This window comes from Sorex araneus, chromosome 1 (assembly GCF_027595985.1).
Source record: "Sorex araneus isolate mSorAra2 chromosome 1, mSorAra2.pri, whole genome shotgun sequence".
Lineage (NCBI taxonomy): Eukaryota > Metazoa > Chordata > Mammalia > Eulipotyphla > Soricidae > Sorex > Sorex araneus.
The window spans coordinates 241707418-241851596 of NC_073302.1; the positions used below are offsets into that span (position 1 = coordinate 241707418).

The 144179-nt window shown below is 44.8% G+C and overlaps 2 protein-coding genes, 1 long non-coding RNA gene and 2 pseudogenes across 4 annotated transcripts; 1 reads left to right on the plus strand and 4 right to left on the minus strand.

Moving 5' to 3' along the window:
• Positions 1-25167: 25167 nt before the first annotated feature.
• LOC129401163 (U2 spliceosomal RNA) lies at positions 25168-25277 on the minus strand (annotated as a pseudogene).
• A 16569-nt stretch (positions 25278-41846) lies between these two features.
• Positions 41847-49811, minus strand: LOC129401911 (uncharacterized). The gene is made up of 3 exons (XR_008628429.1): positions 49676-49811; positions 49079-49226; positions 41847-41917 (listed from the first exon to the last, which is right to left on the minus strand). It is a non-coding gene; the product is annotated as an uncharacterized LOC129401911 (long non-coding RNA).
• A 2336-nt stretch (positions 49812-52147) lies between these two features.
• Positions 52148-60469, plus strand: MTIF3 (mitochondrial translational initiation factor 3). 2 transcript variants are annotated; one of them, XM_004604559.2, is made up of 4 exons: positions 52148-52274; positions 56008-56456; positions 58807-58964; positions 60251-60469. In XM_004604559.2, exons 2-4 carry the CDS (start codon positions 56009-56011, stop codon positions 60467-60469), a joined length of 825 nt encoding a protein of 274 aa, XP_004604616.1. In that variant the 5' UTR covers positions 52148-52274; position 56008. The 2 variants fall into 2 exon arrangements, with proteins under 2 accessions (XP_004604616.1, XP_055001763.1); XM_055145788.1 differs by lacking the exon at positions 52148-52274 and adding an exon at positions 52300-52383.
• Positions 60451-82115, minus strand: GTF3A (general transcription factor IIIA). The gene is made up of 10 exons (XM_055127358.1): positions 82089-82115; positions 71630-72004; positions 68273-68373; positions 66613-66709; positions 66107-66195; positions 65494-65567; positions 62944-63024; positions 62440-62669; positions 61700-61759; positions 60451-60721 (listed from the first exon to the last, which is right to left on the minus strand). The coding sequence occupies exons 1-10, from the start codon at positions 82113-82115 to the stop codon at positions 60554-60556; spliced, it is 1302 nt and encodes a 433-aa protein (XP_054983333.1). The 3' UTR covers positions 60451-60553.
• Positions 82116-82676: 561 nt separating this feature from the next.
• LOC129401212 (U4 spliceosomal RNA) lies at positions 82677-82806 on the minus strand (annotated as a pseudogene).
• Positions 82807-144179: the final 61373 nt, after the last annotated feature.

The following is a 144179-nucleotide window of genomic DNA, read 5'->3' on the forward strand; positions in this document are numbered from 1 at the left end:
TCAAAGCATGTGGCCTGGACGAATAAATGACCAATTGCCCATGAAATAGGCAGTAAGAGATGAAAGTCACTGGGCCCTTGTCTTGCTTGTGGCCAGCCCGGGTTCTATCCCCAGGATCCCATAGGGGCCCCTGAGCCTGTCAGAAGTGATCCCTGAGCACAGAGCCAGGAGTAAGCCCTGAGAACAGTCATGTCTGGCCCCCAAACCAAAATTTTAAAAAATGGCTTTAAAATGGATGAAAATCATGTAGAATTGTGCACAGACTCTAAGCAGCTCCCCTGGTTTCTGGAGCACTGCTCTATGAGTAGGTGGGTCAATGATCTCCCTCCCAAAGCTTATAGGGCCCAGCGGACATTTTTTAGAAAAGATCATGATACATGAGCTTTGTTTTAAAATAGACAGATACTGAAGAGTCCTTCTGATAACAGGCTGTTGGACAAACTGGTCCCTGTGAAAGCTTCTTGACAGGCTTCTGTGGGAGTGAGAGGGCTCGAGAAGCTCCCTGTCCTTTCCACAATCTTTCTTCCCTCTTCTAAAAATTAATCTAGGCATCCTTCATCCCCTCTCCAACTTATAGGGGTAGAGAGAGGGGCATGGCCCCCTCAGAGGTGTCAGGGGCTACTCCTGGATCCCTGCTCAGCAGTGACCCCTGACAATGCTCAGGGGACCCAAGGATCAAACTGGGGTCAGCTACACACAAGGCAAGTGTCTTACCCCTGTATTCTCTCCCCAGCTCCAGGCAGTCTATAAAAAACGAGTTAGCTGTCAATGACCAGCATAGTGGAAGGGAAGCTTGCTGGCTCAGCTTGCTTATAAAATGAATCATAAATTGCTGTTCCCCTGCCTTCATGGTAATCCAAAACTTAGGAGAACATCTCCAACAGACACGTAAGTGCTGAAGCTGCTGTGTGTCCTGACATGGCAATGCTTGGCTAAATCGGCTGCACTTATCTAAATTTAGCAACCTATTTACTCCAGAGACTAGAAGCCAGCCAAGTCCAGAGCAATGATGCCAGAGTATTAATGGCGGTATGCGCACTGGGGGTTGGCGAGAGTGAGTAAGGAGACAGAAGGTTTCGGCTGCCAGCTATGAGTTGGGTCTGCTCTTCATTGTGCTTAAGCCAGCACATTTGTACCAAGTTCAGTACCCCTTAGCTATCCCCTGCCAGAAGCCATGCATAGTTGATCATCTCAGACTCCATTCTGGAGCTTCCCATGCCCTTGGCTTCCAGGATTACCAATTTTCTGGGATGGCACCAGATTTTTGTGCTGGGTTCAGAATCTCTCAAACAGGGTGCACATTTGATCAAGTTAGTCTATGTTGCACTATGGGTTGGGAGCAAAGGGTAGGGCCAGGGTAGGGGGAATCTTACTTCCTGCATAGAACTTGACCCTGAGTGGAGTGTCACGTAAGGAGCTGGGGGAGGCCACCTGAAACCATGGCAGCCCCTGGGAATCTCTCAAGTAGCAATTCAGATTTATGGGGTACACAATGGTGAGTGGGTATCCTCATGCATAGGGGGCATTGGATTCGTACCTGCAGGTGCTCTGGCCACACATTCACCCCTTTTCTTTTCCTTTCTTTAAATTGAAAAACTGTGATTTACAAAGTTCTTAGTAGTTGGGTTTTAGGCATATATGTTTTTTGGTTTTGTTTTTTTTTTTTTTTTTTGCTTTTTGGGTCACACCTGGCAATGTACAGGGGTTACTCCTGGCTCTGCACTCAGGCATCACCCCTGGCGGTGCTCAGGGGACCATACGGGATGCTGGGAATTGAACCTGGGTCAGCCACGTGCAAGGCAAATGCCCTAACCTCTGTGCTATCGCTCCAGCCCCTTAGGCGTATATGTTAACACCAATCCCACCACCAGTGTCAATTTCCCTCCACCGATGTTCCCATAATCCCTCCCCATCCAATCCCCGCCTTATCTCTGCCTGTCACCTTGACAGGCACATTACAAAGTTTCAGTGGTTGCAGCTTAGATCTCGTTTTCAGTTTCGTTGAGTCTGTGCCCTTCATCCCTTTACTAAGCAACAGCCGTGATGTGGCAGCAGTTTCCCCATGTTGATTCCTAAAACGGACTCACCAGTCAAGTCATTTCCCTGTAACAGGATTTTTCAATCCATTGGAGTCCAGCAAATAGAAGATGTATTTGAGATTTCATCGTCAAGATAACAGTTGTCATGAACTTTTCAATGTTTTAAGCTTATTGACCTGGAGTTATTTGATTTCACTATAATTCTGACTTCCCAAATTGGGTTAGGATTCTCACTTGGCCCTTCATGTGTCTGACAGGGAAGCAAGAGGCTTTGTTTAAAGAGGAATGCACATCTCTTAGCTCCCTGTCATCAGTTGTGTCTGTGAATTTCTATGACCGATGACTAGCAGAGCATTTCTCAAAGAACCAGGACTTCTGAGTGTTAAATTTCTTGGGTGGCATGTCCTCTAGACCAGAGCCATTGGTCTGCCTGCATAATATTCTGATCCAGATAATAACTCAGATAGTGCACAGGAAACCCACAGAAGGAGAGAGTGAGGGGTGAGGGGTGCAAGCCAGCTCTGTGCATGTGCACATGTGTGCTTACACATGCATTCATGGCAGGGGGGGTGGAATGGGGGAAGGGGGCATCTTCCTATTCAGGACATACCAGTAACAAAAGACCGAGTAACAAAACAGTTAGGGGTGAGGGGATGCTGGAGTTCCCGGATGGTTGAGATGAATAATACATTGGGAACAAACACAAGCATGATTTCTCTTCTAATCAGGATCATGAGGCATTTTACAAATTAACCACTTTCCTGAGACACTTACCATATTGAGTGGCTCTAGGTAGAGCCATCAGGGAGGACTCGGCCATCTGCATTTAGAAAATTGTCTATACATTTATTAAAGTGAAATTCACCCATTAATTAGCACCATTCTCCCTGAAGACTCTCATTAGCACATTGAGCTAATTACTGAAACTACAGAGCCAAGGTTGGGTTTTCTATTTTTTTTACAGCAAAATTTGTTTCTGCCTTACCTTTATAGAATTTAAGAATATAAAATGGCAGAGTCAGAATAACCTTTAGCTGCACGGATTGAATTAACTTCCCGGCTACTTTTCATGCTGGCTGTCTTTTCCTTCTCTGTGGGAGGCATCCGCAGCTGCTATTTCAGCAAGAAATACTTTCAGTATGAGCAGCCCACATGTCTGGCCAAAACCATAGTCTTTTAATACTCAGCTGCTGGCCTAGGGTATTGGGAAATCAGTTTGGAATGATCCACAAGATCAGTATCTGTTTAGCTGCACTCTAATATATTTATTTTCTCTTTCCCCCACGTTTATTTGGCTCCTATGTGTTCTTTTTCATTTAGCAGAGGTTCCATTTCAAATGGTTCCTACATATTAAAAAAAATCAAATGGTAAAATATATATTTTAAAGACTTTCAATGCAAGTATCTTTAATGCCCTAGGGGGTGAGGTTAGAAAGGGCTGGGTTCTGGGTTCACTTTTGATGGGGTGGAGTGTTGGGAAGACTGGGAGGGATGCAGTAGGAACCTAATGCCCAAAGAAGGTACTATGAACTTAGAGGTTGCAGGTGTTTTCAGTGGACATTTTTTCCATTTTCTTTTTTTTCTTTTTTGGTTTTTGGGCCACACTCGGCTATACTAAGGACTTACTCTTGGCTCTGCGTTCAGGGGTCACTCCTGGCAGGACTTCGGGGACCATATGGGATGCCAGAATTGGCATTGACCAACCTGGATTGACTTCATGGAAGGCAAGTGTCCTACCCACTCTACTATTGCTCCAGCCCTTAAATATTTTTTTTGCTATAACCTCTTTTACATAAATAAAGTGTTGAAGTCCCTCATGGTTATAAATTCTTTAAACAGGAAAGAAAAAAAGCAGAACAGAATGTTGTATGACTCAAAATACTGCTCTTACTTAAAATCCTCTGCATTTAGCCAAGAACTGGAGGGAAAATAGGAAAAAGAAAATATACCAATTCATCCAAGTAGAAATGTGATTTTCTCTTTTTTGTCTTTGCAATATGTTCCATATATACTAGATTCCAGGGGAGATCCTGAGTATGTGGGGGTGAATAAATAAAGCCCACTCCCCAGGGTAACCACAGCCTACACCCCCAAACATGCAAAGGTTACATGCCCAGAAGGGGTTTTGCAGATATGACTAAACTGAGGATCTCAGTTAAGGAGATTACCCTGAATTCTCCCTGCATGTCTGAATGTAAGTGTAAGTTTCCCTGTTAGAGGGGAATGAGAAGATCAGAGTCAATCATGGAATGCTCTGACAGAGCCGAGGTTAGAATGATAAAACAAAGGGTCACAAGAAAGGCAGGAAAAGACTCCATCAGTCACCATAAGCAACCAGCTTGTTTTACATTTGACTTTCACCCAGTGAAACTGATTCCTGCCTTGGGTCTCTAGTGTTATAACTCACTGCATCTGGGTTGTTTGAAACCACATGTGCTCATAGCAACAGTCAAAGGAAAATAGTGGGTCATCGACATTATCAGTAGGTTCTCTCAAACTGTGGCTTGAAGCAAAGAGACTTACAGCTGACCCAGGTCCTCGAGCAGGGAAGTTTTACCCAGTATGGACCATCATTCTCCTTCCTCCTTGATGTTGGAGCAGAACCAGGTTGGCGGAGGGCATTATTGAGATGATGGCTGGATGCTGAAGGCCTGTGTGTCTGCTAAGACTGAAAAGGCACTTGGAACTCAACTTTCTTGCCTGCCCAGACTGGCTGACTGGGTGGGGTGTTCTGACATCCCCAACAGGAGCTGAACAGGAACAGAGCTTGGGGCAGGAGTGATTGAGTTACCTGGCAGTGCCAAGGACTGTGGGCTTACGCCAGCAGGATTCAGTATGCTAAGTAAGCACACTTTATTGCCGCCAACACAGACCCACTCCAAGCCTCTATTTCTCCCTCTGTAAAAGGCAGAGATTTTTACAGTTCTTCCTGGGTCATTTGTGAAGGTGACATGAGGTCACATACATCCAATCTCTTATCCAGAGTAAGTAGTAAATATTTTCTTGGGCAATAGGTCCTTCCTCCACCTTCTGGGAACTTCCTTTGCAATGTTCTGCGGGGATCCTAGAAACACCTAAAGGTGCCATAGCTCATCACAATGGGCCACAGTGATGTCACACATCAGTGGGTTCATTCAGGATTTGACAACAGTTTCTGAGTGTTGCGGGGCTAGTGGTGAGAACCACAGACATGCCATTTGCTCCTTCCAGGTAGGCGTCTTCTTGGGAAAGACTGGCAGGGTGTTGTTTTAGTTTGGTTTTGGTACCGCACCTGGGGGTGCTCAAAGCTTATGAGATCACTGTTGGTGTGGCTTGGGGAACTGGGATAATATTTGAGTTCTTAGGAAAGTCTGTTTCTCTCTCTCTCTGATTAAAACAAGCTTTATAATAATTGAGATGACAGTTATAATAGTGTTTGGTTTATGTTGTTGGTGTTCAAATTAATGCCACAGCAGAGGCAAGCCCTGGGAAACCTGGTATTTTCATGAACAGCTACTACTCCATACTCTATACACATAGTGGCAGTCCACTGCATACCTGAAGGAACTCTGGTCACCTCTCAGCAACACCAGATAGACCTGTAATCTCCACATAGACACATCACTTCAGGACCAGGCTTTTGAGCCCTACCTAGACAGAAATTCTGAGGTCATTCTCCATGGTGAGAAAGGCAGGACACCAAGGAAGTACAGACATCCAGGCAGCCTAGAGGAGGAGAAGCTTCTAGAAGACTCTTTTGGTCTACCTTGCTCTAGTCGTTGCCTTTCAGTAAATGCTGGCTGCTCAACATTGACAGCTTTTGACTCAAGTTTCCCAGAGCTGGATCTCAGAAAACTTTTTTTTTCTAATTGACACAGTTATATCATTTATAAGTTACCATCTTTCGCACTTATTCAGGGAAAATTTATCAAGCAATCCAAACAGAGGATTGAAGATATAGTTCATTGGGTAGGGCACTTGACTTGACGCAGCTGGCCCAGGTTTGATCCCTGGCACCCCAATGGTTCCCTGAACCTGCCAGGAGTGATTGTAAGTGCAGAGCCAGGAGTAAGCCCTGAACACAGTTAGGTGTGGCGGGAAGAAAAAAACAAACACAAACACCTGACACACACACACAAAATCCAAAACACTTGATAACTGATTCTCTGTAGTTCTTTAACTTTGTTAGGTTCTCCTAATGAAAAATTTCTTTTTCTATTTATTGAGGGGGAGTTCCAAGGTGGGGCTCAGGAGGCCTCGGTCCATCCAGTGGTTCTCACCAACCAGGCTTGCTGTGCTGGGGATGTAGCCCTGTGATTGGACCCTCGGGTCACTCCAAGGGGCCTGTAGGGTCACACCTTGAGGGACTTGGGCACCTTCAGGGCTCTACTCGGCAGTGCCCGGGGACCATTTGGTGCTGGAATTGAGTAAGGGTGAGGAACATGCATCCTAACCACTTATCTTCCAGTCCTCTCTTAAAACAAGGTTTACAACCTATTATAATGCCACTTCATTGCCATAACTACTGTGAATTTACTTCTTCACTTGGCAACATGGGTGAGCAGCCACTGTGTGCTGGAGGCTGGGCACCTGGGGAGAGTGATTTTCTCTGCTTTCAGGGGGTGGATCAAAGACCGCGCATAGCAGCCACAGGATTTACAGGCCAGGGACCCAGCATCAGTCAGAAACCCAGGCTCTGTTCTGTGAGGTCAAAGGCAGAAAAGGAAGGCCAAAGTAAGTCCAATTCTATAGGCATATCAGAGTCAGGAGATCAAACTAGAGACACCTGGTTCGTGAAGGAGGCAGGAAGATTCTATCTTTTTAATTTTGAAAAATTCAAATATAGAATGAAACCAGTGATTCTCATGAACCCATAACATCAGTTAGCAATAGTCTGCCTTTCTTGTTTCATATACATACACATGGTGAGCCAGCCATGTTCCTCCTGCCTGATTACAATAATCAAATGTGTAGACACTGAAAGCTAGGCACCTCGGTAGGGCAATTTTGATAAATGAGACAACCTATGACTATACTTCATCAAAAATAAGAACATTTCTCTTCTCAAATAGGGCTTCTTCATATTCTTTCTCAGCTAGTCTCCAGCCCCATCAGAGTAACTCATATATATATATATATATTTTATTACATAGAAATATTTCTCCTGTTCTTACTCATGTTAGTGGACTCATGCCGTATGTTTTTGCATAGGACTTCCCAATCTAACAGCTTCTGTGATATCTAGCTATGTTGATCCTGATGTCAGTGGCATATCTTTTTGGTTGCTTATTCTGTTTTTTGGGTCTGAAAAAATAGTGCAGGCTGAAAGCACTTGTCTTATATGCAGCTGCCCTGGGTTTGATTCTGGGCACCACCAGAAATGACCGTGAGCACAAAACCAGGAGTAAGTCTGTAAAAGGTGAAGATTTGTGTGGTGTGGTCCAAACTCTCCTTTCCCAAACAAAAATATAAGAATGTTCTGTTGTTGTTGTTCCTCTTTGGCTGAACCGGTTGTGCTCAAGACTTACTTCTGGCTATATGCTCAGGCATTACTCCTGGCAGTACTTAGGGAACCGTTTACAGCAGGGATGGAAACAGGAAATGTACAAAGCAAGCTCCCTTACCCCTGTACATCCCAAGAATAAAAAATCATCTCTGTCTTCTCTTTGAACTGCTCTCATGGACTCACAGAGGCGGATAACACAAAGGCAAGACTCTGCCCTCTGGGAGCTCAGTTCTCCTTTATAAGTAAAAGGCACTTTCCTTACAGTGACTCATCACAATGAAGGTATGATGACAGGTACTGGCACCTCCCCAGCAACCAGTCCCTTTCTCTTCCTCAGAGAATCCCCACTTGCCCAGTCAGTGGCATGCTTGGTCTCGATGGTTCACTTGAGGTTACAACCAAACCAATCTCTGTCATTGCTTCATCTAAGGTTGGGCCTGTGGCTTCACTCACTGCAGAGGTGGATAGTGACTATTGCTCTGGGGAAAGAAGAGGGAGAGAGAGAGGGAGGGGATCAGAGAGAGAGAGAGTGCGAGAGAGAGAGAGAGAGAGAGAGAGAGAGAGAGAGAGAGACAGACAGACAGACAGACAGACAGACAGAGACAAACAGACAGAGACAGAGACAGAGACAGAGATCCTTTGAAGCCCTCCTGTACTTTGGGCCTTTACATTGTTATAAATGGTTGAGTTCATCAAAGGCATACAAGCCTCCTACCAAGGAGAACCGAAGAGGCTGGCAGTCCTTAATGACGTCACCAACCAACCAAACAGCCTTTGCTGCCACCTCCTGACTTGTTTTTCAGGAAACCGCCCAGTCCTGCTGCTCTGAGGAACATTTAGCAAAGCTCTTTGTAGCCAAAGGCAAATATAGGCCAAGCACACAGAATGCTTTTGAACCTCATGACTAAAAAAATGTCCTCCATGCACTGGAAAGACAGTTCTGGGCCACTTAACCCTCACACCATCTGTGTTTCAGTTACAAAGAGAACAGAGCAAAGGGCTCCAAAGGGCTCTAGGACTTGGAGAGGTCAGGAAAAACAGGCAGTTGGCCAAGGAGGAAAGGTATTTCAGGTTTGGATTTAAGAAATAGCCACACCAGGAACTCGAGAGAGCATAGCAGGTAAAGCACTTGCCTTGCAAATGGCTGGCCTAGGTTTGAATTCTAGTGTCACATAGGGTCCCCAGAACACTGCCAGGAGTAAGCCCTGACTACTGGGTGTGGCCCCTAAAACAAAACAAAAAAAATGAGAGAGAGAAGAGAGAGAGGAAAGAGAGAGAGACGAGAGAGAGAAGGAAGGAAGGAAGGAAGGAAGGAAGGAAGGAAGGAAGGAAGGAAGGAAGGAAGGAAGGAAGGAAGGAAGGAAGGAAGAAGGAAGGGAGGGAGGGAGGGAGGGAGGGAGGGAGGGAGGGAGGGAGGGAGGGAAAGGAAGAAAAAGAAAAAAGAAAGAAAGAAAGAAAGAAAGAAAGAAAAAGAAAGAAGATAACAGAAAAGAAGAAAAGAAAAGAAAAGAAAAGAAAAGAAAAGAAAAGAAAAGAAAAGAAAAGAAAAGAAAAGAAAAGAAAAGAAAAGAAAAGAAAAGAAAAAAGAAAAGAAAAAGCCGCATGAGGGGCTGGAGCGATAGCACAGCGGGTAGGGCGTTTGCCTTGCACGCAGTGGACCCGAGTTCGAATCGTTCGAATCCCAGCATCCCATGTGATCCCCTGAGCACCGCCGGGGGTGATTCCTGAGTGCAGAGTCAGGAGTAACCCCTGTGCATCGCCAGGTGTGACCCAAAAAGCAAAAAAAAAAAAAAAAAAAGAAAAAGAAAAAGCCGCATGAATCCCTAAAACAGAGCTTTGTGCTTTGGGCTGATGCTGGCTGTCTTGCCACCGAGTCTCAGCTCCTCACAGGATGCAAGAAAGGAGTCCTTATTTATAGTGAAGAAACTCCAATTTTTTTCTTGTTTTTAAATTTTTAATAATTAACAATACTTTATACTTCTCGTGTATACATTATCCAACACCACACCTATCACCAGAGAGCCTACTTCCCTCCACCAGTGTCCCACGGGCCCCTTCCACCCAATTCTCTTCCATATAAGCTCAGTTCTATAGAGAAAATCCTCAGTTCCAATGACTATGGCCATATGTGGTTTCCTTACTAAGAAGAAAAAAATTCTCTGGTAAGCACCAGAACAAGACACACCAGGTTCCAGAAACATTTAAGATTGTCCTCTTGATATCTGAAAGCAAAATTTCAAATGAGTATTTGATGCTAGCCAGGTTTTTTGGTTTGTGTCTGGAAGCTTCCATTCCACATGGTTATTAAAGACACAGCCTCTGAGTCTCTGCATACCTGGGTTGCTGCTGATCCCAGCATCCTTTCTCAGTGTTCCCTTCCCTGTCTGCAAATGGGTCACAGCTTTACCAGGGAAATTAGTCCCCATGGCCTGAAGGCACTCAGGTGGAGCCTAGGACAGCTCTTGTCCCCAGCTGACATCTAAGATCACTGACCTTGTACTCCATGTACTACAACAAATACAATCACTCCCTATGCATGATATAGCACAAAAACACCTGGGAAGCACCACTCAAAAAACTATAAATACTAGTGAATTCTCAGTCTTCAACTGTGCTTGCAGTTTGAGAGAGTCACATGACACAGCTCTGGCCATGGACCTTAAGCTCAGTGGCACTGAGTAGAGTAGCTGTGACAGAGACCTCGGACTCCTGTGGTCTGCCCCTTCCATAAAGCTTTCTGTGTTCTGATGCTGAAGATGTTGTAAGACTTTGAGAACAAACGACATATACTCAGGACAACAGAGAACGTGACTCTCTTTTACTACACCATTGCTATACTGGGCCACACAACTCAACACTCCTAAGCCTTGGGTCACACAGACTCTTGTTATGTTTAAGATGTTACTGTCAGCTCTTCTCCAACACTATTTTCAAGAGGAAATCACTGGTGACCCTGGTAGGGGTTATTAGTTGCAGAGAATGGAGAAAACAAAAAGAAAAGGAATTTAGTGAGAGTCTTTGGTGGGCCTGAACCTCAGACTCCAGAGTGACAGAACATGAAATGGGGCCCTTTTCAAGTTATCTGGGGGTGCGGGGGGGGGGGGGAGTTAGCAATGTCACCGCCAGATGCTAGCACATTCGGCCCTGTTGTCTCCCAAAGGAATCAGTTTCTCGGCCTGCACATGGCTTGCACCTTTCTGGTGTGTTCATTATTTGGGGTGCCATAGCAAACTACCCCCAACAGATGGCAGGAGCTTAAGTAACAAACTTTCCTTCTCATATTTCAGACCCAGCTGCTAGCAGGGAAGGGTTCTCTTGAAGTTTCTCCTGGCAGCTTGCAGACAGTCACCTTCCCACAGGTTATTCCATCTTTGTCAGTGCATCCCCCTCAACTTCCTTTTATAAGGAAAGGACATTAGTCCCTGTGCACTCAGGGCCCATAATTTCATTGTTTTATCTCTTCCTTGCTTTTCCCATAGTCATCTTTTAAATGTGCTTATTTGGGCACTGTGACTTACTGCAGTGTTAATCTGAACGTTTCAGAGGTACCATATTGCTACACCACAGTCTCCACCAGAGAATCAGCATCCTTCCTCCATTGTCTCTGATTTTGCTCATATTCCTGACTCCCCCACTTGGCAAACTCACTTCTGTGGGTACACTTGGGGTTTGTTAGCATTGGCAACTGTTATGATTTTACATTGTCTTGATACACCACATGGGTGAGATCATTTGCTGTTTGTTCCTTGACTCATTTTGTTCAGCATCATACTTTCCAGTTCCATCTTGGTTGTAGGAACAATCTGCACGACTTTATCTTCTCTTTATAGGTGAGTAGTTTTCCAAGTGGAATATAATCCACAATTGCTTTATCCACTCATTTGTTGTTGGGCACTTGGGTTGTTTTCTGATCTTAGCCACTGTGAGTTGCAATGAACAAATTTATTTATTTATTTTGGGGGGGGTCACACTTGGCAATGCACAGGGGTTACTCCTGGCTCTGCACTCAGGAATTACTCCTGGCAGTGCTTAGGGGACCATATGGGATGCTGGGACTTGAACCTGGGTTGGCTGCGTGCAAGGCAAACACCCTACCTACTGTGCTATCGCTCCAGCCCCACAAATTTATCTTTGAATTGTTTTTGTGCTCTTGGGGTAGATGCTAAGTACAAGAATTGCTGGTTATTATGAAATCCTATTGTTAATTTTGAGAACTCTTCAAAATCTTTTCCATAGAGGCTGAATCCCCAACCAACTGGGGATGAGGATTCTTCCAGCATTGGTAGCTTTCAATTTGAGTGGATATATTGATATATTTCATTCTCTTTGGTGATTTACTTATGTTAAACCACACTTGAATCCCCAGAATGAATCACACGCTATCTCGGTGTATTATCATTTGGTACATTGTTAGATTCCATTTCTTAAGGTTTAATTGATGATCTTTGCATTGATACTCATGATACTCATTGATACTCAGGGATAACCATCTATACTTTTATATTTTAGTAATAGTTCTATTTGCTTTTGGTATGAGCATAATCATGGCTTGATAGATGCTATTGCTAAGGATTCTGTTTCTTCAATATTTTGGAAGAGTAAAATTTTAGGCACTATCCTTCTTAAGGGTTAGGTGGAGCTCATAAGTCAATCCATCCAGGCCTAGACTTTTAGTCTTGGTTAGATTTTTGTTTTATTTTGTTCTGATCAGTGCTCAGGGCTTACTCCTAGCTCTTACTCAGAGATGACTCCTAAAGAGGATTGGGGACCATATGTGTGGGGCCAAAGATAGAACTCAAGTTGGCTTCACGCAAGGCAATCATCCTACCCACAGACTCTCTCTCTCCACCTCTCTCCCTCTTGGAGGATATTTTAAATGAGTTTTTGTATCATTACTTGTGGTATATTCATGTGTTCTATTTATTCATGATTACATTGCGGAGGTTGTATAAGTCAAAGAATTCATTTATTCAAGATTTTCCAGCTTAGAGGCATAAAATTTATAGCAACCTCTTATGATCTTTTGTATTTCTATGTTGATCTATTTTGATTTTTTCACTTTCATCTCTTACCTGTTTTATTTGGGTTTTCTCTATTCTTTTCTTCATGAATCTAGTTAAATGTTGTCTATTGTATTTATTATTCTTCAAGAAAGGAAAAACAGCTTCTAATTAACACTGAACTTTTTCAAAATTGTTTTTGTTTTCTACACCATTGAATTATGCTTAATAATTAGTTAATAATTTCTTCCTTCTACTAAATATTTCTTCTAAATATTTACTTCCTTCTACTTATTTTTGGTTCATTTATTCTTTTTTTTTCTGTTTCTCAAGTGGTGAAGTGAGGTAGTTGATTTGAGCCTTTTCTCTGTTATAAGCTTGTACTGTTCTGAACTTCCCAGCCCCAAGTTCTGCCTTTGCAGTGTCCCATAGGTTCTGATAGTTTGTGTCTTCTCATTCATTTTGAACAATCAATTTATTCTTTGATTTTATCTTTTATATAAAAAATTGAATCACCAAGAGACACAGTTACAAGGTTGTTTCTCTGATTTCATCTTTGATCCTACAAAGTTACTTAGCAATATGTTGTTCAGTTTCAAGTGTTGGAACTTTATGCCACTTTCTTTTTATGGTTAATTTCTAGCATTATGGCACCATGATGTGAAAAGATGCTTGACTCCTCTTTGTGTGAGTTAATGGATACTGGAATTATGCCCCATAACATGGTCTATCCTGAAGAATGTTTCATGTGTACTGGAGAAGAATGTGCATTCAGCTTTTGAGAGGTGGGGTTTTCTTACATGTCTATTAATCCCAGTTATTCCAGTTCTTTATTTAGGGCTATTGTTTCTTATTGATATTCTATCTGGCTGATGATTTAAATGATGAAAATAGTATGAAAACACTATTGTGTTGCCATTGACTTATCTCTTTAGGTCTATTAGCAGTTGTTATGCAAGCCTTGTTTATATAACCTCCCTAAAGGCATTCACTGTATCACTGTCATCCCATTGTTAATCAATTTGCTCAAGCAGGCTCCAGTAATGTCTCCATTCGTTCCCAGCCCTGAGATTTTAGCAGCCTCTCCTTACTCGACATTCCAAATGGAGCCATATTGGCATTAACACCAAAATAGTCAAACTTGGAGGCCTTAGCCTCCAACCTGGAAAAAGAAGAGGATTTGTAACAAAAGTCAGTCCATTATGCTCTGGAATGGTTATAATTCACCACTGTTATTTCCCTATTATGTTTCCTTATACTTCACATATTCCACATATAAGTGAGGTGATTCATTATTTGTCCCTGTCTCTTTGATTCACTTTGCTCAACCTGACAACTTCAAGACTTCATCTTTTCTTACCGGTGAGTGGTATTCCATTGTGTGTGTGAATGATTTCTTTATTCATTTATCTGTTTCATAGTACCTGCTTTGTTTACAGATCTTCACTGCTGTGAATTGCTTTTTAAGAAATATGAGGAGTACAAATATCCTTTTGAATTAATGTTTCTGTTCTTGTGGTAGATGACAAAAGGTGGAATATCTAGGTCATATGGGAGGTCTATTCTTAATTTTTATTTTAGAAGTCCCCATATTCTTTTGTATAGAGACTGAACTAGACCACACTCTTACCAACAGTAGATAAAAGTTCCTTAGTTCCTTTTCCCATGACATCTTTGTCAGCAATGGTTGCTTCCAGTCTTTTTGATATATGTAATTCTGTCTTATTGATTTGCTTTCCGTGATGGTAAGTGCTGAAAACACTTTTGCACATACCCATTAAAGGGCTTCCATTCTATGACCTGATTTTATAACCTCTTTAACAGTATTATCACCAAAAAATTTGGAGTTAAGATTCAATCTGTAAATTTGGGAGGTAACAGAATCCCTGTCACTTTGCTAACCACCAAGTCCATGCCTCAGGAGGGCTCATCTGATTGCCTTTTCACTTTATCATTAATGCTGCAAGAACTGTCCTCCAATAATCATAGGAAATGCAGCAAATTTACACCTATAAAAATCTTTGCAATTCATATATATATATATATATATATTTTGTACTTTAATTGAGTCTAAAGGAATTCATAGGCTAGAGATATAGCTCAATGGTAGAACACGAGCATTGCAGGCTTGAACCCTGAATTCTATATTCAATAGTAATGAAAAAGTTCTTATCTTTCTAGTGGCCATGTGCTAATTTTGTAGTAAATAACTCTTCAAACGACTTTAAAAGAATATTGAGGGGAAAATAAATCTAAACATTTTTCAGAAATGATTCAGGTTTGATGTAAACAATTGAATAAGGAATTTGTTTTTAGGGGTCTGGAGCTATAATACAGCCTTGTATTTGCCTTGCAGGCAGCTGACCCGGCTTCAATTTCCGGTATCTTATATGGTCCCCCAAGCACCGCCAGGAGTAATTCCTGAGTGCAGAGCTAGGAGTAACTCCTGAGTATCACTAGGTATGACCCAAAAAGGAAAAAAAAAAAGAATTTTTAGAAAAATTCAGCTTCTCCTCATAGTTGGATATTAGAATCCTATTTTCAATCTTCATCTTTTTTTCTTCAGAAAATTAAATCCTGTTGTTTTTGAACCTATATGTCAAACCCATCTCCATATCAGTCAAGAAAGACAAAGTGACTCAACATAGCAATGCAAATAGCTGTCGACATAATTCATCACTGACAGAATATATATGTTCACATGTTTATAGACAAAATTAATAACCACTTAGGATGCAAACTTAGTAATTTAGAAAGAACTAATCATCTTTAATCCAATATTAAAGATATCAGATTATTATATCATATAATGCAACTGTGAAAAACAGAAGTGTCATAAAGATAAAATTCATTGCAGTAACTTACAATCAAGAAAAAAGGCACCAGGTACAATCAAAATTTCTGACATTAATAAATAATTCTGTACTCAAAGACTAACATGATGTACAAAATAATATTTATAAATAAGTGATTCAACAAGGAATGGGATCCAAAGATTAATGTTGTCATTACATTTTTACTATTCTAATAGTATTAACTGTATTTAAAATTTTATGTGTACACTTCATATATATCCTACATCATATGCAAGTAACAGTTTGTCTATAATTCTATTTCTGACATTTGTAAACATTGCTTTTCTCCAATGTCAAGAATTAAACATGTTTATATTCTCCAACTATACAATTTTATGCAACATTTAACATACTTCTTTTCATTCCCTTCCCAAGTATATCAAGGTATGTTGAAATAATCTAAAAGTTTTGGTTTATGCCATTATTTTTATGTGGTGATTCTATTTTAAGAACTTTAAACTGTATTAATGTTGGCAAGTCTTATGATTTAAAGTGATTTTTAAAGATAATTGTAGAGTGATTATCATGATCTATCCCTTGGTTTGGGGGTTTTTCTTTGCTTTTTTGGGTCACACCTGGTGATGCACAGGGGTTACTTTTGGCTCTGCACTCAGGAATCACCCCTGACAGTGCTCAGGGGACCATATGGGATGCTGGTTGTCCGAGTTGTCCTCGTGCAAGGCAAACGCCCTACCCGCTGTGCTATTGCTCCAGCCCTCTATCACTGTTTTTATCCTTCTTTTTTCTGAATTCTTTGTTTTGGTGCATTTTCCTTAACTCTCCTCGAGAATTTTTAATCTCTACTTCTGTCTCTGTCTCTCTGTCTCTCTGTATTTCTTTCTTATACACACATCCTGTTGCTCATCGATTTGTTCCAGCGGTCACCAGTAACATCTCTCATTGAGAGACTTATTGTTACTGTTTTAGGCATATCCAATACGCACGGGTAGATTGCCAGGCTCTGCTGCGTGGGCTCCATACTCTCGGTAGCTTGCTGGGCTCTCCAAGAGGGGCAGAGGAATCGAACTCCGGTCAGCTGTGTAAAAGGCTAATGCCCAACTGCTGTGCTATTGCTCCAGCCCTTCATACACACACACATATATATATTAATTTTTTTTTAAAGGGAAAGAGTCAGGTTGCATCATGACCACACAATTTACATTCCCAGATTGGGTGGCTATAAACTCAAGCTCAAGTTCTTTTATCTCAAGTCTCATAATATATTATTTTACTCTGTATTAGCGTTAGATATGACCATAAGAACTCTGATTCTTTTTTCTCTGAGGATAAGTCCTTGAGAATGTGGGTAGTTTCTGTCACCCTTCTCCCCTCTTGAAGCTTATAAATTATTCTACATGACCCTAAGATTGAGAAATGTAATCACACTATACTTAAGTGTTGTTTTGATTATCTCTGCTTGAGTGTCATGATGTGTAGAAAGCAATAATGCTAAGTACTTTCAAACAATCATATTCTACACCCAGCAAGGTTATCACTCAGTTTTGAAAGAGTGATAGGGAGCTTGATAAACTATCAGCTCGCAGGACTTATAGTCACTAAACCAGTTCTGAAGAAGTGTAAAAGGAACTTCTGTAAAAATTAAAGGAAAATTACTTGGCAGTACCAAGATATATAAAAAGCATATAAAGTGAGAGAGGAGAGCTATAATGCAAGCTCTTAAACAAATTTGGGGTTTACATGCTTTTAATTTAAAACTGAAGCCTAAGTATATGAGCTTAGAAACACAGATGTAAACCTCATGGTAACCTCAAAAGAAAAACACAAGAAAAAATAGACAAGAACAGGCAAGTGGAACCCAATCACTCCACAAAGACAAATATCAGAGCCTAAATCACAGTACAACAGGTAGGGCACTTGCCTTCCATGCAGCCAAACTGATGAAATGCTTGACAGTCCATATGGTTCCCCAAACTCCACCAGGAGTAATCTCTGAGTGCAAAGCCAAGAGTAAACGCTGAGCACTACTAGGTGTGGTCACCCAAAACAAAACAAACAAATAAAGGACAAATATTTAAGTACAAGAGGACAGAATAAAATAAATTCAACACTACCCTGGCAAACTGCCATCATACCTAGAATCCACACAGAAAAGTGGCAATACATGCTTTCATTTTAATTATATCAGTAAAACATTAATGGGCAAGACTCACACATCACAAGTTACAGCCTGGCTCAAAGGATCACAGAACAAAATCCACTATTCAGCTGTCTACAGAAGAAACTCCTGTTAGGTGTAAGGTGGAAACCATGCAGCCTGGCAAAGGGTGGCCTACAAATAAAGATACTGTGATACTTACTTCAGATAAAATAGCCCTCAAGATTTTTTTTTAAATGGGCTGAAGTAAATGAGTAGGGCACTTCCCTTATACACACCTAATGCCTGAGCACTGCCAGGAGTGATCCTTGAGCACAGAGTCAGGAATAAGCAGTGATCACTGCTAGGTGTGATCCCAAAACCACTACCACCACAACAAAAATGTAGAGAGGCCAGAGAGATAGCACATTGGGTAAGGTGCTTGACTTGCAAGTGGCTGATCTGGGTTCGATCACCAGTATCCCACATGGTCCCCTCAAAACTGTCAGGAGTGAATCCTGAGCACAGAGCCAGAAGTAAGCACTAAGCATGGTTGGGTATGACCCAAAACCTAAAAAAAAAAATGTAGAGAGCCACAAATATGGATATTATATAATGATTAAGGGGAAAATTATATAGCGGATTTAACATGCATTAAATATATACGCGCCCCAGAAGAAGAGAAACAGCAACAACAACACAAGGGGAGAAGGAAACTTTAGCAAACTTTCTCACCAATGCCCAGATTGACTGGTAGAAAATAAGGAAACAACATGATTAAGTGAAGAGTGGAGGGGTGGGGAGGGGTGGGCAGAGAGAGAGTACATAGTGCAGAGGGTAGGTGCTTGTCTTGAATGTAGCCAACCTGGATTCTATCCCTTGCCCCGAAAATAAGCTCCACCAGGAGTGTTCCTGACCTCAGACCCCAGAGTAAGCCCTAAGCACCACCAGGTGTGGCCCCAAAACAAAACAAAGCAAAACAAAAAAGGAATTGACCATATGGGCTTTAAAATCTTTTGCAGGACTCTCTGTGCCCTCAAATATACATTCTTCATGAGAATAGACAAAACATTCCAGAGTTGTGTCAAGCCAGCAAACCACTGCATCATCTTCCTTCAGTTATGGTCTTAGGTCATCATAATTCACAGACTTCCACAATCTGGATGATGGTGACATGATTTTGTCAACATAACAAGCAAAATTAGATTGTTATGTTGAAGTTTTAAAACTTGAATCTGAACTTGACCAATGGAGACAAAGTGCTAAAACATCCAAAGCACAAGCATTAAATAGCCCTAATCAAAATGAACTTTTTAGGGCTAGAGAAATAGTACAGCAGTGAAGGCACTTGCCTTGCATGTAGCAGACCTAAGTTTGATCCCTTGAGCCTCATAGAGTCCCCTGAGGCTGCCAGGAGTGATCCCTAAGTGCAGAGCCATGAGTAGCCTGAACACCACTGGATATATCCCTTTCCTGCTTAAAAAACAACTGTTAAGAAACTTAGACCAAAGCACAGTCAGGAAATTGATAACCATCAACATGGAATGTCAGCATGGCATAAGCCACATCAATAGAAATTAACAGAAATGAGCCATCAACATCAAGAAGAACTCAGAATCCATGAAGAAAGAACTAAAGAACTGGAACATTCTTACAAGAAGGTGGCTCAGGAAGTGGTTACTGATGCCTCTAAAATTTATGAGATGCAAAAGAAGATTCGTGCTTGGGTCCAGAGAAATAGAACAGCAGTTGAGGCACTTACCTTACATGAAGAAGACCCAGATTCAATTCCTGGCAATTTATTTGGCCCCCTAATCCGTACCAAGAGTGATCCCTAAGCACAGACCCAGGAGGAGTAACCTCTGAGAATCAATGGGTGTTGACTCAAAAACTGAAGAATAACAAATGAACATTTCTTTGCATGTTCTATAAAAGGAAAAGTTAAAGTTTATTTTAAAAGTTGGAGAACTAGAAGATAAAATTTTAAAAAAATGTATATTTTTTAAAAAGACTGAACTGTTGAGGAAAAACAAGAACAACTACAGGTGTAAAACATGAATAATTGGAGAATGAGTAAGCTTGAAAGAGGAATGTAATACATTGCACTCATCTGCTGTGAAGCAGAGTGATAATGTGGCAGAAAGGAAATGACAACAAGGAAGAAGGAATAAGTTCTTCCTCACAGTTATACACAGAAGGTGTTTTCTGATTGCAGAAAGAACTGTGATGCTGAAACTGAAATCTTCAGACTCATAAAATCAGATAATCTTGCCAGAGGAAAAAAAAAATTGAAAAAACATGTAATCAAGCTTCAGCAAAGAGACCGTGTCATGTCAAAAAAAGGAACAGCCTCAGAGATAGCTGATAAAGTTTAATGACAAAGGTGATTCTCTTGGATCCTAAAAGAATTGTAGATGAACTCTAGAGTATAGAATGGGGGAGGGGGAGGGCAGCAATTGGGATGCAAAGCAATAGCTTGAGGTGAGAGCCTTCATGAAAAGACACACTGAGAAGGAGACTGACAAAGCAGCAAGATGAGTGAGCCCGTCATCAATCTATAAGCAGAAAATATATTCAAATGAAGAGACAAGCGACTTTGTAAACTCCAGTGACTCAGGGAACAGTAAAGTCGAGTGACACCTTCAGTGAGCAGTCAACCCTGGATGCTGTTATAAAACTAGAATGTGAGGCAACACGTCTGAATGCAAGGAAAGTTTAGATTGAAAGGAAAATCAAAACTCACCTAAACATTGCTGAAAGTGCATCTCCCTCAATGTCTAGAGGCACAGGAAAAATAAATGGGTGACGGACCGGAGCGAGTAGGGTTCTTGCCCAGCATGCAACTAACCTGGATTCAATCCCTGGCATCCCATATAGTCCCCTGATCTCACCAGGAGTGATCTTGAGTGCAAAGCCAAGAGTAAACCCTGAGCACTCCAGGTGTGCTCCCTCCCAATCAAACAAACCAATGGCTACCAGCAGGAACAAATAAATATCACACACTCAGTTTGCTTTGACACAGGGGTTCATTGGGGGCTGGAGCGATAGCACAGCGGGTAGGGCGTTTGCCTTGCACGCGGCACACCCAGGTTCGATTCCCAGCATCCCATATGGTCCCCTGAGCACTGCCAGGAGTAATTCCTGAGTGCAAAGCCAGGAGTAATCCCTGTGCATCGCGAGGTGTGACCCAAAAAGCAAAAAAAACAAAAGAAAAAGGGGGTTCGTTAAGAATATGTTGACTCAAAGCAAAGAGAGAGTAAGGTGGAAATCATCTGCCACATAGGTGGAAGGAGGGGGTGGAATGGGGGGTATATTAGGGTTCTTGGTGGTGGAGGGTGTGCACTGGTGAGGGGATGGGTGAGATTTAGACTGGAAAGCTTTGTAACTGTTCTCACGGTGATTCAATTAAAAAAATAATATGTTGATTCTTCTTCAAGGAAAGTGTTGGCTATGGAAGACAGAGATGCTAAACTAAGGAAGGAAGTATCCATATTAGAGGAGAAGCTTGTGGCATATGCTAAAGCCATGCAACATGCAAGTTACCAAGCAAGGTTGCCTTATTGCAAGAAGAGGCATGTCTGATCACCAAGCAGGGGAAACTACTGCGGCTCACCTGCTATCAGGAACAAGTAAAACAGTCTGAGTGATGGCTCTCCACCCACAGACAATACAAGAACATTTCCAGAAAGAGGTAAAAAGCCCTATATTCTGCTAGAACGTGAAGAGCCTGGGCAGCTCCTAGCCAATGGAAGAATAAGGGAGAAAAACCTGCAAGAAAAATCAGTATCATTACAGCAGAGTTTTGACGAGGCAGATGCTGCCTTGGACTCAGCATCTGGACTAACCAAAGAATTAAATTAAATCTGAAAGAAGAGCCAATTGAAGGACTTAAAAAAAAATCTACCTAAACCAATCTGAGCATCAACAAGAAAGGCTGATGAACTTAAATCACAGCCCCAGAAAGAAAAGTAGATAGTGTGCCCTACTGAGAAATCTTTTCACGGGGCATTTGCCAGAACATCGGCACCCATTAAGTGCTACAATGAATGAGAAGCATCTTGGGTCTCAAAAGGGAGGAAATTGAGAAGTTGATCGAGTGAAATAGAAGAGAACAACCAAAGTGGATGAGTCTAAAAGTCTAAAGACATCCCAAAGATAGCACTAAGACCAAGTCATTTCTCAGTACTTTTCCAGAACTTTCTTGGAACAGACTCCCATCCATCAATTCCACCACCAAAACTTTGTTAGCGGTCTGAAACGTCTTGATTCATCAGGAAGCAGCTTTGATACAAATATCTCGAGAAGTGTTGAATACAGACAAGAATCCAGGACTACAAGATTCAATCTGTTGTTGGATGGGATCTCTGCAGCTGTGTGTGTTGTTAACCCAGCTGGACAAGGACCCACTGGACCTGAGCATTTCCTTTTGAAGCCCATGTGAGAAATTTCACCACATTAAGTCTTTTACAAGTGTCACCCTAGAACAGCTCTAGTGGTGTCATGAATTTTTAAAACAATTGATGGTCCCCAAGTGAAGGATGAGACTCTAACTATAAACTAAATGATGTGACCCAAACCCACACACAAGTGGGTCTTTGGAAAATATAGTAAGTTGCAGGTGTTGTGAGAGGAGGAATGATCTCCCCCTGTCCTTTAATTTGACCAAACTTAAGCTCAGCAGGGTAGCTCACTTGAGCATGGGGATTGTTTTAGATTGGCTTCCAGGGACAAAGGATCTGGATGAAGCACATGTTCACTGAGGAAGATCAGAGTTCAGTCAATTAAACAGGAGTTTCCCTAAGAGAGGACCGGGTGGCACTGGGAGAAGAGGGGAACAATTAGCAGTCACCTTTATTGCCAGTGGGGTGAGGGTGATGCTAGTGATTGAACCCAGGTAGTCCCACACAAAATATGTGCCCTCTCAGATCCCACAGTTATACAGAGCATGTGTTCCTGATCCCTGATCTATCACCCTGGCACCAAAATAGTCTTAATTATTGTTGCTTTGCAAGAATGTGCAAGTCAGGTAGCATCATTTCAACCCCACCCTTGTCACCCCACTACCCCACCACCTTAGGATTTCTTTAGTCATCTAAGGCTTATTTTTGCTTTTGTTTTCATTTTGCAGTGCAGGGGAACAAACCCAGGGCCACACACATGCAGAGTTAGTGCCTGAGGCACACCCCAGCACTATTTACGACTTTTATGATTCCATATAAACCTTTAGTAATTTTTATTTGATGTCATTGAAAAAGTTTTGTTGTCATTTTAGCTGGAATTGAATCAAATCTATATATTGATTTTGCCAAATAGAAATTTTTTACCATGCTACCGTCATGCTTTTAATGTATTCCCCTCCCCCCGCCTCTCTCTCTCTCTCTCTCTCTCTTTTTTTTTTTTTTTGCAGTGCCAGGGATTGAATCCAGGCCCTCACACATGCAAGGCAAGTACTCTACCACTGAACCACATCTCAGAGTGCCTGGAGAATGAGATTTTTATTTAGAAAAAAATTCTGGACAGGTCTGGAAAATATGCAAATGCAAGTCAATAATTTGTTAAAGAACTAAACAAAAGCCATGTCAATATAATGGTAGGCAAGGAGGCAACATTTTCCTTCAAGGAAAGAAATTATTAAACATTTTCTTTTCTGAACGGATCAGCAAGAGCCTAAGTGCTTGCTGACATATAAGACTGGGGAGGAAGTCAACTGATTTGCTTGCAAAGATTCTTGGGTTCTCTGAATTGCTCAACTCTCTAACCATGGTTTCCCCAAGTGAGAAATTAGAAATGTTCACCAGGCACAGAAAAGGAGCTCAACTCTTGTGGAAGGGAAACAAATGAGAGCCTGTAATACAGTTAAGACACAGTCCAAGTTGATGAGAACAGTCTAAGGTTTGGTAGTAGACTCAGGATATGGCTGATGCTGTCGGTGCCTTGAAGTCCCCAGAGTCCCAAGGACCCTGTCTTAGGAAACAATAGCTGAGAGGTGGAAATGCAAACTACTCCTGGGCCAGAGGAGCTAAAAATGACCAGGATTGGTGAAGAGCAGGGTACGTAGAGACACTCTTCAACAGTGGCACCTGGTGGCATCCAGAGGGAACTGTATGGTGGAGAACTGGGTGGTCATTTATAGCTTGATACTGGGGTCCTCTGAGAGTAAGGCAGAATCTAGCGGTTTTTTGAGACAATTAGAATAGGAAGTGGATAGGAAGGAAGTCTAGAGAAGAGCAGAAAGGAGTTTCCGTTCAAAGGGCTGAGGTGCTCTGAAATTCGTGTTAAAGAATAGAGAGGAATCACAACCGTATTTTCATTCTGGAATCTTACAATTCATTTACACACTGAACAACCATTAGGTGTGCGGTGCTACCGCTATTAACATAAATCTCCTGTTCTTGGAAAGAAAACACTTTGGGGTGAGCCCAGCAGTGCTCACCCATATAGTTCCCGGGTAACTGTGCAGTGCCGGAATGGAACCTGGATATCCTGTGTGCAGGCAGGGCCTAACTTCCAGCCATTTGAGCCATCCCCCAAGCCCAACAAAACATGTGAAACAAAGATGAAAATTACGTTTGATATAATGCAAAGTTTTCAACGCAGAACATAAAACAGAACCTATGTACGATCATGTTCACTATCAAAACTAGGATCATAGGAGACTAAAAAGAAGCAGGTTGGTTATCAAAAACTCAGTTTCCCTCACGTTCTCCAACACAGCATAGTCCAGCTAGTGGGGGATGTTGCCTTCAGTTTTCTTTCCTTTCTATTTTTATTTTTTTTTTGGTGGGGTATCTTCCAAGTAGTGCCCATGGGGTCTAGGTGGGGTCACTCCCAAGATATTTAGCCAGCCAGGCATCTGTCTTTTAACCATGACTTCAACTTTTGAGACAGCTCCCTAAGTGCCCTCATTATCTGCAGCATTTGTGGTGGGAGTGGGTAGAGGCCACCCTTCCCTCTCAGTGCCCCCCCCCCCGCCCCGCCTTTCCTTAATGTTCACCTTGGCTTACAGCCTAAGGTATTTTGTCTTCTCCCTAAGAGAAAAGGAGAAATGACTGGGCAACACCCTGTTGAAAAAAAAAAAACTGGCACAAAAACTAAATCACCTCTCCCCACCCCATCCCTGTCTTATCCCTGTGTCTGCCCTCAGGGTGGAATCTTTCTGACTTGGTTGTCTAACTCTGCAGCCCATTCTTTGAGTTGGAGGCCTGTGTTCCCTGATGCATCTCCATCCTGCCGAGAGAAGACCTTCAGTTTGGGATTTTGGAAATGAGAGGAGAAATTTCCTATTGTGTCCAGGCCAGGGCTAGTTTCCAAGCCAGATTTGTTCTAGAACATGCTCTCAGCATAGGCCCCATGACCATTCTAGATGGGGTGACTGTGGAGCTTGGGGCCACGATGCTCAGTAGGGTCCTTATTTATAAGTATTTCAAGGTGTTCTCTTTGAACTAACAGTATGTCCACCTTTGCCACATGGAGGGAGGGATGCAGACTAGAAAAAAAATGACCTGGCCTGATTCAAGGACATCCTGAGAACCATGGATAGGCACAAGCATGCGTGGCCCACCACCTGTCTGTCCCAGGGATGGAAGATCTTATCCTCTCAGAGCCCTCCTGGAGAGCTTCCTGGAGGTGAACCCCATGGACTTGAAGCTTAGCTGCTTCGGGGAGGTTGTGGACAGGAGAATTTGGTGGAAGGGAGGAGTTGGGGGAGAGAGAAGCAGCTCTTGCTCCCCTGCCATACAGGCTTCTCCAGCCTCCAGTCCACAGATACTACACTTGATCTTAGCCAAAAGGCCCAGAAGTGATGCGTCAAGTCCACAGAAAGAATCCGCTGTCACAAGAGGTACCCATGTCCCCTCTGTCTCCCCTCTGCACCTAGATGCAGTAGTGGATTCTGAAGGCCTCCAGGCTGCTCCCAGGGAAGCCAATATCTCCACCCATTCCCTGCATGCCTGCAAATTAAATGCCAAATCAATAATAGCCTTCTGGGGAAAGTGAAGAGCAGCAAGAGCCAGTGGCACAGAATGCCGATACTTCTGTCTCCTTGACCTTACTTGTTCCAGAAATAAAAGTTTCTCCCAGAAGGAAAAATGGTGATAGAGACAACCTCTTAGAGGGCTGGAGAGAGAGTACAGGGGATATGGTGCTAGCCACACACGTGGCTGACCCAGCTTCAATCCCTGCACTGCATAAGGTCGTCCAAGTCTAGCCAGGAGTGATCCTTGAACGCAGAGCCAGGAGTAAGACCTGAGCACCACCAGGTGTGGCCCCCAAAATTAATTAATTAATTAATTAACTAAAGTAAAAAAGAAAAAAGAATCCACCCCTTTGGCCACCCCCACACGGCACAGATGCTCTCTCTGGAAGAGATGTGAAGCAAGACCTCAGTGGTGTCTCTGCAAGGAACCCGTGTCTGCACTGCTCACTCTTGACTCTACTCTGCGTGGGCATGTTTCCTTGAGAACATGCACAGCCTTGTAGAGAGGAGTGTGCTCCAGGGAGGACTCAGAGCTCCCTGGAGATACTCTTACTCTGGGAACTGTGTATCAGTTTTTCTTTAATCTTTGACTGAAAAAAATCTTCAGCTTCTCCAATGTGGGGAAAGCGCGCCAACTAGAGGGCAGCTGGAGAAGTGAAGAACTACCTCTCAGAAGCAGGCTGCCCTCCCCTGCCGAGCCTTCCTTGCCTCTGGGAGGCTTCAGAGAAGAGAGGCCCAGGAGATATTATGCTAGTGAAAAGCAGAACAAATGTTCTCAATTATTTGCACAGAAGGAGCCTGACCCGACTGATACTTGAAAAGGAAGTCCCGGTGGAGGTGTCCCACATGATGCGCCTTCCTTTGGCAGCTCTGAATCTGAAAGTGTCTGGAAAGCCAGTTCACAGCTTTTCCCTTGCCTGGTCAATGCTGAGGCAGCTCCTGCCTGGTGTTTCCAGTGGGAACAATCACTCTGCAAAGGTCTTTGTGTCAGCACCCAGGTTTATTCTAATCATGCCCAAGAACACCCCTGGTACTGCTCTGTGTGGAGCCCTGTGAGGACGGCATAGCTTTGCTGTTCTGAGGACAAACAAACGTACTGAGGACAAATAAAACGGAAATCATGGAATGGCAGTTATCTCACCCAATCAAGGTGAGCCTTCCTCTTGACAGAAGTTCGGTGGCCAAGTGATGCACTGTAGCAGTTCTCGAGAGAATTTCCAGCCACTGCCCACCTGCTCCTTTACTTCCCCACCACCATTCCTAGCAGCCTTTGGAGCTAAGAGCATGATCACGCAGTGAAAGAGAAAGGAAGTGAGGCTTCAGGGCACACAAAGAGAATCTCTGGACCTCAAAGGTGCTGGGAGCCTCAGACCCACTTCAACACCTTTTCCTCCAATGGAAATGCCATCTCATAAGGAACCTGCCCCATCTCGAGGCTTACCGAAGCACACACTTTCTCTTCCTTATGCCCCTTTATGGTGGATTGTAGTAAAAGACAAGAAAGGCTGTGGCATTGCCTACCATGTGCTAAGCCCCAGGAGGCTTTAATTTTCCCAACAAACCTGCAAAAGTGAGGCATTCAGCCCAAGTGTGAATGAGAAAGTGAAAATTCGGTGAAACCAGGCACCATGCTCAAGGTAATTGGAGCTACGGGTCAAAGCTAAGCACACTGCTTCCCTCCATCCCGGCACTCTTTTTAACTCCCCTTCTCTCATCTCACCACTCATCCCAGAGGCAACGAGAACCCTAGCTTGACATCTTGCATGGCCAATGGGGCCCACACACAGAACCAACAGCAGGAATGGCAGGGCTGGGAGGAAATCCAGGGGGCCTTGCAGAGCATAACTGACATGGATGGGACCCTGGAGGCATGCCCTGGAGGCAGAGACCCCCACTGGCAGCACCTCCAAGGGTGAAGCCCCAAAATGGGGGCAGGATTCGACCTTGAAAAAGCAGCACATCTCAGTAGGCTTCCTTAAGGTGGGAGGTTAGCCTGTTGCAGATACAGAAACAGGTTAGTATTTAATTAATTCATGGTGCCAGGAAGCAAACCCAGAGCCTCACACATGCAAGATACCATCAATCATGCCTCTAAGTAGGTGGACGTTTAAAAAAAGACTAGAGCAACCGAATTGATGAAGGTGATGCAGGCAGGTAGATAGGAGGGCCCCCTTCAATGAGTTTTGGGGATGTAATAAAACCAACATGGGATTTAAAGAAGGTACTTTGTCACTATTCCCAAAGTAGCAAACAGCATCATGGCCAGACCTACTTTGCAGGCACGGAAAGTGAGGCCTGATCAGACTCCAGCACAATCTCAGAGAAGGCTGGGCACCCCACCCCCACCCCATCTGAGAGAAGTTCCAGAAGGAAAAAAGGATCATGAAAAGGACATGAAGGTGGAAACCAAAAGTTCCAAGCTCTTGCCCTTGACAACGCCATGGCAACAGACTTTTATCTACATAGAAAACCTCGCATTGTTAGGAAAGTTGGGAGAAAAACTGTATAACCAACTCTGCAAAGGCCAGGGGTTGCTTCCTCATTCTGGGGGTGGGTGGCATCCTCCTCTGAGATGTGGGATGTCAACTCCCTCCCTTTTGGAGAAGCCCACATTCACTCTTGAAGGTTTTTCTCTTTCCTTGTTCAAAATCTTTAAATGCTTTACTTCATTCTTCATCTCCTGAAAATTTTTCCTGTGAGGGAAGGTGAGAGACCTTGGTAAGAGTTTGTACTGAATTTCCTACAAAGAGCAGTTCTTTGCATCAGCCAGGCTGCTGGCGAAAATAGGTTGCATGCCCTGAGCACTGCTGGTGTGGCCCAAAAAGAAAAAAAAAAGATTGCTTGAACTTTGCCCCCCAAACCAGGCTCTGAGTGACACAGACTATTTCTACTCAATAAGGTCTTTGTGTGATATCCACAGAGGCAAAAGGACACAGGTGGTAAATGCCACCTGGTCCTCGGATGCCGCCCTGCTTGATGTTGCTGCCCAGCCCAGAGCTCCACTCTGCTCCCACTCCCTGGTGCGGACATGACCTTGCTTTCACAGCTGCACGCTCTGGTTTGAGAGGCTGAGACCAAGCCCGAGAATCTGCATTTCCAAGCTCCCAGAGGTAGTCGCTGATGTGGCTGGGGTCAGTGTGCTTTGGGATACAGTTATGGTCACAATTCAGAGGAAACCAATATAAGCAATCTGGGAGTTGGCACTGACCTTCTTCCCTTACTCCTTCATCTGGGATCTGGCAAAGAGAGACCGGGTCATCCTGTCCTGTGGCTTAAGATCCGGAAGCACGCCCAACTTCTCAACTCTCCGCCTTGCCCGGGGAGTGGTTCGGTCCCTCTACCCGCTGCCATCTCCTCACTCATGCTTTTAACCCCCTTCTCGCTCCTTGATTCCATCCACTGTCACGCCTGTGGTTCAAACCATCTGTGGCTGGAGACGAGCTTTCCTGTGGCAAGAAGAGGGTTTGCTAAAGGGCCTTGGCAGGAGGGAAAAGGGTTTAGCCACTGTCCCCTTATAGTGTTTCAGTTGAGCTTTACACATAAAAAAAATAAGAGCCTCTGAGGTTCTCTAGGTCACCCACCCAGTAAGAACCCAAGCACAGAGGCCAGTTGTCAGCAGTTCACTGTAGAACTCTCCAGAATCAGACATGGCAGCTCTCTCCAGCTCTTCACTGTGGGCAGTAGGCAGTTGGCTGAATTCAAGCCTATGTTACTGTAGAGAGTAGGGCTTTCTACCTTCTAAAACCCATCTCTCTCCTGAAATATATCCCCTTTGCTTGGCTCATCATTTTGATGGAAACCCCATACATAATTCATACATATAAACAAAAAGGTCAACACTAAAACAGATGAAATCAATTCATTGTACCTGGACTCCCCACTGCTGCTTTTTGAAAAAAGAAATTTAATTTGGGGGGAGCACTATTAAACTCACAGCAAAATTGGTCAGAAAGGACAGGTTTTCTATATAACCTCTGCTACACTCACAGTCTCCCCAAATCAATGGGTTCTGACAAATGTATAATGCCATATGTCTACCACTGTCCACTACACATACTAAGTTTACTGATCTCAAATCCTGTCTGCCCATTTATCCTTCCCTGCCCTGCACTCCTACTCCTGCTAATCACTGATCCTCTTTCTCTGGCCTCCTAGTTTTGTCAGCTCTGAAACCTCAGGGGATTAAAATAAATTCCATGCCACTTCACTAATTTCTCTTTGTAATGTTAGGTCAGGAATTAAAATAAAAACATGGCAGGTCCAGGCTGCACAACTTGAAGATGATTCCTCATTATCTTCACACATCAGTTTCTTCAATAAAATGAGAGAGTGGGATAGCAAATTATTATTTAGCTTAGCTTAATATAATTTAGTTTAAATTTAATAATTGATCCCCAACAAGAAATAGATGAATTTTGAAACATAGAAGTCTGTCCCTTTGGGAATGCCAACTACACCTCTCAGAATGAAATTTCCTGTTCTATTGCAAGCTAATCCATTGGGGTTTTCGTTGTTGCTGCAGCTGCTCTATGTGGGCTGGTTTGTTGGTTTGGTTTGGAGGCTACACCCAAACAGTGTTTAGGGGTCACTTCTGGCAGACTCTACCTGCATACTTCTGCCCACAACCTGGAGAAGTCTATGACCGATAGGCAGTTGTGTTTGTCCTCCAAATTTTTTCTTTTTTTTAAGTCATACCTTATAATCATGCAATATATGAAATAGACAAGTCACAGGCATATGAGTGCAGAAAGACCAGTAAAACCTAAAATTCATAAGACTGGATCACTAAAAATAAGGGCTGTTGAGAAGAAGGAAGATGACTCTAAAGCTCTGCAGGGGACCAAAATGATTCTGCCGTCCTGTAGCCTCCCAGATACCTTCCACTGCTCTCTGTCCCCATCACTCTCGGTGGGCAACAGATAGGCCCAGGCAGCAGAGCTAGACTCAAAAAAGGCCCGAGCTTCATGCTGAGACTAGCGATGTCACTGTCCATCCTTTAATTACAAAAAAATATTCCCATATGTTTTTATTGAAGGCTCCAGCTGAGTTGAATAAGAGGGAACCTATAGTATTTTGTATAGTAGATTACACTTCCATGTATTGATGTCTCACCATTTTATCAAACCTTTAATTAATTTTGTTTTCCTATATATATATGTGGGCTGGAGCGATAGCACAGCAGGTAGGGCATTTGCCTTGCACTCAGCTGATCTGGGTTCGATTCCTCCACCCCTCTTGGAGAGCCTGGCAAGCTACCAAGAGTATCTCACCCACAGGCAGAGTCTTGCAAGCTACCTGTGGCATATTCGATATGCCAAAAACAGTAACAAGTCTCACAATGGAGACGTTACTGGTGCCTGCTCAAGCAAATTGATGAGCAAGGGGATGACAGTGATACAGTGATACACATATGTATGCTTTCAAAAGAATGCTACCAAAGGGTATGTCCTGACACAGAAGCGAGGCAGGGTGGGGGGGATGAGGTGGGGGTGGGGAGAGGCACACTGGGATCATTGGTGGTGGAGAATGGGCACTGGTGGAAGGATGGGTGCTGAGCATTGTATTACTGAAAATTAACAATGAAAGTTTGTCAGTCTGTAACTGCACCTCATAGGGATCCATTACAAAAAATTAAAAATTAAAAAAAATTGCTACAATGAGTACTTTTAATGAATACAGGAATTTTGAGCAACTATTTACAATAATATTAGAGGAACAGGATTTCCTCTTCAAAGGACATAATTACCTTTCAAAATATAAAAGAGTTACACCTTTAAAGATTGCACTCATCTGTGAAATATAAAATAACAGAATAGGAGACTAATGTCCAAGAATAGTAGAAATAAGTACCAGTAGGTTGGCTCGATGACTTGGAAGCTGGTCTCACATGCTGGAGAAAAAGGCTGCTCAGATAGAGAAGGGAACACCAAGTAAAATGTGGTTGGAGATCCCGCCCGGGAAGGGAGATGTGCGCTGAAAGTAGACTAGAGACTGAACACAATGGCCACTCAATACCCCTATTGCAAACCACAACACCCAATTGGAGAGAGATCAAAAGGGAGTACCTTGCCACAGAGGCAGGGTGGGGTGGGGGGGAGATAGGATGCACGGGAGGGATACTGAGTTTATTGGTGATGGAGAACGGGCACTGGTGGAGGGATGTGTTTGTGAACATTGTATGAGGGAAAAACAAGTTCTAACATGTGTGAATCTGTATCTGTACCCTTGTGGTGATTCACTTATTAAGGAATGAAAAAAAAAGAATTACTCTAGATGTGAATAAAATACAGGGCAGTTGAAAAATAAAAAAAAAAGTTACACCTTTATGCTAAGAATTCCATTTACTCAATAATAATTTCATGGCTTCCATTCTGGTTATCTATTAGTATATACCAAAGTACCCAATAACTTGGTGGTTTACAATGTTCACCCTTATATTATCTAGCAGGGCTCTGCAGGCTGATGAGGGCTCAGTTGTATGACTCTTAGACTGGTCTCATCTGGGGTCCCTCAAGTTACTGTAGTCAGAGCAGCAGAACACGTCTTGAGAAAGTAACAGTGAAGCTTTAGGCTTTTGCACTCACAAACTCAATAGCAAAAATGTCCAACAATGCCATCCACAAATAGGGTCAGGAAATGGACAGACAATTTCTCAAAGATGATAGACAGATGGCCAACAGGCATATGAAAAAGTGCTCATTGCCACTCATGATTAGGGAATTGCAAGTCAAACAATACTGAGATGTCATCTCACACCAGTGAGAATGGAATATATCAGAGTCTGGAAGCAGACAGTGTTTTCAGGGTTGTGATGAGAAAGAAACCCTCAACCACTCCTGGTGGAAATGTCACTTAGTTCAGCCTCTATGAAAAGGAGCATGGAGATTTTCCAAAAATATTAGGAATAGAGCTCCCACATGGCCCAGTGATACCACTTCTGGCATGATCCCCAAACCCCAAGAACATTATTTTGAAAGGACATGTGCATACCTATGTTCACTATTGCACTTAGTACAATAGCCAAGATAAGCAAACAACCCAAAAGTCCAACTATGATGAAGGATCAAGAAATTGTGGTATGTATGCACAATGGAATACTGCAGCTCCCAGGAAGAACAAAACCATGCAATCTGCAAAGAAGTAAATCAGAATGAAAGGGATCAATACAGAGTGATTTCTCACATAGGTGGAACTTAAAGATACATAGCAAATAAGCAACAAAGAGCCAAAGGCAACAAAAGAGGAAACTGATCCACACAATGAGCTGGTGGGGCTGGGGGAATTGACAGGGAGGGGTTGTTGGGGTCTGTAGGGGAGGGAGGTGGGCAAACACTGGTGATGGGTGTGATTTGGGGTTATATGCATGAGAAACTATTAGCAGTATTGGAAATCACAGGAGCTCAATCAATTACAAACTTAAAAGAGAAAACAAAGCTCTAAGCTTTGGCAGATAAAATGCCGAGTTAAGGAGGGGAAGGAAGAGAACTTGGGCATGTGAGAAATTGCGTTTAAGGTCGAACATTTCAATTTCCTTTAGCTTCCAACCCAGTTATGACTGAATAATAAAAAATAAAATCACCAGTGACCCGAGCGGCCGCACATGTACAGCCCCTTCGTTGCTGAACGCCCATGATCCTGGAGGCCATCTATCTACTGTTGGCACCAGCAGCTTTTTGTAGGAATGCCTCTAGACTGTGAACTAAGCTATGGCCCCATGCTGTCCCAGGAGGGGAAAGGATTTTCTCTCTCAGCTTTTCCTTTCCCTGGTGGTGGCGTGGCGACTGCCATCTTATAAGGCCCACTAAAGAGAGGTATGAACTTGCACTGATGGGATACGTGGGAGATCTCGGGATTGGGGGGGCGTTACTGGTGCCGAGATGTGACCTGAGTGGCTGCATATGTGTGACCCCTCTGTTGCTGAATGCCCATGATCCCGGGAGCCACTAAACAGTGGTACGATCTTGCACTGATGCAATTTCTGGCAGAAATTTCTCTGGACTTAATTACTAAAATACTAAAATACAGAAATCCAAAACCATGCAGACACTACTGTGGCCGTGCAACCTCATTTGCTTTTCATTCTCAGCAATGGAAAACAAATTATCAAATGTTGCCTTTTCAGCAGGTCTGATTTTTAGGGAAAAATTCCAAATAATAATAGTGAGTTTTCTGTTGAAATATTGAATTTAATCAAAGTAAAGAGAAAGTAAAGTGAAAATCATCAGCCACACAGGCGGGGGGTGGGGGTGGGATGGGAGGTATACTGGGGTTCTTGGTGGTAGAACATGTGCACTGGTGAAGGGATGGGTGTTTGATCAATGTATGACTGAGACTTAAGCCTGAAAGCATTGTAACTTTCCACATGGTGATTCAATTAAAAAAAAAGTTAAAAATTATAAAATAAAATCACCATAGTGTAAAGGCCAGAGTGTGGACTCAAAAAATTCCTAAATATGGGTGCATTTTGACAGTATGAACATTCTTCCTTTATTTATTCCAAGCACTTTGCTCCAGCTAGAAATCAGGGAGTAATAACTCTTTCCTGAAGCAGGATCAGAAAGCACGTGTGGAAGCTTTCATTCTGATCCTCACATCTGAGTGCACAGTGAATAATTACTGCTTTCCTCTTAAACCCTACTTGAGTGACATTTGAGTACCACCAACAGAGGAAGCAAGTTTGCAGCAGACCAAATGCATAAATATCGCCTCTGAAGGCACAACAAAGGCTGGGCTAAGATGTCCATGGGGGAAACCATATTTCAAAGGCACCTCTGTGCTCCTGGGAACATAACTCTGTCTTATCATCCCAGCCACAATCCCATCCTCCTCTCATCTTCGCACAGATGCCTCCACATTCCACACCTCCTCTTCTCCTGCATCCACTTTCCACCTCCCCACTCCAGCACTGTACTGAGAGGTTCATCTAGAACTCTCTTTGCTCAGGCCCTGGCTCTCGGCTGACAATTTCTGGAAGGAATGTGGGTTGTGGCATTTGCCCTACATTTAGGAAGCAGTAAGCAGTGGTTTGAGAATGCAATAGGGAGCAATAGTTCAGTGGGCATTTGTCTTGTGACACTGGACCTGGTTCAATCCCAGTATCATATATGGTCCCTTGAGCACCACCAGGAATGACTTCTGAGCACAGAGCCAGGAGTAAGTCCTGAGCACTACTGAGTGTGCTCCACCCCCAAAAATAATGGGCATCAGAGAGATCGTACATGGGTTAAGGTGTTTACCTTGAAAGTGGTCAAGAAGGCTGGAGTGGTAGTAAAACACCACATATGGTCCCCTGAGAACTTCCAGGAATAATTCCTGAGCACAGAGTCAGGAGTAACTTCTGGGTATCGCTAGGCGTAGCTGCAAAACAAATCAGAACAAAATAAATTAAAGTGGCCAAGCCCCTGTTTGAGCACCTCATAGGATTTCCCAAAGTACTAGCAGGAGTGATCCCTGAGCACAAGAGCTAGGTGTAAGCCCTGAGTACAGTCAAGTGAGGCTCAAAAAAAAAAAAAATAAAAAAACAAAACATATTTGGCCCCCAAAGTAATTGTAGGGATTTTAATGATGACAACCCCTGCCCCCTTGCCGACCTAGGTGTAGCAGTTCTGGGAAGGTGAAGACAAGCTCCAGGAGGGGACAGAGGAGCAGGAGTCCATGGCTGTAAGGTGACCCCAAGGGACAGCAGATGTGAAAGCATGGCAGAGCCTCAGTCAGCGGTCCTGAGACAAAGCCCTTCTAAAGGATTTCTTACAGAATGGACCCAATGTTTCTGGTTCTTTTGTCCCCACATTTCTTCTGACATCACTATTTCATGGGAACCCTGAACCCTTCTAAGCTATAGAACTTCATGATTTTGTCTCAAAATAACAATAGTAATATAACTGCAGTGAATATTTAAGAGATATATGTTAAAATTTATATCCCCATGTGGCAGAAGATCAAGCAAAAAAGAAAAAAGACCTCAAACTAAAAGAGAGAGAGAGAGAGAGAGAGAGAGAGAGAGAGAGAGATCTTCAATTATCTGCCCAAAAAAAGAGTTAGCAAAGGTCAAAATTAAGCTCAGTCTCACGCTCTAGCAAAGCCCACGCTCTCTCCCACTCAGCCAGGTGGCTAGGGGTGGAGGCCAGCCCAGGACAGCCCCTGTGGGGCCTGCTCCCTGCAAAACCATGCTCTCCCCTCTGGCCTGAGATCATCTTCGCTCCCAGAGGCCACAGCAGTAGGGATGGCAGATGGCACACGGGGTTCACAGCTATAACTGTGCACTTGAAGCAATCCTACAAAAGGAATGTTGCTGTTGTCATTTTCCTACTGTGCTCCAGAATCTCAACCTCCCTTTGGAATACCAGGTTCAGTTACAGCTAGCAGGTTCTATAGCCCTCATGCTTGCAAGGAAAACACAAAGGCTGGTGGAGCACAATGAAATCTGTTTATCCCATGGTCCTCAGACAACTGAATGCAATAAACTATCAGTATGGAGTTTTGAAATTCTTTGTTTCTCATGTGGAAACCCCTTTCAGCCTGGACTTAGGGAGAGGATATTTTGTCTTTTACCACCCAAGCCCTGCTGCTCTTTTCTGAGCCACTGTTCTCCTTGACGCTACTCACCCGCTGTGTTGTCTCTCTGGAGTCCCACACCCTTGGGAAAACAGCAATCCAAGTGGCCTAAAGACATAAAAATGAGGAGTTTAGGTTTTTTCCTCTGTTAGATTAGTTCTGCCCAAAGAAGTTCAGTCTTCTTCACTTATTATAGGTAGCGGGTTCTACAGTCCTCATGCATCTAACACAGTGCCTGTTCAGTAGAAGGGGTTAAAGAACTAGGATTAACATTCCCAAATCAAAGAGAGAACTGGGGAAAAACCAAAAAAAAAAAATTAAAAAAACCGTTCCCAAATCATTTCAAGGGTCATGCTTTGAAAATCTCCTTCCAGAACGTTATATAACTGAAACCCAATCATGAACAACCTTGTAACTGTGTATCTCACTGTGATTCATTTAAAGATTAAAAAAAATTAGAAGGACTTGGTAATTATAATTACTTTGGGTACATGTGAGAAATGCATGAATATATAAAATAAACTTGTCAAACTCATTTTACATTTAATTAATGTTATTTACAAATGCATCCGAACCCCTTGTGCTCTCCCGAACCCAGCTCCCCATCTCGCCTTAGAGCGAGGCTCAACACACCAGGCAGCGAACTCTGCATGTGACCCCTGCTGGACATTACTGGCTGTTTTGTAAGATTCGGATGGAGTGTCATCAGAGGGACCGAGGCCAGGCCGAGTCGCAGTGCCATTGGGCATGGAGCCTCGGCAGCTCATCCACTACAGGGTGCTGCCCGCTGGCCACTGGGTGACCTGGATCTCAGCATGGGGGTTTGACCTCACACAGACCCTTCATGAAGGGGTCCTGCTCTGCCAGCTGCTCAACAACCTCCGGGCGCATTCCATCAATCCCAAGGAGATTAACCTGAGGCTTCAGATGTCCCAGGTGCTGCCCAGAGATGCAGGCAGCGCATGTTTGTTAGCATGCGATCATTACAACATGCCAGCCGACCAAAAGTTTGCTTTCAGTAGACTGGGAACACCCGTAAGGACGATTAGAGGCCGCCCTAAAAGCCTCTGTCCATCTTGGAGAGCCTGGCAAGCTATCAAGGATATCTTGCCCTCGTGGCAGAGCCTGGCAAGCTACCTTGACGTATTTGATATGCCCAAAACAGTAACAATAACAACAATAATGTGCTCTTTGTGTTCCTGGAGCGACCAGACGCCGTTGGGCTGCACTGACACCCGACAGGAACGAATGAAGATATTATTGGTGCCCGGTCGAGCAATCGATGAACAACGGGATGATAGTGATAGTGATAGTGATAAATGCATCTTACTTTAAATAAAAAATATTTTCAAAATTTAAAAAGAACAAAATTTCCTTCCACCTCATAGTCTACATCATCCTACTTGAGTGTCTGAAGAATAAAGCTAATGTGTTACAGAGAAGAAAGATCAACTACTAACCCACAATGCTAAGGACTTACCATCCAACCTTCTAGGTCCATCCTTCCTTCCCTTCTTCCCTTCTTCCCTTCCCTTTTCCTCCATTCCCTTTTCCTCCCTCCCTCCCTCCCTCCCTCCCTCCCTCCCTCCCTCCCTCCCTCCCTCCCTCCTTCTCTTCCTTCCTCTCTTCCTTCCTTCCTTCCTTCCTTCCTTCCTTCCTTCCTTCCTTCCTTCCTTCCTTCCTTCCTTCCTTCCTTCCTTCCTTCCTATTTACCAAAATAGCAAGCTCTGAAGATAAAGAAATGATAAAGTACAGGCTTCCAGTTTAGGCAGTAAGAGGCATAAAATGTTTTTCCATGCATCCTGCAAGGCATTCCCATTCTCATGTTCTTTAGGAATCCAAGAAAGGGCTCACTTACCCTATTCGGGAAAGACTTCATTTGGGTGTGAGAGGGTGAGGAGTAGGAAGAGACACAGAGGATGATGCTCACAGCACAGGTGCCTCTGAACACAGTTCAGTGGGACTGGACTCTAGGCAGAAGGAAAGATTTGCCTGATACATTTAGGTAGACCCCAGGTAGTGCTGCAATAACACTAACCATTCCTTCATAACTCGCCAACTTTAGGTCTGTTAGACTATGAGGCCTAATAAGCGGTGTTGGGAATAAATTTTGAACTCAGAAGGACACCCTCTCCTTGAGAAAAGCATCATTGTCAAACCTTTTCAACACAACAATGAACCCATCCCACCCCTAATATTTACCGTCAATACTTGGTGATTGATGAAATCGTGAAAGTACTATCTACAGTGGACTGGAGCGATAGCACAGCAGGTAGGGCTTTTGCCTTGCACGTAGCCGACCCAGGTTCGATTCCTCTGTCCCTCTCGGAGAGCCCGGCAAGCTACCAATAGTATCCAGCCCACACGGCAGAGCCTGGCAAGCTACCTGTGACGTATTCGATATGCCAAAAACAGTAACAAAAAGTCTCACAATGGAGACATTACTGGTGCCCACTCGAGCAAATCGATGAACAACGGCACGACAGTGTTAAAGTGCTGCTATCTACAGTAGTGCTTCTAGGATTTTGTACATGGCAACATCACCTGGGTGGCTTGTTAAAATGTCATGATGCCTATGGTCTCATCAATAGACCAGAGAATAGGTCCGTACAACCACTCACTCCTAAGCTGGCAGGGACGTCCAAAAGCTCCTGGAAAATGGGAGACCTAGAGGAGCAGGTTGGGAAAGGCCGGGCAGTGCCTGCTGGCTGCCACTTCCCTCACTTCCTTCTCTTGTCTGTGGCTGAGACAGCCCAGTGACAGAAGCATTTTCAGTAGGTATTGAAGTTGCCAGTGACACTGACAGAGATGGCAGCTCAGTGTTCAGTTCCACCCCGGGGCAGCCCCCTGCTCTGAGCCAAGTATGGCACTAACTCGGGGCTGCTCCTCTGAAGTCACTTCAAAGAGCCAATTTGATCCTCAAACCACCATCCACCCCCCGCCCAACACACACACACACACACACACACACACACACACACACACACACACACACACACACACACACACACACACACACACACACACACACACACACACACTCTAGTTCCTTTCCCTCGCTGGCAGACAGATTCCCATGCTCCAGCACAGTTTTGTCCAGCGCGGTTCTCCTAGTGGTTGTGTACGCTGCCCCCTTCAGGAGAGCCACAGCTGTCTGTGGTGGATTGAGGACAGACTCCACCAAACCTTTGCACCGCTTTTCCTCAGAAGCTTGATTCCATCCAGCTCAGAATTTTCAGAGCTCTGAGAGTAAGTCAACAGAGACACTGAAGTGCAAACCTTGAAAAGGTCACCGCAGAGTCCAACGTCATAGAAATTCTCATGGTAGATACAGGAGCACTGTGGGTAAGAGATTCCTGGAACGTCACCAAACCCGCTGGTGCTTCTACCATGCTCCAGGCCTACGCTCCTGTCACTGGCCTTACTGGCACCCGGTATGTGTCTCAGTGGTTCTCAGACTTCTTTTACACAGGTCCAAATCTTTCTTGTTCTAGGCTTCCCTCTCTGACTCTGTGACATTTAAGAGTATGAACATGCTTCCCACTCCAGTTTTGTAAGTGCATTTACACCATGTCCTTTGCCTATTCCATCTCCTTCCCCTTCAGGGTGAAGTCTGCATGGGTATGATGAAGCACACATGTGAGCCCTTGGCCACAGGAGGGTGTCAGTGAAGCGGCAATGACCTAAGTTCAAACCAGAGATAGCTCTGATTGTGCCAACTCTCACTCAAAAGCTTTCTCTGCCCCATTCAAAAAAGCAAATGAGCTGAAGGCCAATTAGAAGAAACTTCAACTTCATTATAGTAAAAATTCAATGAGTCAATTTGCAAGAGTTTATGTGACAAACATATTTACTCTCCATGGCTTACTCACATTGGGAGGGGGGGTTCACACATGACACAATAGTATCATTATAGGACACCATGTCTTATCAAGACTATCAATTACAACCAATGGAAGGAGCACCAGAGACATGAGCATACTCTCTTCTTCACTAGCCCCCACTCTGTCACATGCTCTTATAGTAATAATATGAAATTGTAGTCTTAAGTACATAGGCTCATCCAATGATGTCTGGTTTTTGCTATCAGACAAAACATTTGACAAAATTCCTCTCAAATCAAGAATGTACAGGAGATGGAGAAATAGTACAGTAGATAGGGCATTTGCCTTGTACACGGATGACCTGGGTTCAATTCCCAGCATCCCATATGGTCCCCTGAGCACCGCCGGGAGTAATTCCTGAGTGCAAAGCCAGGAGTCACCCCTGTGCATCACCAGGAGTTCTTGCACTGATTATTTTTTAAGGCATTGTGAACTTTCTGAGCAGTACTACAGTCAACCCAATGTTAGACATAGGTCATCATTAATAATCTTTCTGATAATGATGATCATGACATGGGATAGGTTTTAATAACAGTAACATAGGCTAAAACAAAAATATCTAAAAAATTAGTTATCTGTCTTTTATGAGACTTTCTCTGTGATTTTTTTCTTACAAATTGTTTAGAATTTCTGTGCCTCTAATTCAACCACGGTAGTATTAGAGGATTGAGTTTACCTACTTATGACATAAATCTGATTCAACAAAAATTGCCAATCTCAGCAGAGCTTCCCATGATCATTTAGAAGGTTTTCTCCAAAAACTGCAATGGAATATCTCATGGTCTCTCATTAAGTATTCAAAACAGGAAAGAGAAGCTCTGAGAAGAAGACATGAATCCCTGCACCAAAGCTCTATACTTTGTTCAGAGTCTCTCTCTTACCCCAAAGACCACTGGCAGGGCTAGAGAGGTAGTAAAGCATATAGGGCAGCCAATTCAGGTTTAATCCCCAGCACCCTGTATGGTCCCCTGAGCACTGAGTAATTTATGAGTGCAGAGCCAGGAGTAACCTTGAACATCACCGAGTATGGTCCCAAAACAAAGACCACTGGAAGATGCCTAGCTGTGATTTTATACACCCAAAAATGTTTAATGCACACTAAAGGTATGCAGGGATTACACTGGCTGCTATATATGACACACTAGCAGAAGGGTAGTCCCTGACTTTAAGGGAATGAATGATAATGTAGAGTATGAAAAGTGGCAGGGTAAAAAAGGAGTGCTACACAGTAGAAATGAGATCTGTATCTATATGTTCACTGCAGCACTGTTCACAATAGCCCAAATCTGGAAACAACCCAAGTGCCCAAGAACAGACAACTGGTTAAAGAAATGGTGGTACATCTATACAATGGAATACTATGCAGCTACTAGGAGAAATGAGGTCATGAAATTTGCCTATATGTGGATAGACATGGAGAATATCATGCTATGTGAAATGAGTCAGAAAGAGAGGGACAGATATAGAAGGACTGCACTCATTTGTGTAGTATAAAATAACATAACACAAGACCAACACCAAAGGACAGTAGATAGAAGGGTCAGGAAGACTGCTCCATAGTTGGAAGCCTGCCTCATGAACGGGTAGGGAGAGGACATGCTGGAATAGAGAAGGGATCACTAAGAAAATGATGGTTGGAGGAATCAGTCGGGTTGGGAGATGTGTGCCGAAAGTAGAGAAAGGACCAAACATGATAACCTCTCAGTATCTGTATTGCAAACCATAATGCCCAAAAGTAAAGAGAGAATAAGGGGAATATTGTCTGCCATGGAGGCAGGGGGAGATGGGGAAAGGTGGGGGTATACTGGGGATATTGGTGGTAGGAAATGTGCACTGGTGGAGGCATGGGTGTTTGATCACTGCGTGATTGTAACTCAGACATGAAAGCTTGTAACTATAACTCATGGTGAATCAGTAAAATGTTTTTAAAAAGGAGTGCTACAAAATAAGCATACTTACAATGACAGGGTTCAAGGGAGAAATGATCCAGCAGGGCAAGGTGATATGTAGCTGAAACATGGCTGTGGACTCTAGGCAGAAGGAAGCACAACCACAGACATGGAAGCAGAAAAGTACAAATTATGGTTAGGGGATAGCAAGTAGCCATTTGGCTACCAGCACTGCATTTGGCAGCAGTGGATAAAAAGAGTGTTAATGCTGTGCAGATGTCTGGTTATGTTATCTAAATGCAGCAAATGAATGCCCATGGGAAGTGGAACTAAAGTCAGAAATGAACTCTTTTACCCAACTTCTGCACCCTCCTCCCAGTCTCCTCATTCTGCTTCCGCATGTCTAGTTCACTCTCCTACTCTCCTCCACAGACCAGCTCACCTGTGAGGAGTCCATAATGCTCATGTCACTGATCTGTCAGAGGACATCGTATTTCAGGCACCTTATTGGCTAAGAAGCACATAGTTTTAGGGGTACGAGCCTGCTCCTCTCTCCCATGAGGCAGCATGGTGTGAGCCTCACTCTGCCACTTATGGTTTCCATGACATGGTGCTCTCATGCACCAGAAGCCATCCAAATGCGAGCTCCAGTCAGCATAAAGGAGAGCCAACACTCCTAAGAGAATGTTTTGGAAAATCCATGTATATCTGCTTATAAATAATTATGTAATATGCCATCTAAATCCAAAACACTTGTTATTTTTTTTTTTTATCTCAGGAGGCCACACTGGCTATTGCTCAGGGCTTATTCCTAGCTCTGTGCTCTGGAGTAACTCCTGTTGGGACTCAGGGATGCCAGGGATTGAATCTGGATCACCTACATGCAAGGCCAGTACCATTACCAGCTATATTATATCTACAGCCCCCTAAACCAAAAAACACTTGGGAGAATGAAAGAGAGTGTCATTAACGACATACCAGGTTTTTCTCAGGACATATGGTTATTCTCCTTCATATATGCTACTGGACAGAACTTGGTTGTAAGCCCAAACCTATCAGTAAGGGAGCTGAACTCTGCAGATCAATCTGTACAACTAAGTATATGTCCTGCTAAAATTTGTGAATGACAGATATTCAAATGATGTTTCTGTCATAGTGACAGCTTTCAGCCTTGTCTGATCAGCTTGGAGTCAAGCATTTGAACTGGAAAGCTCCCTGTTCAGAGCAAGTGTGCAGGAGCAGAGATTAAGAATGAGGTCTGGGCAGAGCAGAAAACTGACTTGTCTCTACTGGGCCACATATATAATTCAGAGGGGAAGAAACACCAGGGGGAAAATCACAACCACTTGATCGGGTGAGCTGTGAAATGCTGCCAGGTATTTCTTTTTTAAGCTAGAAAATGGTGTTGAGGTCCTCCTAGCCACAATCTATGGGTTGATTTGGAATAACAGAGCTAAATCAGAGAGCTAAAAGTCTCCTAATTATCATCTTGCATTATGCCAGACTGAATTTTAGTTTGAGTACAACTTTACAAGTGGGAAGAACTATCAAAACTAGGAAGGCAATTGTAGCAACAAGAAAGTTTAAAAAGCATAAAGGTAGGAGAGAAGTATATATTTGTAAAAATCTATGAAAAGTAGAATTACACTTTAAAAAAAGTTTTGGCTTCTTTATGTAATTAATACACAGGGGCCAGAGCAATAATTCAGTGAGTAAAGCATTTGCTTTGCACGTGACTGACCAAAGTTCGATCCCTGGCATCCCATATGGTCCTCCAAGCACCACTAGGAGTAATTCTTGAGTGCAGAGCCAGGAGTAATCTGAGCATCAAGGGGTGTGATCCCCTACCAAAAAAGCCCCCCAAAATACAGACATCTGTGACTGTATTAAGTACACTACATGTTAAGTGCATAGCCCCCATGCTTAAAAAGATAATTATTACTCCATGTTTCAGAAGGCAAAAAGTTGGCAATACATTACGTAAAGTACCATTCAAAATGATAAGAAGTTCTGTGTTCACTGGAGATGAAAACTTAGGTATCTGGAAAGCTCTTTTATGCAAAAATATATCCTTTCCCAAATGAGAATTAAGTATGTGCTAAGCATGATCATATTTGAACATGCATGTTTTTAAGTATATATTATAGTCCGATACTTAGCTGTATTAAATGTATATGTTAAACATACATTTAACCTGCTGACACATCAAGTAGAAATGCATCTCTAGGAACCCAAATTCAGCATTATAAAATCTCAGCTAAAGGAATTCATAAAAATTTTTCTCTAAAAGTCAAATTTCTTATTGATCATCAGAGTCCGACAGAAGACAAACTCAGTAGAGGCAATCACAATGTCTTGAAAGGTGTGAATTTCTAATAGAAAGGTGAGAATTGACATGTTTCCTTCTTGAAAGACCAGTTTTCATAATACAGTAGTCCTCAAACAGTAAAATATGGAATAACAAAATGACAGAATACGAAGTCACAGAATCTGTGGTCAACCTATTTGCTTTTATAAAATAATAAATGCTGGGGTCTAGAACAATAGTTCAGCAGGTAGAGCACTTGCCTTGCATGCAGCCAATCTGGGTCTGATTACCGGCATCCCATATGGTCCCCCAAGCTGCCAGGAGTGATCCTTGAATATAAGCTCTGAGCACCCAAAACCAAAAACCTTAATAATAAAATAGTATACATCCAGTTCCGTTAATATATTCTGAACTTAAAAAATACACATGTGAAAACTGAAAAAGTTATTTCCTTGGTCATTCTCATTCACGAGTGGGAAGATTCGTCTAGTCTGGTTGAGAGTAAAATACACAAAGAAGCTTCTAGAAATATAAGCCTCAGACTGCTGAAGCATTCCTCCATTTCTAACGGGGAGTCTTTCAACACTCCTCCCAGATTATTTTTTGACTTAAGCTAAGCAGGGAGCCTATTTTTAAGGCCCCAATTTAAAAATCATGGATGCATTTACAAAGCCCTCCACCTGCACCTCTTTTTAAGAACACAGTTCTTTATTTTCTAAAGGATGAAAACCTCTAGCATATAAAAACTTTGTTAAGCTGTCACTATCAATAGAGTAGAAGAAAAAAATAACGGTTGACAAAGAAGAAACAAATTGCATCTTGGAATAAGTTTTCTTGAAGCTGTTGTTAAAAGCTATAACCTCCAATGTTAACTAAATTTAACCCATTCTGGCCCTCGAGGTGGCCCTTAACCTTTTCTTTCTTCTGTTTCCTGTGGTTGCTGGCGCACACTGGCCCAGGCCTTGGAAAAGCCTTCTCTGTAACAGACAATGGCCCAGCCCTCCTGCTACCCCATCAGGAGGCCCCAGATCGACCGAGGGGTCAGCACCTGTGCAGAGAAGCAGGTGACAGTGCGCTGCCTGCATCCTTCTAGAACAAGCTGTAAGTGTCTATCTTTCAACCATCACACTGCAGTTTCGACCATTCAAGGCCCTGAAGTTCAGGTTTTCTTTGTGAATGCAGACTTGACACAAATTAATCTATTGCTGTTCAACTGACTGTAAAATTGGTAGATTTACTGTTGCAAAAATAAAAAAAGAAGAAGAAGAATGAATGAATGAAGAAAAACGGAGAGCTTTCACTTCCACTTTGGTGAGGTCACAGATGCATCCCAGGCTGCCAACAAAACAGCCTTTAAAATCTTTGCTTCAGAACCTAGCAGCTTTCACGGGGGGAGAGCGGCCTAACAATGATGGAAATGTACAGTGGGAAGTGTGGTCTCTACAGTAAACTTGCAAAATTCCATGTTTGAGACACTCTCCAAAATGGAGTAATTTGCTTCTAATTCCATTTCCTTCTAAGATGGGAACCATTTGCATTATCATTGACATTATATTTGCATTACATTGACATCATATCACTGCCATTATATTATATTTGCTTCTGCTTTCTTTAAATAGCCTCTAGAAGATATCATGCAGGTATTAAAAAATAATGGTTTGATTTAAAAAGCAAAATGTTTATTAATGTAACTTGGTCCTTCTATTTTATTATTTCATCTACCCATTGCTACAAACATTGTTTTGTAGGATTTCCCAGATTAGTTTTTTTTATATTTCTGCCTGATGTTCTATGATGGTAATGTAAATTGTTGTAAGTTCTTCAAAGTGAACAAAATTAACAGAGTCATTCCTAAACTAAAAATTTTGACACAGAAATACATAGCTCTGTTATATTTTCAAAAGAGAATTTTCTGGGGCTGGAGCGATAGTACAGCTGGTAGGGCATTTGCCTTGCACGCAGCCGACCCAGGTTTGATTCCCAGCATCCCATATGATCCCCAGAGCATCACCAGGAGTAATTCCTGAGCACATGAGCCAGGAGTAATCCCTGTGCATCACCAGGTGTGACCAAAAAAACAAACAAAAAAAATAAAAAAGAGAATTTTCTAAACCTATCTTCTCCTTCATTTAATTGCATAGGAGATTTCTGAGGATGGAAATCGACTCTCTATATGTACCCCTGCATTGAGCATATATGAAAACTTTCCTTTTTTAAAATTTAAATGCAATTCATTTCAGAAAAAAATGATCTTACTTCACCACAATGTACCATCATGTTTTAATCAAAGAAATAATTAATCTGGAATTTCATGTTCTGGGAAATCTTACACATGTGGAACTTCATTCTGAATCTAAAAATTTGAGAATATTTGGTGGATTTTAGAGCAGATTTGACCACCAGATATTCTGTAGCTCCTCTTTGGAACCTGCAGAAATAGTAAAATGATGAATTTGTATTGTTTGAGGAAAAGATTTCTTGAGTCCTTTAAAATAGCATTCTTAAACATTTTCCACTCATAACCCTTTTCCACTTGAGAAATTTTTATACAACTCTTGGAGAGATGATAATTACAGCAGTTAAGGCACTTACCTTTCAAGCAGCAGACCCTAATTCAATCCTCAGCACTGCCAGGAGTGATCCCTGAGCTTAGAACCAGGAGTAAGCCTTGAGCATTGCTAGGTGTGGTCCAAAAATTTAAACAAATAATACATTGAAATGAGATATTGGTGAAGGCTACATCTCCTTGTCTGTTTGAAGGTGTTGGGTGTGTGCATGTTAGGACAGTTCCTTTTTTTTTTTTTTTTTGCTTTTGGGTCACCTCTGGCGATGCATAGGGGTTACTCCTGGCTCTGTACTCAGGAATTACTCCTGGTGGTGCTCAGGGACCATATGGGATGCTGGGAATTGAACCCGGTCAGCCACATGCAAAGAAAACGCTTTACCAAATGTACTATCGCTACAGCCCCGACATTTCCTTTTTGATGTATCACAAGCACTCTGTGAGAAAACAGTTCATTCTAGATCCAGTTAACATGAAAATTATTCTGTGGTGGAAAATGTCAAAGTTTAGTGTCCACAGGATTTAAGACTTACTAAGTGACATTTTTGGTATTTGGGATTTTGGGGGTTTTGTAAATGATGGGTAGCAATAATAACTGGGAAGGTTCTAGATACCCCAGAGGCTATTCTTTCATTTATATAATCTATCAGTTTTCAAGTGAAATGCTGGTAGAGAGATTAATGTGGTAGCTCTAGAACTACAACAATAGCTCTATAAAAAGTGAAACATTTTCTTTAATAATAGTGATAAAAAAGGATTTGTGGCATAATACTACTTACCCCAAACAAGGAAGGTGCCTTAGAAAGTAGAGACTACCATCCAGAAATTAATCTGTTGAAAAACTCAGGTATGTGGGTTTTGTGACTGAAATCTCCAGGCTTTCACAGAGTCAGGGATAGGTTACCTCCCCTCATCTCCCTGTACTTCTGGAAGCACCATCAGTTGCACACATGCCCTGCAGTCGCCACCCAGTTAAAACTTAACTCCAGCTATATCAACCTGTTAAAAATTTTTGACTTCCTGGCTGCCTGATTGTGAATGCGGCTGATCGACATCACAACAAAATCTCAACACTGATAAACCAGGAGTAGCACACCAGATTGGATGGGATGTAATGTAGAAAGAACCAATTTCAATTGACAAAATATACAGAAGGCTTAACCTTAAAAAAAAATCCGGGCAAATATCTACTGAAAATATTATAACAAGGATATGTAGAGCATGTAAATCAAATTTACATTTAATTAATTTGATGTGAGATAGAACAGCTCCTAAGTTTAAGAATTCCAACCCTTGACAATTAAAACAATTAAAAATATTGATACTTTGATAAGAGAGATCCTATAAGGAGGTAAAGTGTTTTTTTTTTAAGTGTTATTTTTAAGTCAGGTACTAGCTGGGCCTTTAGTTATCTGCTAAAACTCTATTGGTATGTTATTTTTATTATCATTTTAATTTTTATTATTAAATTATCAAATGTTAAAAAAAGAAAGTGAAGGCTATAGGGGCAAGAAAGATAATGCAGTGAGTAGTATACTTGCCTTGCACTCTGCTACAATCTCTGGCATCTATTATGGCTCCCCCCAAGCCCACCAGAAATAATCCTTGAGCACAGAGCAGGAGTAATCTCTGAGCAATCCTGGGTGTGGCCCCCAAACCAAAACATCAACAACAAAATTGGAACCTATGAAAGGAAGAAATAAATACCACCTACATGCCACCAGGAGCGATTTCTGAGCACAGAGCCAGGAGTAAGACCTGAGAATAGCCTAGTGTGGGCCCCACTACACACACACACACACCAACACACACACACACACACACACACACACACACACACACGCGCGCGCATGCACAGGAAGGAAGCCTGGAAGATCTAGTTGCCTCTCCCACTGCCTTTACTCAAGAGCATTCCTGCCAGAAACACATGCTGGTAGGGAACCCCAGCAAAGGGTCCAAGAGGTGACTCAGTGGTTTAGAACGTGCCCAGGGAAGGCAATAGATCCTGAGCTTCATTCCACTTCTGGTGGGGAAGACTGCAAGGACTGCAAAAGCCCTGAACCCCAGGCCTTAAGGACTTTCAAAGTTGACCTGGTCCAGGTAGAACCACAGGTCGAGATGAAAACTAAAGTTTCTATCTGAGGGCATATCTGTCATGCATCCCCTTTTCTGCTTATCTCCTTCCAAGAATGCTAAAGGTCCTCTTCCAAAGACATCTGATGAAGGAAGTCTGAAATATCTCCCCAATTTTCTACTCTGGGCAGAGTAGAAAAGTGGGGGTTAGGGAGCCAGGGGATCACAGCAGGGGGAAAAGGCAAGCAAGTGACTCCTGTCAGCAGTCTGCAAACTGCTTCACCCTAACACATTTCAAGGCTGCAGAGCATGTATTTACATTTCTCAAGCAATCGCTTTACAAACACAACCACTTCACCTTGCTCCAGCAGCAGCTGAAAGTCCATTTCTTGTCACACCAAAGCCTATGAGACGCCTTTTCTTTTCTTCTTTTTTTTTAATCCTTGATTTCGCTATTAGCTTTGGGCACTCAGACGAAATAACTTCTTTATGCTCAGCTCCCACATCTGTGAAATGGGTAACAAGATTGTCCTGAGGAATAAAGAACTTGTGGAAGGAAACATTTAGGAACAGTGCCTGGTAGCCACAGTGACAAATGCTATCAATCGGGACACTTGCACTGCACAGCACCTTCTGGTTCCCCAGATCCTGTGCTCTTTACTTCAAACAAGAGTGTCTTGGGGCCGGAGCGATAGCACAGCGGGTAGGGCGTTTGCCTTGCACTCGGCCGACCCAGGTTCAATCCCCGGCATCCCATATGATCCCCCAAGCACTGCCAGGAGCAATTCCTGAGTGCAAAGCCAGAGTAACCCCTGAGCATCGCTGGGTGTGACCCAAAAAGAAAAAAGAAAACAAAAACAAACCCCAAATAAAACAAGAGTGTCTTGATGTTAAGGAGTTTCTGAGGAGAATAAGTCTATAACTCTTCTCTAAAATGGAAATGACCGATACTAACCTTGGGCTTTGGTCACTTGCATCCCAAATGTTGGTGGGTACACCTTGGCACCGTCTCCACAAACACACATTGCATATAATGGAATCTGTGGCCAATGGACACTTGATCTCTGCTCGGCAGGAGTTATTTAAGGTGGAAACAGTTTCCCCACCTGTAAGAGAAAAAGCAGTAGCAGTCTTATTTTGTGTAACAGGAGTTGGTTTAAAACTCCCACACCAAGACAAAATCAGGGGTGTATCAATGCCCAAAAGGGAAGGGAGGGGAGAAAGAAGGAAGGGAGGAGAGAGAGAGAGACAGAGAGAGACAGAGAGACAGAGAGAGAGAGAGAGAGAGAAGAGAGAAAGAGAGAGAGAGAGAGAGAGAGAGAGAGAGAGAGAGAGAGAGAGAGAGAGAGAGAGAGAGAGAGAGAGAGAAGAAAAGCACCTGCCAGGGCTGGAATGATAGCACAGCAGGTAGAGTGTTTGCCTTGCATGCGGCCGACCTGGGTTAGATTCCTAGCATCCCATATGGTCCCCTGAGCACCGCCAGGAGTGATTCCTGAGTGCAGAGCCAGGAGTAAACCCTGTACATCGCCGGGTGTAATCCAAAAAGAAAAAAAAAGCACCTGCCATAGGAGTGGGGTGATGGGAGGGAACCTGGGGACTCTGGTGCTGGGAAATGTACACTGGTGGAGGGATGGGTGTTGGAATACTCTATGACTAAAATCCAATCATGAACAGCTTTGTAAGGGTCTATGTCACAGTGATTCAATAAAAAAACACTGCACTGCACTGTCATCCATCCATTTGCTCCATTGGGCACCAGTAACGTCTCCATTGTGAGACTTGTTGTTCCTGTTTTTGGCATATTGAGTACTCCACGGTAGCTTGCCAGGCTCTGCCGTGTGGGTGGGATACTCTAGGTAGCTTGCTGGGTTCTGGATAGGAGAGGAGAGAGAGGAATGGAACCCAGGTCTGCAGCATGCAAGGCAGACACCCTACCTGCTGTGCTATAGCTCGTCCATAAAAAAAAAGTAAAAAAAAAACCAAGGGTGTGTGTGTGTGTGTGTGTGTGTGTGTGTGTGTGTGTGTGTGTGTGTGTGTGTGTGTAGGAACAAAGAGGTCTTTACTTACGTCCGAGGATCAGACCTACGGGTCTGCACCCGAATCCTTAGATTAAGCTCAGGGACTTAATGTAGTCATTGAAACTCATTATGATTATACATCACTTAGCAAAGCAAGGGCACCCTCACATCAGAGGGTCTTATCAGTATGAGTACAAGGAGTTTCCAAAAATCAACATTGTCTTAGTTTGTGACAGGGAAGTTCATCCCAAGTGCCCACAAGGTGGACATCTTTCAAAATTTCCACCCACAAGCAAAATCATCACGAGTCATGTTACTAGAGCAATATAAATTCAAAGCCGCAGATGCAGATCCTACCTTTCCATCATAACAATTTCAGAGCACAAAGCATGTCCGCTGAGTTACGCGTGTGCAAGAACTCAAAATTCCCAACCAATGAAACCTCTGCTAGGTTGCTTTGCTAAGTCCTCACGCCCTTATGCAATGTCCAATTGAAGAAGAGGTGAGAGCGGCAGGCGATGGCCTCCGCCATCCCCCACCCCTCGAACCCCCCCCATTCCCCCAGCTCCAGGGTCGCACTGCTGGGGACTGTCGTTCCGGGTCCCAGGGGTGGTGCCAAAGGGATCAGGGAAAACCAGGAGCGCACCCGAGGCTGAGATTTCTCTGCGGAGTCTAACCCGGCCCCCAGGCCCGCTTTCCCCCTCGGCAGTGAACTGCCGCCCCGTGTGAAGCGCCCCCAGCGATACTCCGTGAACGTTACACGTCCGATCCGCGCCCACCCCCCGCTCCACGCTCCTCGCTCCACTCCCGGGGCGCTCGGGCTGCGCCCCAGGCATCCACGGAGGCCGTTTACTCCCCGCTCGGCCTGTCCAATCGATCCTAACGCTCAACAGAAGCCGTTTATGAAATGATTTTTTTTTAATTGCGGGGGCAAGTGGGTGGGGGCGGCAGCACATCCTTGCAGTGCTCAAGGGTCACTCCTGGCGCTGCACGCAGAAACTACCCCTAGTGGTGCTCAGAAATTACTCCTGGCTTTGAACTCAGGAATCAGCCCTGACGGTGCTCAGGGGGGTCACTCTTGCTCTGCACTGAGGAATGACTCCTGGCGGTGCTCGGGGAACCGTGTGGGATCCCGAGGATCGAACACTGGTCGGTGGCGTGCAGGGCAAGCGCTCTGCTCACTGGGCTCCCGTTTATGGAATGTTTTATTAAGCACCGAATCCCAGTTGAATTATGAAATCTGTAAGTTAGGGAGACCGAGAGCGAGGAAGGACTCCGGAGCCGCCCGAACCCAGTCTGGGTCTGGGGCCGGAGACAGCGGGTTGGGGCAGCTCACAGATTCCACCGGCGAAATCTGCCCGCCAGCCTCGCCCTCCCACCCCCCAAACCCCGGTCCCGTTCCCCGGCACTTTTCCTTTAAGAGGACACCGGTCGAAGCCCCGCCTACTACGGAAAGTGAGAAGCGAGGCGGGCCGCGCCGCGAAGCCCTTGACTGGCTCCTTCCGCCACACCAGCCCACTTCTGGCGCCTGTACAGGTAACGCTAAGGGCGAGGGCCGCCGACTGGGAGAGGGTCCCTCCGGCGCGTGCTCTGAGGGAGATAACTGGAAAAGCGACGGTCCTGCGCTAGGTCGCCTCCCTACAAGGTCAGCGCCACCCAGGGCACGGGACGGAGCGCGGAGAGGTCCGCAGGCCCTGCCGCAGAGCCGGGGACCGGCGGGGCGGTGGACCCGTGTCCGTGGCCAGCGGCGCGGCACCGCCTCGAGGTTCGACCGCGCGACGTTCCGCCACCTGGGACCGCGCGCGCCCGACCCCCTACGCCCCCCGCTGGGCGTGGCCGCCGCCGCTCTGCCGCCGCCCCGCCCGCCTCATGAAGCATCCCTGCGGGGTGTCTTGGTTTCCGGTGTCATTTACTAGGCGTTCTGCGACCCCGGCAGAAACGAGTTTCCCAGTTCCCAGTTCCCAGTACGCGGTAGGAACGCCCAAAGTAGAGTGGAGGTTGGGAAATCGACCACCGCTTTTCTTGCCAAGTATACAGGAAAGGCTCCGTTATTCGTTCTCTGCCTTTTTTTTTTTTTTGGCTTGATGTTGACTTTTGGGCCACACCCGGCAGTGCTCAGGGCGAACTCATGGCTCTGTGCTCAGGGATCACTTCTGGCGGGGCTCAGGGGACTCTATGGGATGTTGGAGTCGAACCTGGGCCCACTGCGTGTAAGACCAGTGCCCTATCTGCTGTGCTCTGTTTCTGGCCCAGATAAGGAAGAAGAGAGTGGGTGTGGGTGGCTTTAGGACGCAGGCGGGCTGAGCTTGAGTTGTCAGCTTAGCTATGAGAGCAAGGAAGGAAGTAAAAGGGCTCGCATGTGACTTAATGAATTGCAGTGCTTTCACTGAGATAGGACTTCTAGAAGAGATGGCCACTCTTTAGATTAATGTTTAGATTAATGTTGGGGAGTGCAGCCTTTGATTTTGAGTCTGTAATTCAAGATTTAAAAGCCGGGGCTGGAGAGATAGTTAAGAGGGCAGGGTGTTTGTCTTGCACAGGACTGACCGGGGTTGGATCCTAAGCATCCCATATGGTCCTCTGAGCACCAACAGGACCAGGACCACCAGGAATTTTTTTTTTTCTTTTTGGGTCACACCTGGTGATGCCCAGGGGTTACTCCTGGCTCATACACTCAGGAATTACCCCTGGCGGTGCTCAGGGGACCATATGGGATGCTGGGAATCGAACCCTGGTCGCCGCGTGCAAAGCAAACGCCCTACCCGCTGTACTATCGCTCCAGCCCCAATAATTCTTGAGTGCAGAACCAGGAGTAACCCCTGAGTAATAATGCCAGGTGTACTCCCTCATTTTTGAAAAAAAATCTTTTAAACATTTCCTGAATAGTTCAATCGAATAATTTCAAAGTAAAAAGTTTAAAATTTTGGATTGCTCAAGGGCTTAAAGACTGCGGTTAAGTAGTGGACCTTTATGTGGCCTTTCCATGGTTACATATTAGGCTTTTCCATTGTTGTATCACTGGATCACTGTCATCCCGTTGTTCATTGATTTACTCGAGTGGTTACCAGTAATGTCTCTTTTCATCCCAGCCCTGAGATTTTAGCAGCTTCTCCTTACTCATCTTTCCCAATGATTGGAGGTTATTTCAGGGTCAGAGGAATGAGACCTATTATCGTTACTGTTTTTGGCATATCGTACACCACAGGGAGCTTGCCAGGCTCTGCTGTGCAGGCAGGATACTCTCGGTAGCTTGCCGGGCTCTCCAAGAGGCTACCCGTGGCGTATTGGATATGCTAAAAACAGTAACAATGAGAGACGTTACTGGTGCCCGCTTGATGAGCAACGGGAGATGACAGTGACAGTGATGGTGATATTTCACATGGCCACATGTGTGAGGCTCGGCCTGAGCTTGTGGAAAGAGGCCTGGAGTGTGGTGGCACTTGGGTAGTGGAGGTTGGCTGCTGGGGCTTGGGTCCCTTGGAGCAGGGAGGGTTCTCACCTGCCCTGTCATGGGGCACCCTGAGTGAAAACAGCCTGGTGTGGAGTCCGGTGGCATGGTTATGGGGGCCTCTAGTTGGCTATTTACAACACAGATATCTTAGAATAATTTTTTCATAAGGTAAATATCACTTTCCAAATGTAGAACATAAATAACTAAAACAAAACTTGCAAAAATTATGGGGCTGGAGCGATAGCACAGCAGGTGTTTGCCTTGCACGCGGCTGACCTGGATTCGTTTCCCAACATCCTATATGGTCTCCTGAGCACCCCCAGGAGTAATTCCTGAGTGCATGAACCAGAAATAACCCCTATGCATTGCAGGGTGTGACCAAAAAAGAAAAAAATAAACTTGCAAAAATTAAACCAAACTCCTAGATTCGGGAAACTATGATTACTGAATTTAAAATGAGATAGGTAGAAGATGGGTAAAGGTACTTTCTGGTGATGGAATAATGCTTGAACTTTGATGGTTGATGCAATGAGTCCTATATTCACAGAGGTGTGAAGCTATGACTGTAAATGTTATAAGTGAATGCTAAACCAATAATTGAAACAAATAAAAGAAAACAGGAAATTGGGACCAATGAATGAAAAAGAAAGACCCAAAAATATACATCATGGAAAAAACTTGCATTATAAAAGCAGGATACATAAGAAAAGCGTTAACTCAGATGGAATCCAGGATAAAAGGAGACTAATGAGGCACACAATAAATAAAGTAATCATGGTCAAGTTGTAAAGGGGCGTTTTCTTCACAACAGCCATCTAAAGCAGCATACTTGGTATGGAAAGTGCTTTCTTTTCGGGTAGGAAAGCTGAGAGCAGCTGCAAAGGCTGGGCTCTGCCACCCCCATGAAAGCCATTCTACCCCATCGATGGGTAGAATGTGGCAGAAGGCTCCGGGCTGCTGGTGTAACACGAGCAGAAGCTAGGCCTTTATGAAATTCACTTGGAAGACATGGACAAGGATTCAGAGTCCCAAGAATCAGCCAGATTAATTTCACAAATACTCAGTTCCCCAGACTATATTTGCCCCAGCCTCCCAGGAAGAATGGACGATCACTATGACCTTGTGAATATCAGCTAGATAGGAAAGAAAAGTGTCCTTCATGGAAAGCTGCTTTCCCATAATTGTGCTCTTACCCTTTCTATGTAAGCCATCAGAGTGGTACATTGTTAGCAGCTAATTCCAGCAAGTTTATGAATTGATAGTTACAAACCATCAAGATTTTAAATACCGGGGCCGGAGAGTTAGTACAGCAGATAGGGCGTTTGCCTTGCACACAGCCGACCCAGGCTTGATTCCCAGCATCGCATATGGTCCCCAGCACTGCCAGGAGTAATTCCTAAGTGGAGAACCAGGAGTAACCCCTGGCATCACTTGGTGTGGCCCAGAAAGCCAAAAAAAAAAAAAAGGGGGGGGATTTTAAATGCTGTATCTTCTTAAGTGAACCCATAGAATGGTATTTGCTTTTGAAGTCGACACTCCAAGATTCTTGGGAAATCAAATGAGATCAGGTGTCTGTAAGAAAAATGTGGAAGGTAGAGGCACTGAAAATAACGGCTTTAACAATAGCTTATGAGTTCATGTGACTAAGGTCTTCTGAGAGTCCGCTATGTTTTAAATTTTCGATTCACAGCTGACATCGTTCCACAGCTTACACATGCCTTCTGTGTGGAAGAGGCCTAGAGTGTGGTGAAATAAAATACTGAAATAAAATATCAGTAAATGGCTGAATTTTAATGAAGTTTCCTCCCTCCATTCTAGGATGGCTTGTCTTTTTCTAAAAAGGCTAGCGCTACAAGCTGCGAAGACTGAAGGTACTTGCATTAGATGTTTTGGTAAATATCTCATCCAAAATACTGCACTGGCACAATTGTCCCATGTTGCTCCCACCCCGAGACTGTGCTCTTTAATCCACGCCAAAGCTTTTAGTACTGTGGAAGACCCCGAGAGTGAAAGAACCAAGGAAAAAGCCTTTGGTAGCGTTGGCAGAAAAATTCATGAACGGATTATTCATGTCATTGATGAGAAGGGCAATGATTTGGGGAACATGCACCGAGCAGATGTGATTCGACTCTTAAATGAACGAGACCTGAAGCTGGTGAAGAGGAACATGGGCACGCAGCCCCCAGAGTACCAGCTCATGACTGGAATTCAGATCCAAGAAGAACGACTGCGACTTCGAGAGATGGAAAAGTCGAAACCTAAAACTGGTAGGCATCATGCTGCTTCCGCCCTAAACTCCTGAGGACTGCAAGTCCATAGTTGAAATTCTGACATTTGCCAGGTTTGCCTGTGCCAGCAATGCACTTAATTTTTTTTTTTTTAGTTTTTTTTGTTTGTTTTTGGGTCACACCCGGCGATGCACAGGAGTCACTCCTGGCTCTGCACTCAGGAATTACTCCTGGCAGTGCTCAGGGGACCATATGGGATGCTGGGAATCCAACCCGGTTTGGCCACGTGCATGGCAAATGCCCTACCTGCTGTGCTATTGCTCCAGGCCCCGGCAATGCACTTAAAATTCATAGTGTTAGCCACTATTTCTAATGTCTGTGTCATCTTATTATTTTCGGGGGTCAACATGGCAGTGCTCAGGGATCACTCCATATGGTGCTTGGGGGACCCTAAGATATATTGGGGAGTGAACCCTGTTCGACTGCGTGCAAAAATCCTACCTGCTGTATGATCTGTTTCCATGTCTTTTTTTATTCACCATTTCTTTCATCTTTTTCTTTGAACTTTGGGCCTATTATCTCTTCATGTAAACCTATAGGTGTCTCTTCTTGTAAACTTGAAGGAAGAGAAAACAAGAAAAATACCAGCAAAATACAAGAATATTTTCCTTTTGTCCTTAGTTTTGTCTCCTAATGTCAGTGGTTCAGTTCATTGATACTTTCCAAACTCCGAAGTGAGTCTTAGGGATTTATCTCCCATGCTCATATATTTTGCTTTGGTACTGGTAGTACCTGTTTCAGGAAGCTATTAATTAATAAAGTGACCCTTGTTTATAAAAATTGCTTTCATTTTGGAAATTAAAAGGCAATACAGAACAAATATTCTACTGAACACCTGCCATTCACTTTCCAGATGAACAAGCCACATCACTGTGCCGTAGACTTGAGGGATGTGAGTCTGAAAGCCGACACAAGTCAGTCTGACTCCTTTACACCTTCTGCTCCATCTTCCACCCCAAGGTTCCAGTTCACTCCCATGGACTCAGCTTTAGTTCAGTTCATGTCGGTGAATTCCAGTTAGTACAGATATTTTCAAAAACAGAAATATTTGTACAATAATTTGTACACATAAAAATAAAATGGTGGTTGGGGATGTCACTTAGTAGTAGATCACTTAGTGGTAGATCACTTGCATGAAGCTGTGGGTTCAGTACTCCTGGCACCTCAGAAAAAATTAGAAATGAAATGCCATTTTCAAGATCTCTGTTAATGACAGCTCTAGCTAATTTAGTGTGATTACCAGATGCCATTTATTTATTTGCTTTTTGGATCACACCTGGTCATGCACAGGGGTTACTCCTGGCTTTGCATTCAGGAATTACTCCTGGCTGGGAATTGAACCCAGGTCGGCTGCGTGAAAGGCAAACGTCCTACCTGCTGTGCTATCGCTCCAGCCCCCACCAGATGCCATTTACTCTTAAGAATATACCATAGAAGAGGGTTAAGGCACTTGCCTGGCATGGGGCTGTCTCTAGTTTGATGCACATATCATTCCCTGAGCCCACCTAGGTATAACCTAAAACTCTCTCCATCCAAAAGAATATATCAGAGCTTTGGAGTACATTGCCTTGGACATTGAGCCTGTTTCCAGGTTTTTGTTCTGTGAACAATAAGCATGTGTATGTCAGTATACATTGGCGATCTCCAGAGGCAGATGATCTGTCTTAGATGCCTTTACACCCTCACCCACACTTGGTCTTACCTAACTTCTGGTGCGAACAGTAAGTGCATCTGTCTTATTTCCTTTCACCATTTGAATTTCCTTTCTGCCAACTCTCTCCTTATATTCCTTTCATCCTCATCAGTGGTTTCTTTTTCTTGATTTATAGGGGTCTCAGTTCTGTGCAATGCAAGAACATTATCCCAGTTAAATTTCTTTTTGGCCTTTTGCCTGTGCAGTAGTGTTTCAAACATACTCTTTTTCTTTTACTTTCTTTTGATTTTTTTCCTATCTAGCCCATTTGGGAAGATTTTTGTCTCATAATTTTATATGTAATAATAATTATGTAATTTTGTCTCCCCATTTTAATGCATCAAGATTTAACTCTTTCCTCATATAACCACTCTCAATTGTTCTAGTATCTTTAATGGGTAGTTTAATGTTCACCATAGAGCTAAACGATTTCCAATAATTTAAAAATAATTGTTTCATACCTTTATGTCTCCCCTGCTCAAAAAAGGTATGTGAAACAAAAGCTGCCCAAGAGTTTGGACCCCTTTTATCTTTATTAAGTGCACAGATGATCTTGTGCCATGTCTGTGGTAAAGTTCAGGTCCCATCAATATAACTGGTTAGTAGTCCTAGCACCAACTCTGTGTTTCAAACTAGGAACTACACTAACAAAGGAACTGACTTTTTCTTCAAATATTGGACAACATGATTTGGATACAAAGACTAAACAGATTCAACAGTGGATAGAGAAAAAATACAAAGTTCAAATTACCATAAAGAAAGCAAAGAAGGTAGAAGAGCCAGAAAATAAAATGGTAAGTGAAAGCAGGTATGAGTGACTGCTCAGTTGGGTATATTTTTGTTTTTGTTTTTCCTATCTAAAAATAGTTATAGAGAATCTGAAAAATATGAACACAAGAAAAAATGGGCATTCCACCAGAGATAGTACTAACTTGCCAGTTTGTTCTTCAGAATGGAAGCGTATGACTTTTTCATTGTAGCATGAATATCTTGCCCCATGGAAACAGTCTGCTTCAGTTTAAGACCATCTATTTCCCTTTTAGAATATAGAACATTAAATGGAAAAACTAGAGACTTTATAATAATAGATTCTTTTTGTTTTTTTGGGCCACACCCAGTGATGCTCATGGATTACTCCTGTCACTGCACACAGGATCCTATCATTCTTAGCACGCTCTTGGGACCACATGGGATGCCAGGGATCAAACCCAGATCAGCACCATGCAAGGCATATGCCTTACCCACTGTATTATCACTCCTGAAATGGATTCATTTTTTAAAATTTTTCTTCTTTATAAATGTCTATGGGAAACACTGTATATAAGTAAAATTGTTTTCTGGAAAACTGTGTGCCAGTTTACAATTCCAGGATGTCTTAAGTATTTATTTTGCTTCTAAAGTTTGCTAACTCCTCAGCAACTAAAAGGAATCATTAGCTTTTAGCTGTTTCAGCTTTCTTGCCACATAAGAATTACAGGTCCCAGCCCAACCAATCCAGAATTTCCATAACTGGGTGTCTTGTGATTTTCTTATCACCCCAAATGGTTCTCTATCACTGTTAAGATCTGCACTGAGCTAACAGTTTTTAAGATTAGGGGGTATTCTGCCTGAGAAAGGACCCATCATGTATTTGTGTGTGTGTGAGGGTGGGGGGAGGGCGGCATACTTATGTTTGTGAGAGGGTTGTCTATGGTCAAAGGTTATCTCAGTGCCTTGTCAGAGTGGGGATTTAAAATCATTAAGTCTATAATACTTTAGTATGCACAGAGTTCATAAAACTGCCTGGTTATTGTACTGGTTTCAGTCAGCTTTATCAAAGACAGCTTTATCAAAATTGTACAAATTGGTTTAGCTAACCACTTGAATAGCAATTCAGTAATACTAGGTTTATTACAACATTGACCAGGAGAATGAGAGATGTTGGGACTTTGTGTTTTGATTTGGTTTTTGAACCACGCCCAGTAGTGTACAGGGATTGCTCCTAAAGGTGCTTGGTTGGAGGTGGGTCCATGTGGTACTGGGGATCAAACCTGGGCCAAGATACTGGATTTGAACCAGTCTGGCTGGCTTCCCTTCCCAGGAGGAGACCTGCAATCAGCTCCTCCAGGCTCTGCCTGGCATAGCTACCTTCGCATCCCGGCCCCAGTCTGTTAGAGGAGGAAGTGCAGTCATGTGTGTTCTTCGTCCACTGAGTAAGAAGGAGGAGAAGGCCCACAGAGACACGCAAGGCATCCAGACCGGAGAACCTTTAAACAAGGACCATGGAAATGATCACAAAGCAGACGTTTTACATCAGTGATTTTAATAAAGACAAATGTGTTCTGAGAAGAAAATATGACCAAGCTGGCTGGTGTATCATTCTTTAAACAAAGCCACCTGATGGTTAGCTGAGGGCGAGTACTGTAACTGTGGAGAGCACCTTGTCTTCAGGACAGTTCAGAGACTTGCTGGCTGTAGGCGAAGATAAGCCTTGTTCCTGTTTCTTTCTAGGAGGGATATAGCCACTGAGGTGAGAGGCCAAACTCCGTTTCTCACGAGATGGTTTTTTAACCTTCGGAGATGAAGAGAATAGACCATTAGAATTTAGAGCCAAAACTCTCTGACTTAATTTTATAATTGCTGCACACCCTAACAAGTGTATGTGAACTCCATGGAATTGCTTTTCAATTACTCAACAATACTGAGTAACTGGAAACAATAAGAGTGCACCTGGCTGAATCTGGAAAAAAACCGAATGCCCCAAAACGGATGACTGGTTGAGGAAACTTTGGTACATCTATACAATGGAATACTATGCAGCTGTTAGAAAAAAGGAAGTCAAGAATTTTGTAGTTAAGTGGATGGGCATGAAAAGTTTCATGCTGAGTGAAATGAGTCAGAAAGAGAGAGACAGACATAGAAAGATTGCACTCATCTATGGTATATAGAATATCAGAGTGGGAGACTAATACCCAAGAACTGTAGAAATAAGTACCAGGAGGTTGACCCCATGGCTTCGAGGCTGGCCTCACGTTCCGGGGAAAGGGCAACTCAGAGAAGCGATCACCAACTACATTGTAGTCGAAGGCCATGTGGGGGAAGGGAGTTGCGGGCTGAATGAGGGCTAGAGACTGAGCACAGCGGCCACTCAACACCTTTATTGCAAACCACAACAGCTAATTAGAGAGAGAGAACAGAAGGGAATGCCTTGCCACAGTGGCAGGGTGGGGTGGGGGGGAGATGGGATTGGGGAGGGTGGGAGGGACGCTGGGTTTATGGGTGGTGGAGAATGGGCACTGGTGAAGGGATGGGTTCCAAACTTTGTATGAGGGAAGTATAAGCACAAAAGTGTATAAATCTGTAACTGTACCCTCACGGTGATTCTCTAATTAAAAATAAATAAATTTAAAAAAAAAGTGTATAAATCTGTAACTGTACCCTTACGGTGATTCTCTAATTAAAAATAAATAAATTATAAAAAAAAAAAAAAAAAAGAGTGCACCTGGCTGAAGCAGTGCTATCTTTCAAGAGTTTGCTGAACTCAACTTACTTGGAGCTTCATTTTCTTCTTGTCAGGGTCATGTACAACTGCGTGTCTGGTGAGACTTTGCTGCAATGAAGGGAAAAAGACAAATGACAGGTGGCATTTTTTTTTTCCCTTTCTGGGTCACACCTGGCTATGCACAGGGGTTACTCCTGGCTTTGCACTCAGGAATTACTACTGGAGGTGCTCAGGGGACCATATGGGATAATGGGAATCGAACCCGGGTTGGCCGTGTGCAAGGCAAACGCCCTACCCGCTATGCTATCGCTTCAGCCCCACAGGTGGCATCTTAAAGTGAAACTCCACAGGTTAAACTGTCAACTTTCTATCTTGGTCTATTGAGGATTCTGACCTATACCTCAAAGATGTCCCATCTCAGAGGGAACTCGGGTCCTGATTTGGTTCTCAAATCCAACTTGTCTAAGAATCCCCTGAAGGTTTGTTAAAATACAGGTTACCTGCCCCCATCACCTGAATTTCTGATTCCTGGAGGCCCAGAGATCCCATGCAATACTGATGCTCCTAGTCCAGACCTGACACTTTGAGAATCACTTCACAAGGTGATCTAGTGATCCTGCAGGCTTGAGTGAAGAGGAATCTCTCAGGCCAAGGCTTTGGAGGACAGTCTCCAGCCCTGCTCAACTGCCTTTCCCATCTGCAGGCCCCAGATTGGTCCTATCGGTGCTCCTGGGCACCCAGGTGCAAAGTAGCAGACCTGAAGGACTGTGTCTGAGGGGGAAACTCACCTTCATGGCAAAAGTCTTGCCACAGCCAGCGTGCTCACACACAAATGGGTGGCTTTCCTCATGGAAGGAGAGAATGTGGCTCTGGAGGTTGAACACAGTGGTGTAGGTGCGCCCACAGCCTTCTCTTGGACATCGATAGGTGACTCTTTCTGGGGCATGAGTTTTCATATGCTGCTTAAGATAGTCTTTGCGTTTAAATGTTTTCTGGCACACTTCGCAGATGATATTCTCTGGGCGGTCAGGGGAGCAGAAAAAACAAATGTAACCAATTTCTTATGAACAGATTTAAGTTAAAATTATATATTAATATATGCATTTTTAATATAAATTTTTTATAATTTCTAAATCTTGAGGCCACACACAGCTAAGGAAGCCCACCTTTACAAAACAATATAGAAAATTTTATTTGCAAGTAGGTATTTAGTATTTCACTCTTAAAAGTACTTAGAGCAAATCTACAGGGAAAATAATTTTTATACCAGGCCTTTCAAAAGTCTGCCTTACCTTTATGAGCTTCTCTCACATGTTTCAAATGCTCAGTCCATGTTTTTGCTACAAAGGAACATCCTTTTCGACATAAATAGCCTATTTATTAAAAAAAAAATTAAATTTAAAAATATTGGTGCATTGCTTCTGTGATTATTCTATTTAAAGCTAGTTATAAACTTATGTTTCTATACCTCCCAGTAATTTGTCCTGCCCCAAGAGGTGGGAATAAAAACTAAGAACAGGTTCCTGAATGCCCATGATCCCAGAGGCCAACTAACTACTTTCGGCACCCAGCAGCTTCTTGCAGAAATGCCTCTAGACTGTGAACTAAGCTATGGCCCCATGCCGCCCCTGGAGGGGAAAGATTTTTCTCTCTTGGCCTTTCCCTTCTCTGGTGGTGGTGTTGCGACCGCCATCTTATAAGGCCCACTAAAGAGAGGTACGAGCTTGCAGTGATGGGACTCACGGGAGATCTCGGAATGAGGGGGCTGTTACCAGCGCCTCTTTCCACCCAGATGTGATCCCAAGCAGCCGCACACGAGTGGCCTCTCTGTTCCTGAACGCCCATGATCCTTGACGCCAACTAAATACTTTCAGCACCCAGTGGCTTCTTGCAGAAATGCTTCTAGACTGTGAACTAAGCTATGGCCCCATGCTGTCCTGGGAGGGGAAGGGTTTTTCTCTCTCGGCCTTTGCTTTCCCCAGGGCGGCGTAGTGACCACCATCTTATTTATTTATTTATTTGCTTTTTGGGTCACACCTGGCGATGCACAGGGGTTACTCCTGGCTCTGCACTCAGGAACCACCACTGGCCATGCTCAGGAGACCATATGGGATGCTGGGATTTGAACCCGGGTCGGCCGCGTGCAAGGCAAACGCCCTACCCGCTGTGCTATCTCTCCAGCCCCGTGACCACCATCTTATAAGGCTCACTAAACAGAGGTACAAGCTTGCAATGATGCGATTTCCAGCAGAAATTTCTCTGGACTTAATTACTAAAATACCAAAAATCCAAAGCCACAACAGCGGCCGTGCAACCTCATATGCTCTTCATTCTCAGCAATGGAAAACAAATTATCAAATTATGCCTTTTCGGCAGGTCTGATTGTTGGGGGAAAATTCCAAATAATAATAGTGAGTTTTCTGTTGAAATATTAAATGTAATCAAAGCAGAGAGAAAGTAAAGTGAAAATAATCAGCCACACAGGCGGGGGGCGGGGGTGGGATGGGAGGTGTACTGGGGTTCTTGGTGGTGGAACATGTACACTAGTGAAGGGATGGGTGTTTGATCACTGTATGACCGAGACTTAAGCCCGATAGCTTTTTAACTTTTCACATGGTGATTCAATAAAAAATTTAAAAAAAAAACAAAAACTAAGAACAATCTATTTTACAATAAAACCAGACAATTACAGGCAGATAACTTCATATAGAATTTTTCCCTCAGATTTCACACATGCCTGGTTCATCCTATCCTTGATCAGCGGAGGGCACTGCACAGGCACCCAGGGCTGAACCCCCAAACCCCCACAGCTCACAGCCAGCCACTTTTCCTCCTTACTTCACACTTGCTCTTTTTTGCCCCCCTCAATAAACAATTCCTTGTCCCCAGCAAACCCCCAACCATCAAATCTCATTCGTGATGTGCCCATCCCTTGCCTTCCTCATACCTGACCATCTTGTGAGTTTCACACTGCGAAAAGGAAGTGGAGAAGAGCTCAGGAAGAAAATACACTCGACAAAATACTGAAAGGAAATGGACGGCTGTGCAATGCACTAGCACTAGATCAACCAGTCACTGGTTAAACCAAGCTTCATCCCACTAAACATCACATGAAAATGAAGAACTAGGCTGCCTCTCACTTACAACTATAAATCAGTTGGTTTTTCTTAAATCTGATAAACTCAATGGTTTAGAGAACTGGAATATAAATAATAAAAATATCTCATTGAAATAGATCAGGGGTGCAAGTGATTTATTCATTTAAAAAATATATTTTGATTTTTTTGGTCTTTGGGTCACACCTGACAATATTCAGAGTTACCTTTTGACTTCATACTCAGGAATTATTCCTGGGGGTGTTTGAGGGATGACTGGGGATGCTGGGGACTGAACCCAGGTTTGCCACTTGCAAGGCAAACGCCCTACCCACTGTTCAATTGCTCTGACTCCCAAAATATATTTATTTTGAAAAAAGATCCCATCAGCTAAGAACTCCAAAGTCTGATCCTTTGCATTTCACCACAGAAAAGTGGCAGGTGTTGGTGAACACAAGGTCAAGCAGTCAGACAGCTCCCTCCACAGGAAGCAGAACTTATTGACCACTGGGCAGGAGTACTTGGACCTTAGCTCTGTACCACAGTGCTGAGAAGTGGGAGAAAACAGATGGCCAGTCCCTTGCCTCTAGGCAAGGACCCACAGCTTGAATAAAGCAGTGCCTCTCCCAGCACTGTTTCAAGCTCCTTAGTAGGACCAGGGCCCACACATCAGAGAATCAGACATATAAACCCAGCTGGTGGTGGTAAACCTCAGGCTGAGCACACCTCCAGGCCCTTCTCACCTACCTTTGTGCACCTTCGCGTGGCGTTTCAAACTGCCAGGGGAGGAGAAGTGTTTCCCACATCCTTCCTGAGCACACCTGAGTGAGAACATGCACCGTCAGTCCATTGCTTTCACGGGAATTCCACACACAGCACTTCTAAGTCCTTCTCTCCTGCTTCAGTGCCTCATCCTATAACCCATCAGCCACATATAAAGAAGATTTAAGGGCCGGAGAGATAGTACAGCCATTAAGGCTCTTGTCTTTATGCGGCCAACTCAGGTTTGCTGCCCAGCACCCCATATAGTCCCCTGAGCACAGCCAGGAATGATCCCTGAGCACAGAGCCAGGAGTAAGTCCTGAGCAATGCCAGGTGTGGCACAAAAACAAATTGGAAGGGTGGGGGTAAAAGAAGGGTTAAAGCCCTTGCCTTGCATGAGGGGAGCACAGGAAGGTGAGTGCTGATCCCAGCTGAATTCCAGGCACACATATGGTCCCCTAAGTACCTCTTTTGAGCCCAACCTTTGTTTTTTTTTTTTTTTAATCTCCCCTTGTACTGTATCTTATTCCCACAGAAAACATAAGGGATTTGTTTATATATCCCTTGTTTATATATCCCATATAAGAACAGTACCAACCTGAACAGTGGTTCATTGGTATGCTGGCACTGGTGCGTTTTCAGCTGCTGATGTTTCTTAAAGGACTTCTTACAAGTTTCAAAACTGCACTATTTAGTGAAGATTTGTTAGTCTTAAGAAAAATAAAAAAAAAATTCATAACAGAATTCTCTCAAGGGAAATATTGTGAAGATTATAAATTTGGTACTTTCACCCACTTAATTACTGTACAATTCTATCTCAAGAGGCTTTAAAGAGCAACACATCTGAAAGAGTGAACTACCAATATTAATAGTCTACTGATAATAGAACTACCAATAGTAGTCTGCCAATAATTTTCTCGGGTTACAATTAATGTTTAAGCTAGCCTATATAGCACAAAAATGTTAGCTTTCAAGACAGAACTATTATCATGAAAGCTAACCAGACTAAATTCAGGTCTGAGAGACAAAATCTACTTGATGAAAATGACAAAATTGAGCAATAAATATAAAAATTCCAGAGAATATGGAATAACTCATACTTACTACATATTGTTTTTGCTGATTTTCATGTTTGCGTTCAATATGTTTCTTCAAGTTTGATTTTGTGTTGAACTTTTGATCACAACCACTAGCTACACACCTGTAAGAAATTGGACAAGCTAAAATATTAAAAAAGTAAGAATGTTCAAAGATGTGTATATATGTCTACTTTCTATAAGCTAACATATTAATAGTCTAACATCCCCAAGCATTACTCTATGCCATTGAGGTCTATTCATGCTGTTTCAATTAGCTAATCATGAGATGCATTTTCATGCGAGACTTCTGGGCACCATATACTGGAAAGCAGGGATGCAATATCATGGTCAGAAAAGGCCCCTCTTGACCTGCACGGAAAGGGAGCAGTCCAGCCCTATCCAAGTTTATGGGAAGATGGGTGTGGGTAGAGAGGCTTGTGAGTGCGGTGGAAGGCAGGCAAATGGAATGAGCTAGGGGCAGCACTAAACCAAGGGGTGGATGGGGGGTTTGGAGGCTGGGCTTTATTTTGAAGGCATTTAGGTACCTTTGGAAAATGACAAGTGAGGAAAGACAGCCCCATTGTTGAGTTGGGGGCATTCCCAGGACCTCAAAAACAAAACAGACAGAACTCATTTCAGCTTATCCTGAGTAGTGAAAGATATTTAGAGCAGAGCCATAAATGGTTCTCACTCAAACCCCTTAATGAGTCTATAGCATGGGCCCGAGTTATGTCAATTATCTCTGCAGATAAACATTTTCCTTTATCACATGTGCTCCGAGAGTGAATTTTCTATGCCTGCCAGAGAAAGCAGACTTGCTTTCCAAGGCCCAGTCTGAGCTGTCACTCACAGACAAACCACAAACAGTCCTCACACATATCAGCATGGCACCTCACAAGGGAGGCAGAAGCAGAACAGTAAGCCCTAAGCCCTGCACTCTACACGTGGCAGTAGAGGGCCACACCCCAAGTGTGCTGGAAGATGGGGAGGGGGCAGAGGCCACTGCATGGCCCACAGGTTTTAGTGTGGACCTCAACATGGAATGCTATGATCTCTCCTTGAGTAGGACCAAAAGAATAAAGATTCTGCCACTGGTCCCTTGCTGTGGATGGCCACAGGGCTGAGAAGTTGGCCCTACTGGTGTCTAAGGAGGCCGCACTGCTCTTGCCCCTTCTGCCATCCTGTTGGCTGAAAGGCTTATGCAGCAGCTGGTGCTTCGATGGACAGCTTGGACCAGACTGTTGAGGGCCAACATCCTGGGGATGGCAGAGTACCACTGCATGATTCACTTCTACATTTCTGTTTCCATCGCTCCAGAAGGAAAAAAAGAAACTCATCCAAGTCTCCACTGTGCAGAGCTTCCATTCACTCCAAATGCTCATCCTGATACTGGCATCAAACCCAACATCCTGGAAAGAAATGGGAAGACCCCGGCAGAGTAAGGGAAGGGCACTGAGCAGTTTTAGGAATATCTGGATCACCACTGAAGGCCTGAAGGCCAAGCCAGTGCAGCCAGAGCACAGAGGGTCAATCCCACAACTCCGAGACTCACCACAAAGGGTCCCCCGAGCCCAGGCAGGAGTGATTTCTGAGTTCAGTGCCAGGAGTAAGTCCTGAGCACCCCCAGGTATGGTCCAAACCAAAATAAATGAATAAATAAAACGTCCACCCAGGCTTCCACTTACGCAAAGGGCTTTTCTCCGGTGTGAGTCAGGCTGTGTCGGCTCAGGTGGTAGTCTCTGACAAATGCCTTGCCACACCCTTCATGGTCACAAACAAATGGTCTCTGCAACAAGGGTGGGAAAATCATGAGTCCTGTGTGAGCTAGTAATTCCCCTCGACCCATTTTGTGGCCTAAAGCAACTGGCACACAAAGGTGCCAATTTGGCTCCTGAGATGGTAGTTTGCACTCAGCTGAGCACCCGCTATACCCAAAGTTGTGAGGTTTCCCCTGCACAAAATTACACAACAGAAATCTGCAGATTCTGATTGGTGACTGCAGCAGGGGCTGAGACAGCAAAGGGACAGCTCTGTTCTCCTAGTTCTCACCTGAGCTCGGGCTCCATGAAAGATGACTGGTTTGCTATTAGCCCAGCTCACCATACAGCAGGATTCTACCCACCCTAAGGGCAGAGGAACTTGCAGCATCTGAGCATCCTGGACAAGCCCAAAGGAGCCTGTGCCAAGAACTCACCCTGCAAGGCTGCAGTAAACGCATCTCTGCATCTCTTCTTCCCAGCAAACAGCTCCCAGTCCTAATTGCAACCACAGTGAAGAACCAGGAATGCACAGTAGGGCCTGTGCTCCAAGCCTACAGGAAAAGCTTGGCCCTGGCCCCTATGTAGCCATAGCCAGTTTTTTTATTTCTCTGGAAAACATACCACAACAATTCCAGGGAGCGGGGAGGCAGGCCTCAGATGCCAGTATTTTTTATTGCTTTTGGGACACAGCTGGCAATGCTAGGAGTTTACTTCTGGCTCTGCAACCAGAAATTCTACCTGGCAGTGTTTGAGGAACCATATGGGATGCCAGGAATCCAACCCAGTTGGCCTCATGCAAGGCAAGCACCCTGCCCTCTGTACTATTGCTCCAGCGCCACAGGTGTCAATTAGTAACATATAAGGACACGAAGACAGATGAGCTACCAAGATACATCCACAGAACTCTGGACAAGAGCAATAGTACAGCTGGTAGGGCCTTGCAAGTGATCAACCTAAGCTGTTAGTTAGATACTGGGCATCCCCACAGGGTCCCCCAAGCCCCACTGGAAGTGATCCCTGAGCACAGAGCCAGGAGACAGCCCTGAGCACTGTCAGCTGTGACCCAAACACACACACATAAAAAGCACACAAGCAGGGCTGGTGCGACAGTACAGTGGGTAAGGCGTTTGCCCTGCACGTGGCCAGCCCGGGTTTGATTCCCAGCATCCCATATGGTCCCCAGAGCACTGCCAGGAGAAATTCCTGAGTTCAGAGCCAGGAGTAACCCCTGTGCATTTCGGAGTGTGACCCAAAAAGCAAACAAACAAAACCCCACAAGCCCATATTCACAAACTGCACAACTCTCATCATGAGAAACTGGATGGATATAGTCAAAGTAATCAAAATGTGCGATTTGCAACAAAGAGAACTCCAAGTTACCCAGCCACTGGGAAGGAGCTGGCCTGGCAGGAATTCCATATATACAGTACGTATCTAAAGGAGAGAATGTCTGATGTGGACGGAGTGCTTAAGAGAGCCCAGAATCGGGAGAAAAATATGGGTGAGGAGACAAGAAATTGGGGATGTTGTTAGTAAAATTGTCACTGGGTAAGGCTGTCAAAAGACAGTCAGATGGGGGCAGAGTGATAGTACAGAGAGTGAATTGTTTGCCTTGCACATGGCCCAACCCAAGTTCAATCCCCTGGCCACATATGGTCCCCTAAGCCCACCAGAAGTGATCCCTGAGCAGAGGGCCATGAATAAGCTCCTTAGGCACCAAATAAGAACACAAGACAGCTGGACAGATGAAACAGCTGGGTGAAACAGATGACTGGGGAGAGCAAGTAAAATATCATCTTAAGGGACATAGAGGAGACTGTCCCAAGGAGAGGAAATGGTCAGCCTTTAAATATGGAGGGAAGGAGAATGGGAACTCCCAAACAGGGGCTCCTCTGCTTGTGTGAGGACAAGGAAGGTCTGCAGACCCTGGTTGAGAAATTAAGGGCCTTCACCTGACCCAGACTCACTCCACAAGGGCTGCAGGGCACCATCTGTCCTTGCCTGTCATTTCCAAAAGACACCCCAGTGCTCTGAATGAAATGTCAGAAGAAAAGGGACAGTTACAGAATGATTGCATTAATTTGTGGGATAGATATAAAAAAATATATAAAATATTCAAGGTCAGAGAAAACGGGCCAGGAGGACTGGTCAATGGTTGGAAGCTTGCCACAAGTGTGTTGTGGGGGGGGGGGGGGGCAGAGGGCAGTTAGGATAGAGAAGGGACCAATATGACAATAGCTGGAAATGACCATTCTAGACAAGAGCTGTGTGTTGAGAGCAGGTAAAGGGATATATATGATAATCTTTCAGTCTCTGTATTGCAAACCATAATGCCCAAAAGGTGGGGGAGAGGGAGACAGACAGGCAGATAGACAGACTACTGTAGTCACTGGTGGTGGGAAATGTACACTAGTGAAGGAGGGACAGGTGTTGGATCATGATATGACTGAAACCTAATCATAAACAATTTGGTAAACTATCTCACTGTGATTTAATTAAAAAAATAAGTAAGTACTTTTTCAAGACGACACCCCAGGGGCTGGAGCGATAGCACAGCGGGTAGGGCGTTTGCCTTGCACGCGGCCGCCCCTGGTCCATTCCCAGCATCCCATATGGTGCCCTGAGCACTGCCAGGAGTAATTCCTGAGTGCAGAGCCAGGAGTAACCCCTGGGCATCGCCGGGTGTGACCCAAAAAGCAAAAACAAAAACAAAAAAGACACCCCAGTGCCTTCAAAAATCAAGCCCAACTCCAACCCCTGCTCGGCCCCCTGGCTCAGCGCTGCCCCCACCAGCTCACCCCACGGGCCGCCGTCCACTGCGCCCACGGGCCTGTCTATCCCCAGCCTTCTCCCCACGGGCAGGACGGGACGGTTTCCACACCCCGCTTTCCCGCCAGCGCGGGAGCCAGGGTTTTGCGCGAACGAAGGCGGGCTGCTCACGAACCTCCCGAACCTGGGAAGGGCTCGGGGAGTCTGAGGCCGCCAGTGTTCGCTGGCGAGGCTCAGGAGCAAAGTTTTTGCGGATTATGGGGGGCCGGGTTCCGGCCAGAATCAGATCTAGGGAAGGACGCGAGAAGCCCCGAGCAGGCCGATCCGGGCCAGAGCTAAGCGCTTCCTCTTCCTCACTGACGCGCCCCCAAGCTGGGCGCCTTCCGATCCCCGGACGCGCGCCGTCCTCCGCTCTCCCGGGCAGTCCCGCCTCTGCAGGGCGCAGCCACACCCCGCCCGGCCCCGGCGTCCCCGGCCGCCTCGCCCCGCCCCGCGCCGCCAGCCGTCGCGTACCTCCCCCGTGTGTTTGCACAGGTGCGCATCGAGCTTCCAGGCCTTGTTGTAATTCGCGCTGCAGCCCGGGAAGGAGCAGATGAACCTCCGGGGGGCGGCGGGGGGCGGCGGGGGCGGGCTGGGGCTCTCGCCGGCCGCGATGAACGCGTCGGCGATGGTCAGCGAAGATACCTGCTCGGCGACACAGGCCGGCGGCTCCAGGGCGCCCGCGGGCCAGCCCGGGGCACCGTGCGGAGGCACGTGCGTCGCCGAGCGACGCCCGCGACTCGCGCCCGGCGCGTGGCCCTGGGGGTACACTTCCGGGAGCGGCCGCGAGGCGGAGTTCGTTGCGTGGGGAACGCACAGGCCCCGCCCCTCCCCACCCGGCGCGCCGCGCTTCGGCGCATGCGCCGAGGGGCCCCGCAACCTCCCTGATTGCGCAGGTTCTAGTGGGACCGCCCACCTGGCTCAGGGCGCCTTGTAAAAGACTCCTGGGAGGCTGAGGTGCTCCAGATTCTGAAGAAGCTCTTAAGTGTTAAGAAATTCTGTTCTTACCATATTATCAATTTGTCATGCATATGCTTGCATACTTTCAACACTCCTGCAGGCCTCAAAACTAAGCCCTCTTAGCCCAGATACTCCCTTTTACATTTTTTTTCTGAAATTTTGTTCAGTTTTTCAAAATTTTTTATTTACTTTTATTATTTTTCATTTAGTCACCGTGAGAACAGTTACAGGGCTTTCTAAAGAATGTTTTCAGAGTTTTCGTTAGTGTTCAGTGGTTACTCCTGGCTCTGCACTCAGGAATTACTCCTGGCAGGCTCAGAAGACCATATGGGGTGCAGGGGATTAAACCTGAGTCAGCCGCAGGCAAGGCAAGGGCCCTACCCACTGTGCTATCGCTGTAGCTCCAGATGCTCCCTCTTTAGGGTAAGTTCAGGACCCTCAGAGGGTTCGTGTGGAGCCTGCTTTTGGAACTAAATTTTATTTATTTATTTATTCATTTATTTATTGCTCTTTGGGTCGCACCTGTCAATGCACAGGGATTACTCCTGGCTGTGCACTCAGGAACCACCCCTGGCAGTGCTCAGGGGACCATATGGGATGCTGGGATTCAAACCCAGGTCAGCTGCGTGCAAGGCAAACGCCCTACCCGCTGTGCTATCACTCCAGGCCCTGGAAGTAAATTTTAAACGCAGTGTAACTTACACACACACAAAACCAACAGTCTTTTATTACAACAAATAGCCTTAGACCTCATATTCATGGACCCACTCTATAGAAAGCATCTGATGCAAATGAAAACAACAATGATATATCATCTGACACCACAGAGGCCAGCACACATCAAAAAGAACAAGAACAACCAGTGCTTGTGCAGATGTGGGGAGAAAGGGACTCATTGTTGGTGGGAATGCTGACTGGTTTAGCCTTTTTGGAAAACATATGGACATTCCTTAAAAACTTAGAAATTGAACTGCCATGTGACCCTGCAATACCACTTCTGGGAATATATCCTGAGGGTGCAAAACAGCACAGTAAAAATGACATCTACATCTGTATGTTCACTGCAGCAGTGTTCACAATAGCCAGAATCTAGAAACAATCCAAGTGCCCAAGAACATGCAACTAATTTAAGAAAGTTTGTTACATCTACACAATGGAATACTATGCAGTTGTTAGGAAAGATGAAGTCATGAAATTTGCTTTTAAGTGGATGGTCATGGAGAATATCGTGCTAAGTGAAATGAATCAGAAAGAGAAGGACAGACATAGAATGACTGCACTCATTTGTGGGCTATAAAAACAACACAACATAATATGAGACTGACATCCAGGGACAGTAGACACAAGGGCAGAAATATTGCTCCATAGTTGTAAGTCTATTTCATGAGCTGGGGGAGAAGGCAGCTGGAATAGAGAAGGGATCACTAAGTCTAATATGGTTGGCGGGATCATGTGTGCTGAAAGTAGATAAAGGAGCAAATGTGATAGCCTCTCAGTATCTATATTGCAAACCATAATGCCCAAAAGTAAAGAGTATGAGGGAAATTGTCTGCCATAGAGGGAGGGTTGGAATGGGGGCGGGGGGTACTGGGGATATTGGTGTTGGAAAATGTGCATTGGTGAGGGGGTGTGTATTTGATCATTGTATGACTGAAACTCAAACATGAAAGCTTTCTAACTGTGTCTCATGGTGATTCAATTAAAAAAAAAAAGCATCTGAGCAAAGAGGAACCTGACAGGAGTGGGTATTGACACAGCACCCGAATTTGTACATGACAGATTCATCTGTGAGAGTGTAGTGATGGTGATTACTGGGCAAAATAGCCCAGATCCAAGACACATCATCAAAGGGATGCTCTTGAGAAAAGGAAGGCAGGGTTCTGGACCCTGCTGGACCTCGGTTTTGTTTGTTAGTTTGTGTGTATATGTTGGTCAGAGAAAGAGTGTAAGGGCAGGACAGTAGTAGAGAGATTCATACACTCCTGTAATCTGGCTGTCTGTGGTCTCATCTCCGGAGCGTCAGGCACTGGGTTTAGGAACAAAGGCTTGGAAGGAGTGGGCTGAAATAGGCAAAGACAGAAGGGCGGGATGGCAGGATTGGGTGATGCGAATAGGGCGCCTATGTATAAAGGACCACATGCTTGCTCAAACAGCACGTGTCTCATTAGCATCTCATCGAGCAGACAGGGATCCTATAAGTTAATATGTATTTTGGGCTCAATGAGATCAGTAAAGTAGGGTCAGGATTCCAGCCATTGAGCAGGCCCAGCAGCTGAAACTGGTTTTCTAAAATCCTCTTTAGCTGGATCTAGTAACCCTGGGGCAGCATGGACGGGAACGTCAAGATCAAGACCCTTGTTTTTCCTTAGATATGAGAAAGGGTCTTGTTGTTTTTGTTTGTTTTGTTTTGTTGGTTTGGCTTGGTTTGAGGACCACACCCCGAGGTGTTCAGAGCTTACTTCTGGCTCTATGCTCAGGGTTCTCCTGGAAGTACTTTGGGGACATGTGAGGCACTCAGATCAAACTGGGGTTGGCCACATGGAAGGAAAACACCTTCACCCCTGTGCTAGTGTTCTGCCCCAGGCTTTGTTTCTCCTTTTTATTTTTGTTCTCATATAGACACGTGTATTTCTACAGCAGAAGAGTAAATAATACATTAGTAAATAATACACAAACATCTGGAAAAAAATTAAATAATCTCAAATTTTAATACTAGAGAGACATGCACATACTTTCATCCAAAGCATCACCTGCTCACTTCTCAGACCACTCACAGAGATCAGCATTATTCAGTTTTTAATTTTTAATTTATACACCATGATGTACATAAGTGTTTACAACCAGTTTCCTGGCATACATTATTTCCGTTTCCAACTCTATCACACCTTGCTCCCATCTCTCCATGATACTAGCTCTAGCTTACAGAAATAAAAATGCCTGGAAATGAGAAAATGGAGGAGAAAGCAAGAAGAAGAGGTGACAGGGCCGCAAGGGTTAGGAGTCTTGGGTATTTCTGTGGAATAGAAGCAAGTTCCTGTATGTAACTAAGCCACTAGCCCTAACATGACTAAATGTATAGGATCTAAACTACAATCATTAAGCTTAAAAAAATGTATTAGTGAAGGGTCCAGAGCACCAGTATAGCAAGTAGAGTGCTTGCCTTGCATGTAGCTGACCCAGGCTCAATCCCTGGCATCCCATATGGTCCCCCTATCATAGAGCCAGGAGCATTGAACACTGTCAGGTTGGCCCAAAATCAAACAAGAAAAAGCTCAGTATCTGTCAAAGAGTTCAGGTGGGAAGTGGGAGGAAACCAGGCCTTATTTCTTTTTTGGGGCAGGAGGGGCCAGAACCAGCGATGATCAAAGGTTACTCCTGGCTCTGCACTCAGGAACTACTCCTGGCGGTGCTTGGGGGACCATATGGGATGCCGGGGATTGAACCCGGGTTGGCCACTTACAAGGCAAACACCCTACCTACTGTACCATCGCTCAAGCCCCCAGGCCTTATTTCTTATAGTTGTTTTCTACCCTGCCTTTCCCAGGGCAGTTTCCTCTTGTGGCTACCTTCTTTCTCTACCCCTATCTGGCAGACCCTTGAGGAGTCATAGTACCCCTTCAGCCATTTCCTGTATCTTTGGAGTTTTTTTTGGTCTTTGGTCTTAGGGCCACATCAGACAGTGCTCAGGACTTACTCCTGACCCTGCACCCAGGGATCACTCCTGGCAGGGCTTGGGTAAACACATGGGAGGGGCAGCTTAAAACTGGGTAGACCAAGGATAAGGCAAGTGCCCTGCCTGGTCATTCCAGTTCCCTGCATCTTTGTCCTTGCTCCTGGCTATATCCTGTCTTCAGATCTCTCTGTCCCTCCCAGCATCTGCCCTCCGACTGCCTCATTCACTATTCCTGGCATCAGCGAGTGAACAGAGCTTAGACAGCTGCCATTTTGCCTTCTCCGTTGTCAGTATATCACGCAGTTCCAATCCGGCACCTCTAATTAGCCCTTCTCTCGCTCTGGTATGGTCACCTCATTTTCTCCCCGCAGCGGTAATTGCCTGCAGGGGTTCCGTCACAGGCCAGTGCTTAATCACTCCAACCCACTTCAAATCCATTTTAGTCTGGAGTAGACAGATTCCATCCACTGAGCAGGTCTCATTTCTCTCTGATTACCCACCAGGTCAGGTGTTTGAATATGCAAGTTCCATCCATGGCACACATGTAAGATTTCTGTGTTAGATAATTTCCCTGGCCAGTGTTTTTCACTGAACCACTAAAGATGACTTGGGCACAGATAGGCAGATATTTTGATGGATTTTCATGCACTTTGGGGTAGACTTCATCTGTCTCTCATTGTGTCTATCACCACCATCTCAGTTCAGTTATTATCGTGTCACCTGATCTCCAATTGTGTCCTGCATTTAGGTCTCATACCTCTTCTTTCTTCTTCTTTGTTGTCATTGTCTTCTTCCTCCTCCTCCTCCTCCCCCTCTCCCTCCTCCTCTTCCCTCTCTTCCTCCTCCTCCTCCTCCTCCTCCTCCTCCTCCTCTTCTTCTTCTTCTTCTTCTTCTTCTTCTTCTTCTTCTTCTTCTTCTTCTTCTTCTTCTTCTTCTTCTTCTTCTTCTTCTCCTTCTCCTTCTCCTCCTCCTCCTCCTCTTCCTTCTCCTTTTCTTCTTTCTCTTTTTCCTCTTTCTCTCCTCCTCTTCTTCCACCTCTTCCTCCTCCTCCTTCTCTTCTTTTTCCTCCTCCTCCTCTTTCTTTCCCTCCTCCTCCTTTTCCTCTTCCTCCCCCTCCCCTTCTTTCTCCCTCCCTCTTTCTCCTTCCTTCTTCCGTGGTCAGCCATATGCAAAGCACATGCCTTATCCTCTGTGCTATCTCATTAATCCTTTCTCTGTCCTCCTATTCTCATGGTGCCCCCTTGGCCTTCTCTTTAGAACCTTGGCAAGGCTTCAGAGTCACCATGTGATATCAGCCCCACTTCTCATCACTTTTACTCTGTCCCACCATGCCAAGTTTGCCACATTGCTCTCCCCTGCCTCACCTCATACCCTCTTCCGCTTTCTCATTGAATTCTCTCAGAGTTTTCATTGAATTCTCTCAGAGTTTTCATTACTACCCCCACCCTGCCCCCATCTTCATCTTTGCTATCCCATAAAATCTGCAAATGCCATTTCATCCCATGCATGACAGTTTGGGGGTCAGCTCCCTCTGAAGAGCTTGCAATCCCATTCCAGTCCATCAAGAAGCCTACAGAAATCTACACTTTAGTGCCATTCTGAGTATCACTGGGAGTGGTCCCTAGTATCACTGAGCACTGTCTAGGGAAAAGCTCTCGCTAAAAACTAAAACCATAAATGAAGATAAAAAGAATCCACAAAATATTTGGACTAATCAGTGAGGGAGGAAATTTGGAGGCAGATGAACAAATGCAGGAGATTCTTTATCTGGGGGAGCCCTAAACTGAAAAATTTCCAAGTCTAAGGACACAGATATATCCAGAGTTCTGCTGAAGAACAGGAAGCTATGTCAGGAGTGACCTTCTAACTGGTTCTCCTAGAGAGGGGAGCCTGGATCCCCAGCCCAGTCTACCAGGGCCCTGGGATCTTCAGCTCATGTCCCAGGGCTAAGGTGTTACATGTGAGGCAGGTCTGGTTCCTCTTGGAGCCATCAGACTATTGCTTGAGTCTGTCTTATTACAAAATCTACTTTGGGGGACTTGCACGCTTCTCTGTTGGTCTGACTGGCAGCATAAGATACAAGGAGAGGAACTACCTCTGGCACCATGTAAGCTCATCTACCAGCCATGATGCAGAGACTCATAAATAAACCTCAAAAGAGATCAACAATTGCAGGGCACCCCGGAGAGGGACAGGCTCTGGTCTTGCCCACCCAAATAGAGCCCCGGCAGCCACTTGCTCCCACACTACAAAATCATTGACATGACCCCAGCCAGACTCCACTGCCTCGGGACTGAGTGTTACTCAGAAATTAACCTACTGAAAAATTCAGGTATGTAGATTTTGAATGAAATCTCCAGGATTTTATGGTTTTGGACTGGGCTACCTTCCCCCATCTCCCTGTACTTACAGAAACACTGGCAGTCATGCACCCCCCCCCAACACTTAACTCCAGCTGTATTACCCCATTAAAAATTCCTGACTTCCAAAAGAGAGAGACAGACATAGAAATGTTGCACTCATCTGTGGAATATAAAATAACAGAGTGGGAGACTAACACCCAAGAGCTGTAGAAATAAGGATCAGGTCTGCCCCACAGCTTGGAAACTGGCCTCACATGCTGGGGGAAAAGACAACTTAGATAGAGAAGGGAACACCTCGTAGAGGATGTTGGGAGGACCCATTCGGGTTGGAAGATGTGAACTAAAAGTAGACTATAGACCGAACATGAAGGCCACCCAATACTTCTATTGCAAACTACAACACCCAAAAGGAGAGAGAACAAAAGGAAATGCCCTGCCGCAGAGGCAGGGTGGGGTGGTGGGAGTTGGGGTGGGGGTGGTGAGAGGGATACTGGGAACATTGGCGGAGGTGAACGGGCACTGGTGGAGGGATGGGGATGGGTAAATGATCACTGTATGAGTAAAATACAAACACAAAAGTTCATAAGTTTGTAACTGTACATCATAGTGATTCTTTAACAAAAAATTTTTTAAAATTCCTGACTTCCTGGAGCACATGGCCACATTCATGGCCACACAACATCTCAAACTCTACAACACTGATAAACCAGCAGTAGTATACCAGATTGGGTGGGATGTAATGTAGAAGGCAACCCATTTCACTTATCAAAACATAAACATGGAAGGCTTAACCTATAACAACATTTTAGTAATCTCTTATATAAGGACTTAATGACTCCATGGTGAGAAACAGCAATTTTCTTCTAACTTCTTCAATTTTCTTCTAACTTCTTCTAAGGAAATATGTTTTGATCATTCTGTGAACTAATTATTGATAACAAGCAGTATAAAATAAATTATTGAGGGCCTGCTATGGGGGAAGTCTTAAGGGTTGATTGGGAAAATTGGAGACGATGGTGGAGGCAAGATGTACAAGATATAATGGTGGTGGGATTGGTGCTGGAATATTGAATGCCTCTAATAAATCATCATTAATAACTTTGTAAACGATGTATTTACATAAAGTGTAAGGGAAAATTTTACAATGTAGGCCTTACCATGTAAACTTTAAAATATATTAACAGAATTGCTTTAAAAGTTTTATTAATTTCAGGTAAGACATGAATTTACCATAATGAGATCCAAGTATAAGATAAGTAAAATTTAATTTAATACATTTTAGATTCCAGAGTTTAGATTCAAGTCTCATTAATATATGTAAATGAGAATATGTATTTTATATAGTATTAAGTGATTTTTAATTTTCTTATTTACAGAGGTCAAAATTACATAGTCATCACTAATTGGCTCTTACTGATTTATTTTCTGATCATCTTATTTGCCAGTTCTTAAAGTTATGTTGGAATAAGCAATATAAAGTAAATTTGTCGTGTGCCTAAGCGGGGAGGTTGGGATTGAGAGGGAAACTGGGAATATTGCTGGGAAGGTCACGCTGGTGGTACTGGAACACTAAATGCTTGAAACAAGTGTATAATGAACAACTTTGTAAATCATGGTGTTTTTAATCACTGTAGCACTGTCACTGTCATCCCGTTGTTCATCGATTTGCTCAGGCGGGCACTAGTAACATCTCTATGTGAGACTTGTTACTGTTTTTGGCATATCGAATAGACCACGGGTAGCTTGCCAGGCTCTGCCGTGCAGGTGAGATACTCTTGGTAGCTTGCCGGACTCTCTGAGAGGGGCGGAGAAATCAAACCTTGGTCGGCCGCATGCAAGGCAAGCATCCTACCCGCTGTGCTATCGCAGGGCAGTAGATAAGGAAGAAAAATGTCTGCGGAAACAATGTTGAAGAGGAGGAGGGTGGAGCCATCTATCTGCACCTTGGGGCTACGGGGCTCTAGAAAGAGCTCTACCCCTCTGAGGTTCCTCTGCTTTGTGCCTGGAAGTACACACTGAGCTTTGTGGGAACCTGGAGGAGTGCAAACAGTGCTGTATATCTGGGGAGACAGACCAGAAGTTAAAGTGCATGCAAGATCTGTGGCTGTGGGGAGACGAGACGGGAGTTAGGGTGCATGCAGGTTTAGTCCCTGGTACAACATGGCTCCACAGAGCCCTGGAGGTCCCTGAGCACCACTGGGTAGCCCTGGTGGACCCCAACATAACCAACCCCATAGTGCCATATCCTCGGACCCCAGCACTGAACCACAGGCCTGGTTGGTGGGAAATTGCTGGAAGGGGGCCTGGGCCCTGGGCACTGTCAGAGATCCCCCAAAGAAATGCTTCCTCCTCCAGAACTATTTCAACAGTTTGAGCAAATTGAGTTTATTGCCACATGGGAAGTGTTGCAAATCTGAAAGAGCCTGACCCAACACATGGACGAAGAGGCTTGACCTCTATGTTACGGTTATTAGGTACATAAAGGTTCCTTCCTCATCCTTTTATTCCTGGAGGCTCTCCCCAGCCTTCTGGATGCCAATGCTCTGGGCTCACCCCAAAGGGGAGGCCTGGAATTGTAGGGCTCCCTCACTGTGAGGGCCAGGAGCCTAGGTGCCCAGCCTTTAGCCAGAGGCCTGGGAGAGGCCAGCGAGACCCCTTGCTTGCTGCATGGTGTATGGTCCAGCCCCTTGTGGGCTTTGCACTCTTCCATCCCCAGTCCCCCTGCCCCATTTCCTCGGAGGGAGCATCTTTGGCAAGTTCTGGGCACAAACCCCCAGGTCTGCTTCTGGGGACAGAAGCGGCTCCTTTTCCAGAGGTTTTATTATCCCAGACACATGCTTTGACCCCAGCCCCACTCTCTTCAACTTCCTTCTTAGTGCCAACTCCTCATTCTCTTTCTCTATTGATTTCCCCAGTAGAATATGAAGATTAATATCCATACATTTCCTTCCTTTTTTGTTAAAGATTGGGGGTTTTATCATTTTGGGAAGGGGGGAAAGGGTACTCCCAGCTCTGCTCAGGACTTACTCCTGGTTCTCCTGGTACCAGGGATTGAACCCAGGTCAGCCGCACTCAAGGCAATAGTCTTGTCTACTGTGCTATGGCTCCAGTCAACATTTACTTCTTTTCTCAGTTTCCTAAAGGGTTATGAAACAGCATTGCAGGCATCCTAAGCCGTTCACATGTATAATTCATAGAATTCCCTCTACAATTAATTATCAGAATTTCTACTTTACAAATAAACTGAGTCATGCTTCAGCAAGTGGTCAGACCTCGCTAATATGCAGCAGGTAACAAATCTGTCTGTAGGCAGCAAGAGTCTGTGGTCAGAATCACTTCCTGACCCTGCAGTCATGTGGCCCAGGGCTCTTGGGTCCAACTTTGGCATTTATGCTGCTACAATCCAATCACTGCTACTCACAGCTGATTGTGTGGCAAACTGTGTTCTCTTTTCTTCTTTCAAAACTTCTTTTCCACCCCAATTTTTTAAATAAAGTTTGGAATTATGACACTGAAAAGATAGTACAGTGGATAGGGTGTTTGCCTGCTGACCCCAGTTCATTCCCTGGCAAACCCTATAAGGGTCCCTGAACCAGTCAGAAGTGATCCTGAGTACAGAATCATGAGAAATAAGCCCTGAGCACTGCCAGATGTGCCCAAACACCAAAAATAATAAACAAATAAATAATGTTGGAGTTGCCACTTACCAGGCATCTTGTATCCTCTATACGTGTCACTCACCTGACCTCCACTGGTTGTCAGCTATTCTATCAGTCACACTTTCTCGGGGCAATTACCCCCGGAGCACATGTGGACCAGCTGGCCCAGGGCCTGCTACAATGCCTCACCTTGTATCTCCATGTGGATCCTTTCTCCTTCTTCCTGCACAGCGGGTCATGTCCCCCCTTAGCTCCTGTCACTCAGGAGCTGCAGTTACCTCTTCTGTCAGTGTCAGGTGGTACATCTTGGTAATCACACAAGGCTGGGGTGGTGGGCCTCAACTTCGCTGAGGTGATTGGTGAAGGGGTGTGTGTGTGTGTGTGTGTGTGTGTGTGTGTGTGTGTGTGTGTGTATCCAGGCATCTAACTGCTTCACATATAGACTTCTCACAAGTCCTTCCCATTCCAGCACCTCTGTCTTCTAGAGAAAAGAAGATGGACATGGAATGCGACTGCATGTGGGTTCTTGCTCCACCCCCGCTTCCTAACTACGTGGGCTGGAGAAAGTCATCTTTCTCTTCCATATCCCAATTTTCTCATCTGAAAAATGAGGCTCCTGACCCCAAAGGGCTGTGTGTTGGAGGAGAGCAGGGAGACAATGAGATGTTGCAGAGAATTTGCTTTGTAGCTCCTCTGAAAGATTCCACATAAGCAATGGTTGTTTCCTTCCGAAACCTGAAGAAATGAACAGAAAAGACTTTTCCCCAAACAAGAAAGCAAATTATATCTGAGGCGTAGAAGAACAGAAAAGAAAATTGTAGTCACAAGACTTGGAGCTCTGGAAAGCGAAGACCCAGGAATCCAAAGGGCACAGGCCATGCATGGCAAGCACCTGGGCAACCAAATCCAGCCAAACTATTGGGAAAAGTTTTCAATTAGCAATAATCGAGCCTCAGATAAATCTCGTTGGCTACGATACTGCTACTGCGCAAAACTGAAATCCAGCCAAACTATGCTGGGGGCTCTTACAATGGTAGAAAAAGAAAGTGCTGAGGGTCAAAGCAATAGTACAGTGTGTAGGGCACTTGCCTTAAATGCAGCTGACCCAGGTTTAATGCCTGGCATCGCATCCCATGTGATTTCCCCTAAGCCCAACGTGATCCCTGACCGCAGGGCCAGGAGTAATCCCTGAGCATCACCAGGTGTGGCCATCCAAAACCAAACCAAACCAAAACAGAAGATGCTTTGGAGGTAATATGAGAAATCACTAGACTTCCTGCAAAAATGACTGGCAGATGCTCTACCACCACCACCCCACCCCTCCCCCCTCCATCCCACAAATACAAATGCAGCTCATATCCTCCTCTGAAAACAAGGTTTGAGTCAAACTCGTCTGGGTATATGTAATAGGGGTCATCTGGAGAAAAATAGCCAGATGGAGTTTGTAAGTTGGAAATTTTAAAAAGCTATTTCTAAAGAAATAGCCAGGGGAAGTTTATATGCTGAAAATTTTTTGATGCTCGACCACCGTGACTCATGGGGGAGAATTTCAAGTCACATGCACATCCCTGCTGAAAAACGATGTCAGCACTGACTCAGCACGTGGTTCCCAGGACGCGATGGACATTGGCCACCTCCCCTGCCTGTCATTAAATAGCATTAGAATTTCCAAGTACAGGACTGGGGCTGCAGCTCAATGGTAGGGCACTTGCCTGGTAACTGTGAGGCACCAGGTTTAATCTCTGGCACTAAAAGAAGAAGTGGGGGATCTATATTTGGGGGCCAGGGAGATAATACAGCAAGCAAGATGCTTGCTTTGCATGTGGACCGCCCGAGTTTGTTCCCCTGCACCGCATATGGTTGCCTGAGTCCCACCAGGAGTGATCCCTGAGTGCAACTGTCAGGTGTACTTCAACATACAATCAAAAATTCATATTTGTATCTGCAACTGAATCTATATTTAGAGAGAGAAAGAAAAGACATAGAATTTCTAAGCACCGCAATGAATAAAATTGAAGTCCTATCAGAGGCAAATTCCAGAAACTGCCTTAGCCATGCACCCTGGAAATCCAGGGGTACTGTGTGCTTTAGTGAGAGGGAAGAACGGAGAAGGTTGCCCTGGCCAAGGAAGGGAGACTGTGGTCTGTTTCAAACTGGCCACTTCAGCAGGTCCATTGTTACCCCAGGTAACTGCTTCAGAAATTTGTGAAGCCCAAAGAAGCTTCCGAGAGACCTGCAGAGCCATCTGGTGGTAGAAAGAAGACTTGCAGGTTCAGCCTGAACCTTTTATGGGCTTTCATATGACATCAGCAGGTATAAATTGTAGCCGGGATTCCTCCCATACGGTCAGACAGCGTTTTAAAGGAGTCAGCAGCAAATGTTTACAGCGATCTGTGCTTGCCCCGCTAACACATTTACCACAGGTAATTAACCTAACTGCCTGATAAAAATGTAATTGGCGTGTTGTAAGGCCAGCTATTGTCTGAAAAGGTTTTCACTCACACTTACTTTCCCTCCTTGGTTATCTTTATAGGCGCCTCATCAAATCCAAATTTGATCATTAGTGATCTGATTAAAGTCAACAGTCAAATTGGGTAATCGTTGTCCTGAAAGATTTATTATTTGCCTCCCATAGGTGGTTGGAAATTTTTATTGTTGGAAAATAAAAAATCCATCAGAGTGCTGTCCTACGCCAGAAGCTGGCAGCCTCGCTGTCTGTGGAGACTGAGGGAGTCTGTCAGAGATGGCCCGAGGCACAGAGCATTCACACTGGCTCTCCTTGGAGTAAGTCAGTTTGCTGAGCTGTTCAGCACTTGCAGAACCAGAGATAGCACAGCGGGTAGGGCTGACCTGTCTCCAATTTTCAGCATCCCACATGGTCCTGTCAGCTCTGCCAGGAGTGATCCCTAAGTGCAGAAGCAGGACTAAGCCCTTAGCACTGCTGGGTGTGGGCCCCAATCCCAAACCCAGCCAATAAATTGAGACACAAAGGACCATCATTGCACATGGCAGCCCCGAGACCATACATGGCCTGGTCATCAACATGGGGGCACTTTCACAGCGAGGACTGCCAAACAGCAGCTGTTGAGTTCGGACCATCTGCCCAGACACCATGATCCCCCATGTCTACAGAACAGTCCAAATAGCTCAGACATGCTTCACTGGAGACAATTTTGCTCTGAGGACAAACCTCAGTCCCTAGTGATTCTGTCATTCCTGTCTGCATCTGTTTGTCCAAAAGTGACAATGATACAATTTCTCTCTCTCTCTCTCTCTCTCTCTCTCTCTCTCTCTCTCTCTCTCTCTTACTCACTTACTCACTCTCACTCTCTGCCAAGAGAGTGCCCAGGACTTTTCACATGCTTTTAGGGATTGTTAGCAGCCTTGGGAGAATGAGGCCCTCTGGACAGCTCGGAAAAGCCTTTCCTCATTTCAGACCACAAACAGGTGCTTCTGTGAGGTACAAAAGTTTCCAGACACAAAGTGATACCCAAACCGAGTAAGGGATAATCTGCTACCTGTGAATTGGCAATCCTCTTGAAGTCAGGTAGACAGAAAGTCACTGTCTGAGTTTAAAAATTAAAACCACTTCCTCCATGTCCTTAGAACAATCTAGAATGTGTTTCCTGTTCCTTTGAGCTGCTCTAGTCTCCACCTCCAGCCCCTCCCTGCAGCCAGCCTGATCTTTGCCCAGCAGGGAAAGGGGGCCTCTGTCCAGCCTCAGCCTTCAGCCCATGAAGGCCTCTGAGCCCACTCCCCTGCCGGGACGGGTGGGCTTTGCATGTGCTGACTCTGCTGGTCTGATTGTTTCACTACATCAGGGGTGCCTGGAACATTCACATCTCCCCATGGAACTTTACCTGTCTCCCTTCATTCCATAAGCCACGAAGGTGATGGGTGACTGTGGTGAGCAGGCCGCAGGATCTCTCCATCTGTTTGAGAATGCCCGTTCTGTGTCAGGCACTGCTCCTTACACTCAGTAGGTAAGTAGGTAGTGATATCCCCCCCCCCCCCAGTAGCCATCCTCGTGGGCTACACTAGAAGGCAGACAATGAGCAAAGGGGCATGTCATAGTACAGGGTAAGAATGTGAAGCACAGTCCAAAGTCATCCTAGAGTTTGGGAGCTGAAATGCAGAATAAAATCAGAGTCTTGGCCCTGGAAGATGATGGGCACCCCAGCCTCAGGCACTGGACACGACTGATGAACACTCCAGCCCCAGGCACTGGTTTTGGCTGATGGACACTCCAGCCCTGGTCACTGTGTGGGGTCATTCCTTGATATACCTGCTGTGTTGTGAGCCAAGGAGCAGGGCCAGGGAGAGGCTCACCCCCTGTCTCTGAGGGGCTTCACAGGAAGACTTGATTCCCGAGTCTCTCAGTACCATGAGGCCTCTCCAGCTGCCCACTGAGGCTTCCTGGTGTTCACCTCCCCTGGCAGCCGTGCCCAGGTGGCAGGAGGTAACCAGGCAGGCCATTCACAAGGCCGGTTCCAAGTGACCTTTGGCCAACAGTTCAGTTGAGAGCGCAAACAGGATCACCCTGTTAACTTACGGGGCAGGAGAGAAGGAACTTTACCCGTCATTAATGTTTTACTAGTGTTCTCCAAAAGGGTAACCTTTAACCTCCCCATCAACTCTCTGCCGAGGTGGAGGGAGGCCTGCTGGCAGCTGGGCCACTTCCGGCTGCCAGCCCCGTCACTGAGCCAACGCTGTCTACACCAGGAGAAGCAACCAGAAAGATCAACTCGGAAGCGGTGTGGGCTGCAGAGCTAACAGAGCTGCCACTGCCTCGGCCCAGACTACCCCACACTGGCCTTGGCAGAGCCAGGGTGTTCTCAGCCCCGTTAGAAACAGTCAGCCAGGACCTTACTCAGCAAGAGGAATGGGGTGCCTGAGTCTGAGTGGGGATAAAGCTCTGGTCTGTGAGACATCTGCAAGGATACAGGATCCAGAGGTCTCTGTCACAGGGAGGGAGGACATAGACCAGCCTCCTCCTCACATACCCATAACAGGCAGCTGCAGACGCTTTCGCTTCGATAGATGACTAATGCCTCATTATTATTTGTGACCTTAAAGTGAGTCATTAGAAATTAGATCAGGTTCTTTTTTGTGAACTAAAATTAGCAGGGGACTGGACTTCTGCTTCAGGTCCACACGAGCTGTCTGGCTACACCCTTGACCCCTTATCCCATCGGGATTCTTGCCATCTGGAGTGGGGACACTTTGATTTCCACAAGGGGGTGCATCCTTTATAACAATTGCTTTTCTTTTCAGTTCTAACTTAGGGCCAGGGAGGTAGGACGGGAGTTAAGGTGCTTGTCCTATAAGCTGCTGGTTTCATCCCTGGCACTGGAAAGGGTCTCTTGAGCCCTGCTGGGTGCGGCCCCCAAGCAAACATGCAAAAATGATAACTTAATGTCAGCATTGCTTTTTCAGCTGTCTGTTTAGTTTCCTTGTGAGCTATTTGATGAGGCCCACGGTTGCATGTGCGGTATTCTAGCACCTGCCTCTACTCTCCAAGTGATTACACATTAACCCACAAATGCACCGGGGTTCACATGGCAGTTGCCCAAGGTCCTCCTGCTAACTCTAAAATGTGCACAGGAAGGACCAGAGCGGTAGCACAGCAAGAAGGGCACTTGTGTTGCTGACCCAAGTTTGACACCCAGCACCACATAAGGTTCCCCGAATCTGCTAAGAGATCCCTAAGCACAACATCAGGACTAAGCCCTAGGGACCACTGGGTATGGCCTAAACACCAAAAACTAAAAAATAAAATAAAATGTGCACAGTGTTATGCCTTGCCTCCACATAGCACAGTAGGTAGGGCATTTGCTTTGCACGCGGCCGACCCAGGTTGGATTCCTCCATCCCTCTCAGAAATCCCGGCAAGCTACTCATGGCATATTTGATATACCAAAAACAGTAACAATAAGTCTCACAATGGAGATGTTACTTGTTCCCGCTCAAGAAAATCGATGACCAACGGGACAACAGTGCTACAGTGCTACACTGTTATACATTTGAGGGGCCACTTTTCTATGCTGTTTGGAACCGGATTGAGGTTGGTAAATAAAGTTTTCTGCTTGTCAGTGTGGGTTGCTGTCAATTTTTGCAAGTCCCTGCCTCTGAAGTGTGACATCACTGTGACCAGTGGATAGTTGGTGCCATGCTGTTAGTTTTCAGCAGACAGCAGTTGGGGCCCAGTGTGTGGGCATGGACAAGGCTTCATATACACCTCTATGGTAAATGTTACTGAAGTAGGAGATGGGACACAATTAGCAAATAAAAATATTTTTTACTCTAGGCTCTATTTCCCATGCAACCAATGGATTCTCACAGAACACTTTTGCCTTGGTTGAGAGAGACCTTGTGTCCATGGTCAAACTATCGTTGCAATTGACAGGCAAATGTGATTCTGATGCCAGTGTCATTTGATCTTTTTGCTTAAGAGTTGGAGTCCCACAACAGGGACTGCATCAAGACTGAGATCGTCTTGAAAGCCATGAGTGGATTTCTTACTAAATCAATCTTTTCAAATTTTCTGCTATGTACAATTTAACAGTAAACATGACACACATTAAAGTTCAAATTATTAACATTTCCTCTATACTTACTTAGGTCTAGACAAACAATAAAACAATCAAATAAGTCACAGTTTTCCAATTTGTAGCATTTGGCTTATTTCTATGGTGAAAATACTCTCACCAAAGCAAATGTCTGCCTACTGAAGTCTCTTCAACTGAATATGGAGTTTCCCCATAATATATCCTGTGTAATATTACATAGTATGTAGTATGGTACATATAACAATATACTATAATAACCAAATAACCTCAAGAACTGATAAGAGAAGGGCTGGAGCAATAGTATAGCGGGTAGGGTGTTTGCCTTGCATGCAGCTGACCAGGGTTTGATTCCCAGCATCCCATATGGTCCCCTGAGCATCGCCAGGGGTAATTCCTGAGTGCAGAGCCTGGAGTGACCCCTGTGCATTGCCGGGTGTGATCTAAAAATTAAAAAAAATTAATTTTTCTCTCATAAAAGAGAAAATGGTAGTAACAGAAAAATTAGGAAATTTTCATTTTTAGTATGATTTCCTTTACCTCAGACATAAGTTAATGATTAATAATGGCTGTTTCTTTTGGAGGGTGGAGGCTATACCCAGCAGAGCTTGAGGATTACTCATGGGGGTCACTCCTGGCAGTGCTGAGGGGGAAGTGACCATGTGGTGCCCAGGATATAACCAGGTTGGCCTCATGTAAGACAAGTGTCTTACCTCCCTGTATTATCTCTCATGCCCCAATAATGGTTCTGCTTAATAAGTAACTGAGAAGATTTCTGGGGATTCTGGAAGAGTCTGAATCAGCAGCTCCAGGATATCCTTGAGTGTAGGGAGCTGTAAATTAAGAAAGGAGATGCATGTATCTCTTAGATGCATGACTGTGCTTCCCATTCGGACTTCTCTCTGTTTATAACCTGGCTAGCATCTAAACCTGGACTGCCACTTCAGTGTCAGCCCCCACCGCTGTCACAGCTGCTGCCCCCTGGCCCCCTCCCCCAGCTCTGAGGCCACAGGATGGGCCTGGCAGGTCCGAGCTTGTGGCCCCACCGGAAGCCCAGCCCCTGCCATAAAGAGGGAGCGCTGGAAGCAGTTTGAGAATTAGGAGGAGAGTGCCAGCCGAAGGATGGCTAAAGGCCTAGTGCACTCATAAAACTCTGCCCTGGGTTACATCTTGGGAAACAAGGTGTTAGCTTTAAATGTGCTCTATTTTCTTTCCCTCAAAAACTCAACCAAAAATGTTAATTACAGAAGATCATAAAAGTCACATTCCAATATCAAAGGACATGTACAAGGAACAGATTGCTTATGTGATTTGTCAGGCTTTATCAGGTGATTAGAAAAAGTCATTTTAACCTTGTCTAACTGTTTATCTTATTCATCTCATTGGTAACTTGTTCATCTTATTGGTAAAACATGGATTTTTAAAAATTGTATCTAACTCAATGATAGTAGATCTAAATGCTTGTGGTTTTTAAGAAAGGTCTCTTTCCTTTAAAAATATGGCAAGACATGGGGCCAGACAGAAAGTATAGCTGGTAAGGCCCTTGCCTTGCCTGTAGACAACTCGGGTCCAATCCCCAGCCCCACATATGGTTCTCTGAGCAGTGGCAGGAGTGATCCCTGAGCACTGAGAGTCAGGAACAAGCCCAGAGCACAGTTTGACGTGCCTCTAAAATCAGTGTGTATATGGGTTTTTTGAAAATGATTTTATAAGTAACAGAGAGGTACGAGCTAGCAAAGATGCAACCTCTGGCAGAAAGCCCTCTGGACTTAGTCACTAAAATACTAAAATACAGAAATCTAGAACCTCACAGCCGCTACTGTGGCCACATGACCTCATATCTCCTCATTCGCAGCAGTGGAAAACAAATTATCAAATGCTTCCTTTCCAGCAGGTCCGACTCTGGGGGGGCGGGGGAACTGCAAACAATAATAGTGAGGTTTTTTTTGTGTGTATGTAATCAAGGTAAAGAGAAAGTAAAGTGTAATTTACCAACTACACAGATGGGGTGGGAGACGGGGGGCAGGGCGGGGTGGGGTGGGAGGTTTACTGTGGTTCTTGGTGGTGGAACACATGCACTGGTGGAGGGATGGGTGTTCGAGCATTATGTAACTGAGACTTAAGCCTTAAAGCTTTGTAACTTTCAACATGGTGATTCAATAAAAAAATAAATTAATAAAAAATGATTTTATATATAATGTTGTTGTGTAAGATATAAAAACATTTTCTTTCTCTGGTCCAGAGGGATATAGTACAGTGGCTAAGGCGCTTGCCTTGCATGCAGTTGACCAGGGTTCAATCCTTGGCAATCCCATATGGTCCCCTGGCCCCACCAGGAGAATTCCTGAATGCAGAGCCAGGAGTAAGCCCTGAGCATCCCAGGTGTGGCACAAAAAAAAAAAAACAAACAAAACAAAGAAAAGCCAGTTTTCTCTCATTCCCACATTTTTGTGGATGTGAAGGAGGGTCACACACTGAATGAAGGCTCACACTCAATTCCCTCTGAGACTGCTCTAGAAAGGTCCCAGTGCCATCCCACCAGGAGCTGTAGTGGGGAAGTCTCATAGACTCAAGACAACGCTCAGAAGAATTCTCCCTTGGGAGCTGCTTGGGACAAAAAGGAAATTTAAGAGAAGAAATGATGCATGGAGAAGCCCTCTGGAGTTCCGAACACCGAAGTGCTTTTTGAAAGACACTGCATAGGGAAAAGGCAATGAAATAAGTACCTTCCGTTCAGGGTTGCTGTTTAAGAACAGGCAGAACATGAACACAAGATTGATTCTTCTTGGTCTAAGAGGTCTTGAAAAAAATAATAGTAGGCTCCAGGCCTCTCTAGATCTTCCTGCCCCCTTTTCATCAGGCGCTCTGGCTGCCTTCATACACAACACTTGGGTTTCCCTCTGGGACCTGGAGAAGCAAGAACGCAGGAGTCTCTGGCTAAAGCACAACAGTCACCTACCGGCTGAACAGCTTTAACAACAAGAGCATTTGCAATTGCATACATTCAAATGGACTCTTTGCTTGTCCAGATGGCTTATTGCCAAAACTGCTTTAATGAAAAGGTCTTTAGATGACAAATGTGTTTTAGTTTTTAAAGGAGGAAGCTTTCCTTGTTGGGCTTAATTGATGGTGTTTTAATGCCTCCTTTTTTCCCTCGCAGATCGAACTCTCCCTTCTGTTCCTGCTGTGCAGGTCACGGACCGAGCCTGGGTATTGGGGTTAGCCCGCTTCTCCCAGGGACTCACTCACATCCCTTCCAGGGTCTTCTCCCCGCTAAACCCATATCCATGTCTGATGGGGCTCTCAGCCCTCCTGTTTCTGTGGAGGTTGAAGTCCAGAAAGGCAAGGTTGTGAGGGAGTGTTTTATCTGGAATTCTTCACTTAGTCCAGGATAGAAAACCAGTTGCTAGGATCAAAAACTCTTTTATGAACGTGTTCTGGCGCCTAGTTTTGGATCACAATGAGGAAAAAACATAAGAGCTGGTCTTCAGTGGGAAACGTGCCACTTGGGGATGAGGGGCTGGGGGAAGGACAGGCAGGGGGCTACAACTATGGTGGAGGGAAGGGTTCGTGTGGGAGGAGGAGAGGGTGCTGAAAGGCAGTAAACTGTTATTCATGAAACCCTCTCGGTAACAGTACTATATACCACAGTGCAAAATTTATTTTTAAAAGCCTCTCTCAGAGAGGCAGACTGCTAAGTGGGAGGCAAGTGGGGCGGGCAGGGAGGGGCATTGGTGGAGGGAAGTGGACACTGGTGATGGGATTGGTATTGAAACACTGTGTGCCTGAATAATTATAACTTTACATTGATTAAATAGAATAAAATAAATTCCTAATGTCAAAGTTCCCCAGTCAGGGAGCTAGCCCCACGAGATGGAACATATGAGGCCCTGAGTTTGGTCCTTGGCTCTAAGTGCTCCCTCAGCACTGCAGGGTATAACCTTCAGGGACTGTAGAATGTAACAATACTGGGGACAGCCCCTGTGACCTTTGGGTGCTGCTGGGTTAGCCCTGTGCAGCTCGGAGGGGGCCCCATATTATAACCCCAGCACAAACCATTGTTTCTGCTCTACCAGACAAGTACTGCTGGGATAGACACCTGGTTGTTGTTGTTTTAATTTTATTTTATTTTTTTATTGAATCACAGTGAGATACACAGTTACAAGGTTGTTCATGATTGTGTTTCATGACTGGGGACTGGGAAACTAGGGATATTGGTGGTGGAAAATGTACACTAGTGAAGGGACAAGTTGGAACATTAAATGACTGAAACCCAATCATGGTCCCTGGGTTCTCAAGTTCTGCTGGAGAATCTCACACATGCTACACTGTCTAAGTCCTTTCAAATGGCATGTCCAAGGAAGAGGATGGGTAGGGTGAGACTTCTTTCCTGGATTCAGAGCTGAGAAGGACAAGGTTTCGGCAGCATTTTGAGGAGATGACTATTGGATCCTGGAACATCATTAATTCAACAAGAAATTATTAGTTGCTGCATTATGACCTTTCCCTAAGATCATGGGTATCCATGCTCATTTTACCAATACATGCACAAAGAATGTCTTTTTATTTTGGGGTGTCTTCTTCAAATTCTTTTAACAAAATCTTACAGTTTTTAGTGTAGGAGTCTTTCTCGGCTTATTTAGTCTAGACATTTTGTTACTTTTATGCCATTGTAAAGTGTTTTATTATCATAATTTTCCCTTCTTCTTTGTTGTTTATGTACAAAACCACAAATATTTATGAATGTTATTTTAAAGGGTCTGCAATATACTTTACTTGTTATTTCTAATAGTTTTTTTTTAGAGTCATCAGGGTTGTTTTTTTCTTTTTGGTGCTAGGGATCAAATCCAGGGTTTCATGCATACAAAGTGCATTAGGATTTTTTTTTTAACTTGTACTATTATGTCACTCACATAATGGCAGTGTTACTTTTTCTTTGACAATGTGGATATCTTTCATTTCTTTTTCTTGCCTAATTGCTCTGGTGGGATTTTAATATTGTGTTGAATAGTAATGATAGGAGTGGGCAGCTAGCCATGGAATTAGTGGGAACTGGCTGATGATTGTGGGATATAATAACAGGCTGGGCGATTTGAAAGGGTATATTGATCAGCTTCCAAAATGGCCAATATTCCTCAATACTGTTCTCACTCCTAGGATAAGTAGGCCACCTGTGTTTTAAGAGCACCCATCTGTCTCCTGGTAGCATTAAAATGGTGATAATAAAGATTATGAAAACTAAAAAACTAAAAAGAAAAGAAATTATTGGCTGAATAATACTGAATTCAAGTCCTGAAGTCAATCTGGCATGGCCACAAAAACAAAAATACCCTTAAAGAAGTTGTGATGAAGCTGGAGAGATAATGCAGTGGGGAAAACACTTGCTTTGCATGTGTCTGACCTGGATTCAATCCCAGGCATCCAAAATGGTCCTCTGAGCACCACTAGGAGTGAGCCCTGAGCACAGAGCCGGATGTAAGCCCTGAGAGCCGGATGTAAGCCCTGAGCACCACCAGATCTGGCTTAAACCCTTCATCCCAAAAACAAAGCTGTGTTGGATAGCTGCAATACTCCTCAGAAACAAATGAAATGCTACTCAGCTAAGAAAAAATGATAAAATTCTTTATTTGCAACATAGACAGACCTAGAGGTATGCTTGATGAAATAAGTCAGATGAAGAAAGACAAACCCTATCTGATTTCACTCATATGTGGAACATGGAGAAACAGAACCAAATAATGAACTAAATAAAACAAACGTAAGTGATTAGGTTGTAAGACTAAATTAGTAGGAAGGGAAATAGGAAAGAGGTGTGGTGTGTTGATAGAAGGAAGAGTCAACTGTGGAAAGGGTGGAATTGGATTTTGAATAATGAAAATAAGGCACTGTATGTATACAGATGCTGGTTTGCGATGAACACCTAGAACTTACGTTGATGTCTTAATTCAATGTTAATATAAAACAATTAAAAATAAATAAGGGGAATCTCTTTTTTTTTTAAAAAAAAAGGATTCTTCTGAGACCCCTGCATGTGCGTGGGCCTAGAAGCAAAGTGAACAAATCCCCTTCTGTTTCATCCTTTTCTGCAGGTCTGGGATTCTGAGGCTGGGAAGGTTATACAACTTTGAGAGAGCTGTTTGCATTACCCTACGTTTTGTGAGAGGGTGCTTGGGGCCACACCGGTCTGTGCTCAGCCATCACTCCTGGCTCTGTGCTTAGGGATCACTCTTGGCAGTGATCCTGAGCACCACCTTGGCGAGTGGGGAAGCTAAATCCGGGTGGGCTGCATGCAAGGAAAGCACCTTAATGCCTATCTCTCTGGCCCTCCTCTAATGTCTTGATAAGTGAAACCAAAGAATTTCTTCCTTTTGGCAGGGGAGTAACATTGAACATTATATGTAGGATGAAGCCTTTTTATCACACTAATGATGGGGAATTACTTGCAAATGATGCATTGACTTGCAAACAATAATGAGTGAAGTGGAGGAATAAGTGGCAAGAGAAGAGGGAAGAAATCAGGAAATAAACAGTATTTACTAATCCAGACATTTAATGTGTATTATTCTGATAAATAAAACAGGATGAGAATGCTATTCAGTATCCCAAAGAGGAATTGAAAGAGCCATGCTTGGAGTATCACGTTTCACTCAAGTGAGAGAAGGAATCCAGAGTTCCAGCCTCAGTCGATGATCAAGAATCAGGGACGCTGTCTCGTTTGCCAAGGTGTCAAAAATCAGATGGGCTGGACACGTAGTGTGATTCAGAGACGACCGCTGGCATAGAGCTGTTACCGACTGGATTCCAAGGGACGTCAAGAGTCTGCATGGCCGCCCACCAACGAGATGGTCAGACTTCTTCGTCAAAACCCTGATTTGGGGCTCTTCCTGTTCCTGGAGTGAGCAGATATCATTGGGCTACACTAGCACGGGGCAGGGACAAATGAAGACGTTACTGGCGCCCGCTTGAGCAAATCGAAGATCAACAGGATGACAAGTGATACAAGTGATTCTGATAACTCTCCCAAACAAGTATTTATTGAACACATTCTTTTTAATTGATTTGAGGGGAGTTTAGTCCATAGCTGGTGGTGCTCAGGCTTACTCCTGGCTCTATGCTCAGAGATGACTCCTGGTGGTGCTCAGGGACCATATGCAGTGTTGAATATCAAATCAGGGTGGGCCACATGCAAGGAAAGTGCCCGAATGCCTGTGCTTACTCTCTGGCTCCTTATTTTAAGTTTTTAAAGATTGTGGTAAAATAAAGATAATATGAAATTTACATGCGGATCACTTAGGTGTACTGTTCAATGGTGATAGACATTCATATTGTGCCAGCTATTACTACATCTTTCTCAGGAGCTTTTCCAGTTTGCAGAACTGAAACCTCATATCCATTAAATACCAACACTTTTCTTCACCCTGGAAAACAGCATTCTGTTTTCTGTCTCTGAATTTTGTTCTCTTCATACCTCCTAAGTGAAAACATGGAGTATTTGTAATTTTGTCACTGACTTGTTCCATTTAGCATAATACCCTTATGGGTCATCACACTGTCAGAGCCTATGCCAAAATCCTCTTTTTAAAAAAGGTTTTTAAAAAAATTTAATTAAAGAATTCTCATTTACAAAGTCATTGATACTTGAATTTTAGGCATATAATATTTCAACACCAATTTCACCACCAGTGTCAGCTTCCCTCCACCAGTGTTTTTAATGCTGAATAATGTCCATGGGGTGCATTACATTTTCTTTACCCATTCATATGTTGATAGACACTTGGCTTGCTTCCACTTTTGAGCTTTTGTGAAGTATTGCTGCTACAAACATGATTGTACAAGCATTTTTTTTATTGAATCACCGTGAGATCATCGTGAGATACAGTTACAAGCTTTCATGTTTGACTTACAATCATGCAATGATCAAACACCCATCCCTCCCTCCATCAGAGGACATTCCCCACCACCCATCTCCCCAGTATGCTTCCTCGCTCTCTGTTTTCCATAATATGAGACTAACAGCCAAGGACAGTAGAAACAAGGGCCAGGAGGACTGGCCTAGGTTGGAAGCCTGCCTCAAGTGCTGGGGGAAAAGGCAGTTGGGATAAAGAAGGGGCCACTATGACAAAGGTAGTTGGAAGTGATCACTCTGGATAAGAACTGCATGCTGAAAATAGGCAAAAGAACAAATATGCTAACCTTTCAGTTATGTATTGCAAACCATAATACCCAAACGTGGGGGGGGGGTGGGGAAGGAAGAAAACTGAGGACATTGGTGATGGGAAATGTACTCTAGTGGTGGGTTCAGTGTTAGACAGCTTTATAACTGAAACCTGACTATGAACAGCTTTGTAACTTTGTATCTCATGGTGATTCAATTTAAAAAAAACATAAAGTCTCTGTTTTCCAATATATACATTGGAATATATATATATTCATAAAAAGAATTGCTGTACCCTATAGTCATTCTATGTTTAAAATGATTCTTGACTGTGGTTTTAAAAGCCCATGTTAACCAAATGTACTACCTAAACCACTTCTAAGCTCATAGTTAAGTATTAATTGACCTAAGTTTCCTTTTTTGAGGAATCTCCACACAATTTTTAATTTTTATATTCATCATCAGCAAGTGAGATAATACAACTAGACTTTGTATTATCTTAGATTCAGATGTTAAATATTATTTGTTGTTACATATATTAAAATGCTGTTCATAAATATTAATTAGCAATAACAAATATTAGCTAATGATGATAACAATGACCATAAACATAGTAATGACAATATAATCTGGTGACAATTGGTGGGGGGTTGTGTTCATCCCACAGGTAATGTAAAGACACCTAAGACACTTGCTTTGCCTTAGATGAGCTTCTAAGCTTGTAATTCAGCAGGAAACAGTCAACGTGTGATCAGGAGTCAGGGTGGCCTGGCTCCAGGCTCCTGGCTTCTCAGTGTGGGACTTTAAGCCAGCCAGGTGGGAGGGACCACAACCACCACCCAACAAGCTTCTTTTTACCTCCTTTAAATTGTTAATTGTTAAATATTCACCAACCTGTCACTGACCTGTGTCACTGGGCTGAGCACCCGGAGAAGAGCATTTTTAGACAAGGGAATTTCAAACTTTCACTGAGCAGAAGAATTTGTAGTTCCTCTGTGGAGGAAGCATATACGTCTGAGATCTCTGGCATGGCCTTTGCTTGCTCCTACTGTTTTTCGAACTATTTTAGATATTTTAGATATGTCCAGGTGCTGAAGGAGAATGAGGGTCGGGCCAGGTAGAATATGAAGGATTCCTGCCCACTGCTGGAAATGAAGTCTGCTGCACTCACTGATGATTGTGAGCTGGCATCAAATATGTGAATTAATATGGGGGCAGGTATCCTTGAACTGAGTTACACAGCAAAAATACAGCAAGCTCACCCAATCTTAAACATACTTCTGTTTCTATTAAGCTACCTTGCAGAGATGGCTAAAATCAAAACAGTGCTTCAGAGAGGATTAGAATGAATATCTGCATAGAAAGATAAATAGCAGAGGTCCACATTCTCCATTCATGTCATCTTTTTGTGGTAAGGACCAAAATCACCTTTAAAACTCTTGCTGAGTCCATTGACTGTTTATGAAAGACATTTATGATCCAAATAAAGCATGAGGGATTTGTGCATGCATGTATGATCTGGCATGGAAATATGAGAAAAGCACAATGTCATGGATGGAACGTGAAAGAACAAGATTTCTAAGCAGCTGGAGCTTCCAGGGATTACTCCAAAGTCCTCAGTAACTACCTATATTTGACTTTGGCACCTTTTTAAAAGTCAAAAGAGGCATTTGCAAAGAGCCATAAAAAGTCATTACATATGCAGAACAATTGAAACTCCTCAGCATCTGGGGAAGAAAACACATCTGTCTTCTGTCTATTTCTTCCCTAAATGTCTCCCTGAATCAACTTTTATGGGAGTGGGGGAGGTTGGAGGGGGCTGTAAATGTCCCATTCTATTGGAATCCGGGCAGTCACAATGCCCCTGTGACTATAAACACAAGACTCGGCTTTCAGGAAAGGGGCTCACTCAAGTAAGCAGAGATCTTTGTGGCAGTGGACTAGGTATGGGCCACAGGCCAGCTAATCACATTACCGGGAGAGCCAAGAGGTGGCCTGCAGACAGTGAAATAAAGAGGAGGGCGAAAGCAGGACTAATCTCATTAAAGGAAAGCTAAGATCCGTGCTGCTTTGACGCGGCTGCTGGAAACGCCCTGTTTTCCCAGGACTGAGTCACCTGGGCACTGTCTCCCCCTGGCTTGTGAGCATTGCTCAGTGCTGCAAACCAGGGGCTGCTCACTCCCAGACCTGGATTTGAGAGCATTCCCCAGATATCACCCTGCCCGCTGCAAGTCTTCTGCATACACCATTTCCTAATGTTGTGGAGAGGGCGTTGGGGGTGGGGGCAGATATGACCAGGATCAAGGGCTTTCCAGAGCGCAGAGATTTTTGGCAAACTGGGCAGGTGGTTCAATGCGGGGGCGCTGGGGGGAGTTAGTTAAAGGGGTCATCTGGGCTGCACCTAGGGATGTTCAGGGGACCATGGAGTGCCAGGGATCAAACTAGGGTCAGCAACATGCAAGGCACTTGCCTTAATCCTATACTATCTCTCTGGCCCCCAAAATGAATTTAAAGGGCCAAGTCCTCCAAATACCTGAACAAAAAGTTATGTTTTTCACGTCTCTGGAGCTTACAGGAAAGACATGGTTTTATGAAATACGAGGAACAATGGTTAGATTAGATCAATGGTTTTCCAAGTGTGGTCCGTGGGTCCCTAGAGAGGGGGGCTGAGATTTCTTTTCTGAGGTCAGGGTGCCTCTTCCAACTCGACTGTGTTCCAGTCTTACTCCTGGCTCTGTGTTCAGGGATTACTCCTGGAAGCATGGGAGAACCATATGGAGTGCTGATATCAAACCAGGTCTAGTTGCATGCAAGGCAAGCACCTTACCCACGGTGCTATCTCTCTGGTTCCTGTGTTTCTTTAAAGAAATTGTCAAGCTGTTTCTAGGGTGTATGAATGATCCAGTTTGTTGTTTGTCTGTTTTTCAATCTTGTCAGCTTCTTGTTGATGCTTTTTCTTTTACCCATTCTAATCTAGGTGCACTAGGAACTTCTTGTTTCTATTTGCATTTTCTCAGTCTCTGATAACGCTGCAGAACTTCTCATGGTCCTGTTCACCATCTGCACATCTTCTGGGAAATGTGTTTGGTCTGTATTTTTGTTGCATTATTTTCTTTTTTCATTCCTGAGTGTTATGCATTCTTGCTATATCCTAGATAAGTCTTTTGTGGATACCTTCTTTCGTTCTGTTTCTTGATTTATTTTTTATCCTTGTAAAAGGGTCTTCTACTGGGCAAAGGTTTTAAATATTGTGGAAATCAAGTTTATCAATTATACCTTTCATGGATCACACTTTTGGTACCTAAGAACTTTTTGCTAGAGGCTAAAGATTTCATCTTTTTCTAAGTTTGATAGTTTTGCATTTTACACTTCAATCCATGTCCATTTGAAGTTAATTTCTGAGTAAGGTGTGAGAATTAGGTCAAGTTTTTTTCAGTTTTTTAAAAGTTTTTTTTATTAAGAAAATATGATTTACAAAGTTATTCATAGTTGATTTTTTAGGCATTCCATCACCAATCCCACCATCCGTGTCAACTTCCCTCCATCAGTGTACCCAGATTCCCTCCATCTCCCAAACGCCGCAACCTGCCTCCTAGGCAGGCATGTTATTAAGTTAGGTTGTTGTGGTTGGTTTGGATCTCCTGATTTTAGTGTTGTTGACTCAGTAGTTTGGATATATAACTCTTCCACTCCTCTCCATTATCAATGTATCCCCTTGCTGGCCCATTTTCCCTTGCTGCCCCCTCTTTTCTTCTCTGTATCTGACCTTCTTCCAATATAAGAATCAGGTAACTTTTCCTTCTTTCCTTCCTTCCTTCCTTCCTTCCTTCCTTCCTTCCTTCCTTCCTTCCTTCCTTCCTTCCTTCCTTCCTTCCTTCCTTCCTTCCTTCCTCCTTCCTTCCTTCTTTTCTCTCTCTCTCTCTTTTTCTTTCTTTCTTTCTTTCTTTCTTTCTTTCTTTCTTTCTTTCTTTCTTTCTTTCTTTCTTTCTTTCTTTCTTTCTTTCTTTCTTTCTTTCTTCCTTCCTTCCTTCCTTCCTTCCTTCCTTCCTTCCTTCCTTCCTTCCTTCCTTTCTTTCTTTCTTTCTTTCTTTCTTTCTTTCTTTCTTTCTTTCTTTCTTTCTTTCTTTCTCTCTTTCTCTCTTTCTTTTCTCTTTCTCTCTTTCTTTTCTCTTTCTCTCTCTCTTTCTTTCTCTCTTTCTCTTTCTTTCTTTCTTTCTTTCTTTCTTTCTTTCTTTCTTTCTTTCTTTCTTTCTTTCTTTCTTTCTTTCTTTCTTTCTTTCTTTCTTTCTTTCTTCTCTCTCTCTCTCTCTTTCTTTCTTTCTTTCTTTCTTTCTTTCTTTCTCTCTTTTTTCTTCCTCATTATATCTAACTGCATCATTTTTTAAAAAAATAAAAGACAATCTTTCTTCCATTGCTTTAACACTTTTATTTTAAAAATAAGTTTATCATATTTTCTGGGTATATTTTTGAGTTCCCATTCTGCCCAGTTGATTCAGGTAGCTCTCCTTCACTATCATCACACACTCTTGGTTTTTTCCACTATAATGTAAGGTTTGAAATCAAACTGCAATAGATTCAAGTTGAAATTTTATTTTCTTATGCTAACTGCTTAGTTCTCTTTTATAATATGCCTAAAGTATCTACATTTTCTAGTCATTTTGCTTAGAGATAAACTAGACTGGTTTATTATCACACTTTCATTTATGAAGTAAACAAGAAAGCTTTATTTGTTGACAAGAAGGTGTTGTTCCCCAGATTTTGTCCCCTCCCTCAACCAGTTCCCTGGCACTCTGAATTCCAGAGTCCTCATCTCTGAGGTGTGGGAGAAGAGTACAGCCCATCCACTGAATATAATTTTCAGGCAACATTGCCAGTGTGATTAATTGTAATTTTGTGTAAAACCAACCAACACAGGGGCCAGAGAGATAGGGTAGGTTGCTTGCCCTGCATGTGGCCAACATGGGCTTGTTCCCTCACATACCATAAGGTTCCCTGAGCCCTGCCAGGAGTGACCTCTGAGCACAAAGCCAGGAGTAAATCCTGAGCACTGCTGGGTGTGACCCCTAAATAAACACCCCTCCAAAAAAAACCAACCAGCAGAGCACCAGGCAGACAATGAAATATAGGTGCTCCCTTCCTGTCTCTCTTCACTCAGTTATTCTGTGCCTTATACTGATAAAATTTGGAATTGTTCCTTGCATTTTGATAAAGTATTGTCAAGTGAGCTACTGTGTAACCAAGCACCCTGTGGAGCATCGCCCCTGTATTTACCAGAGCGCAGACCAGGATATGCTTCCTGATTAGATCATCACACGGGTTGGCAGCAATGACATGAGTGTAGAACTCTGTGGGCTGCCAGCAACGTGGCAAATTCAGGAGGACCTTGAAAGATTGTACTATGATACCAGTGAAGCCATTTCTCTTCTTTATTAAAATAACTCCCTCATTATTGATATATATGTAGATACACACCTGTGTACACAAACATACAACATAATCAAAGAACTTCATTTTAAGTACAAAAAAATAAATAATATATTAGAGTTTTTAAAAAAATCCATCTCAGTGTCCATCTATGAGCTACAATTTTCTCCATTTGATCTTTTCTGCTCGGGGTGTATTCCTTCATTGAGAAAATTCTACAGATATGCAGAGCAGAGCATGGCTCCCTCACCCCACCCCACTCCTGCCACATACTTCCATCAAAATGCCCCAAGCAAAAGTGGCTCGGTGTGGAACCCAAAACTGGACAAAGAGCATTTCACAGAAGAGTTTGAAGCAGGGGAGATGATTGTTGGTAAGACAGGAAAGGAGGGAAATGGAGCTGGAGTTACCCATTGGCCAGGGTGGTTTGGCTTGTGTCCATCTTGCTGATATAAATGTTTCAAAACTAATGGGCAGTGATGTTGCATAAGTGGAACCTAATGAGAAGGAGTTTTTCTTTACTGGATTAAAGTTCTACCAGCAAGCTCAGAAATAGATTTGTATCCATATGCCAAAGTGCTTGGGTGCTCTTCTAAGTATGAGGGGTTCTGGGCTATGGGATAAAAAGGGGCAAGTCACAGGCAATGGATGGCTTTATGGAAGTGACATTCAGAAAATATGTGAAGCAAATGCCCGACAGTTTTCTCAGAAAACCATCTTTTACACAACAAAATACTCTGCAGCTCTCAGTTCATGCAGTCATGCAATTTGGAGCAACATGGATAGAACTAGAGGATGTGATGCTGAGTGAATCAATCACAAGGAAGCGGGTAGATAGAGAATGACCTCTCTCATGGGTGGAACTTAAAAATACCCAGCAAGGTAGCAACAAAGGGCCAAAGGCAACCCAATGGAAGCACTGGCCCACACAACTGAGTTGGATGGGGAAGAAATGAAAGGGGCTTGGGGTGTTTGGAGGAGGGAGGTGCGTAATGGGTGTGGTATTGGGAATATGTATGCATAAAAACCATCATTCATAGTATTTTAAATCACAGAATCTCAACCAATTAAAAAATAAATACACAAGTCAAAACAGAAGCATTTTGTATCTGCATGGTGCTACTGTGTGTGTTATACAGCACCCACGCCTGGACACCACAGCTCAAAACATCCATGAATCTTGAGCAGGTAGCACAGCAGGCATGTGTGCAAGACCCATAACTAAAAATGTGTGAGCCCAGCAAGCGCAGCAGCCAGGGGAATGTGCACCACACAAGCCAGGTGAAATGGCAAAATACTTGAAAGCAGTGTAATTACCAGACTATGAGAAAAAAAAACCTTTCTCAAGAAAGATATTTTTTTGCAAGGATTAAAAACTATAAGAAAGAAGGATCATGCAACCTGGCCCTTATTGTTGTGGAGAAAGGAGGTTTGGAAGCAAAAAGAATTAACAAGAAAAAGAAAAGGCTCCAGCATGGGAGATAGGTGATACTCAAATATTCAGACAGAGACCACACCAATCCCTTCAGGAACCAGATTAAGAGTGAATCAAATGTCATAAACCAAGTTTTCTTTTCTTTCTTTCATTGACTTTTTCTATTTTAAGTGTTTTATGTTCAAGGAAGTCTTGCGGGGGGAGAAATAATAAAGTTTTGCAGTACTTTGAAAAACAAAACCTTTGAAAAACAAAAATTTTTACTGTAATGGAAAGTTTGTACAATTTATAAAAAGCTTATTTTTTAAAAACTATTATCCTGCCTGTTACAATGAACCAGTATTTTTTATAGATGATTGTGAAGTTTGACAGGTATCTTTTACTTTCCTTATTGTTGTTTTCTTTTAACACTTATGTGTGTTGTCTTTAGTGACAGTTCATAAATAATGTGTTTATTTTCCCTGTCTTGCTTCCTCCACTGACATTACTTTTGTAATGTTCATCCATGTCACTGAATGTTGCCATATTTTTCATCTTCAGTGCAGTATATTATTCAATACATTAGTGCTTATGCATTTATATGTTTTGATGCTAATAATTATCTGTATTATTTCAAGTATTTGGCTCATGTGAACAATTTTTAGCACATTTTCTGGCTGTACATGTACTTGCATTTCCCTGGAAACTGTATCAGGAGTTGGATTTTGGCATCACTATCTGCTTAAGTTAATACACAGCTGTTTTTCAAAGTAGTTATATTTGTTAATGTTCAATAGGTAATATATATATATCCATTATTGTGTTTAAAAAAACAAAGGGGGAAAGTTTTCCCCCTCCTCCCTCATACCTGGATTTTTCCCCTCTCAACAATCTCTGACATTTATTTCTCTTGTTTTCTTTTTCATAAAGTTGTTCTTAATGGTTTGTTGTATTCAATATTCCAACACCAATCCCACCACCACTGCACCTTCCCACCACCATTATTATTTCTGACATTTTGAAAAGAACTTAAAAAGGGTCAGCTTAAGGAGAGCAAAGGAGTTGATCTGTTGGTCCACAGGAACAACAAAGGGATCAAGCTGCAGGTCTGTGTTCTGGTTCTGAACAACGAACAAAAACTCACTTTTCTACATGCTAACATAGGGAAGGGGCAAATCAGGAGGCCTGTTGTCTGTAATCTCTGTTTCTTTATTTCTGAAAATTGCAGTTTCCTGAAAAGGAAAGGCGTTTGATAAAGGTGACATTTATGACACCTATTTATCTTGTCCCTTTGAAATACCTTCAGGGACCACCAGAAGCAAACTCAGAGTAGCCTGCTAGGATAACAGTTTCAAAATGCAAGTTTAAATCTAACTTTTCAGGAACTCCTCTGGTGTGCGGATCTGGTTCCAGAAAAGAGTATCTTTAAATCACAAGGGAAGGGCTAATAGAATGATTAGCAATTGCACCCAGGCCTAAGCCACATTGATATTCTGTGACTAATGCAAACATTTTCTTTCTGCTTCCCACTTTCACAGAACTCACACTGCAAATTTCCTTATGTACAGTACCTACATTTTGATGACTCTGTTTTTTTTTATGAAGTCTTACACTATTCTTATTTCAAAAACCTTTAGGACTTGAGACTCCTTTTTCTTTTTAAAGTGTTTTATTATGGGTCACTTTAAGCAACCACTAATGGATTGGTAAAATATCCAGCTCAAATAATAGTCAATTTATGGGCATCTCACTTCATCTACAACTCTTCCTACCACCAGCAGTATGACCTGAAGGCAAACATATATTATGATATTTTCTGTATTCACAGAAGTTCAATAGAAGATAAAGACTAAAATAAAAGTTTAATATTACTATCAAAAAATAAATTAGGAACTAGAATACAGCAGGTAGGATATTTGCCTTACATGTGGCCAACCCGGGTTCAATTCTCAGCATTTGTTATGGTCCTCTGAGCACTGTCAGGAATAAATCCTGAGTCCAGAGCCACAAGTAACCCCTGAACATTGCTGAGTGTGGCCCCCAAACAAACAAATAAATGAAAATAAATAATATTAATTGGTTGATTTGATCAAATACATTATGTGGACATGTTTGAAGTTTGAATAAAAATCTTAAAAAAAATGTTATTCTTGGCTGAAGTGATAGTAGAGAGGGTAGGGCATTTGCCTTGCACACAGATAACCTGGGTTTGATCCCCGGAATCCCATATGGTCCCTCAAGGACTGCCAGGAGTAATTTCTGAGTGCAGAACCAAGAGTAACCCCTGAGGATCACTGGGTGTGACCCCAAAAGAAAAAAAAACCTTATTCTTGAATGACAATCTGAAAAAGACCCATGCATTACATAATATAAATCTCTCCTTAAAGAGCTGGAGAGGTAGTACAGTGAGTAAGGTGGTAAGTGAGTAAGCCTTGCATGTGGCTAACCCAGGTTCAATCCCTAACACCACATAAAGTCTCCCAATCCCTGTCAGGAGCTACCTCTGAGCACAGGGCCAGGAGTTTGCCTTGAGCACTGTTGGATATGGTCCAAAAACCATAAGCAAGAATAATTTGGAAAAGAGAAGCAATGGAGAAAGAAATCATGACCTTACTATATATTAGCATGCATTATAAAGAATAATTATATTTACATTATCTTAATTTTTATTTAATTATAATTAATACAGTTTGGTTTTGACCCAAGAAAACCAGACAGATGAGTTGAACAGGAAAGAAAGCCTGTGGTAGTCCTAATCACCTATGAAAATTTAGCATATTGTCAAATTGGCATCTCAAATCCATAAACCAGAAGTGCAAAAGGATCCCTATAGTTTTAATATCACAGGAGAGATAGTACAGGAGATAAGGCACTTGCCTTGCACACAGCTGACCCAGGTTCAGTCCCTGATACACAGGAGTGACCTGTGGTATCAGGGACTTCTGGAGCCTTGCAGTAGTGACCCATGAGAGCAGAGTCAGGACTGAGCCCTGAGCACTACTAGGTGTGGTCCTGAAAACAAAAAAGAAAAAAAAAACAAAGAGATTGATATAAAACAATAACATGTTTTTTTACCCGACATTGGCCCATATTCCAAATTAAAAAGACAAAAGACAAATTAGGAAAAATGCGCACTCATAAAACAGAGAAATGAAGGTCAACAAACCGGTAGTGTAGAATGAATAAGAAATTCCACTGTTTCCAGTATGTTTCCAGGAAAGGGCCTGCAAGAATCTCTTCATCATTAAAAGGTCCTCAGACCTCCTCAGAGAGAGAAACCTGAGTTAGAATGATGGTGAGACAGTTCTTCTGCCAGCGGGTGAGTAGAAAGTCCATCCTTTACCATAGTCCATGCGAGCAGGGCTGTGGTAAAACAGTCCTCTCAGATTTATGGTAAAAGGGAGATGGGATATAAGGCTATAAAACTTCCAAATGCATTTCCTTTAGGTTCAGCAAGTTACCTTCCACAAATCCACCCCAAAAACACACTGGCCCAAATACAAAAACATATACACTTGAAAATGTGGTAACAACCCAAGCATCTACCAATAGAAGACTGGTTAAATACTGTGTACTTGAATGTAATCCAGGCAGGTAAATGAATGAAAAACATCTCTACTTGTACCACAGAAGGATCTCTAGGGTTACTTCAAAAAAGCAAGGTGGAGAAAGGTGTTCTTCACATGTCGGATATGCTTTGACACTGAACAAGAACTGTGGGTTTTAAGGTGTCTTTGCAAGCCCACAGAAGCCATATTTGTGGCCCCCTGGGTCACGGAGGGAAGTTTGGCCAGGCCTGGCAGACATGGACAGGAAGCAGAGACACCACTGTGACTCCTCTCCCTGCCTCGACCAGTTGCCCTGATTCCACACAGGAGGGAGCAGAGAGAAGAGAAGCAGTGACTATCACAAAGCCGAACTGTCTTCTCACCCCTGAGTTCCTGTACTTCAGAATGGGACTGTATTTGGAGATTCAGTCTTTAAAGAGGCAGCTCTGCTAAAACAAGATTATTGACATGAGTCCTGGATCTTGTCTGACTCATGTCTTTATAGACTGAGATTTGGACACAGACATGAGCAGAGGAAAGACCAGGTGGAAACACTGAGGGGAAAGCTGGTACGAGCCAACGAGGGTAGGCTGAGAAGAATGGTCTTCCTCACCCCGACAGCCTCCTGAACTACGAGAAAACAAACAATTGCTGTAGCCCCTCATGCCCCACCCCTGCTGTTTGTGATTCTTTGTTGTGGCAGTCTGGGTAATACAATTACCAACTACACATAACTTAAACATCCACAGAAGCAAGATAATCATGTGTCACATTTGGGGGGTTAAACTTCAAGTCTCCCTACTTCTACTTTGGCTCCTGCCTTGTGTTGTTTGGTCTCACCTGCTTCCTTCACCAGCCCATGCGCTATCCCATGGGGCACTGCACCTGTGCAGCAAACCCACCATTTGGATCTATTTTGTGAATGAGGAAACTAAAGTTCAGGAAGGAGGTCATGCAACATCCCATAATCCTAGTCAGAAAATGGCCAGGATTGGGTCTGTATTGATTCCAGTTTACTTTCCCAGCCATGGTCCGCAACCATGGGTCCTGGTCCCCACTCCCATCTGTTTCCTGATTTAATCCGAACCCTGAGCGTCCCAATTTTGCCGTGAGATGCTTGTCTATGGAAAAGCTTGTGATTGCTCTGACCCAACAGGTACCTTTTTCCTCTCCGCATTTCCCGGTATTCCTTACGAGTTTCACACCGTTTGACCTTGATTAAGTCAGGTCCATGTTTGATCTCTGGTGCCATAGAGCCTATAATGCTGAAGATATGTGGATTGATGGCTTGACTCAGGGGAGCATGGCAGCAGAAAGCCAGTAGAGGACAGGAAACGTCTCCTCCATCTGCAAGGGCCCCCATGCAGATTGAAAGGTCTTTCAAGGGCATGTTTTTATTCTTAATCAAGTTTCATTAATTTTTCTAAGATCCACGTACATGTTATGTTCTAATCTATAACATATTCATGAATTATTTAGTAAACAGCTTGTTTACATTATGTGCTAGAGTGAAAAAAAGATCAGGGCAACGCAAATCAAAACAACTGTGAGAAGTCACTTCACACCTGCGAGAATGGTTATTATCCAAAAGACAAGAAACAACAAGCAGAGAAGGAAGCCCTTGAGCACTGTTGAGGGGAATGTAAATTGGACGGCTATTATGGAAAGCCTTACAGAGATTCTCCAAAAAATTAAAAACAAAAATCCCATAAAATCCAATGATCTCACTTCTGGCAATAACTTTTACCTGAAAAATGCTAAAACACTCATTGGGAAAGATACATTCACTCCCATGTTTATCGAGACATTATTGCCAGTCGCCAGGAATTAAAGATAACCCAAGTCTATTGGCTGGCAAGTAAATGAGGAAGATGTGGTCTATGCACAATGGAATACTGTTTCTCCATAAAAAAAACAACTGTCATTTGCAATAACAGAGGCAGACGCAGTGTGTCTTCAGCTTAGTGAAATCAGCCAGAAAGAGAAAAATAGACATTACTTGATTTTTCTCATGTGTGGCCAATGCAGAAAACTGGCAAATAGATAAACTGAATACAAAAGCAATAAATTTTTTTTCAACTATAGGTGGTTACCAAAAGAAGGAAGGTATGGGGTGAAGCCTAGATCAGGACAAAGGGATTGCACATATTAATTTTCAACAATATCTGCTTTAAACCTGTATCTTGTTATAATGAAAAGATAGTTCAGTTACCAAAATGACTTTTAAAAAAAACGCTTTAGGGCATTTGCCTTGCATGCAGCCAACTGAGGTTCGATCCCCAGAACCCCCAAGCCTGCCAGTAGTGATCCCTGATTGCAGAGCCCTGAGCACTGACAGGTATCACTGTATTACTGTCATCCTGTTGCTCATCGGTTTGCTAGAGCAGGCACCAGTAACATCTCCATTGTGAGACTTGTTGTTACTGGTTTTGGCATATCAAATACACCACAGGTAGTTTGCCAGGCTCTGCCGTGCAGGCAAGATACTCTCGGTAGCTTGCCGGGCTCTCCGAGAGGGGCGGAGGCATTGAACCCGGGTCGGCCACATGCAAGGCAAATGCCCTACTAGCTGTGCTTTCGCTCCAGCCCTGACAGGTGTGGCCCCAAAACCAAAAACCAAAAACACTTTGGTTGAACTTCCTCCTCACTTGTCAGGCAGTTTTTAGAACCCTGGGACCGCACCCCTCCAAGCTTATCTCTTGGGGAGAAGAAATACCTGCTTCAGAAGACTGTGCAGTCTTCACTCTGTAAACTTGGAATGAGCTGCTCTCCTAGGTTGTACCTTCCTTAGTGTGTTTTGGGGACAGTTTGTTCTAAGCCCAACTTCCCGATTATAAGATCAACTGCCTGTGTCTTAGCCATCATTATCATCTTAACCATCAAACCATCTTAGTAGTCACAACCAGGGGCCATGCACTAGTACAGTGGAACTGATTCATGGGCTCACTAAATAGTGAATCTCACCATTCCTCTCTTTCTCTCCAGAGTTCGCCTCTTAGGTATCAACTGGGATTCTCAGAAAAAGATGAAGAAAAGGAATAGGCATGCAAAATGGAGCTGGAAATCAGCCAACTTGAGGAGATACCATAGATCTTCAAACTCCTTCATAATATCAAATATTTCCTGCCAAACAGCTCTTCCTGGCCCTGCTCCCTCGCTCCATCAATTCTCCAAGGAAGATACAGTTCTCTGATAAGAAGTGTGGAATGCTTCACTGAGGTAAACGTCATTGTTGCCCTGCAAAGAACAGGCTTTGTCACCCCACTATTCTATACATGTGGTCAGAAAAGGACCACTGACCACAAAGAAGATGAGCTCTTCAAATTAAGACCATCCGAGAGAGGAACTTTGCAAAGGAAAAGCCATGTGTTCTCACACGCTCATTATGTGTTTCTAGCTCCTTGATTCCTTTGACTATAGTCAGCATTTACTTAATAGAACCTGAGCTTTTTTGAGAAAGGGTCATTTTTAGGCACTGTGCTTCTATGTTGGTGCATTTCCAGAAATAAACACCCACTACATGTTTGCTGAGAAACCTAAAATTGAAAACAGTTCCTAATGAAATACTTCTTTTTTTCAAAACAGCTTTCATTGACATTTAGTTCATATAGCTTAAAATTTTAGGGATCTGTTTCCATGATGACTCTACTTTCTCCAGAGGTTTTACCTAACCAGATACTCCATGGCCCCAATTCCCCAAGTAAGATAATATGGTCTTCTGAACAACCTCCCCTCACCCTACTGCACCCCCTGTGCCTTTGAAATGATTTCTTTGTTGGTTGTCCTGTAGTTAAAGACCTTATTGTTCATTTTTGTATTTCTATTTAGCACAGGTATGGACTATGTGAATGAACAGGAATCCAAAGCCAAGCCACTAGACTTTGGAACAGAGATATTTAATATCCTTGATGAAGAGTTTGAAATGTTTCACAGCAAGTAAAACCTATCTGCTGTGTTCAGCATTTCTATTGTCATGATTTTTTCATTTTTCAGAATTTTTGTGCACAAGTGATATTAAATTTTGCTCCTCTGGAGGGAAGAAAGTAGAGGAGAGAGGGAATCATCTACATCATCTCACACAATCCTCATACAATCCTGATCACAAGCTTCAGCAGCTACCCTCATATACATCTTTCAGATAAGAAAACAGTTTTAGGGATGTGAAGTGGCTTGTCCAATGTACCAAATAGAAGAGATGTGATTCACCACCAGCAGCCTAATGTGAAAACCTGTGTTTTTTTAATTTCTCATCATCAAGTGGGCATGAACCCCCAACTACCAGATCCTCTTAAAATCCTTTTGAGCTGGTGAACTGAACTCTTGGTGGAGGCATCGTGTCTTACCCCTCTGAGACCTCCTGGTGCTGCCTCCCCGCCCACATCCTGTGGGTTCAGCACCAAGGATGAGGGATAGGAGTGCTTCTTGCTGCTTTGTCACTTCACTGGGGTGATCCACAAAAATCCCCCACAATGAAGTCAACAAGACAACCACCCTGGGGAAGGAGCCTGCTGTCACCCTTTGGATCTCAGAGCTTGGAGAGGGTAGGTCTGGGGTCTTCTCTCCCAGGGAGCAGAGTCTTGTAGAGCATTTGCATCAAGCATTGAAAGGAACCCCATAAATAGTTATCTATTACCACCCGCGTGGTGGGGGTGGAATGCTTCCTGAATGTGAACATAATGTGATTCCTCCCAGTGCCATGAATCAAGTCCCTTTGTTACTCAGAATCTTATGAGTTAGGTTTGATTGTTAGCTAGAAGGACCACAGAGAAAATAAGGGAACCAATTTCACTAATAAGCAAACATTCCGGGGCCATCACAGGGCAACTGAGCTTGTTTTAGAACATGGCTTGAATGAAATGATAGGCAGTAATGGCATTCTGAAAGATGAAACAGGCTTAATCAACTGCTTTTCTTACCTGTCTAATGAAGAGAGCATACTGAGAAAACATCTTTAACTGGCAGGGATGGAGGCAAAGAATATTTTCAGCGGGGCCTGAGCATTTGAGAGGAACCAGCACTACTTCAACCTATGTTGCTTGCTGATGAACTGTAACACTAGTTTTCAAAGGATCTGCTGGATTTTCCTTCTTTGTAGAATTTCAGGGCAGTGGGAGCATGAGGAGATGCCTGGGACTACATAGAACAAAGGCTGCTGGGTAACGTGGGGACAGACTGCTTCCAGGAATCACATTAGCTTTACCTTCTCTGGGTGCATGCATTCTTGAGCAAGACGAATCTTTTTTTTAAGTAGGAGGATGTATAGGAAAACAATTGCCCACTTGAGGACCAGCTTCTCTGTCCAGAGAGTCTCTACAATGGGTGCCCACCAAGAGTAGGTGTGTGTGTATGTGTGTGTGTGTGTGTGTCAACAGTGTTAAACAGAGACAACAAGGACAGAGGACAGAGAGACAGAAAGGAAATGTGGGCCTGGCTCAGGGTAAAGCCTTTGAACATTCCAAGCAAAACCATCTCCTAAAGTCTCACCAGCCAAACTGACTCTCTCTTCAACACCTGCAGAAGCATCCAGAGGAATGTTGCCTCTGGTGACACGTTCCTGCTTACACCTTTCCAGGTCTCTGAGGAGTCAGACCTAAGAGGCATTTCTTTGAGAAACAACAGCCTTCGAACCCTCTCATTAATGTAATCCCCTCAAGTCTATTATCAAGGAATGTGTGGCTCAGCTGAAACTCCAACTGTAGGATCTTCCGGTTGCGGGCAATGAATCTCTGGATGTCAACCAGGCTGGCACCTCCCAGGTTGGAATGTGGGATTGTCCCTGGGCCCCCCACCCTTCCCCCACTCCGCCCCTTCCCCTTCATCTGTGTTGGGGCCTGTGATGTTTGGGACTGGCCAGGCACTAAGAGGAAGACCATTCTTCGGGCTAGGCCAGGCCACAAGTCCCCCACTGATCCTGGCCAAACGAATCGAATCCCCACAGCACCTCGGTCTCCCTCGCTGTAAACACTTTTATTTTCCCTCCGTTTATGACCTCTCCTTCCAAAGGATCACAACTTGTTTAAACCAGCTCTAAACAAAGGCCTCTCCTGATCACAGGCATGCTGCTGGTTTTATGGTGGCCTTCCTTTGTCTAATTTCTCCTCTGCCTTCCTTCCTCCCCACCCCCACCCGCCAGATCCCCCCTCTTTGAGAGACGCCTTCCAGCCAGCTGCTGGGGGGAGGCTGAGCGCTTCCTGCCCAATGTCTGGTTCCCCTCACCGCAGGCTGCCCTGACAGGACTGGGGAGGGGGCACGGGGGTGGGGCACGGGAGGACAGGTTTTAGCTCTTCCCCACCCCCTCCCAGAGAGAGGACCACCGGATCTGTCTTCAGGGATAACCCCTTGCCCCCTCTCCACCCCCCACCCCGCATTCTGCCATTTCTCTCAGAGGACCCCCCAAGTCTCTGGAAGAGGTAGCTTAGCCCTATTCTTTTCCTTCAGTCTTCTGGGCCAGGCCCCCCCCCTGCTGTTCCCCCAAACCAGCCACGGATTGGGAAGGAGAAAGGACACCACACATGCCACCAGGGCCCTGCCTGCTGGGACACCCAGAAGGGCTGCGTGTAGGGTGGAAACGCTCAGGCAGGCCCCTGAATGAGCCAGAAGCAGGACTCACGGGGGCGCTGCTTTCTCGGGGCAGTGGTACCTCCTCTCAGCATTTCCTCTTTTCCTAGCACTGAGGGCCTGAGACTGTGAAGCACCAGGATTCAGGGGGGCTCCTGCAGCATGGATGGAAGCTGCTCTGGATAAAGGAATCATGAGACACTGCCAGTGTGTGTAGTGTGTGTGTGTGTGTGTGTGTGTGTGTGTGTGTGTGTGTGTGTTGGGGTGGGCAGGGGACACCACAGAGATGACTCAGCTAGAGGCCTCCATTTGGGCCGGGGCTGCTCTTTGGCGAAAGGCCTTTGTCGGTGAGACGGTGAGACGGTGAGACTCGCTGCAAGGCTCTGGGAGTGTGGAGAGGGACTCAGAGCCCAGTAGAAGGAGACAGGCGCCAGTCAGGTGCCACAGCAGCACCCACCAGAGCTTCTGCTCAGCTCAGAAGCTGCCCCTGGAGGCAGAGGAGGTGTTGGGGGTGGGGGTGGGGGGATACTGTTCTTCTCTTCTGTTGTGAGTTGCTACACAACCCCAGGAAAGGCGTGTCAGGGCCCCAGGCTGGGCCTGACGCACAGACCATGTTTGAAAGACCAAGAACCACGGGATTCTAGCATGTCAAGTGGAAGATGGGAGGAGGCAAGCACACAGAGACTTATGAGGAAACGAGGGCCTATGGGATGTGAAGGGGTGCCAAGGCCCTGAAATATCTTTCATCAGTCCTTCCATCCTCCAGCCTGAATGACCAGAATCCAGAGGCCACTTCAAGCACTGGGATGCGGATTCTATCCCGTCCTTGCACATGTCCCTTCTTATTTTAAAGCATAAACCCGCATTATTATTGGTTTTCTTTTCCCATCTTGCAAAGATTGCCTCATATGAAGTTCATGTTGCCTTTTATTGATTGATTGATAGATTGATTTTGGAGCCATACCTGAAGATGTTCATGGGTTACTTCCAGCTATGCACTCAGGAATTACTCTTGGAGGTGCTTAGGGGACCATATAAGATGCTGGGGATTGAACCTGGGTTGGCCACAGGCAAAGCAAGTGCACAACCTGCTGTGAAATCTTTCCAGCCCCTCATGTTATTTTCATAAATTAAACTAATTTTGAATTTGGGGTGTGTGGTGATTGGGAGTGGAGGGAGTGCCACATCTGGCAATGCTCAGGGTTTACTCCTGGCTCTCTGCTTAAGGATCCCCCCTGCATGGTCTTGGGGAGCCCTATGCAGTGCCAGGGAACAAACCTAGATCTACAGTGTTCAAGGTAAGCAATTAACTTGCTGTACTCTCTCTTTTGGCCACTTTTTATAAGTATTTTTGTCTTTTTCCCCCCATAAGGGTAATCTAGAATATAGAAGCATTAAATAACTCAACCCACAAATTATAGATCAGTATAATCCAAATAAAGCACTAGCAGTTTATTTCATTTTAGGAAGTGTAGATCTGGGGACTGGAGAGATAGTATAGTGGGGAAGAGGCTACCTTACACACAGCCAACCTGGATTCAATCCCCTGTACCTTATATGGTCACCTGAAGGCCACCAGGAGAGATTACTGACCATAGAGCCAGGAGTACGCCCTGAGCACAGCTGGGTATGCCCGCCCCTCCCCCGTCCCCCAAAATTACAATCTGTTCCCAAAATTCATGCAAAATTAGAAATGCACCAGAATAACAAAAACAAGGGAAAAGAACAGAATTTCAGTCTCGATACTATCAAGCCTCAAGGCTTATTATAAATATACAATTATAATAAATATAACAATTAAGGTCATGCTAAGACAATGCTATTGCAGTATCAGGAGAAAAAATACCCAATGGGGTATTCAGAAAAAGATTCCTCACACATTTACCAACACTGGGTTTATATCCAAAGTTCCAGTAGTTCTTGGAGAAGACAGCCTCAGCAATTACCATTACAACCAAATGGTTAATTAAATTTTAATAAAAAAACAATTTTTGTTCACACACATACAATCAATTCGATATAGATTAGTCATCTAGGTGTGAAAGATGAAATAATCATGTTTCAAGAAGAAAGCAAAAGCATCGTTTGGAGTTTGGGCAAACTTTTCTAAACAGAGCACTAACTTGAAGGACTATAAAGGAAAAAGAGAATTGGAATACATGAACAGAGTTTCTACTTATCAAAAATATCACAAGAGAGGGAGAAGGGAGCAGAAGTATAGGACAGTGTTCATCCATATGCAGCTGACTTGTAACTGCAGTAAATAAAAAACTCCCACAGTCCTATAAGAAAAAAGACCACCCACCTTGTCCCCAATTCGGTGACATTGAAATAGGCACAGGCATTTGCTTAGGAGAAACTGAGTGGCACATGTTGGATGAACTGTATCTGTGCTGTGTGCAATCAGTTCTGTGAAGTTATCACCAGCTGTCCTAGAGGAACGTGTCACCCTGCATCGACAGAACCAGTATCAAGACACAACAGTCAAATATTTCTAAATATTATGACATGCAGAACTTTCTTCTCCCAGCCCCTCTTAATGATTTTTCATTAGTCTATAATAGTCTAGAATTTCAGGGGTTTAGCTTAATGCCTCTACATGTGTGCAAGATTCACTAAACCCACCATTGAATTTACACACCATAGAACAATCTTATCACAATAAAAGACATTTCTTTTCATTCTTCCCACCAGCCTCCCCATTTAATTTTGATAACCACCATAGTTTTCAGAGTCTAGGAGTTAATATTGGTGCTTTTTCTTTTTGCCAGTTTGTTTACTTTAGCTACTTATTTTTCACTTAAGAGTGAAATCATTCAATAACTGTCTTTCACTCCCTTACTTCCGTCACTTAGCATAATCACCTTGAGGTTCATCTGTTTTATCACAAATGGTATAATTGCATTTTTTAAATGGCAGGCTAGTATTTCATTGAGTACATATAACAGGGTTTATCCAGTTATCTTTTGATGGACATTTAGGTTGACTTCATATCTATGCTATGAACATAGAGGTGCAATATGTATTTTTAATTACTGTTTTTATTTCCTTTGGATACCTGCCTAAGAGGGATATTGCTGTATCACATAATACTTCTATTTTTTAAAGGGCACTCCATTCCTTTATCCTCAGAGGCTACATCAATTACTCCCACCAATAGCTTCCCAGGCTCCTTTGTCTCCATGCCCTCTCCACCCCTTGTTTACAATCTTTTTGATATAGGACATTCTCACTGGTGTGAGATGATATTTCACAGAGGTTTGGGTTTGCATTTTCCCAATTAAAAGTAAATTGAACATTTTGTCCTGTGTCTGTGAATCATCTTATGTTATTGGAGAAGTGCCTATTTAGAAGAGATGTTAAATTTTCAATGAAGAAGTTTGTTTTCCATAGTACTGAGTCAAATTGAAGTCTTTTCCTCTCGGGAATATAATCGATGTTCATAGCAGCATGATTCACAAAAATGTCAGAAGGTGGAATGCTCATGGGCAGGTGAATGGATTAACAATTATACAATGAAATATTACTCAGCTTTCAAAACAAATTCTGCACATTATAAACATATATGAACTTTGAAGACATGATGTTAAGTGAGAACAAGTCACTAATGGGTACATACACAAGAGTGTAAGAGTAGGGTAGTCAAATTCTTTTTTTTTTTTTTGCTTTTTGGGTCACACCTGGCCATGCACAGGGGTCACTCCTGGCTCTGCACTCAGGAATTACCCCTGGCGGTGCTCAGGAGACCATATGGGATGCTGGGAAATAAACCCTGGTTGGCTGCATACAAGGCAAATGCCCTACCCACTATGCTATCACTCCAGCCCCCTCAACTTCATTTTTTATGCTCATTTCTGTTTCTTAATCTGGGGCTTACCTTTGATTATTTCTTATGAGTTCAATATGACTCCAATAAGAAACATACAGTTCAATCATGAAAAATAATTGGACTCATAATAATATGAGTCCAATAAGAAACATACTGTTCAATCATGAAAAACTTTGTAACTGTATAATTTCATGGTGATTCAATACACAAACAATGAAAAGAAACATACTGTCACTGTATCACTGTCACTGTCATCCCGTTGCTCATTGATTTGCTGGAGCGGACACCAGTAACGTCTCCATTGTGAGACTTGTTACTGTTTTTGACATATTGAATACGCCACGGGTAGCTTGCCAGGCTTTGCTGTGTGGGCTGGATATTCTCAGTAGCTTGCCAGGCTCTCCGAGAGGGACGGAGGAATTGAACCCAGGTCAGCTGCGTGCAAGGCAAACACCCTACCCACTGTGCTATTGCTCCTGCCCTCAACATACTGTAAAAATATATATTATGTGAAAAGAAGTGATAACTTAAGCACTAATTCTTTGTGTTAAATGTATTATTTAACACACACATATATTATAAGAGTGGTGTTCAAATTATTAGTCAAATTCTTGGAGACACAAAGTAGAGTGATGGTTGCAGAGAGAGTAGGAAGGGGAAAAGTGGGAGTTATAGTTTATTTTAATGGCATGGGGTTTTAGTTTGGGGTGACAAAAAGGTTCTTAAGAATGGATTTGTTTCTGGAGATGGTTTCTCTCCAATATGGGAATACTTCATTCCTCAGAACTGTGCAAATAATTCTCCCATTCATTAGGGAGGTTTTTTTTTATTAGACCTTGAGTTTCTTTTGCTATTCAGAAGGTTTTTTATTTTATATAGTCCCATTTATTTTGATTTTGTTATCTTTCCCACTGTGGTCATCTTATTGAAGAGGCCTCTGAAATCAGTTTCCTGAAGTTCTGCTGATGTTTTCTTCAATGTATTTTATGGATTCTGCCAGATCTTGGATCTTTAATTCACTTTGCGTTTACTTTTGTGAGGAATTTCATTTGTTTACATATGGCCATCCAGTTTTCCCAACATCATTTGTTTTCTTAACTTCACTTTATAGATTTAGCTCTTTTGTCATAGATTAGCTGGCCATAAATCTAGGGGGTTAACTCAGGCCTCTCAATTCCATTTTATTGGCCTATAGTTCTATCATTATTCCAGTACCATGCAATTTTGATTATCACAGCTTCTTACTAAAACTTTTTTTTAATGAAGAAATAGGAGCTAGGGAGGTATCACGGAGTATTGGTCAGCTTTACAATTTGTTCTAACTCTTATTTGTTCTTATTCTAAATAACAATTCACTTCTTAACCACATGGTTTTTCTGTGACATCTGTTATTTATGTAAAATTTCTATTTTCCTTTGTGAACATTGGACTGGCACTATATAAATAACAATGTTAGTAAGAACTGTGAATGAACTTATATAGTAGCATACTATATATATTAAGCAAACAAATCACATAAAATATTTTAAAAACAGATTTTTTGAAAATCAGATCTTACTACTAAGTTACTTTTTTGTGTCATAATAAAAAGAGATATCTAGAAATTAATGTTAATAATAGTAACAGTGTGTTATCTAGGTTTTTTGTTGGGTGGGGAGGCCACACCAGCTTCTTCTCAGTACTTACTCCTGGCTCTGTGGTCAGAAATCACTGATGGTGGGGCTCACGGGACTATATGTGGTACCAGGGATAGAACCCACTGCAGCCCATAATTATGTGCTTTCAATTTGATGAATGAGCCCCCTTAGTGTGATTTTAAATGATCTATGTCTATCTGCGGTGTATTCTCAGTATAATTACTATTTCTATACAACCTTGGTTACATTTCTTGAGAGGTCCCAGTTTAGCACAAGTTCACAAGACTAGGTCATGTTTGTAGAAAGTCTCCAATTTACAACTGTTCTGGATATTGGTGATTGAAGGCATGGGTTGTTGGGCCACACCAGGATGCCCAAGGTGCTGTGCTCAGGGCTCACTCCTGATGGACTGGGGTAGGCGTACAGAGATCACACTGGCATTGGTCACTTGCTAGACAAGCACCATATTCATGTACTATCTCCATGGCCCTTGTTCTGGATATTGGAAATTTATGTCACACAACCTCCCTGGAATGAGACAAGACCAGCAACAGTTTCAATACAGTGGGGTTGGTGGACTATTCTTCAAGTTACTCCCCAGAGCCTTAAAGGTAAGATCATAGACTGGCTGGGAAGCAAGGGAAGGAAATCCTTTTGTGGGGAAGAATCATAAGAAATTGGGAGGTGGGGAGAGAGGGAGGAGGAGAGATTTATTGGAGAAAGTTCCTGGGAAAAGGGTTCTGAGAAGGAAATGAAAGCAGGAAAGAGGAGTGGAGCCCCCTATGGACAGAGGTGGTAAGGGGTGTCAGCCAAGACCCAGTTGGGAATTGTCCTGTGAAAACAACCTAAAGAGCTGCAGAGTCAGGGCTGTCCCTTACTTGCAAAGGGCTATTTGGCTCCCCTCCCCTCTCCTGCCTTTGCTCTGGCAATGCAGGACCTCACCTTGGCAAAGTCCTTGCTCATGTATCTAAATGTATTTTGTTTCTATCAAGGTTTGTCTGGGTATATCATTGTACTTGACAGCATACTTTTCCTTTTCTGTTTTACTTTTGTTGTTGGTACCATTACCTTATTATTACTGACACCAGTATTTCTCCAATTTTAAGTTAAGCCAATGTAAAAAAAATACATCTAGACCTAAAGCTGCTATTTGATGTTTTTATTCAGTGTATCTGGGCTTAGGAATGTACATTTTAGTGCTTTTTAAAAGTTTTTGGAGACACATTCAGTGATGCTCAGGGATCACTCCTCGTAAGGTTCCAGGAAAAAATGGGATGCTGGGGATTGAACCCAGGTTGGCTGTATGCTAAGCAAGTGCCCTACCCACTGAACAATCTATTCAGCCCTATATATATATTTAAACAATACTTTCTTTTCTATTTTTAGCACCATATCACACACATGCACTTTACATATCTGTGTTTGAAATTTATTATTTGGGAAAGGTGGTTAGGAACAGATTATTTCAAATGAGTTGAGGAAATTCGAGAATACAAATTACAAAGAGATGGCCTCCATTTTGCCCAGTGATTCTACCTTAATCAGCAAACTATCATGTCACAGCACAAAAGAAAGAGCCATAGATCTTTGCTTTCAATGGCAAAAGCTACTGCTAAATGCACAACCCTGTGAAGAAGATATTTTTCCACAGCACTACCATCCTGATGTTTGGGTCCAGGTAATATTTGGGTACATTTTTGGAGCCTAACAGCCGGGTGCCTTCCTCTAAAAGTCAACGGGATGACCAGCTCACAGAGGGCTGGGAAACCCCCACACCAGACCCCTGACAAGGTGCTTTGTGGCTACACAGTGCCCCCTCCTGGTCATTATCAGAAAATAGAAAGTTGAAAGAAAGAAAGAAAAAAAAAAACAGGTAAAATAAAACCCATAAAGCCAGGCTGGGGCAGCACTAAATTCTCCTGCTCCATGGAGTTAAGATGCACCCCCAGGGTAACTGCCGTGTCTAGAAATAGCCACAAAAGGGAAATCATGAAACACAGCTGCTCCCAGCAGCACTGATTCATCCCAAGAGAGTTTGGGCTGGGGATGCTGAGGGAATAGTAGCAGGTGCTGGAGAGACTGAGTCTGTGCTGGCCCGGGTGTAGGGAGTGGTGTTTAAGCCAAATTGAATTAGAAACACGCGGGCAGACACCAACGCTCTCTTCAGCTCTGCCAGGGAATGAGACTCAGGCACCAGTGTGTCTGGGGCTGGGCTCAGGGAACTGGGGTGTGGCAGCTCTATTGCCCAACAACGACAAGCCCGGTATGCCCCACCTTCCAGGAAAGAGTCACTTGGGACGATCCCACACCCTTCCCTCGCTTGGCTTCGGTGCCAAGACAGAATTCTGCAGGGTATTCCTCCCTGAGAGCCTGGCAGCTCAGACAAAACCTTCAAAGCCAAGGTTGTGGCAAGAAGAGATCTGTGGGCAGAGCGTCATGGAAAGAGCTTGCTGTCCCCTTGTGAGAATGCCATCTGATCGTGCTGCGGGCTAAAGTGACATTAGTGGAGAGAGCACTGCACGCCACTGGAAACCAACCCTGGAGGGTCTAGCGAGACCCCATCTGAACATCTACCTGTTCAGGTGTTTCTGAGACCCTCTCCATTGCAATATCTTCCTTTAAGATGGACACGCTGATGTAGAAAGAAACTCTCCTACCTAGTGAGGCCCCCTATGTTACAGGACTGTAAGAACAGGAAGGTGTGGAGACAGACACAACCCACACCTGAAGTGTGGACCAAAAAATGTCCATGTTTGCACCTTGAGAATATTCAGAGGAGAATCCAGCAGGGCCCCTAGAACTGGGGAGGTGGAGGTGTTGGGAACTCAACAGAAGCAAGACGGGAAGCCCAGTTCCAGCATCCACTTGTCATTGCTATTCAGGCTGAGACCTGCCTTGTCTGTCCCACAGAGTCCTCACAACATCACAATTCCCACTTGGACAGATCCTTATGTTGGGCCAAGCACAAAGTACACCACCACCAAGGCTCTGGTCCTCATTACTCAGTGCTTATCAGCAGGCAAAAGGCAAGCCAATGCCAACATCGAGTGTATCGAGCCCTTAACCCTGCTCTAAACTCCTTTTCTGGTGAGCTTCTGTCATCCTCCCAGGAGGAGTCTGAGCCCCATTTCATGAGGAAGCAGAATTACCCCGGGAAGTCTGCAGCCCCTTTCCAGATAGGAAGCCAGGTATCAATCCAAGCAGTCTTACAATGGAGACTATCTCAGAAACACCACTACATCCAGCTCTTTCCTCCCCAGAAAGTGGGTTGCTAGACTGGGAGCTGGTAGCAGCCTCGCAGCGGGTGCATTACGGTGCTCATTTGGTGCAAGATGGTGCTCGGCAGTCTGTGATGGTGCTTGATGGTGCATGACAATTTTCGGCGGTTCATGACTGTGCATGGCTGGTGCATGCATGATGGTTCTCGGCAGTGCTTGGTGGTGCTAGATGGTGTATGACGGTTTTCAGCAGGTGCGTGACAGTGCTTGGCTGGTGCATGATGTAAGGGTGCGACCACCCTTACACTCCCCAGAGGTGTTGTCTGTTGTCAGCTGCTGGTCTAGCAACCCACTTTCTGGGGAGAAAAGCTCTGGATGTAGCAGTGGTTAAGACCATCTCCACTTCAAGCCCAATCAGATTGACACCTGTTTCCTAGCTAGGAGGGGGCTGCAGACTCTCCTGGGTAGCTCTGCTTCCTCCTCCTGTGACACCTGGCTCAGACTCCTGCTTGGAGGATGAAGGAAACTCTCTGACAGGCGTTTAGAACAGGTCGCTGCTTCTCTCTCTCTCTCTCTCTCTCTCTCTCTCTCTGGATGCTCTTTAAGCGATGGCTGGACAGAGTGAGCAGTTTGGAGCACCCGTGTACCTGCTGCTCTGTGCGGTCTCCTCCGGCTTGTTCAGGGCGGTCTGTTTGCTGACAACACGGAAATCAAACAAGGGCTCTGGCCAGGACGCCAGCGAGCAGCTGCTCAGTGTCTGCCCAGGCCTGAGTGTGGCTTGCAAAGCAAACGGACACTAATTGGGACAAATATCGCTGTGGTCCAGGACCTCGGTCTGATAAACCAGCGAGTGTGTGTGTTGACATGGATGTAAGGAAACAGAGGAGCGGCCCAGGAATGTGCAAGTTTGCTGGGGGCTTCTCTCCTCAGCCCACATTCACTCCCCTGGTCAAGGCCAAGCCCGTCTCGCCAAGTGCCTGGAAGCCAGCCCAGAGCACGGTGCAGGGTGCTCACTGGAACCAGCAGAAGGGAAGGTTCTGGCAGTGTTGAGGGAGGCATTGTTTGATCCACATGCCCTTTCAGTGTTTTTAACCAGCTAACCCCCCTGGCAGTTCAGCATAGGCCTGGATCTCACCCATGAGAACTGGAGAAAGGAAATCACAGGAATAAAAGAATGTGTGCTAAGGGAGAGAGCCAACACCTCCTCACAGGACCCCTCCACAGAGACTCAGGTTTCATGTTTCACTGACTGGGGATGACCTGAGGTAAAGCTGGGGGGAAGGTCCATGTGGCACCACCTCCTGGCCATGTACTGGGCGCCTCTCTCTCTCTCTGTCTCTCTCTGTCTCTGTCTCTCTCTCTCTCTCTGTCTCTCTCTGCCTTAGCCAGTTCTGTAGAGGTTGTGCAGGCAGAAGCTGGGCAAAGCTCAGGCATGGCATGTGGTAGAAGTCTCCTGAAGGGCACGAGCTCTGTTACTGTCAACAAGAGTGTGGTGGTAGTTGACGCTCTGGGTTCCCTGGAGTCTCTGGAGTCAGGGATGTGGGCTGCCAATACAGCTGCTCTTTTCCCCAGAGGGGCCCCAGGCATCCTAGCCCCCGACTCTCTCAGGCGCAGACAGTGAGGTGCCAGGTGCTCTAGAGGACGCGTGGGTAAGTTGGGTTCCAGAAACCCGGGGTAGGGGGTCATTCAGTCTGAACCGGGGCTTCACGCGCCCCTTTTTTTGCCTCTCTCATCTCCCAGCTACTTCTCCCTGCATGCCTCAGACGTCGCCTCTAGAGGCCTCCGTGTCTGCTCTCACAATATGGAAGCCGCAATCTGGGCCCAAAGGAGTGAGTATTCATTCTGTGAGGAAACTGGCCCTCAGGGACGGTTCTGGAAGGAATTTGCAGGAGGCCTGTGGGGAGCCCTGGGTGCTTGTGGAGTCTTCCCATGGGAAAGTCTTCCTGACCCCCGGGGAGCAACAAGGCTGAGATGAAGGGTGAGGCAGGCGAGGACCTGAGGGTCCCACTGAGGCCTGGTACCTCAGGACAGGTTTTCTGTCTCCAGCGCAGCCCCTCGTCCTTTCCTCTCCCAGCACACCAGAGCCGGAACTCAGATGGCCCTTGAGACTTTCCTGTCACCTGACTAGACCTTCAGTTCCTTCACAGACGATACCAGCTTGATATCTGAGGTGAATTGCTCCCTCTCGCACCAGAGAACTAAGCCTATTTTCACCACACGTCAAACCCCAGACTCCCTAGAGTCCCAAACGCAGAGGCAGCAGGTGGGTGTTGGGAGGCTGGAGCGGAACATGAGCAGTTACTGTTTAGTGGGGACAGAGGTTCAGTTTGGGATGACGACAAAGTTCTGAAGTTGGCTGTGGTGAGGGTTGCCCAACTTTGAGAATGGACTTGGTGCCTCTAAACCAAAAGTGGTTCGATCAAAACCAAAGACTTTTTGTTTTGTTTTGGAGTCACACCTGTCAGTGCTGAGTGCTTACTCATGGCTCTGTGCTTAGGAATCACTCCTGGTGATGCTCAGGGGACCATTTGGGGTGCCAGAAATCAAACCCAAGTTGGTTGCGTGCAAGGCACGCACCCTACCTGCTATACCATGATTCCATACCCTCTATATTTTTAAAAATTTAAATAAAGATATCATTCAATGTCAGAGCCAGGATACGAAGTCTTGGGCTGGTTCCATCTCCACTCCCAACTTTTGTTTTGTTTTGTTTTGGGGTCATACCTGGCAGTGCTCAGGGGTTACTCCTGGCTCTGTGCTCAGGTATTACTCCTGGTGAGCTCGGGAACCAGATGGAATGCTGGGGATGGAACCCAGGTTGGCCGTACGCATGTTCAACACCCTACCCGCTATACTGTCACTCCAGCCCTCCACTCCCCACTTTTGTGTCTTTTTGGCTTTCAAGAACCTGGATTCTGAGTTACAATTTACCTCACAGAAAGCTTTCTGGGTGAAGAGTCCTTCTTGCCTGCCTTTCTGGAATATTTGGCTGCACTCAGTATGTGATACTTCTTTTTCAGTCTTCATGGTCTTTTCAGAAAGCCATAGGAAAGACCCTGACCATGATGGTGTTGTGAGAGAACAGACAGCGGGATCCCACGGGGAGCTGTGAGTGTCACACGCAGGAACTCACTCCCACGCATCTTCCTCCACCCCTCATGGAGGTACCAGGTCTAATGGAGCACGTGAGGGCGGTCAGCATGGAGGAGGGTGGCCAGAAAGAACAGCCACATGCCCCCAGGCCAGTCCACACCGAGCCCAAGAAATGGCAAGTTTGGCCCACGAGAGAAGTGAAGGCCAAAGTCACAGCTTTAGTTGGACAAGCTAAGGCCATGGCTGGGGTCAGAACTTCTCCCCCGCCACCCGCCACCTCCTCCCCACTTCAAGAGACAATTCCCACCGTGTTATCAGAAAACCTTGACAATCGGGCACTTTTTGATGACCTGAGTAAAGTCTAATGAACTCCCACCTGGAATGACTGAACTTTTGTGTTTCTCCTATTTGTTTCTTTGATACCTGGTGTTTGCCCAGGTAAAGTAAACTTTTTAAAGATAGGGTGCGGGGTCAGAGGCCTCACTTTTTACACAGCGATAAGTGCAGAAGAGTGGCTCTGTCTCTGCGGGGTTCGTTTGACTAACAAATTGAGGTTTGGGGGATCCTGGTCCACTCCAGGCGGCCTCCTTTGGGGTTGGCACATAGGAAAGGAAAGAAAAGGAACAAGTGCTGAGTCCGGCCCAAATCTGACTCTACACCCTTCCTCCTCCTAGCCCAGGGGCCTGCTCAGCTACATGGGGGCGGGGGAGGAAGCTGCATCCTCTGAGTGTGAGCACTGGCGGTGGATCCTGTGCGAGCTGCCTGACCTCGAGGGTGTGGACTGGAACAGAGGCATTGACTCTGTCTTTCTCACCTCCTGCCTCTCTGCTCTATCACTTTATAGACATTTACCTTGCACACAGCCAGTTGGATCCCAGCGCTGCCTATGGTCCTCAGACCCCTCCAGGAGTGAGCCCTGAGCACAACCAGGTGTGGCCCGAATACCTTCCCCACCACCACCAAAGGGGGAGTGACTAAGCAGGTGGAAAAGGCCAGAGAGATGATGGTTCAGTGTCTTGAGGCCTGGAGTCCAACCCCAGCAGCACATGATCTCTCAGTAGCACCAGCAGCAACCCCCAAGCTCAGAGCTGTCAGGTGCAAGCCCCAAACTAAAATAAGTAAACAAGTAAGTAAATAAATAAATAAATAAATAAATAAATAAGAATGAAGCTGTTGAAAGAGGAGGACTGGGGAAGTTATTGGTGCAATTAAACAGCTAAATCTAGAAGCAATTCAGAGACACTGAGAGGTCATAGCCACATCACATGTGTAAAGAACAAGTGGTGTTGCGTGCCCAGGGCTGTAGTCAGGGGTCCCCCAAACCTTTCCTGGGTTCTCTGCACTGACCAGACTGGTCTAATGCAGAGAGCAGCCTTATCAGGGCCTCTCTAGTCTGTCCCTCCATCCCCCCTCCCACCCCAGGATGGCCCCTGTTCCAGAAGGATTCAACAGGGGGGGTGCCCAGGAGAGCTAGATCCCAGATATTCTCTGAAGTCCTCCCCCAGGATCTGGCTCTTTCTATCCATGAACACACAGTGGCAGAGGGATTCCAGTGGCAGTAGGAGACCTTGCACTGTTTCAGTAAAACCTGGTAGAGACCCAAGTCATGGACACTTAGCTGAGATCAACTTACTGGCATCAGCCTCCAAGTCTCTCCCTGAGTAGCCAGGGCGGGGAGGAGGGAAGAATCAATACTTGCAGTGTGTCCATTGGGATGGGCTGTGGGCTTCCTTTTGCACCTCGGTTCTTGTGGAAGCTGTTGATTGAGAGACTGGAAAAATATGAGCAGTTGACTCTGAGTCATTCATTTGTCTCTAGACAGAGTCAGCTGCTTTAGAGTTTTTTTTTTTGAATGTGGGGAAACAGCAGATTCCTCAGAGCAGAGATGGAAGTTATGAAAGTGTTGGCCCCGAAGGGTGAAGCCTTTGCCTCCTTTGGGGATGATCCCACTGATTCAGGACATATGGTGTGGGATCATCACTGTGAGCTTGCCTGTCTGGGTGACCCCTGGATCCTGTGGCAACTGAAGAGGAGGGGGCGTCACAGACAGAGGTTCACTGGGCAAGATGGGGTAATCAGGGACATGGATTGAGAAGTCCAGAGTACTTGTGGTTTTACTCTCTAAAAGAAGTACAAGAGAGATAGTTCCTAAGGAAATGATTTTTCTGCCATATGCACAGTAAAGATTTGGGGACATCTTTTCACACGTTCTCTTGAATTCCTGAAAGAACACAAGAACCAGTCAATTATACGGATGTTTTACTTCCATGTTCAGGTTTCTTTTGCCAAAGGGAGTTAGGACTCGGAAGAGCTGATGTGTTAAGTGTTACAGATGCCATGGAGACCCTAGAGGAGGGGAGGGTCATGTGTCTTATGAGCAGGGATGTCCCTCACCAGAAAATATCAGGAAATGCAGATCATATCAGGGAATCCACAGGAACCCTCCCCAGTGATGGGGAGTGGGAGGTGGTGGGACTCGGAGCAGGGGACGGGGCTTGATTTCTGCACTTGCTGCTCTCTAGGCTGAGATCATTCCTGTTTGCCTCTATCACAGACCTGGATCACAGACCCACCGGGAAGGCAGACAGACACACGGATGGCAGAACTGTGGTGTAAGCAGGAGCCCGCACTGCACGTCCACTCCTGTGATTTCTGGAGGGTTATTGGAAGGGAAACGTGCAGGACACGTGGTCTTGCTTCCTTTGGGGATCACGGGGAATAACAATGTATGCTCCGCATGGGTAGGAAGTGGGTTCTCAGAAAGACAGGAAAGAATGTGCCCCCCTACCCCCAGCTAAGCTCAGACCTCAGCCTCCTATGCCTCAGCCAAGCTCTCCCATCTATAATGGGAATGAAGGGGACTGGTAGCCGCCGAGCACTTTATGCCTACCAGGCTCTGCATATTCTTTTCCCTCACTCCTTAACACAGATACACCGTGACCCAGACCTAGGGAGAGATTGTGAGAATGGAAAATGGGCCCACGTGTCCACTGATGAGAAGTGGAAAATGGGGTCTCATTTATCTGGTTCAGTCTCTTTGTTAGTGCCTTGGAGATTTTCCCAAAAATTATGGGGCCAGAGATATAACACAGGAAGTCAGATGCTTGCCTTGTATGCAGCTGACCCCAGTTCAAATCCCAGTTATTATGTATGGTCCTCCAGCACTGCCTGCAGCGATCCTTGAGCATAGAGGTGGGAGTAAGCCCTGACTATCTTCTCGGGTGTGGCCCAACCCCCCAAATATGAATGGGCTTCCAAGTGACCCTGCAGTTCCATTTTCCCAGGTTTCTACTCCAAGAACACAAAAACATTGATCTGAAAGGATATTCACGCATCTACATTCACTGAGGTACTATTTACAATTAGCTAGAACCTGGAAATAACTGTAGTGTCCAACAACTGGGGCGCGGATAAAGCAGTGGTGGCACATATACCCGAAAAATTGGCTCTCAGCTATGAGGGAAGATGAAAGCTTGCAGTCCTGGCTGCAACTGGGGTGGACTGGGAGGTTGTTGTCCTAAGTGAACAGGGCCAGAGAGTAAGAGGTAAAAACTTAAGATAAAAAGAGTATAAAAAAACAAAGAAAGGTATTAGCCAATCTCTCATGGGCACAAATTCTGAGACATGATCAAAAGAACCAAGAACTGAGGCAAAGGGTGTAGGAGTCTGGGACAGTGTTGGAGGGGTTGATTTTGTAGCAAGTACAAAACAATTATTTCAATAGTAATGTAAACTATGACAGTTTACATTATAGTTTATTAATTTACTAATGTAAACTATTACAGCAAGAGGAACACACACACATACATACATACATACATACACACACACACACACACACACACACACAACTCTCTTGGGACCAGAGAGATAGTACAGAAGGTAAGGTATTTGCCTTGCATGAGCTCACCTAAATTTAATCCTCAGCCCCACCAGAAATGAAACCTGAGCTCAGCCAGGTGTGGCCCCCCAAACAAACAACAAAAAATAAGCACCACGTCTTGAAAGCACGAGGCCCCAAATTTGATTTCTAGCACAATACACATATTCCAAGTAAGAACCTACCAGTACAGTATCTATTTGGTGTTTGAGACCTCTGGCATCACAGCCATCACTGCAACCAGACATGTGTGTGCACCCTGCAACTAAAGAGGGCAAATTTCAACAGGCCCCAGTTGGAGCCCCACGATCCTGAGCATATGAACTCCTGTCAGCACAGCCACAACAGTTGCCAGCTAGAAGCAAAGCTTTTTAAAGAGACTTGTCAGTATTCACAGTGTCTGAGTGAAATCTTTTCTTGTTTGTTAACTCTAAACTGTAAGCTAGCAAACAAGTGTCAGAAGGGAGTCAAAATCTAGAGACCATCATCTAGGAAATGCTTCATTCTCTTGTGTTTATGCACTCCCTGATCCTTCCTGGCTTCACCAGCCCTTGCCACTTGGAGAGTCAGGGCTGCTCTTTGGATGTTAACCAGGTCCAGGAGGTGTGATTCAAGGCTGGGGTTGAGCCCCGTGCTGCTGCCTAGAGCAGGTCACTAGCCGGCATGCCCTCCATCTGGAAAACCACAGTGTAGCTGATGGGGAGGGATGTAATGATGGTGGTGGTGGGGTGGTTCCAGAAAGCAGCAGTTAAGATGGGAAGCCAGGACCGACCTGGGTGTGCAGCAGGGCCTAGGAGATGCTTTAACACAGAGCCCATCTTCTTGTTCTTTGATGACACAAGGAAGGTGCTAGAGTGAGGTGCATTCACCAGCACCCAGATCTAAGTCAGCCGATGGGCCTGTGTCAGAGTGTCTGTTCCATAAATTGTCAGCAATCTGCAGTGTCTGCATAAGAGAGCTTGCCTGGGTGGGAGGTCCCTGGAACAGTGGTGGAGGAAAGCAGACACTCTGGTAGAGGGTGTGTTTTTGAGATGATGTAAGTGTGACACTGTCATGTCAGCATGTTAAATCAGTGCTTCAACAAAAATGGGAGGAACTAAAATAAAATAGCAATAGAGAAATAGATGATGGTCAAAAAAATGAAGCTGCCAGTCACAAGGCTTATAGGTGCTGTAGGCCGTAAGCAAAGCCTTGGCAATGAGCTTTCCTTTCAGGAGAGTCCTGTGCTCACTCATGGTCCAGGGGTGACTCCACTCCCCAGAGCCTTGGTGAAGGACAGGGGAGGTTAGTGCAGGAACTCCAGGACAGACGTCTATGCAGCATGGGACTGGTTTGGGCAGTTTCTTGGTCAAATATCAACTCACCACCCCACCATACCCCACCCCGTTGCTCCCAGGCAGCTCCGAGCAGGCTTCTGATCACCAGCAGAAAAAGGGAAAGCACCACTGCCAAGGAAACAAAGGACAAAACAGAAACTCAAGTACTATCCCCTCTATCCCTTGGCCTCGAAGAAATACAGTAAAAGAAAACTAAGTAAGCTAAACTAAAAGGGCGATCTCAACACTAAAAGATGCAGAAAGTTCCAAGCCAGACATGTGCTAACATTCTCTAGTGGTCCCAGGATCCCACCCAGGGAGACTGACTCTCCATATGCCTTGCCTTCTGTGCTGCCCCTTCCTGTCCAGGTTTACCTCCTGTCCCTGCCCCCACCTGGGTTTACCAGTTGTTCCCGCACTGCACTTCATGGCCTGTGGAATGCTGACATCTACTGGCAGGCCCTTTGCTAGCTACCACCGGATCTCAGAAACAAATGGATTTCCCTATCTTTACTGAAAAGTTCTGTGAGGACAACATACACCGCTGTGAAGTCTCCCTGTTCCTCCTCTTCCTTGGGGCACTTTGTGTCTCCACAGGGGCAAACATTTCCTAAGACGTATCCATATGGGAATGTTCTACCCACACCCTGAACAGAGGGCTTACACTCACTCATACACTCACATATACTTATGCACACACAAACTCACACTCATACTGACTCACACTAATGTATACACATTCACTATCACACATACTCATATTCATATAATCATCCATTCACACTCATACACACACACTCCCACTCCCACACACATACCCATGGATACACATTCACATTCACACTCATACACTTACATTTGCACACAATACACATTCACACATTCACATTAATACACTCATGCGCACAGTCACATTCATGCACACATTCACACTCATACACACTCATGCACACATTAACACACATATTCACAGTTATATTCACACTCATACACTCACATAGGCACTGCTCACATGTACACACTCACACATACATATATCCACACACATGCTCACACTCATATACACTCATATATACAACTGCACAAGCACAAACACACACATTCACACACTCACACATACACACTCATAACACACCACACACAACATATACTCACATACACACTCATAATACACCATGCACAATGTATACTCATATATACAAAATCACACATAAACACTCACTCACATATATGTACACATTGGTACACACACACACACACACACATCTTTCCACCAGGCCCAATAACAGTTGACACCTGTGGAAGAGGTTAGTGGAGAGACGCAACTGTCTTCCCCACAGATCTGACACTGTCCTCACCATGGGTCCACAGTGGCCCACTCAGGGAGTTCAGATACCCTCACAGACCTCACCAGAGAACAAGCACTACCTCCATCGAGATGGGAAAGGGATCGAAGTGTGAGCGAGTCTCGAGCTGTGACTGGGAGAGAGGACAGGGAGGAAAGATCCCTCCTGAGGTAACAAACTGGAGAACATGAGGGGTGGTCTTCTCATAGTGGGGGGCTTCCTTCAAAGTTGGCCTGGGGGCAGGGAAGGCCCTTTCCCACCTGTGCCCAGGCTAGAGACAGGAGCAAGGACAGGGTGTCAGGGAGAGCAGTGGGTGTATGCAGTGGGGGAGTCAGGGGCAGTTGGACACAGCAGGATCCCTGTGTGGGTGTTTTCCTGGTGGTGATTTAGCAGGAGTGGGCTGGGGTCTGCCAGCAGTGCTCATGGGGCCATCCCAGTGGTACTCGGCCAACAGTGCCACCGTGCATTCTTGGGGGCTTCAGTGGGGGCTTCAGGGATTCATTCAGAGGATACTCAGGGGATCACGTGGTGCCGGGGATTGAACCTAGGTCTGGTGCATGCTAGGTCTGAGTTCCTAACCTCTTTGCAGTCCCCCCACCCCTTAGCGAGATGTTTTATTTTTATAATATATTTTAAAAGAATAAATTGGGGGTGAGAAGGAGGATTGTCAGATTTATGTTGCCAAATAGAATTTCCCCTTCAAAGAAGAATTCTTTGCCCAAGATGTAAATCTCCACAGGACAGGAATAAGGACTTTGCTGCACTCTACAGAAGGCAAATGAGAAATTTCCATCTGTTTGGGGAAAACCTTAGTAGGGTTCTAGGTCCAGATTAGTCTGGACTGCAGCAGCTCCAGGGCCATATGAAACAATTGCCACCAGGGGGCGATGTAGACTAACACAAGGGATTGTGATCCCCACCTGGACGAGATGGAGCCTTGGAGCCAAGGCTTTCCCTGCAGGGCAGATCACCTTCTTACACTTGGTCTGTAGCAAACATTAATCCCTGCCTGTGTTTGCTTTCCTTGCAAAGACATGTGAATGCTGTCCTGTGCTCCCTTTATGTAGTCTGGGCCCCTGGCACTCTCCTGCTGTCACTGGAGTTGGTTCCCCTAGAACTCAGGAGCTGGGGCCCCTTCCAATTTCTGAAGGAAGACTTAGAAGCATGTACTTGCTGGAGGTGCAGTTTACTTATTTATTTTATTTGTTGTTTGTTTGGGTGCCACACCTGACAGTGCTCAGGGCTTACTCCAGGCTCTGTACTCAGGAATCATTCCAGGCTGGGCTGGGGGGACCATATGGGGTGCTGGGGATGGAACCTGGATTGGCCATGTTCAAGGCAAGAGCTTTCCCCGCTGTACTATCGCTCCAGCCCTGGAGGTGGGGCTTAAAGTGGCCGATGCCAGACACATACTCTGTGGCTAATGCAGGAGGTGGACTGTAACCGTTTAACTGTGGGAGAAGCAGTGAGGTCTGGTGAACAAAGCAACCCGCTTCCAAGGTTTTGCGGTGGAGCTCATTTTTACTTGTCTCCAGTAAGTAGGTTCTGTTATTGGCCTCAATATAGATAAGGGAACCGAGGCTTAGAGGTTAGGGAAGTCACCCAAAGGCATCAACTTGAAGACAGACATTTACCAGAGAACTCCCAGGACTTAAGAACTTAACACATGCAATCAAGAAAAAGTTGGAAGGTTCTAGATATTCTAGATGGGTACAAGTCAATCCAAACCACCATAAATAAGCTAAGGCTGTCCCTGGGCATAGGGGAGAACTCCCAAAATGAAACATATGCATCCCCATATCACTGCACACACACAGACATACATAGACATACATAGACATACACACATACATAGACACACATAGACACACATACATATATACATGCATGCATATATATACATACAGATGCACACATATACACACATGCACACATACATACATGCATATATATACATACAGATGCACACAAACACACATATACACACATGCACACATACATACATCTACATTCAGTCATAGACTCACAAATACAAACACATAGTGGCACTGACCATGCCCTCCCCTAAGCCACCTCCAAGCTTGACTGGGCCGCTGTCCTTCATCCCTCAGGCAGATAGAATTATAGTATTTGTCCTTTCATGTCTTGTTTATTTGACTCAACATGCTGTGATTATTTAGATTATTCAGATTATTATCAGGTTATTCAGTCATCACAATCTATGCAGAATTCACTTTCTTTCTGAAGCTAAACAGTATCCCAATGTATGTATCAAATATTACAATATTACATTTTAAATCTTAATTACTATAGAGCAGACCCACATACATACATTGCTCTATTTCAGGTTTAACCCTTTCCACCCCACCTCCCCGCTTCCTTCCCCTTGTTGCTGCTATTGAGAGAAGAACTTGCACCCAGTTGGCTGTGGGGCTGCAGGACTGCACAGAGTTGTGGCACATGCATGCGTTGGGTGTAGTGCATGTTGGATGTCACGCATATGGCCCAGGTTCTTACACATCCCTGCAATGTTAGTTGGGGCCACACATGTTAGTGGTGCACACATACAGTTTATTGCAGCTGTTGGAGATGGAGCAGTTTGTAGTGGCACTGGGGTTGTAACAAACAGCAGTATCGCCTGGTCACACTCAGGACCTCCTCCCCCGTACCCACCCCCAACCTGCTGTCAGGCCCCAACCACAGCTCAACCCACAAAACTGCATGTACTTGGTCTAGTGGGCCTAGCTCATCTTTAGAATGTTCACGATTTGTTGACAGTCTTAGTTGTTCTTTTAAATTTGTTCGTTTCTTTTTATTTGGGGGCCACTCCTGGCAGTGCATGGGGATTGAATCCAGGCCTCTGAGATGCATAGTATGCACTGGCTCTGTAAGCCGTGTCCCTGGTCTGTGAAAGTAGTTTGTAACTTTTTTTTAAAATCACTCCAGGGATCAGCTTGGCATCTGTCAGAGTCCACACTGGTGAACCATGAGCAGTGACTAGCCAAGGGGCTGCACGAGGGAGTGAGAGAGGACGCGAAGACAGAAAGTGTGGGCTAGCACACACTTCCAATCAGCTTCTTGGCAGGAGGATGTTAATAGCCAAGAGCAGACAGTTTGAGAGACAGTGCAGAGATAAGGCATTGCATGTAGCCAACCTTGATGCAGCCAACCTGGATTCAATCCCCAGTACCCCATATGGTCCCCTGAGCTTCATCAGGAGTGATCCCTGACCACAGAGCCAGGAGTAACCTCTAACATCACCAGGTGTGGCCCCCAAACAAACAAAAACCCAGAGTGGAGAGGCCACATCAGCCATATCTTTTGTGCCGGATCATTCTGGAAGACGGGGAAAGTGACACAGGCAGAAAAACAGAACCTGCCCTCATAATATGGCTGATGCCACGCGCCCGACAAGGGGAAAAAAACTGAGAAAGAAGGATATTTCCCGTCCTCTGCCAGTGTGGGGCTATGGCTTAGTTCACAGTCTAGAGACATGGCTGCAAGCAGTTTCTGGAACCAAAAGTAGTCTAGTTGGCCTCCGGATTCTGGTCGATCTGCAGCAAAGCGGCCGCACAAAAGTGTGGCCACCCAGGTGGAATCTCGGCGTAGCGTGCGCTTGTACCGGCCCCGGCCCAAGACTGCCCAAGCGTCCCTCTGTTTCAAGTACATAATTTGTTTTTTTCCCCTTCCCGCACCACCAAGTTCATGCCTGCTTAATAGAACTCATAATATGGTGGACGCCATGCCGCATTTCTCCCCAAAAAGGGAAAAGAACCGAGAAAGAAGGATATTTCCTCTCCTCAGCCAGCATGGGGCTATGGCTTAGTTCACAGTCTAGAGAAATGGCTGCTACTTTGATTATCTTCAATATTTCAACAAAAAACTCACTATTATTGTTTGGAGTTTCCCCCAAAGTCAGACCTGCTAAAAAAGAACCGTTTCACATTGCTGACAATTAAGAGATATCAGGTTGCGCGGTTTTGGATTTCTGTATAAAGTCAGGGAAAATTATGCCAGAAATTGCATCACTGCAAGCTTTTACTTCCCTTTTGTGGTGCTCATAAGATGGAAAAGCCTGGAGAGAGAAACCCTTCCCCGCTGGCGCCGCATGGGGCTGTGGCTCAGTTCACAGTCTGGAGGCATTTTTTCTGCGAGCTGCTCGTGTCCAAAGCAGTTCAGTTAGCCTCCTGGATCGTGCTTGTGCAGCAACAGCAGCGGAAAGGTCGCACACGTGTGGCCGCTGCAGGCACAAACTTGGTGTCGTGGGAAGGAGGAAAAAAAAAAGAGTTATGTACTTGGAACAGCGGGACTTCATATCTCTTCATTCTCAGCAATGGAAAACTAATAATCAAATGCTTCCTTGACAGTAGGGTTGTCTTTTTTGGGGGGAAACTCCAACAACAATAGTGAGTTTTATGTTGAAATGTGGAATGTAATCAAGGTAAAGAGAAAATGAAGTGAAATTTATCAGTTACACAGGCGTGGGTGGGGGCGGGGGGTGGGAGGTATACTGGGGTTTTTGGTGGTGGAATATGGGCACTGGTGAAGGGATGGGTGTTTGAGTATTGTATAACTGAGACATAAGCTTGAGAACTTTGTAACTTTCCACATGGTGATTCAATAAAATAAATTTTAAAAAAAGAAAAAAGAAAACAGAACCTGCCTTGCAGGCAGCTTCTTGGACAGCCATAAGTCTCCATGGGGTCAGAACAGCAGAGAATCTGCCAGAAAACCAGTCAAGGGGTGACCTTTCTACCTCTGCACGATGTTCTTGGGCTATGAATGCAAACTAGTGTACCACAACGTCTGTGTTTCTCTATCATCACTATTAGACTCCGTCATTCTGCATCTGTGACCCAGGCTTGTCTGAACCTTCTCTTCCATCTCTTCTGCTTCTGTCCCACAGCTGGTCCATTTGCCCATAGATGCTGTTGCAGTGCTCCCTGTTGCTCAGCGACTGTCTCCTCTCCTCGCTGGGAGAGAACACAGGTACTACCATGACAGTCTGCCTGCTCCCCGCCATTCGCCCTCCTGTGTGGGAGAGTCCAGAGTGGGAGCAGGAGCTCCTGTCTTCCCTCTGGGATTCTATGCTGAGCTGCTGAGGCCAGGTAGGTACCTCTTTGAGCCCACATTCCCAGCTGTCAGACTATGGTCATTGAATTTACTGGATTTTGCTTGTCCATTTGGGGCCACAACCAGCAGTTCTCAAGACTTACTCCTTGATCTGTGCTCAGGCATCACTCCTGGAGGAACTCAGAGGACTGCTGGTGGTGCTAGGGTTTTAACCCAATTTAGCCATATACAAGACAAACTACTAAAATTACTTTAATACCTGTATGGGGACAGACTGCATCAAGCACTCAGCTCCGGAGCACCAGAAATGGGAACTGCTGTAACCTTCCTTCTGAATGTCCTGAGGAATGGCCAGTGTCTGTTTATAGCCGACACCTCTTCTCCTGGCTCCTGACTGTTGCCTAAGGAGTTCTGCACCCCACAGAGCCCCAAGATTTCCAAGAGCATTTGCATGGGCAAAGAAGTTTTTCTTTGATGAATGCTGGACATGAAGCATGGTGTTTGAGGTTCTCAGCTGGGGCCCCAGCCTTCCCCTGACCCCAGGCTTCTAGCGTGGGAAGGAGGGAACTACTGGGTGACATTGACCTCAAACAGTGGGGGCCACCTCCCAAATCTGTATCTACCATGGAATACACCTCATCTCCCAATTCTGGCCATGGCCTCTGACCTCATTAGTGTTTGGGAGAAAGACAGGAGGAAGACGAGACAGGAGGTAGCCAGTGGCGCCAGATCTGTCACACACATGGCGCGCCACTGGCCAGGGAGCAGCAAGACCCTGCACAACCCAAGACACTCAGTAAATATTTGCTGAACAGATGACACTTGAGGCACAGCCTTGGCTGCAGCCCCACTAGAGAATGTGATTATCATTTCCCTGTGCTAAATCAGCCTGTGTTTATCTTTTGCAGAATGTAAGTTGTTTTTTTTTTGGGGGGGGTGTGTCTGTGTGTGTGTGTGTGTGTGTGTGTGTGTGTGTGTGTGTGTGGTGTGTTTAACCAAGATGCTTTATGGTTTCCCTTTGGGGGTTGGTGCTCAGTAATTACCATTCACTTTGCATTTAGCCCATTTAGCATAATCTCCCAAATCAGGCTCCCGCCTCTATCTTATTTGCTTCCGTGTCGACAGTCACTCCTGAAGCAGTTTGCTTTGGATTTAGTTACTCTCCAACCATTCATTTCTGTTTCCATGGAGGAGTTGGCCATCCCTTCTTTGGCATATCAAGTTCACACCCCATCTTGCATCCCTGGCTGCGAAGTTCTCATTTCTACCAAGAAGATGCACAAGGCAACAGCACTAAGGACAAGCCCTCAAGTCAGCTTTATTAGAGCACATCTCCTGCTTTGCAGGGCTCTTTTCTAGAATGTGTCCTCTGGCTGTCTCCTGGGGGAATGTGGGGCTCCTCTTCCTTCTGCACATCCTCCCTCCCTTGCCTCATCCCAACAAGTCTTCTTGTTGTTCTTCTGGCTAAGAAAGTGAGCGTCATCGCCAACAGGCACATGAGGGGGATCCACATGCTACCCTGAGCTCAGCCTTCTTGACCTGCCATGGCCTCATCACCAATGCAGAGACCTCAGCCTCAGGAGCTCTCACACATTAGCAGTGAGTGTCAGGCCTGTGTTTCTCCAGGACATGCAACAGGGCCATTTTCAAACCCCCCAAATAATATAATCCATCCTTCAGGATTTTCCTGCCTCTGTTCCATGTGGACCTCTCCTATTTTTTTAAAAAATTTTTTATTAGTGAATCATTTCAGTCATAAAATGCTCGAGTACCCATCCCTCCACCAGTGCCCATTCTCCACCACCGATGGTCCCAGTACCCCTCCCACCCCATCTCCCCCATACCCTCCACCCCACCCCGCCTCTGTGGCGGGGTATTTATTCCCTTTTGTTCTCTCTCCTTTTGGGTGTTGTAGTTTGCAATAGAGATATTGAGTGGCCATCATGTTCGATCTATAATCTACTTTCTGTTCGCATCTCCCATCCTGTGCGGGTCCTCCAACAACACTTTACTTGGTGTTCCCTTCTCTATCTGAGCTGCCTTTCCCCCCAGCATGTGAGGTCGACTTCCAAGCCATGGAGAAAACCTCCTGGTACTTATCTCTACTGTCCTTGGGTGTTAGTCTCCCATTCTGTTACTTTATATTCCACAGATGAGTGCAGTCTTTCTATGTCTGTCTCTCTCTTTCTGACTCATTTCACTTAGCATGATACTTGGACCTCTCCTTGCCATGAGATTGTTTTCCAGCTAGGTCTACTCGAGCAGGTGGGGACCCCCACATGTTCATGGGATCTTGTATCCACTACATAGGAACACCCCTGCTAGGACCTGCATTTTCCAGCCCTCCCCTCCGCTCTGGTTGATGGTGGTGGCATGGCAAGACTGAGGCTTGTCCTGAAGCCACAGAAGAAAGCCAGACACTCCGCACACTGTGCAGGACCCAGGAAGGGCATGGACCCTACTTCCTTGGCCTGCAGGGAGTGCTTGTCTCACCCATCCCTACAACCCCTTGGCCCTGAAAGTCTCAGCTCAGCTTCTGCTCCAGAACCAGACAATAGGGAACTAAAAACAACCTGTGACATTTGGTGGCAGATGGTGGCAACAGTCCATGCCGACCCCCAAAGCCAGGCATGGGCAAGATGGGAAAGAAAAAGGTGAGTGGGAAAAGACACCCCACAGGAGCCAGTCTCCCTGCCCTTTGACCCTAGGGTTCCTCCAAAGGTGTGAAACACTTTGCCCAACGTCATTTCCTACAACTTCATTTTCTGGCTAGAGTGGCCCTTGGCTTGCCTCTTCTACTGCCAACCTTTGTCTTTCTTTCCCTCTTGTCTCTTCTATTTGCCATCAGGGATTTTTCCTCACCTTCCCCTTTCTTTCCTCTCTGAAAAGTGAAAGCAGATTGAATGGGATGAAGCTCTGCTTACAAAGAGGCATCTTGATTCACCAGCTTTGAGAAAATGAAAACTCACAGCCCTTCAATTCCTCCTGATTAGCCACTTCCTTTTGCTCTTCCCCATCTGGAAACTAATGACTGGCTGAGCACTTTCTCCCTGGATGAGAATGTACTGGAGGAGGATGCAGCCATGACTCAGCTTTCTTTGTTGGACGCTTGAGTATCAGTGAATTCTGACAGTGTTCCTGAGGACTGACCAGGGCACAGTCCCTCCTCAGTGCTCATCAAGTGATGATCATTTTAATAGTTCCATTTATTACTCACAGTGCATTCAGAGTCAAGTGGAGCTATATACAAGTGCAAAGTCAATAATAATCACTGGGATCACTTGTCAGCCCTACATGGTTGACAAAAGTGAGTTCACAGATGTCACAGGCTGTAAGTTGAGAAACGACCAATTGGCAGAGCCAGGTCTAGAACTTAGTCCCCTGAAAAGCAGCTCCCAGTCCACCTTCAGTTGCAAATCACAGCTCCTCTCTGTATTTCAAACCTCAGACAGGGGCCCAACTTGCTGTTGCCATGGTAATGCCATGATTCTCTTCAGTTTCTGAGAACTGGAGTCTTATAACTGCTGCCTCTCATTGGCCTTGTCATGAGCGCAGACCTGGAGACACATTTGCTTCCTGGGCATTCCCAGTGGGGCACCCTGGTCATCTCAGACTCACCTGTCCTGACCCAAATGACTCTTTGCCTCATGAAACCTGCACCTCCCTGCTGCTGGCCCCAGCTGTTCCTTGCCCTCATGGAAAGACATGAAGGCCCTGGGTATGGGGGTGTCTCCCAGGGTACACTCTGCCTCAGACCACTGCAGCTTCCTGAAAGGGACTGGAAAAGCCTAAAACACACCTGAAACATGATACAGGTTAAAATATGCTCTCCTCAAAAACTCTACTCAAAACAGATGTTTGTGCTCCTGTGCTCACTGCAGCACTAGTCACAATAATTTGTAAACAACCCAAGTGCCCACGAAGAGATGACTGAATAAAGAAATTGTGGTACATGCACTCAATGGAATACTACTTGACTGTAAAAGTTGCAGTCATGCAATTTACTGTTCTGTGGGTAGACCTAAAGAGTATCATACTGAGTGAAATTAGTCAGGAGAGGGACAGGTACAGGCTGACTTAGCGCAGATCTCTCATATGTGAACAAAAAGCAACAAATCAAGGAAATAGACTATTTCCAATTAAAACAAATCCTTGAAGTCTGAAAACAGACCTCAGGTTACAAAATCATGGGTAGGAATATGTAGAGAGCTGGTCAGATGGGAGGTGCATTAAAGGGGCCCTAGGGACAGTGGTGGAGGGATCCTGTTAGAACCAAAGTGTGGCTATATTCAGCATGAACTAAAGTGCAGTCATTTTAGTTGTTAGCCATTTGGCTGTTCCGTATGATTATGTAACTGACGGTTGTACTGGTCATGTGCCTGAGACCACATCTTGGAAAAGGGAGCAGAACAAACAAAAATTACAATACCTGCAGATAGTGCCAGCCAATCAATAAAAAGAAGGGACCTAGTGGTACGCCAGGCATGGAAAGAATAGAACAAAGGGACACCCACAGGTGGCACTAACTAGTCAGCTTATAGGTCAGTTAGGGGAAAAGAACAATGTGGACAGCCAAGAATGTGGTTTTGGACTACTTAAACCCTTCCCTGTGGTTGGAAAACATGCCCTGACCGTTTTCCTATGGGGTGTGGCCATGGCCAGTCAGTCTGTACCAACCAACTTTTTAAAATAAAATCTTTGTACTCCTTACTGGTGTCTTATGTTCAAATCACAAACCCTAACAATTATACCATCATTTTTGTGCTGGGTATAGTGCAGAAACAATAAATGTTAAATGGCAGGAGGTGAATAAATGTTAAGATAAATAAATATTTAGAGTGTGGGGGGTAGGGAGCTTGCTTCGTATGCAGTCAGTCCGATCTCCAGAATTCCATATGGCCCCCCAAGCACTGCCAGGAGAATTCCTGAGTGAAGAACCAGGAGTAACCCCTGAGCAACCCCTGAAAAACTCTGGATGTGGCCCAATATAAATAAGTAAATAAATATCAAAAGGCTTGCTTTTTTTTGGGTGGTGGGGTTGGGTGGGGGGCGTTGGTGTCCAAAGCTGGTGTCCGGGTCTTTCCACCCAGTGCCCTGGGGTGCTTGTGCCCCTAACATCTGCTCACCTCAAGTGACCATCTAATGGGGCTGGAGCAATAGTACAGCAGGTAGAGCGTTTGCCTTGCACACGGCCAACTCGGGTTCGATTCCCAGCATCCCGTATGGTCCCCTGAGCACTGCCAGGAGTAGTTCCCGAGTGCAGAGCCAGGAGTAAACCCTGAGTATCGCTGGGTGTGACACAAGGGAGAAAAGAAAAGTGACTATCTAAGCTGCCTGCTCCTGTGCTCAGTTACCTGCCACTATGGGGAGGGAAGCCCCGAGATGCAGCTAAGAGACAAGGCTCCTGGGGAGGAAGTCTTGTCACTCTGGTGAGTCCCAGACACACAGGACAGAGCAGATAACACCCCCACCCAGAGCCAGCCCAGGCCCAGAGCTGGACTAAATATAGACTTTCCTTCCACTGTGGTTTACTCGGCTTCCACATCTCTCTCCCCACTTAGCACAGAAGCCAAAGGTGCACTGCCGTTTGATAGCAAACAAATGAGATTTCTAATTAGGTGGCTGGGGAAATGAGCTTCTGAAGTACCAGGCTGAGTGACCGGGTAGCAGTCTTGAGACTGGAGGAACCTCGAGACAAGGGCTATTCATGACCACCATGAAATCCCAGCTGGTCAGCAGTTTGGGCCTCATCAGCTATCACGAACCTAGAGGAAGTAACTACTTGGAACAATCTCCATTTTATTTATTTATTTTTGGGGCCCACTCCTGACGATGACCAGGTGTTATTCCTGGCTCTGTACCCAGGAACCATTCCTGGTAATGTTCAAGGACCATACGGGATGTGGGGTATCAAACCTGGGTTGGCTGCATGAAGGCAAATGTCCTACCCTCTGGACTGTCACTCTGGCCCCTAGGAGCAATCATTAGCCCTGGAACATTCTCTCTGACCCTCTCTCTCTCTTCCCCTTGCCCCCCACCCCATGCTTCTCAGCCCCAGCAGCCAGTGTTGAGGCCTCCAGGGATGCACTGGTGGTGAATGATCCCAGGCAGGGCAAGTGCTGCCCACTTGAGCCATATCCCATTCCCCCGTTCATCTCTGTCATCTGACTTTTTGCTTCAACCTGGGTTGTTCCTGCACACGTGAATAGAATCTTACAACTTTCTATTTAGCATGCAGTCATGAGACCAAACTTTCTACTTGGCATCTCAGAGCAGGGGCCGTGGAGGAGCAAAGAAACCAAATGGCAAGAGGCAGGGGCAGCCAGGAGGTAACAGCAGGGGGTCACAGAGCCCTTTTCCTGAGAGACAGGGCCAGGGGGCCTGTGACTATTCTGGGCTCTGGCCTGTGTGCAGGAGATGAGGTCCTAGCGTAGATACAGCTGCTGCTCTCTAATAAGGGTGGGGAGCAGAAGTCACAGGAGAGGAGGCGCTGCGATTCTGAGGGCCAACAGCAGTGAGAGGAGCCTACAGAGCAAGTAGGGTCTTCTTCCAGCTGCCCCGCAAAGGAGAGGTACTTTCTCCCTGGATACAGTCTCTGGCTTCCTCTGTTGAGACATTACTCCTACAAAAACACTCGGAAGCCATGCATCCACAGCTCGGTAGTTGGCTGGGCAGATAAGCTGGGTGAGGAGGCCACATCAAATGACACAGGATGGCCACGTGGGCCTCTAATATCTCCATCTTGGGCCTGCATTGGTGGGTGCAGTTCCTGGCTCTCAGATTTAGCTAAACCCCAAGAAGGCTGGTTCCTCTAGGAGCAGGTCTGTCCCATATCTGACACATCAGATGATAGCAAGTGAAAGGTGGCATGAATACATGAGCAGGAGGCCAAGATCCTGTATTTATAGTGGGTGTATGAAGGCTTGGAGGGGAGGAGGCTTTCGAAGAAAGGGCTCTTCTTAGGGTATGAGCAGGAACTGGGTCTGTGGGACTTCTGGCAGGCTGACGGAGGCCATTCTTAAAGAATTCAAGGACGGGGGCTAGAGAGATAACACAGCAGGTACTATCTCTTGCCTTGCACATGGCCAACCAAGTTCCATCCCTAGCATCCCATACAGTCCCCCAAGCACTAAAAGAAGTAATTCCTGAACACAAGGACAGAAAAGACTCCTGAGCACTGCCAGGTGTAGCCCCCAAAACAACAACAACAAAACAAAACAAAAGAGTTCAAAGACCAGCTCCGGAGGCCAGTTCATACTCAAACCACCTTAGCCCCCACCAGCTTCCTTGGCAGACCCAGGGACCCTCTGGA

Coding starts and splice junctions, on each gene's coding strand:
- GTF3A (XM_055127358.1), bottom strand. CDS start 82,115: ATGTACCACCTGACACTGACAGAAGAG. Junction 68,374..71,629: donor TGTGCAAACACACGGGGGAG/GTACGCGACGGC, acceptor CCCTTGTTGCAG/AGACCATTTGTTTGTGACCA. Junction 66,710..68,272: donor ACCGGAGAAAAGCCCTTTGC/GTAAGTGGAAGC, acceptor AATTTCTTACAG/GTGTGTAGCTAGTGGTTGTG.
- MTIF3 (XM_004604559.2), top strand. CDS start 56,009: ATGGCTTGTCTTTTTCTAAAAAGGCTAGCGCTACAAGCTGCGAAGACT. Junction 56,457..58,806: donor AAAGTCGAAACCTAAAACTG/GTAGGCATCATG, acceptor GTTTCAAACTAG/GAACTACACTAACAAAGGAA. Junction 58,965..60,250: donor AAGAGCCAGAAAATAAAATG/GTAAGTGAAAGC, acceptor TTCCCTTCCCAG/GAGGAGACCTGCAATCAGCT.